Source organism: Python bivittatus, unplaced genomic scaffold, assembly GCF_059951505.1.
Source record: "Python bivittatus isolate LINGU-HERP-01145 unplaced genomic scaffold, Pbiv_v1 ctg000840_np1212, whole genome shotgun sequence".
NCBI classification, from domain to species: domain Eukaryota; kingdom Metazoa; phylum Chordata; class Lepidosauria; order Squamata; family Pythonidae; genus Python; species Python bivittatus.
Window position 1 is genome coordinate 44,554,870 of NW_028277113.1, and position 144,179 is coordinate 44,699,048.

Here is a 144,179-nt window from a genome sequence, read left to right on the forward strand (position 1 = left end):
TCTACACAAGAGGGCAATCTTATCTTTTATTTGGCATGAATGTAGCTAAAGAACAATTTTGAACAATCCATTTAAAATAATTGTATTCAATTACTAGTATTGATAGGAAAAATCACATTAGATTTTTATCCTGAAAATATAAACCCAATCATGACCCTTGTCTTCCAACCTCACTCAACATTTCCATCTTCTCTATAATGTTCAATAAACTGAACTATTTCAATAAAAATAAGGCTGAGGATACAGGAGTTCATGCTGGTACAGTATATGGAGATATTCCATATCCTGGGATATGGATTGGGAGGCTCTACTCTCAGTCACTCATGTGCTAGTCACCTCCCGAATGAATTACCGTAACACGCTTTACATGGCACTGCCCTTGAAGAGTATCCAGAAGCTTCAGCTGGTGCAAAATGCAGCAACGCAGGCAGTCATCTGTGCCAAGCACATGTATGCATGTTACACCTCTGGTTGTCAAGTGTGCTTCCAGATCCAATTCACGGTGTTGGTGATGACCTTTAAAGCCCTACATGGCATGGGGCCAGGTTATTTGAGGGACCATCTCTCCCCAATTACATCTACCCATCCCATCAGGTCTGGCAGAAGGGGCACGTTGTGGGTCCTGAACGCCAAGCAGCTTTGTTTGGCAGGACCCAGGAAGAGACCCTTTTCTGCCATGGCACCCACACTCTGGACCTCTATTCCTCCCTCCCCTGTGGAGAGATTGGACTGAACCCTATTGGCCTTCAAAAAGGCCCTCAAAACTTGGTTTTGCCATCAGGCTTGGGGATCCCATGGAAGTGTGGAGCCCATTAAATGGCTGGTATAAGTATAGACTGCATTCTTCCCTTTTTGTTATTATAGTTTTTTTAAACTGTTTTTACTTAGTTTTAACGGTTGAATTATGTTGTTAGTTTTGTAGTTTTGTGTAAACCACCCAGAATCACATGCAAGTGAGATGTGTGGCTGTATAAATTTTATAAATAATAAATAAAATATTAACAAGCAAATAAATTGTGTTATTGAGTCCTGTATATTTTCTTCAAATTTCCTTCAAAGTGAAGAAAAAAACTCCCACCCATGAGTCACCAACTATTTTATTTTTCCTCTCTCAAAAATGGCTTAGTAAGGTTATTCCCATGGTGGAGAAAGAAATGGAGCCCAAGGTATAAGACCTGTGTGGTAACCAGCTTTGCTAGTTTTACTCACCTCAAATTTCACATTTCCACTGTTGATACGTAATATGTCAATTAAAAAAAAGCTGGACAGATCTGAATGATAACTGATGTGATAGATCTCTACTTATGAACTATAAAGCATCATAAAAGAAATTCCTGTTTTTCATTTTCTCACTTGTGCCATTCAGAACACAGGTAGAGAACCTATAGCCTTCCAGATCTTGAGCTTTAATGCTATTTGTCACCATTGGCCTTAGAGGCTTTGGCTACTGAAAACTGAACATCTTGAAGGCAGTAGATACACTTTGGCCCAGAGGATTCGGTACCATTGTGAAAAGCTTGAATAGACTGAATCTCACATATTACTTTCCAATATTAATCTAAACCTTATATTTGCACAATGATTTGTTCAGGTATAACAGGACATTTGTTTCACTATTGAAATGTAGGACTGTTAGGAAAATAGATTCAGGAATTAGTATAATTTTTCAAATTGCTGTCTTGACTGCTAATATTAGAAATGTAAGGGATCATACTACTGTATATCTATGACCACAGGTTTCACATATTTGTTTCATGAAAATATGAGCTTGCTCTCAACCTAATCCTTCTAAAATATTCTCAGACCATCCTCTCTGCAATAAGATCCTACGTGTTACCTATATAATTTCCAGATAGCAGGGTTAGACTAATTTTATTTGCAACTGCTTGAATGAGTTCACACATTATACAGGCTACAAAGTGGTTTGTTTTGACCTTAGCATGTTGTGGTAAACAACTGTCACCTTCTCATATTTTTCTGTTTCTTCATCTTCCAAAATGAATTCATTTTAGTAGGTGGACATGTGGCGGTGTGGTTTTTAATTGGGATTTTTCACCGAAACCTTTTCTCACACAGGATTGCACATCTGAGCAGCTTCCCTTTGTGGGCTTAGGCTAAGGGTGCTTAAGACTACATGAAGCCTGCCAATGTTCCTTCTGGAGCTCCTAGAGTCCTCTTCCCAAGCGTAGACAAATCTCCCAGCACCCTCTTTTCATTGTGTGTGCGTGTGGGGGGGGGCAGGCAGGCTAAAAGTCAAAGTTTTGTAGGAGCTTAAGATACCCATTTCTTTTGTAACATTCTCGAAAAACAAAAGCAAAGAATCCTGGACTGAGCTACTATTACTGTGGAACGCTCACACGCTGTGGAAGACTTACTGTTGTCCTCAACAGAAGTTGCCTATTCTTTTACAAGGTTTTATAAAGTTTCATGTTTCTGGGTCATGGGAGAAAATTGAAAGCGTTTTGAGGTGGACAAACAACAGGAGAGCCAATTTGGTGTAGTGGTTAAGGCATTAGGCACGAAGCCAAGTGGGTGACCTTGGGCAAGTCACTCTCTCTCAGCCCTAGGAAGCAGACAATGGCAAACCACTTCTGAAAAACCTTGCCAAGAAAATTGCAGGGACAAGTCCAGGTAGTCACCAGGAGTCAAAAACTGACTCGAAGGCACAAAAACAAAACCAGGATAATCTGTAAGGTGTTCTAAGATGCAGCATAACTAGTGGCAAGCTATAAATTCCCCATTTAGGAGAAACCTCTGGGGACCCCTTCTCTCTCACATATACAGCAATTTCTGAATGTGGGGAATGCATTTTATCCAGCGGTTCCTCTTTTTCTGGGGCCAAGTCATGACACACTGCTATTATCATTCTCCTTTCAAACAGTAAATTGACAATTATCCACAAATTTTAAAAGTTGATAGAAGATATTAGTGGTTACCACAATGACACATAAACAACATACAGCAGGTTAATTCCAGGCGTATTTTGTACATAACTAAAACCATTTGTAGTTTTATTGATATTTTGTGGAGTTCACATATTTTTTTTGTACAGCAAACATAACACTGTAGGCCGCAAGAAGCTGCAGCACTATTGTTTAATAGCAGCAAGTTATATTTTTATCAGGGTATGTGGACAATAAATAGTCTGTTTCTTTGGATATGAATGTCTAAAATGAATTTCTGCTGCAGCTTCATAATGTGATAGCTATTTTACAGAGCTTATACACAAAAATATATATGCAATCTTTTGTCTATATTTTATACAAATACAACAGTAGTTTGTGAATACATTGTAAAGTACATATACATGATAAGCAACACAAATTTCCATATCACAGGATAGTAATTTTAAATGAAATACACAAATTCAGTCTGGAATGCATTTTTCTATTTTGACTCAAAATCTGTATAATTAAAACATTTTAGCACACAAGTTCAAACATTTCTCACTATCTAAAAATATAGTTTCAGCAATCCAAGTCTGTTTCAGGTGTCATCCTTTTTATGTTAATTCCCAGTTTGACAATATTCAAGGGCTTTTAGAAACAAGTATGTTCTTCACTTCACACCATATCAAAAGCCCTTTCATTTCTAGTTTTGATGATAGGTTTATTTGGGCATAATTTGATATGTCCAAGTTTCTACTTTTTGCAAGTGTGTATGAAAAAATTGTGGTATACAAAATTCATTAATGACAAATTAAGTCACAGTATAAAAATATATCATACATCTATAAATCTAGTATAGGCCTTTCTCTATGGATAAAAATACATCAGTCTAAATGAGACAGGGAGATCTGTAGCACCATGAGAGGAGTTGTATCCCAAGTTATATTAGCAGCATGATCCACTATAATATATTTGCAGGAGTGTTTCTGAGAAGATAAAACATTCATTCTGGTTCAATTGTACCACTGATGCTTATACTGAAAAGTCTTTGCATGCAGTTAACAATAGTTCTATGTTAATTAGGGTTAAATACTTATTAAAAGACAAGGCCTTTCAACACATGAGCACCCTTATAAAGGTGAAGGGGTATGTTAATCAACATGAATTACTTTAAATGATCTCTAATGTCAAATGGGTGGCTAACTTACTGTATACTAATATGATGTTGATAGGCAGCTGTCATTCATTTACATTTAATGTAAATGTAGAGATCTTAGTACTAGGAGGCACATCATTTTAAACTGATCAACCAGTGTATGAGACAAATAATTAAGAGCTTCATCCTTCTCATTATATTAATAGCCACAAGATTCACTATGTTGAATTTCAACAACAGCATCATGGGGCAGGAAATCACACTTCAGTATACTGTTTATTAACATTCTGAAGCTTTCTTCAAAATCTTTCTATGAATAATGGATAGAATAAATTCCACTGAGCTTAAAAGATATTCCAAATAAAATGTACAGGGCTGAGCTGTTAGCCTGAAATCCTGTGCCTAATTTCACAAATGTAATTTCCACTGCGTTGTATGGGACTCAGCTAACAATTGTGGAAACGTGACTGCAACCTCCAAGTTCTATGTATACACTTAAATATGGTTAACCACTCAATTATTGGACTGATATTAAATGGCAGTAGAAGATATTGTTGAAACATGTAAACCTAGGAATCCACTGTAAAACTCTTTAAAAAGACACACTGGTTCTGTGCAATAGAGCAAATTGATAAAAAAAAATACTTTATGATGTACCTGTTAATAGTTACACTGTTTACCATCTTGTACCCAAAGCATTATACCAAAGGCCTGCATATGTCATCTAATGGCACTTGAAAAAATTATAATAGATTTTTTTAAAAAAACAGAAAGCATAACCTGCAAGAAATTTTTTATAAGATTTAGATTTTTGTTTTGAAAGTGCTATATCTTGTATTATGTGTAACACAGAAATTGATCGAGCTTTAGTTTAAAACACACACACACACAGCGTAAAATACATATAGAGCTCACTAGGTAAAAGATCCTGAAAATATGTACTCTTAACATTCATTATTAGCTTAATAAAGCAATCAGGTCTGGCTCATGTTTTAGTCAGTATATGGTTTTTGGAAACCTCTACTGTCAAATGAATAAATCACTCTATTCCACAATTCACTACTAATAAAACATAAGCAAATTATATATATAATATTTTTAAATCCATAGCATACAAAGTGTGGTGCATGAGCAGCCAGCACACACAACACTTCATTCTTAAGAGTTAACCTGGTAATTATAAAATAGGCTTTAAAATTGACATTTTAAAGTTGCCAAACAATGTCTCTGCTTAAATGATAGTCATAAAGCACTAGTGTGTAAATAACGCCTACACTGTCATTCTGCTTCCATATATTCATACATCTTCAGTGACATTCACACAAGGTGTAGCCATCTTCCAAAGTACTAACTGAATGAGGTTCAATATCTTGTCTGAAGTTCTATTGCTAATTTGAAATGCACCTGTTCTCTAATTAATCCCATTTCGGAACCTGAAAGAACTGCCGTAACAATATGGACCTTTAATGTGGATCAAAAATTACTGGAAAAACTAGTTCTTTTTTTAAAAAAAATCAAGTTAACCAGCAACTAATACTGAAAGCAGATAACATTGTTGTAACATGCTTTACACATACCAACCCTGTCAAAAACTATAAGTAATGTAGTGGTAAATATGAAAAACTGATAGGTTAAAATTGGTTCATTTCACTTCTGTAATGAGTGGATTTTTTTTCAACATTTGTCTGATGACAGTATTTTCCCAGTAACATAAACAATTATGAGTAAGTAAAAAAACTGGGATAAAGACAATGAGGCCTGAAGGTGCCTATTCTGTGTTGAGGTGTTGAAAGTAATCAACATCTACAAAAAAAGCACATAAGGACATTTACATTTCTTGTAGAATATGACTCCTTGAAAAGATAAAGCCTTTTCCTTTCTGATGCCCCACTCCCGGGATTAAAATAATGGTGCTAAAAGGCTGGAAAGCAATATTGAACAAATCATTCCATTAAAGATATATTTTAGCAATCTGTTTCATAGAAACTAAAGGAAGCAATCATGCAGCAGAGCTAATGTCTACTTTGAGAAAGTATTCTCACAGCATATTGGAGCAGCTTGCAAAATTTGAAAAGGTATCTTCCTTATTAATACATCCTTATTTTAATGCCTTTGGAACAAAACACTTATAAAAAGTTACTATTCAGTAATAAAATTTAAATACATCAGTATAAAAGAGTAAAATCATACCTGCATATTGCTCCTACGATAAAGTAGGAACTTATGATACAAATACTGGGAGCCAAAGCTCCTTAATGGGAGCAACTTTTGTTTCTGCGAAGTATATTTCCTTTAACTACTTAAAACTCATGTATTTATCCACACAAATGAATATAGTTATATGATTTTAAAATCTTCTAAATGTATCAGTGGATATAATGTTTGGAAAGTTATAGCAAGACAAGATTTTCCATTTTTATATCACAGTTTTTCCTTCTTTTGGTTATTGGGAATATAAGAATGTGTTTTGAAAAGGAAAAGCAATTTGACATACAGCATGAATAGCTGTTTTGCTATTACTTTTTCTAAATATCCTTGAATATTAAGTAAAAGTGGCATAAGCAATATGCTTTTACTTCACTCCTGAGAGTCCTGCTTTAAATTCTTGGCATTGAAAAAAATCACTAGCCAAATACCCAGGTGTGGTAAGTAAGATTACCATCGAAGTTCTTGCACAGGGACAATACACGTCACGAAATACAACTCAAAAGGGATTACCTCCATTGAAATTATGGAAAAATATATTTGTGGACTTACATTCATTTTCTAACTTCAAATTAATAATCAACAACTTGGTTTGGCAGACTTTGACTCATCTTTTAAATCAGAATTGGAAATGATAGATACTTACAGAATGAGAAACCAGAACATTTATATTTCAAGGTAAGCTCTTAATTTTGTCTCTATTTAGAGTTGCCAATAAGGCATACTTCTTTTGCCAAATCATACTTCTTTGTAATTGCACTTAAATGAGAAATATATTTTCCTCTCTAATTTTGTGAAATTATTTAAGAAAAAGTAGTAGGTCCTTCAGACCATCTAAGAAGTCTACATGTAAAAACTGTACAATTTTTTCATACAGGGGACAAATGTACTTATTTATAAACCACTGTTTCAAGTCATGAACAAGACAAAAGTCATTTTCTAAATTTTTCATGAAAGTATCTTATTGTTTTGTTCTCTCTTAAAATTATTAGAAGAGTCACATTTCATTAACAAAAAGAATTATCAAATCTTAATGAAGCTTTAAAACAAGGGATCCATAATATTCTGGAATATTTTTAATACACTTTTTTTAAATGTGTGGATCTATTGGCAGTGAGAATACAGATTGCTTTAAAAACCGGAGTAAACAACTGTGAATGAACACATTCAAACTATTTTAAAAGTTAATTTGAATTTTATACTGGCTTAATGAGACTGGTACTGTACAAAAGTAGATTTACAAATGACATAGTAGGCACTACAGTATTTAAAGTCATCTAAGGCATTTCTACAAACTTGTCACAAGGCCATTTTCTCATCTTACTGGAACGCTTGATGAAAACGTGGTAGAGTTGTGGTTGTGTTTAGACTGCTAGTGAAAGCTGCAGACAATGAATGAAGAGACCCAAGACTAATACCATTACTAGGGTCTTGTAGGTCTTGTGCCTGTGGAGGAAGCTGAGTCATAGATGAGTGTGCCTCCTCTTGTGAGTAACTCATTCCAAGATTTCCCACAGAAACAGAAGGATTAAAAGGAGGTCCATTTACTGGTATAAAATTGAATAACTGAGAGAAGTCCAGTGATGGGGTGCTTAGAGGTTCACTTATAGAAACAGAACTTTTGGAAAGAGAAACATCCCCAGATCCATCATCTAGTGGACCTACTTGAGGATCCAACCCTAATTTAGATGATGACGCTTGAGACTCTTGGGATGAAGAAGGCATACCACTTTGCAGTTCCATTAAGTAACTCTCCATTTCCCCTTTCAATGGCTGGTCTTTCTCAGTCATAGAAACTGTATATGAGGTAGAACTGAGTGGATATTTTAAAGAAAGCTGGTGAGAAGGGTGGATAGATTCCATATCTATTGGACAAGGCATTCCTAAAGGTAATGATGTGGCAACCATTTGGTGTGCAGATGTTGAACTCTGCATGGACTGAATTTGTGTATTGTATAGATTTAATTGTAGAGTGTTTGTAAATGGCTTTGATGTCAGTTCAGTGGAAGATAAAGACATCACTGGAAGCAGCTCGTCCTTTATAGGCACAGAAACATTGCAAGTAAATGGGTCAAGAAGGTCCATTGGCTCTGTTTTCACCTTCAAAAGTTCTTGATTATGACTTTTCTTCATATGCCGTGTTAGGTGATCCTTCCGGCCAAATCTCTGTGCACAATACTGACAGAGGAAGTCCTTTCTTCCAGTGTGTACTACCATGTGTCTTCGGACATCCTTTCGGGTGTAAAACCGTCGATCACAATGTTCACACTGGTGCTTTTTCTCCTTCACTCCACCTGATGATTTGCCAGCATGGGTTTTTAGATGCTCCAGCAGTACCCCTGTGCTTTCAAATGTCTGCAAACATACTTTACAGTTGAGATCACCACTTGTTGCAGCATGCAAAGCCAGGTGACGCTTAAATCCAAGCTTCGTATTGTAGTTCTTTCCACATTCTTCACACTTAAAGGCCTCTTTATTGGGATTATGTGTATGTAGGTGATTCTTTAGATGATCTTTTCGATGAAACATTTTCTCACAATAATTACACTTGTGGGTTTTCTCAGGAGAATGAGTAGCCATATGCCTTTAAACACAGATATATTCTGTAAGTATTTATTTTGACCAGAAGGTACGCATGCTCATTTTTTATGGTACCGAAATACTAAATATTTTTAAAAGGAATTTTACAGGAGACATGTCACTATAGACAGTATGTATCATACTAAAATGTAGTAACAGACATTACAAGCTAATTTATTCAACTGATAGTTTGATGATTTTAAGTTACATTAACATTTTATTATGTATGACTACTTTAGTTATATCCATACCCAAAATGCTCAGTCCATTCACTTCTTTGTAACAAGTTTATATAACTGAAAATATTTAAATTTTTCTCTTCAAAAACACACAAATATATTTGTTTATAATATTCTGTACTGTAGTTTATAATTGTACAATTTGATGTCTAAATTAACATTTCCTCCCAGAAAAATCAGCTGAGGTGTACACAGATATATATTAAAATGGCCAACACATAATATAATCTGAAAAATAAATAGAGTTTAATACCTTAGTAATTTGTACTTAGAAACAAAGGCCTTGGTGCAGTCTTGTTGTGTGCACTTGTAGGGCCTCTCTCCTGTGTGAGAGTATGAGTGAACCTTTAATTTCTCAACACTGTTAAAGGCCTTGTCACACAGTTGGCAAGGAAAGTTTTTTCTTGGTTTGGATTCACCACGCTTACGTTTCCCTGAAGGGACTTTCTGGGTATCTCTTACTTCTGACAAATCACCAGGAATGACAGTGGCCATCGCAGCCTAAACCAGGCCTTCTTGTTGGACACTTGGGAACTGCCCAACTCCACTAAATGATTTAGCTTTAGATGGCTTCTCAAGTTTCATGTGGTCGTTAAAGAAAGCAAAAGGGGACTGGAAAAAAAAATAAGAAACAACTATTTGTAACTACACTTAATTTTTAAGTTTACTTGCTATGTGATGCTTTTGAATAAAGCATATATAAAATTAGGTTCAGCTGGTCTAATGTAATATATGTAGGCGCTTTTTAGACTATTTATTACAGCTCAAAATTCACTGCTCAGGATGGACAGATCCACATGTACTCCGAAACTACCTCATACATGCTTCGTAGCCTTTTGAACTAATTTAGTTGTGTTTCATTAAATTTATGCAAAAAAAAAAATCAACCTGGCTATCATATACTTCTAAAGGATTGTCTGAAGCACAATATAGTGAAAAATGAATGTTATATGGTACATCAATATATGGAAGTAATACTACAGAACAGTAGGAAGATCTGCATGTTTGAAGGATCTCATGTTAATATTATTATTAATTTTACTTCTATATTTCTCTTCTTCCCATGCAAGCCCTACATGGTTTGCAAGAGAATTAGAATAAATAAAGCCATCTTATAAAAGCAACAATCTGTAAAAAAAAAAAACTTTATATAAAAAATAAAAAGAACAGGCAATCCAAGCTATTCTTATTGTTAATTTATTTTAATCTAGCCAAGCTTTTTCTTTGACATCTTATCATCGTGAATACAAAGACTTTTAAAAATATGGTGAGAATATTCACAGATGCAGATCCTCCAGCTTTATTCTGAAGTGATATAGTCCTCAGTGAGCTATCCCATGGATTTTTTTTTTTAAACTATGAAAATGGCCTAATATTTACTAGCTAGTTATTTAAATATCTTATATCCAAGTTACCTAAACCTGAGTATTAGTACTATAGGCACTGTGCAACTGCTTTTATTTTATAGCATCACTAAGATATAAAATTAAAATGGGATCACAGATAGCAAGGCCAAAGAAATAGATTGGAATAAACTGACAGATACAAATAGTTTAAGAAAAGACAAACATAAGCATAGAAGATGCCATAATAAGCTGAGTAAGACCTATCTTAGTTAAATTATTACTTACAAATTTTGATATATTTCATGCTCAATCTTCATAACTGGCTAATCAATTTGTAAAATGTCTGATATCTTAAAAGACATATTAAAAATAATAAAAATCAGTTCTACTTCCTGGAAAAAGGGAGGTTTCTTGTAGAAAACTTAAATCAGCCTCACATTATTTTTCTTCCCGATTCTTTAACTTCAATTTTAACTAACTTCAGTCTGAGGTCTGAGCAGGGAATAATGTGGTGAAGTGAAAACACCAGCTTCCTTGTGAGCAACCCATTGTTGCAGAACATCAGTGCCTGCAGAGCATAAAGGCTGCTCTGAAGGAAGGGCAAGTGTGAGGATTTGGAGAAGAAGGTTGAGGGAGATGGCAAGAACCAAAGAATGATGAAGAGAAGCCTACAAAGAAAGCACCTGTTGGATTATCCTTATCAGGCCAGTAGAAATAAATTTCTCCCAACCTGCACTGCCTGGCTGGGACTCAGCATATTGCTGAGAAAAAAGTTGGTTCCTCAAGCTGAAAATGCTTCCTCACAGGAAAGGAAGGCAGCCAGAGACTATACAAGTAAGGAATTGCTTATATACCCATAGTGGAGGCTGTTGGTGCAAGAGCAGGAGATCAAGCCTCAAACTATTATGCCAAATCTGTTTACTTTCTTGGTTAGACATTTTATTTTGAATGTTGATTCTTGATTTGGACTGCTGAAGCTCCAACAGTCTGTTTTTGTTTTTAACCCCTGTCCCTGGATGCTCAAGAGGCTGGGGAGAATAAATTTCAGCAGGATCTAATCTTTGGAGAATCCAGTGTTTGCTTTCTGTTAGTTGCTAGTCAGCTCCCCAACTCTTTTGTCTACTTGGGTCTCTACCATAAACACAAGATAGAATCTAACTAGAATACCTCTGTGGACATAAATTTCAATCAATGGAGTGTAATAGAATTTTTTTCTTTTTTTCTCTCTCTTCCCTTTTGATGTCAAAATCTGTTCTGGGAATTTATGGATCTTCTAGAGAGATTTACATGCTCATGGTGGCTACAGAGGAGGAACTAAACATTCCTCTCCCCTTTTTGCTGGTCACTGATTTTTGGGGGGATATAGTTTGATTATATCCTGTATACTGATTCACAGATTTAGAACCTACAATAAATTGAGTTTAAGAAGTTCTTCATTCCCATTTTTCCCCTTGCAGGCCAGGTTTCCACATGAACAAGGCAAGATGTTATTCACTGGACTGTTGAGTAACAGAAAATTATAATCCATCCCATATTGTTCAATAGGGTTATCAAATATTCAGAGATATCTTTAGAGGGGCAGAGGTACCACAGAAGTAAAGAGGGGAAATTTTTTTCCATATACTGCCTTAGATTAATTTACTATGTGATCCTAATATACTCTGCTAGCAGCTGCTACTGCTGCATAGGAAGTATACAATCAATGTAAAGTTTTTCCTTTTTACATTATAGCCTCTGTGAGACAGTCTAAAAGGTGACTAATTGCAGTAAGGGAGTAACTAATGGCAGTAAGTAAATAACTCTTTTTAAATATAAAAAATTAAATTTTTCTTAAGGAAACAAAATTCCTAAAGAATGCATATTTTAAAATCCAAAAGTTATAAAAATACTTGACACAAAAACTGTTTTATAGGTGTTCACACAAATATCCAAATATTCAACACTTTAGCCAAAGACTTTCTCAGGGTACTGCATAGATAATTTTCATTTGATCTTAAGTAGACAATTAGAAGTATTATGTGAGTTTTAAGTACATGGATATTCCTAGCCCGTCAGATTTAGTCTAATTGCAGTTAAATAGGTTATAGAAGTTTTATTTAGCACTTTGCAGCAACAGTGATGTATTCTTTATAAAGCTGACTTAATGCTATGAGTAGTAAAACTGCAGATATAACATTCATTATTTAACTCAAAAAAGATGAAGAAATGGCTATCTAAAGAAGGGGAAAAAAAATCAAGTCCACGGGAAACTATTGATTGCCTAATCACAACTAGCCATCAGAAAAGCCTGAAGTCATCCTATAAACTTAAGTACAGAACGGTTGGGTTATTTATTGGTAGCAGAATTTGATATATAATTTGTATTTATCAAGCACAGATTTGGTCATATCTTAAACAATTCAGTATTACAACTGACATGTTAATGGGAAAGGAAGAACACTGAATATTTCCAATGATAAAAAAGTAACTGATAGCTGTCTTAAAGCAATAGAAGGCCTAGCTTTTATGACAACTGAATCTTCAGCAAATTAATAATATTGATATATATGTTACACAATAAATTTAACATCTCCTAATTCAATTAGTCTGTACAAGAATCTGCAGTTGTTCTAATTATATGTCAAGTTAGCAAAACAATCAATCAATCACAATAAAAGTGAATTTAAAATAAGCTAGCCTGGCTAGCCATCTAAGTTTTCCTTATTAACACTAATGCCTATTTAACTAATGAAGCACAAAAGATGTGGAACTAAGAAGTAAAACACTCTAGATTCTATTATGGTCATGATTAAAGAACATAGTGCAAAACCTGTGAGTAAGCAGGAAAGAAAAATAATAAAATGCAAGAGATTTTTACAGAATTGCATTATGGAGCAGGAAAGAAAGGACAATATCTTGTATTGCTCACTATTTTCCCATTAGTTAATCTTCAAATTCTTAATAATATATGTATATTAGATTGTGATGGCCAACAGAACCCTTGCCCCTTAGACACTGCTTTTCCATTTCCTAAATTAGCTCTCCCCAACATATTTTTTCCTATCCATATTTAATACTGGTCTTCAAACCCAGCTGGGATCAAAGCTTTTTAGAAGATACAACTAGGGCAATGAATTAAACTCTTCTTTCTTACCATGTCTCCTCTCCTTTATGTTCACATTAGGTGGCTTCAAACTGGGTTCAGCAGAGTTTCATTGGAGAAAAAGGGACAGTGATTTTCACCAATCCATCCTTCCCACTGTAGCCCCTGCAAAGGCTTAACAGGGAAGTGATCCTATTGGTTTAAGTCTGCCTTCTTTTCCCCAGTGCACAGTATACACCAACAAATCTTCATTCCCTCAAGAAGAGTAGCATAATGTTCACAGAAGGACACATCTGTGTCTTATTCATTGCATCTTGGAGCTATGCAGTATATGTTCAAGTATACTAATATGGTATATAAGAGTCTCAGGTTCAGATGAAAAAGGAAGCATTTTATTTTAAATACATGAAAATATATGTAAACCAGGTATTTCATTTACATGCTTCCGGTAATTCTATCTGGACTGGAGACAAAATCTGAACCAATTCAGTAAACTGCAGATGCATTCCTTAGAACAGGGGTCAGCAACCTACAGCCTATGGGCTGGATGTGGTCTGCTACCCAAAATCATGCAGCCTGTAGTCCCAAAAAGATACATATTTACCCAACCCATGAGAGAAAGGGAGAGAGCACTCGTTGCCTCCTGCTTTAAAATTTAATGACTGAATTAACTATGTTATTCAAATGATAATAAAATTCAGAATTATGGGTTTGTTTGTTTTTTAAATAAAAGAATTTTGGTGGCCTGGATCCAAAGAGGTCTGTGCATATGCAATACCTGAAGAGAAAACTGATACTCCCTTAAAACTACATTATTGAATACTGCTCCAGATAGTGATTGGTTTTCGAAAGCAACAGGGGTTTTTTGGTAGAGGGTGAGAAAATATATATGAGGAGCAGCGCAGGAAAAGATGATCAGAAAAGTTCTCATGTAAATGATGAACAACACGCATAGTCCTTTGAAGCCCAGCTGCTTTTGGTTGTGCTATCCCTAAGGTGAATTTCTAAATAATTAAAACATTCACTAGTTTATTATTTGTAGTTGTCAAATATTGCTAATTCAATTGTGGATGTACAGGCTGAGCAATGCAGACAATATTTAATATTGTTGCTCAAATATTACACTTCTCAAAGACCAGCTGAAAAAAATTTGAGCAATAATGCCTATTTCCAGCTTCAGTACATATTATTCACATTGGTTCTTTCACAACTGTAGAATGAATGATACAGTATCAATAACCATTTAAAATTATATTACAAAACAATACTTTCATATATATATATATTATACCATTTTAAAAGATGTTCATACTCAAAATAGTTTTATGGTAGCCTCTGTTCAGTGCACACCTGGTGATGGGCAACGAAGATAAACCTTCAGATTTTGGTCTTAACCAGTTCCACTGACATGTCTAGAAGTAAACCAGAATCCACTGCTTCCCATTTTTGCTGATCTGAAAAACAAAGAAGAAGGAGCTAGACATCATATGATTCAAGATAAATATTTAACACAATCTGTACTGAGTTACTGTTATGGCAGCCCAAGTGCTACCTTTATTTTATGAATAAAAAACTTGCCTTTCTATTTAAGCAATTTTCAGGGAAATAGCTGAACAAACCAACCATATAAACTCTTCATGCTAAAGCATCTTAAAGTTACAAAAACACTATATAGCAAAAAATATTTGCATAATCACAGCTCAGTGCATGAAATACTGCTATGCAAAACGTATCACTGTGTAACATGACCTGTTAAGATAAAAATCAAACTTGGAAATACAAACTGATGAGGAAAAAAAAAATCAGCCAATTCAACAGTTTCCCCCTGTCAAATGTAAACATGTATCTGAAGGTTAGTTAATAAAGATAATCAGCCATAATGCTTAAGAGTGGTTAAGGGTGGGAGTGGGAACCTTTGGGACTTAAGAATTTTAAAAAGGTAAATGAGCAATATAGTAAATTCCAACTGTTTCTCAGTTGATAACAAATACAATTGTTTAGAATAAAAATACTCTTGATGGGTGACTTTTGGCAAGTAGGTTGTACTGAGAGGATCCGGGATTGCATTGGAGTAGACGAGAATACAGGACAATGTTTTCAAAAATCCATCTCATGGGATATAATAAGTGATAAAAGTGAATGTGGCACCAATCCCATGTTTCCAGGGTTAAGGAAACCAATCAGGCCTGCTTTCATGACCATTAAATAATAGTCCCTTATCAGCAGACAGATATGGGGTTATGTGTATAAACTGCAGATTTAGATATATTTGTTTAGGAAAAGAAATTAAATATTTACATCCATAGTTAGAAAAAAGTTATTTCAGGAACATAAAAAGTTTGGCTGGAGAGAGAAGTGCCTACAAACTTATTACTGCATGAAAAAGCATACTCATTTTAAACTCTGACATTCAGTATAACTTTCACATCATGTAAACAGCAAAGCATTTTATTTTGTATTATGCCTGCTTACAATTAAGTTCTATCCCTCTGCATATTTCTTGGTCTGTCAGTCTCAATCTCTTTTCTCTGCAGGTTAGGTTAACCAACTACACCAAACCATAGATTGCAAATCAAGTATCATTACAACTACTGTCTTTCCTCCACCACCCTCCCACATGACACATAAATTACTTTACTGAAAGAAGCCTGTGATAATGAGAGTGTCCTCTATGGTCTTCAAGTTTTTCGATGCAACACCAAAGTTCTTCCCTAGGCTGCTTCTGGAATTTCTTGTTAAAGCATACTGTAGAAGCATGAAAAATGAACAAACATGATATATCACTCAAGCAAGATATTGAAGCTTAAGGTATTGGTTTAAAAATAATGGTGTGGTGACTCATACATTCAATGCTTTCCTTTCCCATGTATTAAAGAAATATCTCCAATGACTTCTATCATGAGTAAAACATTCAATATATTCTGCATTTATCACTTTTATTGAAATAGGTAGAACTTGGTGGCTAAGAAAGGAAAGCTGGGGAAAAGCAAAAGAATTCTTTACAACAATATGACTTCATATAAGTTCACAATGAGATATATTGCTCACAGTTAAGGACAAATAAGGACAAATCTTAATATCTTTCACTCTGTTTGATGCATTATGGGATCGACAATACCATGTCCATGCATGGACCATAACAATTCTCTATCATGTCTATTAATTATAATCTATTTGACAGTCATGATAATGCAGCCATTGGTTTCCTTGACTATGAAAACCTGTCATCAAATTTAATTTCATGATACGTAGAACTTATAAAATATTACAGTATGATTCCTTTGCAACTGTGGGAATTTTCTAGCAAGAGAACTCTATCACAGGATTCACACAATCCCCAAACCCCCCAACCCCCCATTATAGCTTAGCATAATGTGTGAATCCAGCCTTTCAGAATAATTAAAAGAAACTTTAAAAGATTCATTACATATCACCCTTCACTATAAATGGTTAAGAATGCACTCCTGCTGCAAGTGGCAAGAACAATGACTCTAACTTGCTAATTATTTAAGGCTGTTGTCTGAATATGAAGTATTTCTGATCTCCTGCAAACTTTAGTATGTATCTGTGACTTACAGTGGAACAGTTTAAAGTTTCCTACAAGTAGCGTAATCTAATGTTCAGACAACATGCTTAGTCATTTTGTAAGCCAGTCTGCAAGCAGCACTACCTGGCTGCTTATGACATAGCAAGATAGTTGGCTAGACAACTATCTAGCTTCAAACACTTCTGGGCCATGGGTGGATGCACGCTTCATGCTCTCACATCCAGCCTGCACAGCCTCTTTTCCTCAACCCATCCTGCTAGCTGAAAAAGACATTCTCATCTCTCCAGTCATCCCGAACATCTGTCCGATCTAAGCACAGGAACTATAGTGTAGGGGCTAAAGGGCCTTTGGTTGGATTCACATATCATGCTAAAATGGTTTGTCTGGTTTGTGTTGAAAACAATATATGGAAGAGGAACCTCTAACTGCCCAAATACGTCTTCATTCTTATGAAAGTGACAGTACTGTGGTGTATTCCCTATTTCCTTGAGCAATAGGAAACTGTAGGGCATATTCTTATGAGATTATTATGGAAAGTCATGATGTTTATAGTATTTATCAATGTACAAAGCGAGAATGGGAGAGTTTTTAAAATGTCCTGACAGTTTTTAAAGAAGCATTAATTTTCCAAAAGCAAACATTCGTCTAAAGCAATTTCTCCCAAAGCTATTTTTTGTCAGCCAGCAGCAAAACTCAAAAAAAAAAAAATCTTCTGCAGCTAATTTAAACAACCAAAAGGCATCCAACCATGCAGGTGGAGTTGTTCAATGGCTCATTAAAGGATCTTTAATGACTATAATTCACCACTATAGACTTGGGGGGAAAAGCCTGCTGTATTCCTATAGTGGATAAAAATTTATTGTTTTATTTATATATCTTTTTCAGCCATGACAGATTCGCTATTAAGATTCAAACATTCCAATATATTGCAGAGACACAGAAGTTGCTCCTGTCTGCTCTTGTTTCATTCCAGATTTTAGATTTTTTATCCAAGTCAGAAACAATATGTTATCATTTGTTTCTCTAGATGCCTATGAACTGTTCCTGCTCTTCACACTATTCCTTTGGAAATCATTTCTTCTTTTGATGTGTATTTACAGATGTAAGATATCTGTCACAAGATGTCACTGTCACAAGGAAAGAACTAGGCTATTCTGTAATCCTAAAATTCTACCCACTTTTGGCCCTGCTTCTGCCCACCATCAGCTGAAGCTCCCTAACTGACTTTAATTAACTGTACATACAGGATAAAGGGATAGCTAATACTAGAGACAGATCTTGTACTGATCTGTAGTGCTGTTTTTATATTGTAAGTATATTATTTTTATGACTACTAGTGACCAGTCTAAAACCTTATCTGGAATAGACAAGAAATATATTTGTATTCAATTCAAAGGCTCATATTCCTTTTGTATTACTTTTGATCATTACTAAACCATTACCATCCACACTGAACAGTTAGTCTGTAATATTACTATAAAGTAGGGCTATGCAAAATACTTGAAAACTGCTTTGCATAAAATCTTGGCACAGCTGTAATGTATGGAAGGCTTGTGTAGCTGATTAAAAAATGGTCCACATTTGTATACATGTGTGTGCACAGGCAATGGTTCTCTGACTACCACTGAAGAGTCTGCATATGCGCACACATTCAGAAACCTTCATAGCAGCTGTATAAACCTTCCAAAGGACATGGCTTATTCATCCTTCCAGGAAAGATGTTTCATTCACACCGACACAAACTGAATGCTCTGAACAGCCCTATTACTTAGCTTCCGAATACCTTACATTTCTTTAAGTTTTAGTTTACATAACCAAAATTATAAGGTACCAGAAAACAGATAATCTGATTTGTACTACCCATTTACAATATAATCCACTGATATAAATATTTGATTGTTCTTTCAAGTAGTAAGAAAAGAATCACAAAAAGAGTCTTTGTTTCTTAAAAAGTCAGTGTGACTTCAAAGGTAATAATCAAATTAATAGTAATCTTCATTTTAATAGAAAAATTGGGGAGACAGGATACCCACTATTCACAGATGCCCATAAAATTTTAGAATATATTACCTGTGGTGACTTACATAATTGTATTACACAAATTACATGTAATCGAAATTGGTCCATTTCATAGAAAGTTTATTGCTTAGTGTTTTGGTAAATTGAAGTTTCACTGTAATTTTTTACATTCTAATATTTAAACTAAAGATACTTTAGATAACATACTTTGTTATTGTTGAAGAAAGCCCAACATTTTTTTACTTTCCTTAAACTTGAGACATAAACTAATAGAATTCTGATAACACATATTGAAATCTAGATAATATATAAATGCCTTGAATTCTAAACTTCTAGTTTTCCATGTTCTGCACATCTGTTGCACAAAGGACACAGATGATTCTCCAAGATAGAGGTAAATGATAGTGCTTGAGCTCACACCTACACTTTTGATTCTAAACTAATATCTCCATCCTCCAATTTTCTTTTATCTTCATTGAACACATAAAATTGCTTACCTAACAGCAACTAAGTTTTAAAAAGTTCTTGTTGGTACTATGGATTGCAGCTGGGAAGGGAAGACCTAATGAAAGCCCTAATGAAAATTCCTCACACTTCAATGTTGATTTTTTAAAAAAAGATTTGTATGCTAATTATTCTATTACCATACAATAATATCTAGTATAATCTTTATTTGTGGGTAGATGTCATTTAACTTGGTGGAGCTTTCTTCCAAGTATGCCTATAAGGATTGGGCTGCACAAAATAAATTCAAGACACTTTTACATAGATAAAAGGAGTTCAGCCTGAATTTCCTTGCTGAATTTGTTTGTTAAACATACTTCTATGCCACCACAACTCTTGGCAGCTTATATTAAGCTGGGTTGGGGAGGATTGACTAAGCCAGCTATTCCATTTACCACTGACAGGTAAAATATAACATTGTTCCTCAAATTAACTCTTTGTTTTCTTCTCTGTAAATTATGCACTTATATATAGAAAAATAAATTACTGCATGTAGAAACAAGCCTTGCCACATAAGCCACCTCAAAGTAGAAAATCTCAGGGAGTCCTCCACCAGCTATGATACTTTTGCAGGTGTTAAATTTTATAAATTCTCTTTCCATTCATATTATCAACATTACAGCAATGTTTATAAATCGTTTAACCAAAATTCTTCCAAGCAATGAAACTGAGATGAAAGTTATAATATTACCACATACTATATAAGCTCTTAAATACTATTTACTTCCAATAATCTCAGGATTCTTTGGACACAGACAATTCCCCACCTCCAATATTACAACTATTTAAATTGTATCTGTCATTTATATTACATTTCTCCCACCTGATAGTCACTATCAGGGAAAAAGGCCCGGATTCTCAGACTGAGGGTTCTTTTGGAACTACCATTGGCTGTGGAAGTAACCTAGACTGCCTTTGGCTAGGACATTAGTTACAAGGCTAACAGGAGACAGTAGAAACCAATAAAACCAATTTGCACTTTGCCCAGGTTAAAGGAGATTTCCAGGATCCAATTCAAAGTGCTGTTCTTACTTTAAAGCAGTAAATGGTCTGGGGAGAGATTTGGAAAACCTGGATCTATATGAGTCTTTCTGTGCCTTGACATTGTATCAAGAACCACATTATTGATCTATCTTTAAGACAGGTGAGCAACAGGGACAGAGACTTATAGGTAGGCCATATTTAAACTCTTTTCCAACTGATTTATAATTTGTTCTGTACTAAAGTTATAGTGACCTGCACCTCTGTTTATCAATAGATTATAAAATAGTACATTTTGAAAGAAATAAAACTTATTTCAGTTTTATAAATGACACCAGTATATATATTTGGAAATACAACTATTTATGCTGTTTTTCTGCATTAACACTGATAAACACATCAGTCACAAAAGCCTTCAGGGGAATGTCTGTTTTACATCTGATTTAACATTAATATTGCAAAAGGCAGAACTTTAAAATGAAAGTAGATTTTAACATGGTACATTATTAACTTTATCTAATACTGCATTGTCTGTTCATTATTTTATGAATTCCCTTTCTGTCTGTAGTTTTCTCAGCTTCCCACACCGTTTTCTCAGTCCCTAAAAACATTTTCAGGGCACAAAGACTGCAGAGTAAAGGAAAATGCCTTGGTATGTAAAAAAATTGGCAAGGAAATTTGGGATTCAAATCAATGGAATCATTTCTCAATTACATTTAATTCTGGCATTAATATATAAGAGCAGAGAGCTACTTAGAAAAAATTACATCTATATAGGACTGCTCACTCTCTTACTCAAAAACTAGAATGAGATGAAATTGCACTGTATGTCTGTGCATTTCAGACCTCAAAAACATAAAATGGATATGACAGTCATGAGATCCCATTAATTTCTTGTGGATACATGAATTTCCTAAAACTTCGGTAAAAGAATATTTTTTTCTGAACTTAGCAAGTTTCAACTACTTTAGTAAATATGAAAATTGTGTATTTTATTATACACAATTCCCATTAATATTGTCCAGAATACTATTTATCATATTAAGCAAGGATATTATTACTTAGGGAGCATCTGAAACACTCTGGCATAACTGAATATTTCAGCAAGAAAATACAATATAATGTGCCTTTTACTAATGGAAGATTTCAATCTAATTCAAAATTTGTTACTTAAGCATCTATACCAAATTCATTTACTTCCACAGAACCTGTCTGCCATCATACATTAAAAAAGGGGGGAAAAAACCCTTTATAAATGAACTGAGCAAGTGGTTTTGAAGAATTTTTTAAAACGTAGTTTGCTTGTTTTTTTAAAATACACACTACTTTGTTTTCTTTCTAGATGGTAAGTCACCTACCACACCAACAAGTAATCTTGTGGCACCTTAAAACTTAAATATTTTCTAGGGCATAAGCTTTCATTAATTGTAGACCAAAGCTTTTTTCCCCCCATAGTATATTTGTTAATGTTCAAGGTAACATAAGATTCTTTTGTTCTCAACTTATTCATTTACTACATCACAACAGCCGAAAGTAAAGATAACAATTTAAAGCTATGGACTATTATAGCACTAGCTTCATGGATAAAACATAAAAATATTTTACTAAAGGTATTTTTTCAATAGGTAATGTAAACTGAAACAATATGTAGACCCAGTTCATCAGATAGTTAAGTCTCAGAATTGGTCCCCATTTGGCTGTGGTTTATACTTTGCTTCCAACTCCAACTACTTGTTATTAAAAGCAACTTGTAATATAATGAAATCATAGATACTGGAATATAAGTTTCCCTTTAAATGTACAGTTCCTAACTTTATTACAATACCAAAGAAAGCTTTGTCTATCATTATTTTTTAAAGACCTGGAATCTTATATTAATATGAATTATCTGAAACCTTAGTATAATTAAGGAAATTCCCCATTTATATACCATATTAAAACCATTATCAACTGATTTCATCTACTAGAGATGAATACTATTTTTTTATGTAGGAAAGGAAAAATTATTCCAATATGAAGATTTCCCAGAATTATCCCTTTAAGCATACATTAAAACTGAGCAAAGTCCAAAATACAGTACTGTGCATAACACACTTTATATATCTTCCATTATAGGCTAGGTATTCAGGATGCTTTTGTATAAGGTTATTAAAAGCAAATTAATCATTTAATTTAAGAAACTGGAGAGACTAAAATGAGAAAATCAATAATGGAAAAGCATGCATCAGGAAGGAAGGAAGGAAGGGAGGGAGGGAAGGGGAGAGAGGGAGGGAGGGAGGGAGGGAGGGAGGATTACAAGGCACAGTATACATTCACAATTTAATACAACAAGGATCTATCCCTTAGTGAGAAAGAATAACACTGAACTAGAACAATGTTCTGGAGAAACTTGTTTATAACTTCCACATTTGAAATGCCATTCATGACAAATAGTTTTATACGTATATTTCATTCTATATACTTAGGAGGATGTAAGACAGAAAGAAAATAAGTTTACAGAATGTGTTGTACTTATTTTAACTTCAGAATGAACAGTGGATGAACAAGAGTAACAATATGATTTTAACATCTATGGGAAAAAACACAGTATTCCTAATCCAACATAGAGCTATTGTGCATTTACAGGACCATTAATTCAAATGAAATTTGAGATTACATAATAGTACATTAGACTGAAACATTATTTACAGAACATCCAATTCTATTACCTTTCTCTCAAGCAAAATCAGTCTTAACTGTACAATATCTGAGTGATAGAAAATTCTGAAATTATTTATACTTAACATGTATATTATAAATATATAGCCCTTCTGAACAACTGTGATTCTGCTGTATAAATTGCACAGTTCCTTCCCTTTGAAGATAAAGCCTCAAACAAAAATATATAGTTTAAAAAACTTTTCAGTATCAGTAAGGAAAAAATATAATTATATATACATTCTCAAAAGCATGTTATACAAATAATTGTGAAAATGTTAGAAATTGATTTTCAGAGATTTAGTTTTAGCTAAAAAATCCCCATTATTTTAGAATAAAAGTATTTTTCTACAAATATTTTCATGCATGTATCTAAATTTTTCCAGCCTATTGCAACTCATCTAAGTCTCAGTCATCAATTATTGTTCTGATGTCTTTATTAGAAAATCATTTCAACAATAACGTTCTGCATTCAGGATTACATTATGCCATTAGATACAACATGTATGTCATATAGTGTAACATAAAAAAGGGTACTTTTTTTCAACTTCTCAAAAGAGATGAAAAATACACAAAGACCTATTAAAATAGAAAATGATCCAGTTCATCCCATCGGTACATGGGTCATATTAGCCTTTTAAAAATTAATTTTAGCTGACAACTGCCTAAAAACTAATTTCCATTAGATACTTTTAATCTGATTTCAAGGGATATTCTGCATATACAATCCAAATAAGATTACAATACCTGATTCAAAAATATTTTCTCTTCATTTTTTCATTTTTCTCCCTTCAAAGTTTGCTTTACTTTACCCTCCTTCACTTTCCTATTTCTGTTTTTCCTAGTCTCTTGGCTCATTTAGCTCCATATAGAACAGCATACCTTTCAGTGAGATAGGAAATGATGCTGATATATATTATCTTGCTTCACATTTTTCTTTTGAAAAATTACAACAGGTGCCACACTTTCAATTATATCTTTTAACAGTTTTGGTATTTAGTGGTCTGGGGCAAAAATATATAAATACACACAATGTCATGGTAAGATGTTCATTTTGGAACAGAGATAAAGAAAACTTCCTAATTTTAATAAAACTATTTTTTTTCTACTTATGGGCTTCAGTTTTAAAATTTCTACAAAATATGAATAAGCTGTCCAAATTCTACACATTCACAACAACTTTGATAATGTAATTTTGTAGTAATATACAGGACAAAGCAATTGTTAGAATTTATAGGAAGTATAATTTTTACAAATATATTCAACATAGTTGTTTGAAGACCAAGGTCTTTCAAAAATTTACAGTATTATTTGAAAGTACTAACTTATATTATGGTTATCTTAGTACTACAGTTTTGGATATCTAATTGTTGTACAGTTATAGGACAGACCCACAAGTTCAGATCATATTAATGCATTATACACATAATTATATTATCCAATAGCAAGTAAAAATACATAAAGACAGTAGTTTTACTGTTTTTCAGAAAAACACTATTTTGTTTACTCTGGCTGCAAAAACCTGCATTATTGCAAAGAAAAAAACTAGTATACAACTGCATCTTGCTTTTATAATATAGACAATTTTTTGTTTGTTTCTAGCATCTTTTACTTAAAGCAGTAGCTGTCATATCAATTTTTAAACAAATTCTATGTCAGACAAGTACAAAATATATTGTTCACATGTTTCATTTATTCTCATAGAGAATTCTAAGACTTTTTAAATAGTAATTGGTTAAAGATGGTCAACAAGCCATGTGGACATTTATTAAATCCTTCTACTGAAACAAATGAATGATATCTACTTTCAGAAAAATATTCTCATCACTTAAGACATTTTAGCACCTTAGTGTGACTCATGGAATATTTGGATACTATAAACTTTTAACACATAAAGCAATTATTCACTATCCCTTTAAAGTTTAACATTAAGTGTAAAAACTATTAAAATTAAACTTATCAGATACAAATTATAATCTCCAAGTGTAAAGTACACAACTTAAAGCTATTTTTAAAAGCTTTTCTAAGTATAAAGCAAATTTACATAAATGACTCAGATAAATGTATTAAACTGAACAACTTAAATCTCTGTATCAAAAGAGTAAAATTATAGTGGAAATAAACCATTTTCATAAAATATTAGTAAGAGGATGAATATCTTAATTGAATTATTCATGCAGCAAGCACGAAAATCTAAGAGAAATTTAAAAGATTTTCTGGAAGAAAGTTGTATTATAGAGTAGCATGAAGAATAAAATGCACTGAAAAACTTTGAAATTTCTAAATGTTATAGCATATTAGATGGTGGGATTTTATAATTCAAGAATTTCAGAATCAATGTAACTTCATAAAACACTTTCAACTTTTTAAAAAGAATTGTAAGTTCCCAGTAATAAAAGATCTATATTCTTGGATATCAATGCAATTTTTAAAAGATCTAGAAATTCACCTGTTCTAAAAAAAAATGTTAGGCAATAAAATATATTCTAGAAACAAATACTTTTCTCAGTCTTTTAGCTTTAAATATATTTACAGCTAAACAACAAACACTCTAATTTAATTGCATTAAACATTTCCATAAATGGAGAACATTCATAAGACAGCAAGAAAATAAAATTCAGATTATATCTTTCAGAATAATTCATTTCTTTAACAATTTATCATGATATAAGTACACCTCATAAAACTATGCTCAAATACAGCATTAAATTTTCTATTATGAAGGGCAGATAGATTTCATTTGTTCCTCTGGGAAATTCAATTTAATGTAAACCTCTAGAGAATTCAAGAATTCATGCCCAAAATTCAGCATTAAGGTTAATGCCTGTGTTGAAAGTTTCTATGCATGCTCCACAAATGTCATAGTGTATCATATAAATTTAGGGTAACAGTGGAAGACTACAGGTTCAATTCCTACTTATTCCCCTATATTTACTTATGAACTTAGTGATTTAACTGGTAATTGAAAATTGCTATGTCCTGCAAACACCAGTCACTCAAGTGACCTTTTTAAAACACATGGCATGCATCAGCCATTTGCAAGTTTGTTTCCTTTGAAGTTATTTTTATGTATTTAAAATACTGTATCATGAAGCAAAAATAGGTAAGTCTTCAGCAAAAAGAGTTTATATAGCATCTTCATATAGACAGATTAATCTCTCCCCAAATGAACTTATTTATTCTTTCAAAATAATTGCAATGATAAAATTTTTAAAAGTGATACACAGGAAAACTTGGTGTTTTTGTGCAAAGGTCTTAAGCCACAGGATTATTCACAGTAAATACATTTACCCAACGAAGTGACAGGACATGTATGATCACAAGGCTATAATCCTTGAATTCAGTTGATAAGGTTGCTCATATAAAAGAAACACTAAATCAGATGTTTAGATGCACAAAATAAACACTGATGGTGTTTATCTCAAAATTCAGTTCATCCTTTTGAGCAGAATACCTATTTGAATTCACTTTATAATCTATATAGTATAAGAGCAAGTATGTTATATATATGTGTGTGTATGAGAAAGGCTAGGGCTGTTACAAATTTTTTCAGGTTCAGGTATACTGCTAGAAATTTTTCAAACATGTATGGTCAATTCTGTATCACAAAGACTAATACTGTTCACTTTAAAAGACAAGCAAACCTGTCATGAATAGTTCAAATTATCAGGTGTCTATCAACAACAAATACTAAAAAAATATGACCTGATTTCATTTTATATTGTATTTCAATGAAAACAACAGAGATATCATAAGCAAATGTAAAAATTTCACACACATCAGGTCTCCAAAATACACAGGCTGTTTGTCAATGTGCCATAGCCATATATTTTGACCAAGTTTGAATACTGTTCATAAAAACACATACTTTTACTTCACTTTAACTGACATCCCCCTCCCCAAATATTATCAATGTAAGTTATCAACTTTCTCATGCCTTCATTTGGATTTATGTTGATACAGTGAAAAAAAACAACTATATAATATGTTCCTCTGAGAAATTATAATGCTATAACTTGCAGAAATTATTTCAGGTTCTGCACATAACATTACAAAATCAATTGCCAAAGCACAACAATTTAATTTAAATTCAGCTGCTATACAGCCTTATGGCATCACAGCAAGTAAATACTTAGATCCAATCAACATCCATAGAAATCACCCTGGAACTGGTGCAACTCTGTCAGCTTAAGGAGTCATGGTCTGCCTTCAGAGTTTGATTTATAACTTTACATTTTAGTAAATCCAGGACAACTACTTTGCCTTAGCCAGAGATTTGACATAGGTGAGGATAGCTAAAAGAGGAGCTGTCTCTTTAAGATACCCTGCTCTGTCTCTGATCCCACGTGGAAACCAACATCAGCAGCACTTTCACATTAACATTAATGTGATGCAAGAGAATGCATCTTTTTTATCTGGAGAAAACTGCAGATTACATGCTTTGTAAAATACAAATCAAGTGAAATAAGTATGCTAGACCAAGTCACCGGTTCTCTCCCAGAAGAGACGATCCCACTACATGTATTTTCCGCCAATTCACTCTAAGGCACGCTGCTTTAACTCCGTATTATACAAACAGAATGCACTTTACAGAGAGGGACCCAAACACTGGGATCCATAATCAACCTAAAGATATTCCATAAACAGGAAAAGTTTACTTTTTTACATCGCAGATCTTAATTGGGGGAAAGACAGAAAGGCAACCTCGAGGTAATACATTTCGCGCCACCTCCCCCTTCTTTCATCTGTGCTTCCACCACCCCCCCACAGACAAAGAACAAGAAAAGGAAGGTACAACGTTTGGCAAATGTAGCAGTTACCTTCTTTGCAATCAGCTCCACATTGCCCCAAAGCTGTACAGCTCGTGCATTCCCACCTCCCGCCACCATTCAAGGAAGAAAGGGGGTTTTCACGTTCTCGCAGTGTCGGGAATGAGCTGTAAAAGGGCTTTTGCCTCTCTAAAGCGATCATCAACAACAAAAATAGGCATCAATTTTAACTCCTTGCTCTCCGAGAGTATTAAAAAACCACACGAGGGTATGCGGGTTCAGTGTGATCTTTTAGGGGGCAATTCGGAAGCTCGGGCGACTTGGGGATTTTTTTTAGGAATTTTCGAGCTATTTTTAATTTTGTTATATGCCTCAGTTCTCCCTCCATTTTGGTTGTTTATGATACTGACAACAAGCTGTCCCTGCTCTCTCTCCGGATCTCTCCTGCTTTCAGTTAACGAACCCCGCTCCCCAATGCTACCCACCCTCAACCTTGCTCGCCTTCATAAGCTCCTCTCCCGAACCACACGAGAAAGGAAGCGAAAGCCTCCCGGATCCGCCGAAGTCAAAAAGGAGGCAAATTCGTTTCTTTATGCTGCGGGGGGGAGCAAAAAAAAACTTTTGTCCAATAAAAAGAGGGAGAAGGGCGCTGGGTGTCCCAAAGTGACTCCAGATCCCCCCAAAGCTTCAGCTGCGGGGACCCCGGCGCCCCGTCAGGAAAGAGCAACCCTCTTGCAACGTTTCTGCGCAAAATGTGTCCGATTCGGCGCTACCGCTGAATTTTCATTAATTTTCTCTCATTTTGGGGCACCGCGGGCTCTAATGTCTTCCGCTCCTTCCTCGCTGCTGCTGCTGCTGCTGCTGCTGCTGCTACTGCTGCTGTCACTATATTCACAGCACAGACGCTGGAGCTCAGGGAAGGGAGGGGGTGGAGAAGACACACATACAGAGAGACGAGGTCGGGGGGGGGGACTTTTCTCCAAGTTTCTGCAAAACTCCCCACTTACTAAAACAAGCGCGCGCGGGAGGGGGCACTTCTTCACCGTTTCAAGAAACCCGGACCGAAGCAAAGGGGAGGGGGGGAGAGCGGGGAAGAACTCCCAGCCAAGGCTGGAGAAAGCGAGGCTTACTTTTAGGGTGCCTTCCCGGGCTGGACTCAGGGACCCCCCAAGAAGCTCAGAAGGGCTAAAAAGAGAGATGGAGCCGCGCAAACTTTCCCCATCGCTGCTCCGGCTGCTGTTGCTCCGCTCTTCGCGTCCCCCCTCCTCCTCCTCCTCCTCCCCCTCCAGTATTTAAATAACCCTAATATTTCCCTGCTGAACCCCGGCTGCAGAACCCCCAACCCGCAGCAGACTCACCCCGGGAGCCTCAGCATCCCTTCAGCGCCCGCTTCCCGCCTTTTACAGGGTTCTCCGATTTTTCTGTAATTTTTTCCCCATATTTCGGGCTGGACGCGGCGGGCCTGGAAATTGTTTGCTTTCCCCTCTTTCCAGCAGCCATTGTAGTGTATGCGCTGCGGTGCAGCTCAGCCTGCCGCACACGCCGCGCCCACACCGCCAGCCGCCCACACGCGCCGCGGGTTGGACACCTCCCCCTGTCACTCAGCCCTCTAGCCGCGCCCAGGCGGCGGCGCCTTTCGCGCTCACGGCTTGCCCCGTTGGTAGGAGGAAACGCCGCTCGGGATAGGCCGGGGAGGAACCGAGCACGGATTGGTCAGTCCGCCGCAGCTTGGCGCTGCCTTTCAAAGGGCTCCAGCCACCGGGATTGGGTCAAGGAACTGTCATTTTCCACCGGGCTGCGGGGCCAGAAATGGGGTAGGCTGCGCCACTTATAAGGTCGCTGCCCAAGCCGCTGACGTCTTTCGAATTCGAGACGAGCCTTCAGGCCGCGAGTTGGGTTGCCTCGCGGTGGCCGAGGTGAGTATTGGCTCCAGAGCCGCGTCGTGCGAGCGCGGAGTCGCCTGTGGAGCGCGGGGCGCCTTCGCCCGCTCAGATAGGCCTCGCCGGAGCTGCCTTCCTCTGGGGGCGTCGCGGCGCCCGCGGCAGACGCTGCCCTCGGCTGTTCACTGAACAGGGAGAATGAGGGGAAAGGAGCTTCGCGGGAGAGGTGGTCGAAGGTCGGGTATGCTCTGGTCATCGGGCTTCGCCCCCTTTTCCCGTTCAGGTGCTGAAGGCTTCTTTCGGGTTCCTTTCTTCACGCGTCCGTTGAAACGGACAGGTCGCGGGGTGATCATGGCTTTCCGCGATTCGCTTTTCTTGCGTGGGTGTCCCGCAAACGGGCCGGAGTGGCTTTACGGGGTCATTATCGCCACCCACCAAGATGCTCCGGGGTCCCGTCGGCTAGATTACATTGGAAGGCGGCGGGAGCAGTTCAGTCTACGGAGGCTCAACCCTCCCTATAAATTTGTGCCCAACTTGGGGTTCGGAATTAGCCTCCCCGCCCCGTTCTCCTTTCCCTTTCTCCGTTTCTGTTGTGAATGGCGGTGTGCTCCATTGAATTTTACAGAAAGTTGGATTCGAAGCACAGAGACAGCTGTTTCCTTTGTGTTTATAGACTTCCCGAAAGCGTTTCATTGGAAAGAATGCTACAGAAGGAACGTATGTCAGTCTCGTCCATAAATTTGCTGTTATAGAAGAATACACAAAAGTGTACACAACGACGGGAAGCTTTTACAAATCTTTGCTGGAGAGTTTGAACTTCTCTTCAGTTAGAGATGGGTACGCTTCACTAGCACCTCACGTAGTCTTGAAAACATGAAACAAGGTTGAATCTGTTAGTACCTAGATGGAAATCCCAGGGCTGTAAATCCAGAATAAAGTCACTTCCATATCCTGTTGCCTGGAAAATAACAGGGAAGTGTTCATGTAGTCATTAGGAGTTAAGCTTGACTCAAGGAACACTTTACTGTATACTTAAGAGTGTTTGCCTTTAAGTCTAACTAAATAGGGTCTGATACAAAAAATATATAGATTTGGAAAAGAAATTCTGAGTTTGGGAATTTATTTTCAGTGTCAGGACCAATTCGCTAGTTTCCTGAACTTTCTTCACTTCTGCAACCTGCTTTTGGGAGGGAGATGCTGCTACCATTTTTAAATAATTAGGAGTACAGGCATTTCTCCCATCTACCGCAAGTTACACAGAGCTCTAGCAGACTGGCACTTAATGTCATAAAGCTCAGTCTGCATGTATTCTTTTCTTTTTTTTTTTTTTTTGCAAGGAGGGAAAATATTTAATAAAGGACTTGCTCCTATTCTAAGATGCAGGAGTAGACTTTTATAGTACAAGGTGCTTCAGCTTGAGACTACCATAAAAAAGGACTGTTTTGTCCTGGTAGCAGCTCTATAAACTTAATGTATCTTATATTTCCAAAAAAGAAATTACACATATTTTAGAATTCACATATTCTACAGTTAGTAATTAGTACATTTAGCAGTTACATTTTGTAACATTTTAAGAAAATGCAGAGCTTTAAACATAAGATGTAACTATTTGGGCAGTCTGACAGTAAGCCTTGTTGAATTTAGTAGAATTTACATAGTATTGGGCTGCAAGTTTCATATAAATTGTATACTGTATAAATAAAGCCTAGTCTGCGTCTGTATACTGTATATATATACTGTGTGTGTATGATGTATGTATGTGTGTGTATGTGTGTATATATATATATATATATATAGGATATGTATACTCTAACCTGCTTTATCATAGGAAATATCTTTAATATTTTTTTTCCAGAACCAGTGACCAAAATATCTCAGTGTCTTTCCTTATTCTGAAATAAAGAAATGAATGACCAATGTCAGCAGATAAATTTTGTAAGAGTCACAAGGATTGAGTAGTAGATAAATCACACAAATAAATATGGGGCTGTAAATCACATCTAGAAGCTTATTTGCAAATCAGCATGTGTGTAATGATCCTTCAAGTCAATTTTAACTTCTACATGGACAGATCCATGCTGTTTTCTTGGCAATATTTCTTAAGTGGTTTGCCAGTACTAGTATTTATATTAATTGAGTTGTGAAAGTTAAGTTATAACTGCTGTCCCACTTCAAGAGAGTGCTATACTATCTATCAGGAGGAGTCTGGTAACACCTTTTCAGATTAACAAATGTTATTGAAAGGTATAAAGTTTTGTGTATTGTTGATCACTTCAGTTCCAATCTGATGAAGTGAGCTGAAGTTCATGAAAGCCTATGCCTTTTAATAAAATTGTAAGTTTGAAAAGACTTCAGGAAACTGCTACCAGACTTCTGATTTTTCGCTAGACTAACATGGCTCTCCTGTACCATGAATGTAACATGGTAATGTAAAGTTAAAACATGTTTTGTATTCTTAATTTAAATAGTAAGACTTGGAAAACCGCTTACTGTTTTACATTTCAAAGCTCAATCCATAACTGCTGCATCTAAATTAAGGCAGTAACAACATGACAGAAGAAGGAAAGCAAGCCACAGTCTGTTTGGTCTGGAAATCATCCTCATTGTGCTTTGTCTTTCCCTCAGTTGTCATCCAAAAGCCATTTTGTAAGAGATAGTAGACAGAATGACAGGAAGCCTGAGCTAAGAGGCCAGAGATTTTACTCCTTCCTTCTTTAATTTATTTCCAGGGATTATGATAAGAAAACTAGCAGTTTCTTGATCTGTAACAACTGTTGCAATTGATCTTTTATACTTTCAAGACTGTGAACCAGAGGGTCTCTTGTTAGAGTTTGTAAGTTGCTTTAGGAACTATTGCAGCAACTTTAACAGTACTTTAATCACCAATATTAGTCTGAATCTTGGATCGAAGCAATTCAGAGAAATGTGAATTTTAGAATACATACTGAAAAAATATTTCAAACAAGATTTTTCATTTTATTAGATCCTTTTTTCAATTAGTGTTGTATGGAAAAATAGGTCCTCTATTCCCCACTCCCCTGTGACTACATAAATATATTCAAGTGACTTAACTGAAACCCATATAAATTTGCTTGATCTAATTACCCACCTCTTACCTCTAAATTCATATGTGACAGCCATCCCCTGTGGAAAATTGTAAATTCCTAATTTTGGGATGAGCAAAAACATATTTCTGCTTTATATTTCTTTCAAAGATACGCCAGTGCAAAATTTTCTGGAATCAGAATTTTCTCTGAAATTTGTTTCACTTCAGTCAACTTTGGCAGTTTCAAAGTATATAATATTTGCTTTACAGTTGATTTTCATCTTAACAAAGTATTTTGTCACTATTGCTTAACATTCTTTCCAATTTTCAAATGAAAATTATGTTTCATAGCTTTGTGTTTCTTTAAACGTAATGTTAAACCTCATAAAAAAGGCTAGATTTTTAAAAATAATACTGAACGTACTATGGCTAATGAGCATAGATGCTGATTTTAATTATACTTATTTGCAAACAAACTTTTTTCTGCTTCAAAATTTCCTAGAAAACACATATCTGCTTTTTTTCTAAATATTACATACAGATCCCTAGGAAAAAGTCTTACATTTTTGTCAAGACAAAAGCTGTCCTTATATGTTGAAATTGTCTTCTTTTTTCTAGCTGCTATCCTTAACAGGAAAACCACACACATAGAAAATAATACTGTACCGACTTTATGTCCCAAAAACGCCGATTTAAGGATCAAGATATTAATCCATGTTTAGTGGTAAGTTGAGTTCTCATAAACCTTAATTTATTTTTCTGAAGTGTAGCTTTACATAATAATGATGTGCAAAATGCTCCAAACACAGAACAGTCTGTGCCCAAACTGAGACATGTATTCCAGGTGTTTTGGTTTGTATGTAGAATGAAATGTGGCTATGTTCTTTTAGGTACATTGATCCAGGCAGGTGTGGTTCAGAGGAGGGCTAAGAGTTAAAAAAAACAAATCTGAAGGGGTTTCCTTGGCAATGGCACGTGGAGACCTAACCAGTGGCTGAGGGGAGGCAGGGGAGTAAAAAGCTGGAAAGATTGGGTAGGCAGGTGGGATATATGCCACACTAGACTCTCATGCTTAGGAATAGTGCACAGACCAGTACATTGATGACTGGCTGTAGAAGGGATCCTGTAACTACCAGTATATTCTGGGTTTGTTTCTGATGAATTGCAGTCAGTCCATAATGGTTTGGCAGAACTTTTGAACTTCAATAGTTTGAAACAAAACACTTTTTGTTGTTGACCTTGACCTCTAGAACAGCATCTCCCCAGAGATACGTACAGCACCCATGTTCTTTGCATTCTGGAAGGTCTTAAGACCTGGCTCTGTTCTGAGGCTTACGGTTAGTGTGTCTGTGAAGCTCCTGTACTATTTTTATCATTATGGTTGTTTTTAGTCCAGGCTGCCACATTTTATTTCATATTTTTAACTGTTTGAATTGTATATTTAGATACTGTAAGCTGCCCAGAGTCTGTCAGAGTAGAGGTTTTTTTACTAGATATAATTCCAGAATATATCAACAAGAAATATCACCACTTACTGAGATATATGCTCACGGCTGCAAGAATAAATTTTGCCCAATATTGGAAGAAAGCTACAACACCAGTGATATCTGATTGCAAACTTAAATTTGGAGCATATGCAGCAATGGCAAAATTAACAACATATATCCACATTAGAAGTTTAATTAAATTTAAGCAAGAATGGCTCCCATATATACAATACATCATGCTGGAAGGCAAATTCAGCAACCATTCAAACTTGCAGTGGCACTGAACAAGTGGTTGTTACAACTGTTTTTTAATTATTTTTCCTCTGTTATGTTTCTTTTCTCTCTCTTCAATATTAATAAACAGCAAATAATATAGTGGAGATCTCAGTGTTAAGTATTAAGCTAAAGATAGAAATCCTTACTATATTATGCATTAATTCAATGCATTTCCCAATAGTCTGTCATTGCCACACTTAGCTTTAATTGTACAATTTAAAAATCTTATGTACAATCTTTAAATTGTACAATTTAAGTATCTTATGTTCATTAATATCTCAGAATTGATATAATTTTTATCTTTAGTAGTTTAAGTTATTTAAATTATTATAGTATCAACAATTTTTAATTTATATTGTACAAATATCTCTGTACTTAGCTAATATCTGAATTCTATAATGTATTATTTGCATCTTATAATACAATAAAACAACTACAAAAAAGTGGGCAGCCATAATAAATTTAATTAAATAAATTAAAATTTATATTTTATGCACAGTCTTCATAATAATGTCTTTTTAAAAAAAGTATGTACTGCTTAGGTAAGACTTCTGTAAAATTACAATTTGACACTAACAAATAATTTTGGAGTCTATAGATTTGTAAATACATCTTTTGAAATTTTAAGAAATACTTATGAATTCAAAAATTTCTGCCCTTTGAAAACATTAAAAATATTTAATATAAGAACATCCTGTTGAATACAGGTAATTCAAGATCTAAGTTTGGATACTTATTTATTCTTTTTCTGCATTTTATTTTATTTTATTATACATGTTCTTTTATTAAAAATCTTGAAGATATTATGAATCAAATGCTTTTATTAGATAGTGTAATTTATAATTTAACAATCTTTTAAAATCTTTTAAAAACATTTATATAAAAATTAAGTCTGGTACATACAACAAATAAAACTTGAGTTCTTCAGTGCTTTTATGGTATCTGTTATTGCTGTTTCAACAACATGCATTCCATGTATCTTTCCTTGCTCTCCTATTAGCTCTGTGAAGGAAGGCTTGCTAATGCTTTTGCTTTAGTTCTGCAAAGAGGCACAGCTCCCTGAGCTAGACTTTTGTCTTTTTTCATCTTCCATCTTTTCTACTTATGAAGAAAACATAATTGTGAAGTAATTCGGTTGACGATGTAGCTTTTCCTTTTTAAACTTTAATTGTAATCTGTTATAGGTGATATCATTCTCTGTTACAAAACCTTTAAGCAAGCTGTTAAAAATACTGAGTTAGAAGAGGAAGTTATCTTATTTCTTGCATATTTCTTGGGATTCTGGAATATCTTTCAAATTATCAGTTTTTATGTTTAAAAAAAAAAACAAAAAAGTTTGCATCAGCCAAATCAGATTTGGTTGCACTTCTTGGTAACAATGTTTTTTTCTTGGGAAAGAATTTTAAGATACTTAGCATCTTAACATCTACAAAGCTATTGATTTAACTTTTTAGCCTAATCCTAGGTTTAAGGTCTTAGACTAGTATTTTGAAGAAACAGATAGGAGTACTATTAAGTAGGACTTTATTCCAACATATTATTTGTAAGATTACAGCCTCATTGTTTAGTTGCCTTTCAACAAATGAACATGGCACTCTTCCAAACTGTGGGAAATGATTATCAACTATTAGGTATTTATATATTATTTCCTTTCATATTCAAGGAAACCGATGCTTCTAGGAAGTGTTTGGAAGAGAATCAATCTGATAAGAATATGTGTTCAGACTATTTTTTAAAGTACAAAAATTGCCGTAAATTTTGGGTAAGTAGATTTGAAAGGCTTATATCTAAACTTGCCCAGTGATGGAAATAGGAATCAGGCTCTAAACCTGTCTCTGATGTATCTAATCTCTATTTCTATCTATAAATATATAAAAAATTTTTTAAAAACTGCCAATATTAAAGGGTCAGATTATTTATTGAATCATTTATATGAGTTCACATTCAAAAGCTTATAAGCACTTCATAGCTGCAAAATCTAGCAAAGTATCACAGTTACTTCAGATTAAAATGTAGATCAGTAAAAATTAAGATAAATTTAAAAATTAAAATGCACGTTCACTATACACAAAACATTAAAATAACCAAGTAAGCAATTTAATTTCCAAGTGCCCAGGAGAAAAGAATGGTTTTCACTCTCATACTAACCACTAAGCGTGTTGGGCTCTTTGAACCTCAGGAGGCAGACTATTCCATAGAGATAGTATAACTACCAATAAGACCTACATTCATACTCACTTCTCCCAATCTCATTGGCACTGGGATCTGAAGTATCCCATTCTGGGTTGAACGCATCAGAATGAGCAGATTCTGTTTGGAGAAGATGGTCCAGAAGATATAAAGAACTATAGAACTTTATAGTCAAAACAATAACTTTGAATGGTTCTTGGAAACAAATTGGCAACCAATGTAGTGCCTGACATGCTGTTGACCTGGCTCTCAAACACCAGTAAGCGGGCTGCCACATTCTGTACCAATGGACATTTCCAGGTAGCATTTAAAAGAAGCCTTAGATAGATTGTGCTGCAACAGTTCAATCTTAAATTGATGAGTGTGTGTGTAACTCTGGCTAGTGCTGGCTTCTCCAAAAAGGGCTGCAACTGGCCCAGCTAGTTGAAGCTGGGAAAAGGCTCTTCTGCCCTCAGCCTTCATCTACTGAACAACCAGATTGTATTTATATTTTTATTTATTTAAATGATTTACACAGCCATCCATTTCACAACAGTGACTCAAATGCGCTAAATGTAGGAGAATCTTGAAGTTGCAGCTGCTCCATCCTGTAACAGAACAGGAGTTGACACCGGGGGGGGGGGGATGGTTAATTAACAGCATTTATCTCTTGCTCATATTTAACTTTAGATTGTTTTATCCCATCCAACCCCCTCACAGACACAGATAATGACATCCACTACATCTCCAGCTTGGCCCATGGTGGAAATATATAGATATCATCTTAATACCTCATCCTAATGTATGAATCACCTGCCCCAATGATTTCCTACAGGTGTTAAATAACATGGGAGAACAGAGAGCCCTGTGGCATCCTATAGAAGAGTGACTAGGGGCTTGACTGCTCATCCTATAACACTATCAGCTGGAACCACCTGCTCAGGGAGTAGTGGAAGCACTGCAGACAGTGCCTACCACCCCAGCCCTCATAGGGGGTCTAGGAGATTACTTGTGTTGATAGTATCAAACACTCTTCAGAAGTTGGACCAGGACAAGCACACACACTATATCCAAATCCTAATGAATTGCAACATTCAGATTTACGCACAGGAAAATATGATGGGACGTGGTTATACAGATGGAATCCCACTGGGGATATTGCAACAGTTGTGTCATGGGTTAGATTTCCTGAATATATTTAAAACTTTATGTAATGTGGATTTGTATCCAGAAGTTTGGATAACAAATCTGAATTTGTTTATTATTCTTTTTTACATGTGAGAGGGAGGAGAAGAGTTAGCTTGATGTGCATATCCTCCTTCTGTGGCTTGTAAACCACCATTTTGTTCTTGGGATAGGTTCACATTCATATTAAGAAAAATCTACAATGATAGATAACACTCTCATAAATACTTCCTTCGGTGCTCTCCAGATATCCATAGAGCAATTTCCAGATTTGTCTGTGTATTTTGTTTTTTTCAAAAATAAAGCTGACATGTTGCAAATAAAATGGCCATTTTCTAGCCTGTCCTTTATAATATTTCTATCCTCCTAGTCATTCTTAGAAAATGAAGAATGGTGGGTGACTGCATCCCAGTGCTTTATTTGGAAATATTCTCACCTACTAAGGTGGAAATATTCTCACCTTCTTTTCTAAAAAGAAAATAAGGGTGGTGAGAGTAATCTCATTAATTTTCCTTCTGGTGAATGGATGCTTTGAGACCAAAGTAGTCCTTTTGTTCAGAGGCAAGCTTGCCGTGGTAGCCATTTGTGAATGTGTCCATCACATGCTCTCAGAATTCCAAATATGGCCACTTGCCCAGAAACGTCTTTCCTTTACCTAACATTATGGGTGAAAGTATTCATTGACTCCATGTGGAAAAAACTAGCTGAGCATACTCTGATGTTATACCACACTGTTCAACTAGAACCTACCAAACTATTTCCCTTTTTATGCAAAAAGTGACACTTCCGGAAGATTGACATTGGGCCTCTAGGCCTAAGCACATTGTGGCTTCATTCTAGTAGTGTCCATGTATATAAATCAGTGTCTCTGCATATAAAGAGAAAGTCAAAGCATGATGCTCTCTGGACCGTTCTGTCATGCGCAAACTCTCCCGATTCACATTCCTTTGAATGGGCAAGTTCCATCTCCAAACTATCATTGGTGATTACATATCATAAACAGTGATTTATATTCCACTGATTGATGTTGAATCAGTCTTTCAAAGATAGGCACTTTAGATGACAGAGATAACATGTTTATTTTGATAGAGCAAGACTTCTCCAACTATACAGCAACTATTTGATTTGCTGAACTAAATATGTAGTATGTAAATATTTTAAATACTTGTTTGCTGTCAGCAAAATGGATTTAATCATGGTTTATTATTTGTTTGCATTTCTAGCATGGGATTATGGTTCAAAGAAGACAAGATGGAATAAAACCACATATGCCTACAGCAGACGAGAGAAAAAGAATCCTAGCTTCATTGGGAGGGACACCATATTAACCTTACGGTTTTCTTAATATAAGATGTACAGTGGTTTTACTGTAACAGTATGTTTTATTTTATTTGGGAAAAAAAATCGTTTCTTGATACCCTTGTACTGTATTCATTTACAAAAACTAACCAAAGAAGAACCCTAAAATTTTGAATGTCTAAAGAGTGAAATGCATTGTTGTATGGGAGAAACTTCCAGAAATAAATACATTTTTCTAATAAGGATATTTCATGTGTTTTATATATTTATAATATATAATTTTAATATTTATTATACACACACATAAAGTAATCCAAATGGATTACAGATAAATAACGTTTTCAAATGAAATGGTTGAAAAAATAGTATGGGACTGAATATTCTCATAGATTTTATTTCCCAGAACAAGACTTGGCTCATTTTAGATCAATGTATCATGAGTGATCAGTAAATTTTAATATCCTGTTATCTAAAAAAAAAAATAATTACTTTGTGGAATAGTCTTCAGTATAATGTTGATGGTTATCTTCACTGTAACCAACCTACAGATATTTTTACTCTCATCTTTAACCTCAAGTCTATCAATTCGATAGTATTAACTGTAAGATTTTTATCAACAATATCATGTGTTTGGTATAAATCAGGGGCTTTCTCTAAAAGGTGCTGCACAGCATTTTCCAGAAGTTTAAGAAGAACCTTCCACATCTCCAGCAGACATCAGTTTGTAACTTATATATAAATGTCAGTCTAGATGGAATCAAGAATGAATGACTGAGTTCATCTTAAGTATTATTATATTTACTTTCTGGTTGTCAGGGCATTCACTCTATTTTTCATATCTGTTGTATGGAGTCATTCAGAATAGCTTACTAAATACATTCATTTCTGGCAATATTTTTATTACTTCAGAATAAAAAGGTTTATGAACATCTTCAGTCTCCTGTTTATTTCTAATATAAATTAGCTGTTCAACTGAGTAGTACTTATGTGTATTTTGATATATTTGTAAAGTTCTTGAGAGTTCACAGACTTTTCAATTTGCTGGTTAAACTTCTTTACCCCCTTCATCTCTTGGCTATAGGATAATATTTGAACATTATGAGGAAAGAGAATAGCCAGGTGAGCTGGGAAGTACTTGGCAACTATTCATTGAAGGGGAGATTGTAGGTTGGTTAAATCAAGAGTAAAACAGTCTACAAACACTGCCAGAGTTATACAAATAGCTAAAATAAGTAAGTCTATAGATATCCTTCTGTATGAACCTTTGTATCTGATCCATAGGTAATTATGACTTCTTTGAAGGGAAGGGGTGTTGCATCAGATTTATCTTTTGGATTATTTCAGCTAATGTTTTGATTCCTGCTTATACTCAGTACAATCATGTTGTTGAAACAACAGTGCTAAAGTTTTAAGTATGAGCAGTAATGTATATAAATATTACATTTAAAAAAAATGTTGATGTTGTTTAAAAACAGTGCTGTACTTCTATCATGCAGCTAAACTGCTGAAATCAGAATGAGAAAAATTGACAGCAACATTTCAGACAATTCTAAGAAACTGCTCCATATTTGGTACAATTATTAAATAAACAATTGTTTATTACTGCACTATAATCCCAAACCCAACTAACATGTTTCATGTGCCATCACAAAAGTTTGGGTCTTACATTTGTGTTCTCTACCCCGTTCAATTGTCGAATGTTCATTTTTTTCAAAATAATATTGTGTAGAATTGGATTACAGAGAATTGAGGATGAAAAGTGGCTAGAGGGAGGAGACAAGCTGTCAACTGTCCATAAAATTTATGCAAATCCAGTACTGATGTGAAACTTGGTTTTCGTGGTCTGCTTTTTTAAAATGCTGTATTGATGACTTTATAGTATCCATCAATATTCATGAATAGTTCAATTGTTTTATAAGATTTCCTTCATTCCTAAGATTGTATATGTTCAACTCTGGGTGGATGGAATTGGTCCATATAGTATCTTGCCTTTTTTCCTGAGTTAATTGAGCAGAACTTGTTTACTTATTCATAACACATGACCTTCATGTGATAGACTTTTAGAAATGAGTGCTGCTATCAGTACAGTACTTTGAGAATCTTGGGCAAATAAGATTGTATTGATGGTGAACAAGGGGATATGATGACTGTGTCCCAATCCTGGATGCCACACTTTTAGGACTGAGATAAATGGAACAAGTTTTAGAGAAGGCAGTGAGGATGATCAAAGTCCTATGAAGGTACTGGATATATGCAGCCTTAAGATGACGGGGAAGATACAAGATTTTTCAAAAACCTGAAGATGCCACATACAAGAAGATCAAGATTTGTTCTCTGTTGTTACAAGATGCAGGCTATGGTGTAATAGATTTAAGATACAGAAATCTGTATGTATTATGGGTAAATATATTTGTCCTCTGTAAATAATGAAAATTTCAAAGACTATTAGAAATACTGCAATGTTATATTCATCTATGTAATTCAGTGGGGAAAATAGTAAGGCATACTTACAAAATTGTCAATGTTTAAGTAATTAAATATAAGCTTTTTACAACTCAAGTTGCCTTGGTGCCTGTCTTAGGTGGCAACTCATGGCTAATATTTTCTGGACTTAGTAAGTAGGATCAGGCCTGGATAGGATCTGGATGGAAGATCCCTAGGGAATACTAGAGCTGTAGACTCTAGACTGGTAAGTTAAATAGAATCTCCCTGAAGCGGCCACTTCTCTATTTCTGCCAATAAAACTGCATGAGTGCTTACATAAGTCAACTGGAACTGAGCTTAATAAAAGACTTTTTCACTTGGCTTGATAACTGTTATCCTGGGTGGCAACATTATTTTTTGTTGTAGAGTATGCCTATCCTGAAAATGTAACTGCTGTTGTATTTTTCTACTTAACCTTGTAGTATATACTAAAATACCTGTTATTTTTGATCTAGTGTTGAAGTTCCACTTCTAGAGTACAGCAGCAAGGTAAAATCATTCTCAAATTACTGAGAATTATTTGTAAATATTGGTAGCTCTTATTTCCCAGCAAGCTTCAGAAGTAAAACTTACAGATTAAGAAACATTCTGGAAGAAACATAATGGTTCAGCATTAGATTTCTGAATATACAGTGGGGCAAAAAAGTATTTAGTCAGCCACCAATTGTGCAAGTTCTCCCACTTAAAAAGATGAGAGAGCCCTGTAATTTTCATCATAGGTATACCTCAACTATGAGAGACAAAATGAGAAAAAAAATCCAGAAAATCACATTGTCTGATTTTTAAAGAATTTATTTGCAAATCATGGTGGAAAATAAGTATTTGGTCACCTGCAAACAAGCAAGATGTCTGGCTCTCACAGACCTGTAACTACTTCTTTAAGAGGCTCCTCTGTCCTCCACTCGTTACCTGTAGTAATGGCACCTGTTTGACCTTGTTATCAGTATAAAAGACACCTGTCCACAACTTCAAACAGTCACACTCCAAACTTCACTATGGCTAAGACCAAAGAACTGTTGAAGGACACCAGAAACAAAATTATAGACTTGCGCCAGGCTGGAAAGACTGAATCTGCAATAGGCAAGCAGCTTGGTGTGAAGAAATCAACTGTGGGAGCAATAATTAGAAAATGGAAGACATACAAGACCACTGATAATCTCCCTTGATCTGGGGCTCCATGCAAGATCTCACCCCGTGGGGTCAAAATGATCACAAGAATGGTGAGCAAAAATCCCAGAACCACACGGGGGGACCTAGTGAATGACCTGCAGAGAGCTGGGACCAAAGTAACAAAGGCTACCATCAGTAACACACTATGCCGCCAGGGACTCAAATCCTGCAGTGCCAGACGTGTCCCCCTGCTTAAGCCAGTGCATGTCTGGGCCTGTCTGAAGTTTGCTAGAGAGCATTTGGATGATCCAGAAGAGGCTTGGGAGAATGTCATATGGTCAGATGAAACCAAAGTAGAACATTTTGGTCTAAACTCAACTCGTCGTGTTTGGAGGAGAGAGAATGCTGAATTGCATCCAAAGAACACCATACCTACTGTGAAGCATGGGGGTGGAAACATCATGCTTTGGGGCTGTTTTTCTGCAAAGGGACCAGGACGACTGATCCGTGTAAAGGAAAGAATGAATGGGGCCATGTATTGTGAGATTTTGAGTGAACACCTCCTTCCATCAGCAAGGGCATTGAAGATGAAATGTGGCTGGGTCTTTCAGCATGACAATGATCCCAAACACACCGCCCGGGCAACGAAGGAGTGGCTTCGTAAGAAGCATTTCAAGGTCCTGGAGTGGCCTAGCCAGTCTCCAGATCTCAACCCCATGGAAAACCTTTGGAGGGAGTTGAAAGTCTGTGTTGCCCAGCGACAGCCCCAAAACATCATTGCTCTAGAGGAGATCTGCATGGAGGAATGGGCCAAAATACTGTACCAGCAACAGTGTGTGAAACCTTGTGAAGACTTACAGAAAACGTTTGACCTCTGTCATTGCCAACAAAGGATATATAACAAAGTATTGAGATGAACTTTTGATATTGACCAAATACTTATTTTCCACCATGATTTGGAAATAAATTCTTTAAAAATCAGACAATGTGATTTTCTGGATTTTTTCCCCCATTTTGTCTCTCATAGTTGAGGTATACCTATGATGAAAATTACAGGCCTCTCTCATCTTTTTAAGTGGGAGAACTTGCACAATTGGTGGCTGACTAAATACTTTTTTGCCCCACTGTATATGCATTCTTCTGATTCCTCTATCATTTCCTGGTTACTGAAGCTGGAATAATACTTCCTTTTATGCCAGTCAGATGCTTCTCATTAAAAGAGTTTAGATTTTTGTTCTCTGGAGAATAGTAACATCATTTAATAAACTAGAGATACTTAAAAATGTAAATAGCTTCACTACCTCCAGTGTTACCAGTAGCCTTCTGCAAGGTGGAAAAAAACCTGAAATGAAATCCATTTAATATTTAGTTTTGCATTGGTTTGCTTCCTATGCTTTCTGCATTGTCACTATATGAAAGTTTAAGCTGAAGTGACACCACTTTACTTCAGGTCACATTTACAGTGTCATTCTAGAAGAAAACATTGCAGAATATAACTTTACAAAACAAGTAGTAAAACTATTGCTGCTAAATTTGCTTATTTATTTTAATAGATTTGTATCTTAGCTTTCTTCTAGCAAATCAACTAAGTTACCTAGTGAGATTCCACATCTGAGAACAGACTTGAATCTAGATCTCCTTTGTTCTAGAGTGACATCTTAACCACTATGCCTTTTTGAACTAAATCTACCTGCAAATAACTGAATTTTGTTGGAAGCTACAGTTGTACAATCCACTGTACTTTAGTCTGGATAAGGTCTGCATTTGTTGGCCCACATCCAATCCATTTATAAATTTCATCCATTGATTAAGGATTAGAATAGAGAAGAATGTATTTCATTAAACCAGAATATTTATTTAATATTTATCTTATTAAATATTCATTAAATGCCAAACTGGTTAACATAATGTGACAATTCCAAATTGCTGAAATCTGAGGTTGAACTATTTATTTATTTATTTATTTATTTTGTCCCCGCCCATCTCCCCACAATGGGGGACTCTTTTACTTTTACCTATAAAACCTTTTTGTAATTTTTAGAACAAAGTTACCAATAAAATGACTATTTGAGACAAAGGCATAAAAACATAACATTTCAGTTTATTACAGGGTGGAATGTGCCAATAACCACTTGAATGGTATTTTGCAAGTCAAGCATAACTAATTAATTAAAAAAGAAACTGTAAAACACTTCAAGATAGCTCTTGTTGCCTCTGCATTATTGCTTTTTTTTTTTTTTTTAATAATTGTGGATTTTGAAGCTACTCAGGAAATACTCTTACTTTGCTGCTTAACTCTGTAAAGCTTATTCTAAATTCAAGAATCAAACAGGGATGCCTATAAATAAAAGACAAAGGAAAATGTGACGAGATACCAGAGTAATTTCTACAGACTAATAAATATTTAGGATTTTATATTAAAAATATTTCTAAATACACGGAAATAAATATGTGAAAAGTTTTAGAAAAGATTGCCATAGATATTTATAGAAGGATTAAAATTCCTTATGCTGGTGAGGTAAAATTAATGTTACTAAAATGAATATTGCTCCATAATTGAGTTATGTTTTAAGAGCTATTCCAATGTTAATCCCAATTTTTTTTTCAGATAAATTATTGGGGAAATTCATATGGGAAAATAGGCTATCTAGGAATTCACTGGCTGAATTTAGATTATCTTTTAAGGATGTGATTTTATTTTTACCAGTTTTTTCAAAATAACAGGCTTATATTTTATCAGCAATGATCTGTGTGGAATGAAAATTCAGTAGAGCATCAACCTTTGTGGAACTTGCTGGAAAGTTTTTATTTCCGTATTTCCATTAAGTTCCTGGCTATTGCTGGGTCAACATACAGCAGAAATAAGTGTTTCATTTCTGGGACTGGCAGCAGCTAGACGTGTTTGGGTCTTGCTGGGTTATGGATTGGATTTGGAGTTGAGGCCCACGAATATTTAACTTTATGGAAGAAGTCTACTTTAAAATTAGAGGACACAATGTTCTATTGGAAATCGGAAGTGGAATCCGGAACACTTACTTTAAATCAATTTGCTTTGCAATGATTATTATAAAGATTTATCTTGTTTTCAACCACAATTTGGCCTCCTTAATTACCATAGCAATATAATCAGTTCAAATATGTTTTGATGTCTCAGTAGCTTTGTTGTTTTGGATGCTTCCAAAAAATCTGAAGCATTGGAGTCAATGTCTGAAACTAAACCCACTTATATTTGTACAAAAGAACTAATGAATATTTTCAAAGTTGATATTAATGACATTTGTAGCTTGTGGATTTAAAAAATGAAACACCAATGGTTGTAGGTCTTAGAAATACAAAACTGGTTTTAGTGGGATATAAGATTTAAATTTAAGATTAATCTCAGTAAGAGAGTTAAGCAATCACTGAAAATATTATCATGGGTGGAATCCATGATTAGAATATGTGAAAACATTAATTTACATTAGGATACTTTAACATCATTAAATCTATTGTTAACCTGACAGCCCTCTGAATGTATGTTACTAAAACAAAAAAGCTTATATACTATATATTTTGTAACTTTTGATAGAAGCTTATTTTGTATTTGCAGAAATATTATATATTCCAATGTATACTTTCAGATATGACTGTTTTGTATGTTTACAAGTATTTTGTCAAAAGTAATCCACCCACTGTTGCATGAATTCCTTAAGGTACATAAGAAAAAAATACTAAAATTGATTCATCAAAAGATTTTATTTTGAGTCTAGTGGACACCCAAAAGAATGAACTTGAAAGGATTTTCTTTGCTGATGATGTAAAAAAAATTAGGGGTCATTGACATTGTTTTGAAATAATGTTTTAATGTAAATAGGTAGATTTATGGGGAAATCTTTTAATGTTAATTATCCTATTATGTTAAACTATACCCCAGAACTTTGGAATCTGAGTAATTTTGAGGAATTATGGTTATAATGGGCCTCTTTTGAGAAACTAGAAAACTAGTAACTGCAGAGAGGCTATTATATGCACAAAGATGGAAGAATACAGAAATATGGCTGGGTTTGAATGAAGATGGCTGGGTTTTCAGAAAAGGCTAAACTGACTTGTTTGATTAAGGAGGGAAATACAATTACTTTTATAAAAGACTGGAAACTCTTTATGGACTTTTTGCTGAAAGTGGATAAAAATGAACTGATGATTTTAGGATTTATTGATTAAAAAAGTTTGTTTATGGGAAGAAGGGAATCATGATATCGAATTTGGGAGGGTGCAGGTGGTAATTACTGTGTTTTTAACTGCTGCAAAGAAGATTGAAATTCACTTTTTTAGATACTTTTTTCTTTCTCATTTGTTATTTTTTACTTTTTCTTTTATTCCTTTATATTTTCTTTCTTTTCCTACTTTTTCTTTTATGTTTCTGTAGTTTTTTAAGCCTACGTAAAATTTTCTTATAACAAAAATTACTTAAAAAAAAAAAAGAAACTGAAAACTAGTATTATTCCCAGCATTAAGAACTGGCTTCAGGGGATGGGTAATTCACCTGTTTTTGAAAAACCTGTTTTATCTTTGGAGTCCTTGGTGCTCTCTGGGGTCTACATTGCCTTGAAGACCATATGGAAATTTCAGCTGGTCCAGAATGTGGAGCCGCAGGCAGTTATGAGTGCACCTCAGTAAATCTATGTTATACTTTTGCTCTGTGAACTGCACTGGCTCTAACCGGGCTTCTGGGTGCAATTCACGGTCCTGGTAGTCACCTGTAAAGCCTTTCATGGCATGGAGCTGGGTTATCTGCAAGATTACCTCTCTGATTATTTTTCCCACCCCACCAGAAAAGGCGTTATTTGGGTTCTGTCAATTAGAAAATGTCATCCTATGGGGCCTAGGAAATGGCCTTTTCTGTTGCAGCACTTTCCCTCTGAAACACCATGCACCCAGAGATCCAGCTGGTCCTGACTGTTCTGGCATTTCATAAAACCTTAAAAACATGGCCGTTTTCCTTAGCATGGGGGATTGAAGGCAAAAGGAGAAGAGGACGGCAGAGGATGAGATGGTTAGATAGCATCACTGAAGCAATGAGCATGAAACTGAGCAAACTCAGGGAGGCAGTGAAGGACAGGAAGGCCTGGCGCAATATGGTTCATGGGGTCACGAAGAGTCGGACACGACTTAACGAGTAAACAACAACAGGAGGTTGATGAGGCCTGTGAGATATATGTTGTTATGACAGTTGTCCTTGGCTACCACTATATGTATATTGTTACTGTCTGGGTTTTTTGTAGTTTTTAATCTTGTTAGCTGCCCAGAGTCACTAAAGTTGCAAGATGGGCATCCATATAAATTGCAATTAATGAATTAATTCCAGGCTTTAATTCATAGAAACCATATACAGTTAGCAGATCTTGTATATTTCTTCCATTCTTTTACAATAAATGAGATCAATGTATGATTTAATGTTTTCTTTGTAGGGGAAAACATGTTTTATCTTTAAGCTACTTTTGTACTATAATTTGCCCATAGCACACTATGAAACATATTTACGCCAAGGAAAAAGCCATCTTATTCATATAGTTACATTTGCAGTGGCAGGATTATCTTACATTTGCCCTGATAGAAAGAAACGTTACTTAAAGCAAAACAATAGCGGAGGAAGGTGGAGCACAGCTAAAAATATGCAAGCAAAAGACAGGGAGAAGCTGCGTACCAACATTTCAGTCTCACTGAGAGCAAGGACTCCAGAAAATTATGGAAATACTATGCTTGCTAAAGAAATTAATTCTGAGGAATGATTACTGCTAAAGAATACAATTATTTTAGGCAGAATTCCAGATTTAAATGTGTTTACTGGTGCTTGGCATGAATTTATCATGTGATGGTATTTCTACTACTTACTTATATGAAATAATAACTTTACCAGCTAAATATCTGTATCTAAAGTTACAGAATGGAGGGAAGAGATGATACACGTTCTATGTTAGGGATATGTGGTGAGCTGGAGCCTAACTTCTGGAAATTACCTGATCTTTCTCCAAATCAGAAGGAGAATTTAGAAAAACAGGTCTATTCTTCTGAAGTTTCAGGCCCATGAATTAGGACTTGACTGTATATCTTCAGCCCTAACTTTACATGTCTTAACAAGGCTGCTATGTTTAGACTTGGCAGAGACTTCTCAAACACTCAAGATAGAACATTTATTGCAGACTAGCCCAAAGCCATATAATATAGTTGATTAGCCTCTGTCCATGTGAGGGTGTAATTCACTGTTACATCTATGGCAATTTAAACTTTTTTTTTTTTTTGCTTTTCCCTGCCTTTTGCATTTTTCAACTAGACTCTTTGCCCTGCACTTTATAGCTTTGAAGCTAAACAGTTGAGACAACTGACATCTCTAGCCTGAGAATCACTGGCTCTTGGCTTGTCTCTCACACATAGTCTGGAACAGGAAAAAGAAAAACTGCTATAACCATTTTCATTTTTTACCGCAATGAAATAAAATTTGCAGTGGTATAAGGCAAATCATTTTATATTTCATAAGAACCAATGCAAAAATTTTCATGTGAAGCATTTGCATCAAGATGGATCCTCAGTAATTATAATAATTATAAATAAGAGTTTAATGAAGGAAAGCATGTTAGAAATACTTTGCAAGAGCAAAGAACCAGAACTTTCAGAAACTGGCTCCCAACAGAAGCAGATTACACATTGGATTAGATGGACCTTGCAGTGCAGGGTGATAATAAAGAAAATGCTGATTGGATACTGCTACATTACACAATCTAAATTTGCTAAATATTCAAAATATTTAGTTTTAAAATTACATTTTAAATAAGACAAACATTGAAATAATATTAGTCTAGTTCTTATCAGGTCACATCCAAGCAGAGTTCTAAATATTCCTGGTTGAGATACAGGTAAACAGTAATTGAACTCAAAAATGTTGCTGGTGCCACAAATCTCTGTGTTTTGTACCGCCAAATTATCCCAAGTTAGCTGATAGGATTTTGTCACAGTATTTTTCTCCTGTAGGGCCTGTAAAGCCAGAGCTCATGAGATGAGATTCAATTTCCAGGTGTGTAGTTGTAGCCAGTCTAGGTCTCCATAGAGGGTGGTTTTGTAAGCATATAATCCAGATGAGCACAAATTTGGACTCCCTGAGTCCTGAGGCAGCCCTTCACTTTGGTGAATACTCTTGGTGCTGAGGCCAATCCAAAAGGGAGTGCTTTACACTGGAACTGGTTGTTCCGTATGCAAATTTGATGAACTTCTAATATATGTGATCGGTATTTGTAGGTAGGCCGCTGACAGAGTCTCTGGAAGCCTTAATATAAATGAACAGTAACTACAACAATTCTGGTTGCTTAACAATTTAAACCAAAGTTGATTGTCTCAGTAAAACAAACAATGGACACATTTGAGATATACTGTAGATGGAATTTTTTACTAATATTAACAAAACTGGAATAACAGCTGCAAACCCTTTGAATTGGGACTAAAGAACCAAGGTGATGAGTTAGAGAAACTGGATATGGATTTAAAAATGAAATTGTAATCTATCTAAAATTTGAATTTAAGATTTAAAGGCTTTGAAGAAAATGCAAAAAAGGACATTAATACTGTTATAATTAAATGGCTTATAAGTTATCTACAAAATCTGGGATCTTCTACCACTGATGCAGAGAGGGTTCATAGGACCATGGTTCAAGATTTGCTGAGAATCATGATATAGAATTCATTTTGTAAAATATACTAAAAAAAAAAAGGAAGAGTTCATGCAAATTTGTGGAGAATCTTATAATTATATTGACTTGATTTTTCAGTTAAGACTGAGAAAAAGGAAGGCTTTAAGAATGCATACCTCTTCAATAGAGAAAAAATTGGGTAAAATAGTGATGGGGTGCTATGTTTAAATTTTAATGAGGGAAGAGTTCCTAATCTGAAATCTATTTTCCAGCATTTCAATTTAAACACACACAATATTTAATAATGGAAGATTTAAATAGACACCAAATAAAATGATAAAATATTAATGTAGGTGGTAAACTTTTAAGTCAAACTAAATTTTAGGAAAATTTGCAGTTGTAAAACATGTAGAATGTTTTAATGCTGAATAGATTTACTCTTACTCCTATACTAGTATATCCTCTGGTTTTCAACAAAGGGAGTAAAACACATTGGCTGGACAGAGAAAGGTCTATATTATATAAATAAATCCTCAATTGTTGGGGATCAGTTCAAATACCAGCAACTAATGCTGCAAGACATATATAAAAAATATTAAGTCACATTTATATTCTGATACATCTACCTAAAGAAAGCTTATATTATGGGATAATCCCAGTTTGAAAGTAGCATCTAAATCTTAATTTGGGGTAAACTGAGCCTCTCACAATACTACTTTGGGTCAACTTAAGTCTTACAAAAGCTGCTCTATCCTGGTTAGAAATTATGAGTTGCATTAAACAATGTGAAATTAATTTGCTAGTATCTTAAAATGATATTAATATAACAGTTGTTTCATTTATGCTAGATGCTCATTAAATGTTGGTTACAATTATCCTGCTGTTGAAGATATAATTCAATAATTAATACAAGATCTCTGGGTGAATCTTCTTTTATTGTTGCATTTGGGGATGACATCAACAGGATTGTTTATATCATTGCCAAATCACTGTATGTTCTTGGTTATATACCCAGTATTTGGAATCTACCAAAATAGCAAGAATTGTGGATTTGAGGGACACGGAGGTTGGCTAAAAGAGTTATTATACAATAATGGCAAAAAATCTACACCTGATTTTCAGCAATGGATTGTTGCTATGTAGTATTTGTCAACATTTGAACTAGGGTGTTTGAGGTTTTTTTAAAAAAAATAAGGAAGGAATAGGGGACAAATAAGGTGACAAGCAAAATGATAAACATTTTTGAAGTTCTAACATGCCCCCTTTTCTGGTTGTGAAACTTCTTTAATGTTGTATGTATTTGCAATTTTAGTTGTTGAGCAAAAAAATATAAACAAGAACATAACTTATATTTCTACTATTATTATTTCAAGATAGATGAAACATTCAGCTGTTATTTTACATTGTGTTCTTTTTAAGCACATAGATTTCAGAAGTTCTTAAATTAGATAGTATGCAACTTGGAATAAAATTATTTGATCCATAATGGGCACCAGTTCAAGTTCTTATTGCATCATGAAATTCACTGTATCTCACAGGGATGTTTCCAAAACATGGTATCTGTGTTAAGCAATTAATGCAGACTGCTTAACTTGCATGAACCTAGCAATTATGGTTTAGTGTGCTGTAAACCCAGCCAATTATAGTTTATTTAACCAATTTGGTTAAATAAACCATAGCTTAGCACAGTGTACAAGCTAAGTCACACAAGATGCTTTCCAATAGAGCAGAATAAATCAGATGGAAAACAGTTCCATTAAACACTCTGTTCAAATGTTCTCACTTTCACTATTACTGTATAAACATACAGAACTTTTGATCAAATTTTCTTGTCTTGAATACATTAAGAAAAGCACAACTTTATTATTTTACTTGTTTTATAAATGGTAAAGTTGGAAAGGTAACAGTCCACAAAAAAGTAATTTGTTCCAAAAACTAAGTACCTTTATTGAAATAAAACATCACCTTCAGGTTATATTTCAGCAATTCTAAACACAGATGTAGTTAAAATTATTCATACTCTGCTGTCAGCAGCCATTCCAGATTTGTTGTTTTACATGTCCCCTTTTGCAACAACATAAACAATGAAACTGGAAGTTCTATATACTGGCTTCTCAATTTGCAGTCAGCCCAAGGAACTTGGAGGTTTTATTGCTTTTGTCTGACATTTTAATCTTCAGTCATCTTTGTCCGACCTTTGAATCTATTCATAACTTGTAAAACTCCAAAATAATCATAAAGGACATCAACCATTTTTGCAGGAAGGATGCTAAAAAGAGAAGAACACAAGCCACTTTATGTTAAACTTTGAGATATTATCAGTTTTGCTACATTAGTGTTATCCCAGTTTTCCTCTAAAATATGCATTTAGAAGCTAAACTTTAAGACCAAATGCAAAAGAAATAATATAAAATTAAATCTGATAACATAGCAGAAAACTAAAATGGTAGGCAGCACATAATCTGTAGAAGCTAATAAAAAGCTTCTCTCAATCATGTTAAACAGGTGACAGAGAATAAGTAAAGAGAACCAATTGAATCCTCTTTGGGAAAGATGTCTACAACTCAGATGTGGGCGTACACACATGCAAACTCTCCTTATGTATCCTAAACAAACTTTGATCTGCTATTGATGAAACACAGAAATCATTTGGATATTGGCAGGCTATGTCATCTGGCTATCGCAATTTGCTTTGAGATGTAAAAATGCAGAGTATATAAAACCATCTAACCACTCTTCTATTTCGATCCACAAATAAAAATACACTGATGTGTAATAATACTTCTCTGGATCCATGCCAGCACTAGCTTTTGACACATTACAAACCACTGCATCTCTGTGTCTACTATAAATAGGATCCAAGCATCCCTTCTTGCAATTTGTTTGGAAGCAAACAAACCTTTTCCACTTCCTCATCCTTCAAATGAATGTGTAGTCCTTTCTGTCCTTATGTTTTATATACACGATATAGTACTGGTTGAACTGTGTGCTTTATTCCCTTTGGGGAACAGCATCCCCTTTATCCAGAAATGTTAACCTTATTCCAGGGCTGAATTTACAGTAAAATTCATTTAGGGTCTGTCTCAGACAGAAAACAGCCTTTCTGAGTACAAGCCTAGAAGGAATCTTGTCCACTGCTGGGTTATGACTGGAAGGAAGATCCTGCTGTAGGCTTTTGATCTCTAAAAGTAACTCCCTCCCCAACAGCCAGCCCCTTCTTCAACTTATCAGGACTTTGGGCAATACCAGAAGGTGACCACAGTTTAATATTGCTCCAATTCTTCCATTTGCTCTGCGCTATGCAGGATACTGCCCATGTTATGCTGATGCAAGCAGTAAAAGTGTCTCTAACAATAACCTAACCATGATGGGATATCTGAACTTCTGTGCATTGCTACTGGCTAGAAATGATTCCACTTTAAAGATGTTTGCCATACTTTTAACCCTCTTGCACCCACCAGGTTTCTTGTTCCTCCTAGTTTTTTTAAATAAAAAAAAAAACCAGTTAAAATGGGATCATATACTGCAAAACAAAGTACCTATTTCAACAACATATTCATTTCTAAATATGGCTCTGAGCCCATCTTTTTTATATTACTGGTAAAGGAAAATGAGTGGCTGCAAACCAGTGCTTACGTCTGCCACCCAAAAGGGCAAAAATAAATGTAAGCAGCATGATGGATTCTGCAAGAAGAGAGACTGAAGCTTTGAGAGAGGGAGACAGCATCTTATAAATCTGTTTCATGGCTGGATACATCTCCTACAGCAGCCTCCTTTGAATGGGCAGGCTTCTGGACAGTCCTTTCCTAAGGGAATTCCCATTAAGTTCTCATTGGTGGCCCCGTTGTTACACATTTCAATATTCTGCAAAACTGTTCTGCTCTATTTAAGTGCTGATAGATGGAATATTAAATTCAAATTTATTCTTTCTTTAAAACAACAACAAAAATAGAAAAGAACACTGATGGCTCCTGACCTTGGTACATAATAATAGGCGGAGCCAGTCTGGGGTATGTGACAAAGCCTCCCCTGCCCCTTTCAAAACAAAGACTGGTGAATACCACTTCAAGTTAAAGGGATCTTTTTCCCAAGGACTGATGGCACACCTGAAGAATATAAAGACAGGAATTTGACACTTTGCCTGCCACACACTTCTTTGCCACGTTTTCCCCTAAAGGTACCACTCTGCCACATTTCAGATATCAAGTTCCTTCCTTCTTTGTGCCATTTGATGGAAATATATATAACATTATTTTTTTGAAAAAAGCAATGGGAAATCAATCAACTATAGGTTAATTGATCACCTTATTTTCTGTATTTTTATATGGACCTGAAGATCAACTTAGGAATCTCTGCACTAAAAGAGAAATCTTGGTGTGGCTCTAGCCTGCCACCTTCTTTCAGAATAGAAATAGAATACACAATTTGGGAATTTCTCTATACTATCACCTGTCTGTTTGTTCTTTAATGCTTCTTTCTTGACACACCTGTTTTCAATTAGTTTCAGGCTGAATATTCTTACCTTTTCATTACATTACAGAAGTATAGAACTCGTGGCATCAAGATATAGCGTTCATTTCGGAGTATCCCAGACACAATTCTTTCAGCAGCATATTCTGGATTTATAATGGGCAGCAAACAAGGCCACCTGATAGATCAAAAGAACACCATGTCGCATTACATTTTTGGGGAATCACCTTTGCAATGATAGTAACTGAAGCTTAAACAAAGCAATCCATCACTATGCTTGGAACCAGCACCAACCAAACTGATGAACACATGCTCGCTCTCTCGCTTTCTCCATAACCCCCAATGCCCTCTCTTGCTTATGCCCTTTTTCTTTTCTATGTATATGTAATAGTAATATGTTCACATTTAGTATTTTACAATAAATAGTATTCCAGAGCAAAATGTATTTTGGTTAGAGAATAAACAATTGCATATGTGAGTTAACAATGGGGAGATTCTTTGGACAATCAACATTTATTAAATTTTCATGTTTCATCCTAATAATCTTGTCATCTGTATTTGCCTTCTCTATAAAAGAGTTTCGAGCAATGGTAATTTATACAGATAATTCCCCCAGCTTAATTTCTCAACCTTTGTCAATAATTTATTTTAAATCTGGTATCTTAATAGTCCAGTAAGATCCCACTTCTGAAATATTTAAATATTTAAAATATTTGTATGTATGTATATGTATATATATTAATAACCTGTATTTGCCTTCTCTATAAAAGAGTTTCGAGCAATGGTAATTTATACAGATAATTCCCCCAGCTTAATTTCTCAACCTTTGTCAATAATTTATTTTAAATCTGGTATCTTAATAGTCCAGTAAGATCCCACTTCTGAAATATTTAAATATTTAAAATATTTGTATGTATGTATATGTATATATATTAATAACTTTATATTTTTTCATTTGGCTTATTATCCCATTTTGCCACAATTTGAACTCTTTATTTTCCCAGTTAGGACAACATTTCAGCTTGTTATAGGTAGCTTTCTTAATTCTGACTAATTTGTAAATACTCCATTAATAAGTATTCAGAAGAGCACATCTAAACATTGCAAATGTGACATTTCTTTTGTGGGTTTTGTTAACCAAATTACATTATATTCCAGTGGAAAAATTGTTGCTGAAGAGTACAGAAACATCTCCATACAAAATCATTACAGGCATGGCTCAAGTATTGTATATATATTCTGTAGGATCACTAGCTGACAGAAGGTAGGCAACACAATGAAGCAAAAGGGCCAGATTTTCTCTGCTGAAAGATCTGGTAGGCTAGATAAAACACTGGAACTTTGACAAAAAGGAAACCCTGATACCTTATGAGGGTTTTTCCTCCAAATTTTTCAACAAAGAGAAAGGATTTGATTTGTCCACTGAGTCAGTCACCGCAATCTTCTTCATGGAGAAAATCATCCCTTCCTAGATGATTCAAAGTTAAACACGCAGATGCTCTAACAAAGGATCTTCTCTTGCTGGCTTTCCTTTGGGAAAACTACAAGGTGGCTGAAACAGAACCAGCATATGAGGGCACCCTATATACATTCCTGCAGGGATTGGAAGCAGGACCTTATGACCAAAAGGAGGTTCTCCAAAAGAATGTACGTCCTTGTATGTGACTTTAAGATACAACAGCAGTCTTCCAGATGTGTGGACTTCAACTCAGAAATAGCCTCTGGTAGAGAAATGGGGGAAATCCATACATATGAGGGGTACTAAGGTTGCAAAAGGCTGTACAAAAGCAAGTTCTATTTAAGCCTGTCATCACTCATTCTTTTATGTAATTATTTAAAGTCATATAAATATAAAATGCAAACAACTCACTTTGTTTCACAGCCATCAAACATTCCAGTGTTCACTAGATATGGACAGACAATTGTGGACTTAATACCATTCTTTTTCATTGCCAACATCTCTGAAGCTAGAGACTCAGCAAAACCCAGCACTGCAAATTTACTTGTACAGTAATCTGAAAAGTGAGAAGGAAACAGAACAACATGTGGATAAAGCAGAATATTCTTCCTATGCAAAAGAGTTTGGATATCACACATAAGCATCACTAACTGAATAAAAATCACAGGTAATTGGCAATTTTTGTTTGTATCTTCAGAGGACTATTTCTTGAAATGTGACAGAACGAATAGCTATTAAATACATGGGCAGCCATCATATTCACTGTATTTAATTCAATTATTTGAAGTGCATTGGCCTGTCACTTTTTCAAAACTTTCAAATACTTCTATACATTTGGTTACCTTTCATTTCATATTTTCTCCCACTGCTCTTTTTTTTCAGAGCCAAAATTTAGATTACTAAGCTTTCTGAAGAAGAGAAGTATTGTTTAGATCAATGCCTTGTATTACTACTATAATATTAATAGTAATTTTGTGCCTATAAACCTCAAGGAACTAAAGTGAATGGACTGAAAATTTGGCATATAAATCTATGGAGGTTTATGAGAAAATACTAAAAGATTGGAGGACCTTTCAGAAGCTCTGAAATGTTGTTGTACCTACCTGATGAGGTCATTGTTGCAATGAAATTTTAAAAGCTATTTCTTCATTTAGTTTTTATTTATATTCATATGTTGAAATGGATCTGTTAATAGATATAAATCTATGGAGGTTTATGAGAAGCTACGTGGAGGTATTATTATACAGTACATTTTTACTAATTTAAATATAAATGTGTTCACTACTGCAGTCTGTTGCTTCTTGCTCAAAAAGGAACTTGGACTTATAGCTTGATAGTTGCTAACTTTTTGGTATTGCTTTGAATTGTGGTCTTAATTAAATCACATTTTAAGATTAAAAGTACTTTTTAGTCTGTTCTGCAGCACTTTTTTATATACTAACCTGCCATTTTGTTGACTCCATTAAAGCCAGCTGCACTTGAAATGGTCACCACATGTCCATGATTAGAGGCTACCATGGCTGGAAGAAATGCTTTGACAGTCTATGGAGAAGAGGACAAAACAGATCCATTTCAACATATGAATATAAATAAAAACTAAATGAAGAAATAGCTTTTAAAATTTCATTGCAACAATGACCTCATCAGGTAGGTACAACAACATTTCAGAGCTTCTGAAAGGTCCTCCAATCTTTTAGTTCAGCCAACTGATTCTGGTTCCTTCTGGGTTGTTAAAAGCAGTCTGGGAGGGATGGGCCCATGTGGTGGTATCAGACTCTCTGAGAGAGAGATTGGTCCTGCCAGCCTTGAAGAAGGCAGGGGTACACTTGCTCAAGAGGTCACTGCTGGATCCCTCCTTTCTGGACAATTATTGTCCAGTCTCCAAACTTCCCTTTGTGGGGAATGTTTTGGAAAAGGTGGTTGGACAGTGCCTACAAAGGATCTTGGATGAAACAGATTATCTGGACTTGTTTCAGTTAGATTTCAAATCGGGGTATAGTATGGAGACAGGATTGGTTGTGCTTGTTGATGACCTTTGGTGGAGCCAGGATGGGGTAGTGCATCCATCCTTGGGCTCCTTGATCACTCAGTGGCTTTCAATGCCACTGACCATGGTATCCTTCCGGACTGGTTGTGGGGTTGGAAGCGGTAGCACTGTGTTATACTGGGTCACCTCCTTCCTCAGAAGTCAGTCTCAGTCAGTGTTGAATGGGGGAGAGACCGTACCCATGGCCTCTCAAATGTGGAATGTCTCAGGACTATAGCAATCTTAAATAAATAATAACAATAATGCCTGCAGGCTATTATTTACTGAAACCACATTTATGTAGGTAAAGCACCAAGTACTTTATATACTAGAAGGCAATGTGTTCTAGTTTCTTGCAGCCACACTTCTGGTATAATTATTTGGTTCCAGAATGGGTTTCTAATTTTATCAAGAACTGTTAGGGTGAACTGTATTTCACTAGAATACATTTAGGGGAAATAAGTGTTTATTCCAATATGTAAATAGCTGATAATCATTATGAGAGTATATCATAGATTGGTATTTCTGTCTTCTTTTTCTGTCTTCCTTACAATCAACCCAATTTAGTCAATGTTGTCATTTGCATAACAACATCACTGTAAGCCATTTTTAAAATTCTGCATGTCTTAAATTTCACTAGGGTGTGTGTGTGTGTGTGTGTGTGTGTTTAGCAATAGTTTTAGTTTTTAGCTACTTTTGCTATTTGTCAATGTTGGAGTTTAATATAATATGTATACACCATTTTATTAACAGTATTGGATTAAATTGATATCATTGCTGGTTCAATAAATAAATATGTTAGTTTATTTTGCAATGTATCTTCTCATCAGGCCCCAATGACAAAAATATGCAAGTGGTTTAACCTTTTGCATAATACCCTTATCAAATCTGAATTCTTGATTTATGCTAATACAGCTAATCTAGCTCAATTTCAGAAGTTCAACAGTACTTTACTGTGTTATGCTAAGCATTTATTACTTAGTACAGTGTTTCTCAACCTCAGCAACTCTGAGCTGTGTGAACTTCAACTCCCAGAATTCCCCAGCCAGCATGGCTGGCTGGGGAATTCTGGGAGTTGAAGTCCACACAGCTCAGAGTTGCTGAGGTTGAAAAACACTGACTTAGTATATGGATTAACTGCATCTATGATGGTTTTTTCTTTGATAGACCACTAGGGGGCATCAACAACAAAAATGCAGACATTAAAACTGCATGGACTCATCAACCTAGCTGCCAGGAATCAAGACTGAACTCAAAGGGACAAACAAAACCCACTTTTTTTCAGATCTAGGCTACAGAGGCAGAAGTCAAAACCGTAGTTTCTGTTGTTTCTAGACAAATGCTATGTCTAGAGAAGCACTACTGAAATCCTTTTAATGCTTTTAAAAACATCTAGGTTTGAGTCTGTGATTGCCAACAGCAATAGCTGATTGGGTATATACTGTATGCGGGTCTTACTCAGAATCAACATTAATCTTATCTAGTTAAACAATTTGTGGCCTTCCAGATATGGGGTCATTTTCCTTTCTAAATTTTGTTGGATACTGGCTCATACCTCCTATTAGCACGGCCAATAATCAGAAGGTCAAAGAATATCCTGTCCTTTTTAAGTACAGGTGAAACTCGAAAAATTAGAATATCGTGTAAAATGTTCATTTATGTCAGTATGGCAACTCAAAAGGTGAAACCAATATATGAGATAGACGCATTACATGCAAAGCGAGATATGTGAAGCCTTACTTTGGTATAATTGTGATGATTATGGCATACAGCTTATGAAAACCCCACATTCACAATCTCAGAAAATTAGAATATTACATGACATCAACAACACAAGGATTGGAAATAGAACAATATCGGACCTCTGCAAAGTATAAGCATGCATATGTACTCAGTACTTGGTTTGGGCCCCTTTTGCAGCAATGACTGCATGGCATTGGCATGGATGCTATCAGCCTGTGGCACTGCTGAGGTGTTATGAAAGACCAGGATGCTTCAATAGCGGCCTTTAGCTCCACTGCATTCTTCGGTCTCATGTCCCTCATCTTTCTCTTGGCAATGCCCCATAGATTCTCTATGGGATTCAGGTCAGGCGAGTTTGCTGGCCAATCAAGCCCAGTAATCCCATGGTCACTGAACCAGGTTTTGGTAGTTTTGGCAGTGTGGGCAGGTGCCAAGTCCTGCTGGAAAATGAAGTCAGCATCCCTATAAAGCTTGTCTACGGAAGGAAGCATGAAGTGCTCCAAAATCTCCTGGTAGATGGCTGCGTTGACCCTGAACAGTGGACCAACACTAGCAGATGACATGGCTCCCCAAATCAACAGAGACTGTGGAAACTTCACACTGGACTTCAAGCATCGTGCATTGTGTGCCTCTCCATTCTTCCTCCAGACTCTGGGTCCTTGGTTCCCAAATGAGATGCAAAAGTTGCTCTCATCAGGAAAGAGGACTTTAGACCACTGGGCAACAGACCAGTTCTTTTTTTCTGTAGCCCAGGTAAGACGCTTCTGACATTTGTTGTTCAGGAGTGGCTTGACAAGAGGAATACGACATTTGGAGCCCATGTCCAGGATCCGTCTGTGTGTGGTGGCTCTTGATGCACTAACTCCAGCCTCAGTCCACTCCTTGTGAAAGTCCCCAACACTTTTGAATGGCCTTTTCCTGACAATCCTCTCCAGGCTGCGGTCATCCCTGCTGCTTGTGCACCTTTTTCTACCACACTTTTCCCTTCCACATAACCTTCTATTGATGTGCTTTGATACAGCACTTTGGGAACATCCAACTTCTTTTGCAATTACCTTTTGGGGCTTTCCCTCCTTATGGAGGGTGTCAATGATGGTTTTCTGCACAACTGTCAGGTCAGCAGTCTTTCCCATGCTTGTGATTCCTACTGAACCAGCCTGAGAGACCATTTAAAGGCTCAGGAACCCTTTGCAGGTGTTATGGATTCATTACCTGATTAGAGTGGGACACTTTGAGCCTAGAATATTGAACCTTTTCACACTATTCTAATTTTCTGAGATTGTGAATTTGGGGTTTTCATAAGCTGTACGCTATAATCATCACAATTATACCGAAGTAAGGCTTGACATATCTCGCTTTGCATGTAATGCGTCTATCTCATATATTGGTTTCACCTTTTGAGTTGCCATACTGACATAAATGAACATTTGCACGATATTCTAATTTTTTGAGTTTCACCTGTATGTTCACCCAAACCTCCAATTTGTTCCACTACAGCAAAACTTGTCCAGCTTTCTATCACATGCTCACAATAACTATAATATTCTTAGATTCTTTTACAGCAGCACAAAAGCTAAGAATGAATACCAACATGGTCCACATTAGAAGTGGGCAACTTTTTTTTTTCATTAGTTCAAGTTGAGTAACAATAGTGGACTAGGCAAGGCTTAAGAAAGGATGTGTTTTAGAGGAAATTGTAGAGCTTAAATTGTTTTAAAAATGGAGAAACACACTACTAAAGATACCATTTTGTGGCTGATCAGCAAGAGTGGGCTACTAGCATTCTGCAGGTTGCTCACTCCTGATTTCCATAGTGTGAAAATGATAAGGGGCTCATTGAAGTATTCATACATCTTAGAGATCACCCTACAGCCTTTTTGTGAAAGAACATGATCCTACCATATTGAACTCCTAGACACTAGCAAAGTGCACTCCTCCAAGAAAATCATTTTTGTCATGAATGTGTACATTCATGCATATGTAATATAAACTATCAATTCTTTCTTTTTTCACCATGACCTTGAAAGGGATTGGGAATGAGGCACATTGTTGACCCGGTGTGCTACAGGAAACATTTTTATAACTGTCTGAAGGTTAGGATTTTTCTCTTCTATGAGATAATTTAAAGGTTTTCTAACAGATGATATGGAAAATTAATTTGCCTTTGTATGAACAGAAAATTGTAGATTCAAAAATATGCATTTATTTTCCAGACTCATCAATATGCCTTTTAAAAATTCCTGTTTTCGTAGTAAATATCATTGCACCACCTCCCAATTTTCTATAAGATCCAGTTATGCTCAAAAGGACCACATGACAGAAAACCTGTATGATAATGATTTAAAAATTCTACGATAACTGTGCTAGAAAATCTGTCAATGAAAGGGAATCCTACCTGAATTGATTTTCATTGTCACTCTTAGTACTCTTTGTTCTGGAGTATTTTAATGTGAAACAATTTACTAACAGTTTGAAGTTTTATAATTAGAATCTTTTAGTCAAATCTGACCTTTGGCTTGCAATTACCAAAAAAGGTCTCAATGAAGTTTAGTCTAGAGACTCTTCCACTCTTAATTGTTTTTATTCAAAAAATCAAATTACAACTTAAATTAAGCATTTTTTTAAAAAAAAAGCATGGTTAAACACTGCCACTTTTAATTTGGAAGAAAAAGCAGTTGATTCCACAATCAAATCATTTCTCCTGTTGGTCAATGAGAAAAGATGAGAGGCTTTCCAGCTAGCAGTTCTTCAGCAATGTCTTCTCCTATGACTCCATCATTTCCAGGAGAGGAGAAAGTGTAAAAAGAAAAAGATAAATCTGATGACAGAGGTCACAGCATCGTGAATCAGAGAGTCTCAAGAGCTGCCTTTATGCTGTTCTTATCTACTTTCTTTCTGGGTGGTACAGCACACAAAGAGGCTGTCATAGAAGGAGGCTATTCTCCTAATTTTCTGTACTTTTCCTCTGGTGGCATGATGGTGGATACTGAGTCTTGCACAAGTGATATTTCAGTGAGCACTTTGCTATGCAAATGAACAGGCAGGGGTGGATACTTGCACCTTTCCTGGTTAATATTGCCATATTAAGGCTGAACAAGATGAAAAATGTAGGAATAACCACTGTTTTTATGTCTCTTCTTCCAAAACACCAGTATCCAGGAAGTAGCAACATTGCTAAGGATGAAATGTTATGGCCTTCTGGCTTTAGCGGGGATTTGCTCCTCTTTCTAAAAGAGGTAATGTTTTCTGCTGACTGATTATTCTTATTAGGTTAATTTGTTGTTTTTGCTGTTTAATTAAAACACAATAGTGATAAGTATAATACTAAGACTTGCCATTTGAACCTAAATTACTTTGTTGGCACACTCACAAACTTATATTTATACTTTGTGCCAGACACTCACGCAGCCCCTCACACCCTTGTGCACCCTCTCCAACCCATGCCGCTCCCTCGATCCGTGTTGCGCATCTTGCGCACTCCCCACACCCTCAACCCTCACCGCACCTCTCGTGTACCCCCTCACTCCCTCCTTCACCTGGAAGCAGCCACTTACCTTGCCTGCTGGGCTGGGACTTGCAACTTCCTGCTGGCTTCCCCATTGACTCTGGTTTGGGAAACTGGGAGGAAGTTGCCTTGCTTAACAACCGTGGGATTCAGTTAATGATGGCAACTGGGACTGCAGGGATTGCTGTTGCTAAGAGAAGCAGTCACATTTTATGACTGCATCACTTAGCGATGGAAATTCTGGTCCCAATTGCTGTCGTAAGTCGAGGACTACCTGTATTGTAAGCCCATTTTTACTAATAAAAAAACAATATAAGTTCACATATACTTTCATAGTTAATCAAAAATCTGTTACCCAAAAGTGTGCCATTGTGTTCACTTGAATACTCTTCTCTAGAAGCATATCTGGGGTGTCCAAAAACATCTGTCCTGTTATGATGCCAGCATTATTAATCAGGATACTAACATCACCAACTTCCTTTTTCACCTAGAACAGCCACAGAGCAGGCCCAAGTTGAAACAAATTTTAGTAAATCTACATAATTCAAAAGAAAGTACAGCTCCCCAAAAATCTGCATATAAAGAGATCTTCATGAGAGTTTACATTAACAAACCACGAGACACTACTTGAAGTGGAGGTTCAGTCTGCTTATTCCATCTGTTACTTATAGTCACACTTCACAGTTCAGCAAGGTAGACTTCTTTAAAGTTTGAAAGAAGAGAAAACACTGGGAGAGGTTGCAAGAAAAAACATTTTTCTCTGAAATTTCACCTTCATTCCCTCCCACCCAATTTGTCAATCAGCATTAAAGATCTATAGTAAACCCAGGGGCTTCATTGCTGTTTGAAAAGGCATCACTAACAATTAGGGTGCATGTGCTTTACAAGCAGAAGGTCCAAAATGCAACCCCATATGTCTCCATGAAAAATACTGTTATTTGAATAAATCAGAGCACAGGTAGTATTAAACTGGTGGCGTCATATACATGCAAGTAATTAGGATACAGCGTACAACCCTCAGGTATTTCTGAATTTTAGCCACCAGAATATTTCACTACTGGTCATACTGGCTAGGGCTGCTTGGGACCTCTGGTTCAACAATATCTGGAGGACCACATATTATGCATTCTTACAACTGGGTTCACACACGCAAACCTATAACATGTTTGCCTTGATTTTAATTTAGCATGTTGCATGAACCCATCCATTGTGGTTTATAAGCCATAGTTTATTGCTAACATGCTGTGTGAATCCAGCCAGTTATGGGTTGTTAAGTGAACTATAGCTTAGCGTGATATATGATTCCAATGATATCTGGATGCCACTGTAACAGATGTAACTAATGTTTGACAGCTAAATAAAATATTTTATGCACTACAAAGCCTACAGCAATATATAGTTACCTGATCTGCCACTTGATAGACTTCTTGCCTTTTGCTGCAGTCACAAATGTACTCATGTACTCTTGCAGCCCCAATTTTACATGCTAATCTAGCTGTTTCTTTGTTTCCTTCTAGGTTAACATCCCAAAGAACTAAAACGGCTCCAAGTCGAGCAAATTTTAAAGCCATCAGCCTTCCTATTCCACTTCCAGCTCCAGTTATAAGCACTATTTCACCAGCAATGTTTTTCTTCCGTGCAAAGATAAACGATAAGAAAAACTCCAGCAGATAATATATACACATCAAAATTACTCTGAGCGTTTCCAGGAAGAAATTCATTTTGGAGGCCACTTTTCAGACTACCTGTTGAATAAATTCAGAGACCAGTTAAATCCATTGCCAACCATTTATGTCATGTTTTTACCCTCTCAGCTAGGATCCAATCCCCCCCCCCCAGGATCATCGAGAGGGGTAGGTCAAAACTGATAGGACTTATCAAGTGCTGAGAAAGAGGCAGGTATCATTCCTGTGGGCAGTCTAATGATGGAAACTAAAGTGACAAAGTGCTTTGAATAGTTTTTGACTATTTAACATTTTCAAAATCTTGTAACTGTGCATAGAGGATTTCAACAACATGCAACGTGCTTGCAAATTCTGATAAATTTATTACAGACAATTCAAAATTCAACATGATTTCACAGTGATACCTACTGTATGTAGTTATTATATGTACCTTATATTGTGACACAGAAAATAATTTTGAAACTATAGCGTACCACTGAAAGAGGAAGTTCCAAATTGTCCACTACTTAATACCATTCTCTGCCTCTCTCTTTTTATTGGCTTTCTTGGTTACTTCTGATTCTACCACTTGGTCAAAACACTGATTCCCCTCTCCTCCTTCCCTATTAAGGAAGGTCAGAAAGGAAATATGTAAATCAGCAGCATAAGCACTATATCATACAGTGTTGGCATGTCTATTATATGATGTTCAGAAGTTCAAATACCTTTGAATGAGTTGTAGGATTTAGAAGGTACAGCACTAATCCCTGAAGGTAGAGGTGTTACAAAAACTAAAAATGTTGGAAAATACAGATGGAGCAGAATGACCAAAATCTGACCCTAGAGAAGAATGCATACATGTACCTGAGCAAGCAAGCTGAAGAGATTAAAAAACCAACTCTGAAATCAGACAAGGACCAGAGGAGAACAACTGGAGATTAGAAAGTTAACTGCTATCCAGCGTATCACATTTGACCTAGCAACCTAAATTAAATTCAGCTGAGATGACACATGATGGAACGCTGATGCAAGATGCGACTTTACCATTTATGCAATGCTCCTATCTTCCCCAACCTTCATGCATTACCTGATCAATTGTGTAGAGGGCCGGTGGGTAGGAGCGTATGCGTGAAATCATTAAGCAATTGTAATTAATAAAGTTTTGGTAAGTTGACAAACACTCTGCAGTGTTTCCTTGACTACCTCAATGTTCAAATCTGTAGCTGCGGCCAAAGGAGGACACTATAAACATTAGACTCATAGACAAATAGGAGTGAAACATAGATAAAACAGCAGTCTTAACAAAAGCAGAAATGGAACCTTTTTGCAGTTTACGTTAGGAAAATGCTCATATGACCCAAAGGTACAGAAGCTGCCTCACAGAAGAACAAAAGGACAGCAACAGAATAGACAGTCTTCTGAGGAACAAAACATACTTAATGAGGGTGGACTATTACTGCCAACATTTTTATCAGCACAAATATTCAGTGAGAGAAGAGAAGTATCATTTTTAAATCTGGTTTGCATTGTGTTAAGCCATGGTTTGTATAACCATAGTCTGCTGAGTAAACCAACATGCTAAATCAAAATAACAAACCACATTATGGCTTAACATAATATGTGAAGCCAGTCCCTACATTGCTGATCATCCCCAGTACATCTGGGTATAATTCTCAGTATTCCCAGTCAAATGTTGGGAGCTCTGTTCCAGATCATTTGGTTGAAGGCGGCTAGTTTAGGCACACACAGAAGTGTGAGTTGAGAAAGTATACCCATCATTTAAAAGAACAGTTATGAAGGCGATTTTTTTGTCTGTTTAATATGTCAGCCAAGAAGATCAAGAAGTTCTCTGAATCAGAAGTGCATCATAAACTCAGAACCTGGTATATTCTGATAGATTATGAGTTTATGAGTTTATTTAGTTTATTACAAAAAAAAAGTGTAATAGTTTTTTAGATTAGAATCAGAAAATTTTAGTTCCTATTACTGCAGAGAAAATCTCAGAATGTGTTTTCAGAACAGGTACTTTCCCTGCTGCCAAATAAAAAAATGTATTTTTATGGTTTATCATGAAATCATTTCTAAAACCAAAGAGATAGATTTGGTTAGGAATCCAATTATTTGCCCTGTTCATTGTCTTATTGAAAGAAGCTATCTCCACTAGCCATTGCCTTTTATACTGAGATTTTTTCCCATCTGGCTACTTTTAGGATTACAGGTAGTCCTTGGTTAATGACCACTCGTTCAGTGACCATTTGAAGTTATGACAGAGGTGAACAAGTGGTACTTAGGACTGGTCCTTGAGGTTCTGATCATCCCAGCACCTCTGTGGTCATGTGATTGTGACCTGGCCGCTTGGCAACTGGCTCACACTTACAATGGTTGTAGCATCCCACGGTCACGTGATCACCATTTGCAACCTTCCCCGCTGGCTTCCCTCAAGCAACATCAGTGGGGAAGCTGGCAACAAAGGTTGCAAATCACTCCTGTAAGTTTGTTTGTTTGTTTATTATTAAATTTGTATGCTGCCCATCTCCCCGAACGGGTGACTCTGGGTTGCTCCCACTCCCACTGCTTTTTCTCCTGAGGAGCCCAGCTATGGAGTACGATTTCCCAAGGATCTCATATTCTGAAGCATGCACACCCAGCCGTAATGCACACCTGGCTGCAGCATCCCCCCACCCACATTCCGTACTGCATGCCCGGCTGCTCGCACAGTACAGTGGCAGCTGCCTGTGTGCCCTCCCGCACCTGGCAGCAGCTCACCCCTGCCTGGCCATGCTCGCGCTGCACTGCAGCAGCCACTTACCCACTGGCCTGCTTGGGAGCCGCCAGGAACTTGCAACTTCCTGCCAACTTCCCCATTGACTCTGCTTGTTGGAAGCTGGCAGGAAATCGTGAGGAGGTCCTTGCTTTAAGACCCATCAACCTCGCTTAATGCCAGCAACAGGGACTGCCAGGATGTCATCGCTAAGTGATGTAGTTCCATGAAGTTGTGCTTAATGACTGCATTGCTTAGCGATAGAAAGTCCAGTCCCAATTACCACTGTTAAGCAAGGACTACCTGTAGTACTGGATATAAGGTTAATTGAAGAGGGATTTAAAACACAAACTATCCAATTTATCCAACGTGTATAAATTATAGGTATTGACAGATTCCTTTATTACTGTCTTTGACCAGCATGACAAATAGAATAAGAAAATAAACCGCTACAGAAAACCAGTCACCAAGGAAGTTATCATAGAAGAGTTGAAGAGCTTAATGAATAAATACCTGGCAAATAGTTTGCTGATGGTGTTCAATAGGCTAATTGGTTTATAGTTCTCTGCTATCAAAGCTTTTTTAAACATATAATCTGATATTTATGCTGGCCTATGACCGTATTAAAAGATTTGATTTGATATAATTCTTTTAGAGGAGACACTGATGTTATGGGAATTTTACATTCCCCAACTATGGTTGAGTTGGCTGGGGAATTCTGGGAGTTGAAATCCACACATCTTAAAGTTGCTGAGGTGGAGAAACACTGCTCTATATTATCCCCTGTGGCAGAGGTAGCTAACCTTAGAGGTAGCAGGCCAAAAGATTTGGTCTTTTTATAGCCTCTAGCCTCTGAGTTCAAACTGTGAAACAATCATTTCAATTTGAGAATACCGTACCTGCCTTGTTAATTTTTGACCATTTTCCCCATTATGCATTAATTTCTGTCTTCCCCCTCAGCAGCTCTATTTGCAGGTCTCTCAAACCTGGAATCAAAAGCAATCTTTTCTTGCTCTTTGCCTAAGTTCCCTGTGCATATATTTTAATAAGTGGGGATTTTAATATCAGAGCTGGTTGCAATGACATTTAATATTTGTCTTCCTGAAGATATTACTGAACTATAATTTATGCTTAGATCCTTTAACAATACAAAAAGGTAATTTAGCTGGCCTAAGTCTGACACGTCTTTCAAACAGTCTTAACTTACAAATGCAAATCAACTTTGTTAGAAGTGATTTTCTTGGGCAATATGCACTTTGCTCAGCCTATAAATTATATACCATGGATTACCTAATAATTTCTAGCAACCTGGCTCCATGCCTTAAGTCAGTGTAACTAAGAAAAGACAACAAGTGCTAGGTCCCTTTTTAAAAATTGCTGTCACCTTCCAGTCCTCTGACACTTGGTTCAATGTCAATGTCAAGTTACATGCATCCCTGATTTTTTCACCATCTCAGAATCACCCTCAGCATTCTGACCAGGTGAGCAACAGATTTAGTTGACATTTGGGGCTAGATATTGCCACCTATATCTATCCTTGGAAGGAACCCAGCCTTCCAACATATCCTAGCCTGTTAGATTTTACATCCCCTGATCTAAGTCCCACAACTAGGTGTATCTAGGGTTGAGTTTCATATAAATCTTTGTTTTAAAAGTGATCTTGCAACTTAAGGTAATGTACAGAAGAATGATTACCCAAATACAAGTTGCCATAAGTGTTGCCAGTTAATTGATCTTATTATTAAAGATTTTTCAGCCAAAGTAAGAGGCAATGTTTTCCTTGAGTTTAACCCCTGTGACTACATGGACATATCCATGTTTTCTTCTTGGCAATAGAATGGAAGTGTTATACTGTTGATCCCCACCCCTTAAACTTCTCAGTCCTATCTACAGCCCTGGAATATCTTTATGGACAAGTATTAACCAAATCTTAGCTTTCAGTCATATTATGTACAGAGCAGATATTCAGGTGCAGTTGCTGGTGATACCTTAGAAACTCTTCAGAATATATTTCTGAGAAAGGTTCTGGGGCTTCATTCAGTATACCTGCAGCTTTCCTCATGGCAGAATCCAGTCTCTCATCTATTGTAGTTAGAATAAATCTGTCCTATCTGAAATTCTGGCACAACCTGAAAAGGACAGGTGATGCCTGCCTCCCCAATCAAATTGGATGGAGTAGCAAAGATAGTAGGTGGTTAGGGATTGCTAGATTCTGGTAAAGCAACATAACCTTAGCATGGGAGATGTTTGAACAGATGATTCTTAACTTGTCCTGGTGAACTAGACTTATGATCATTATGGAAGTGAAAATAGGGCAGTGAATATTTGCAGTTTTCATTGTACTGTAGACACTTTTATTGTTGTTGTTCAAGAAGAAATAAATTAGAACATTGTATCCATTTTCATTTTGTCTTAAAATGTGTTGGGCTTTAACTGGATGGATTTCGAACAATGTTCTCTGCTTTTGTAAGAAGAGGGCTTTCTAACATTTCTTTGGAAGAAAAGCTTTGCAATATGATATTAAGTGTGTAGAAGATATCATTCCCTGTATATGGATTTATTTTAAAGCAGTCCTGGGACAAATCTCCCAAAGATTTAATCGCTTCATTTTTAAGTGATTATTCCCTAAAGGTTTCCCAATTAGCAAGAAAACTTCACGGGTAAATCCCAGTAAATTAAATAATTTGTGGTTAAATTTGCAATTAATTTAATTGTACATATATTGTGGCGGCATTTGGCTAAATACAAATAAAAGTACAACATACTAGGCAGTGAATGGTATGTACCATATGAAGAACTGGTTTATCTACCCTTAAACAGAGATTACAAAAATCATATGTATCGGGTCAAAAATGGCAGGAAGTGTGCAATTCCCTCTTCACAGTTTACATGCACATTCTCCTGAAGTGCAGGGAATATGCGTAACAGTTGGTTGTACATATGAATCCTTCAACTGACTCTTCAAATGCCCATCATATAACTACAGATAGGTATTGCTAGGAGTTTTTCAGGGTTTTGTCACCAGCATTGCTGAATTATTTATCAGGGGACTGGTAAACTGCAGGGACTCATCAACACTGACTCAATAGCACAAAATAAATAAACAAACAAACAAATAAACAAATAAATAATCAATCCACCGGTTATGGTTAAAAAAAGTCAAGATGGTGCAATAATGGTGCAATCAAAGCTCCACCTGTTGTTCATGTGTACTGCAGAAGCAGATAGAACTTTGATCACAGCATTACAGTTTTCTTTTCTTTCTTCATATTTGGCAGACTCTTTTCACATTCATCCTTAACAACTTTTTAAGTTAATTCCGTAATTCCTCTGGTTCTCCATCAACAAAGTTCAAGATTTCAAAGCGATTCCTGACATTCTCCTTAAAAATGCATATATGTTCAAGATCATATTGTGGAAACTATCTGGCTTTCTTCTTCTTCTTTAGCCTAACTTGGAACTTACACATGAGCAGTTCGTGTTCTGTTCCACAGTCAGCCCCTGGTCATGTCTTTGATGCTACAACTGAGATCCTTCACTTCTGTTAAGCAATAATATAGTCAATTTGATTTCTATATACTCCATCTGGTGATGTCGATGTATAGAGGTGTCATTTTGATTGTTTGAAGACAGTGCAATTAAGCACTTTCAGTAGCTAGTCTTATGCATGCTTACTTATAAATAAGACCCAGCAGTGTGATCCACAGAACTCCTGAAAAAGTTCTACTTATCTAGAATCCATCAAACATCGTTTAATATAATTTTTATTAGTCCTGATTTTTACTATAGAAGGCTTCTTTTGCAAAAGAAAAAGAAAAGAAAAAAGAATACTTAGCTTCTCCAGACTGAGAGTCAGTAGATAAGCTAAAGCTAATATTTACTTACTACATTTCAGCTCAATAGCCAGTTTTGCAACCAGATCACACAACAGCTTATTTCCCCAGTTTCAGAATATCGTCCATCTAGTTACTTCACAGATAAATCCAGCTTTCTGGAATCACAACAGTACAATATAATAAGCATATGTGCAGTTCGGTGTGAGGTTGTTATGGTGCCTGGTAAGAGGGTGATGTTTTTAACTGGGGGCAGGGAGTTGTTTGTATTTTTAATGTATTATATGGGTTTGATTTGTTACCCACCCAGTGTTATACTGTGTGAAAAGGAGGGGCCATATACATTTTTAAACAATTAAACAAACAGCCCAACATATCGATTAGGCAAAACGTCTAACATTACCCCGGCGAAATTTGCTCAAAAACTGCCCCGCTAATTTCAACAAGATCTTGCCTACCCGTAAGAGCGTGTGCACCCCACTCCTTTAAAAACGAAAGGACGTTCACTATCTCCCACTCACCAAAGAGAAGCAGCTCTCGTGTTTACCAGCCATTTCAGGCGACGTAACTCTGTACTTTGGAGTAAAGGAAGTGGTGACTTGACGAGGAACAGCGAGAACTTAAAGAGCCTGCAGATAGCGACCCAACAGACCATTCTATCCTTCCATCCATGTATGTGTGTACACATACATACACAGACCAAGTGAAATCTATTGTACTCCCGAGTATTTCTCGGGTCCTAGCCTGAGCGCGGAGCAACCACAACCCCCAGCGCTGCAGGGTTATGCCACAGAAGCCCTCCAGCTCGCTGTCGGCCGCGCGCACAGACTTACTCAGCGGCTTCACTCCTTCCGGCTCGAGACCTCGCTGGAGGGGAAAAAGATTACCTCTGTTACTGCGAGCAAGAATCTGCCGCTACGAAGCAGCACGGCTGGCCCCGACCTCCTAGATGGCCGTCCAGAAGAGGATCCGCCCATCCGCCACAAAGGCGGTCCTCCCACCTGTTTCATGCGCGCGCGCCAATTTGATCTGCAATTCCTGGAGCGAATTTGCCTTCCTCGTTGCCCAGCCAATCCGGTGGAAAGTTGGTTGACCGAGGTAGGTCATCTGTCGCGGGGTGGCAGGGGAAGCGGGATTTTTCCCTCTCCGCTCAGCCGAGTTATCCCAACTCCGCTGCCGGGAGAGAGAAAGCAAGCGGAAAAATCGAGCGCTCCCTTGGCAGCGCGGTCGGTGGCGTTTAGTCTACTTAGCATCTCTTAGACAGGAAAAATGCTCGGCGCCGCTTGATCCTTTCGTTCGGCGGGGCGCAGGTGAAAGCTGGAAGTGTCCCCGCTGCAGTTGGATCACTTTAAACTCTGGGCATAGTCATTGTTTGATCTCCCCGCTCTTAAGCGAACCATGTGTATTATTGCTCGCTTGAAAATGTGATAAACCAGCCCATCCTGCGTTTGTCGGTTGACCTCTGCACATAAGTCCTGGCTTGGAGACACATCACCAGAGGGGCAGACGCAGATACCTGGGCAAGAGCAGCCGCCTGATCCTGGCATGGCCGCTTGGCACTTTCTCATTGTTGAGGGCAAGTGGGGGAGGGGGGGGTACGGGGAGGAGTGTCCTGGTCGACTTGGGGAACAGAAAAAGTAAGCTAAACATACACAATGGGAAAGAGGTTTTGACCTGGGAAAGACAGATTCCAGACTAATCTTAACTCTTGAAACTAATCCTGACCACCCTGCCCTGGAGATCTGAAAGCATGAGGTTTAACAGTTTACCTCATTATAACAGTGATACAACTTAACAGTTTGTCATAATTTGGAGTTAAAATAGCATAATTAAATAATCTTAACAAACCTAGCCTGAGGATGTGTGTGCTGCTCAAATTTTGTCATATATGTCAAATATAAATGCTTCTGAATAATTTTTGATTGAATCACATGCCATGTCTTAAAGTTAATAAAAATATAGGATGTTTCAAGAAAAGCCAAGTGTTGTGTAAACAAAGTCATAAAGACGTATGTATATTAGCAAAGGTGAAGATTAATTTTAGGTGATGCAATACAACAGTTAAGCCAAATTATACCAAAAGGTGGGAGGAGGAGGAACTGCTAAATGTAAAGTTTCAGTTTACTTTCAGTGAGCTTGACATTATTACCATGGTATGAATAATACTATTAACATAATCTAATATCACACATGCCATTTCTTCCTGCATCTTGTGAAGTAGTGGTATTGTATTCTCCAAGCACCAGAAAGCTATTCTGTGTTTTAGCACACCTTGCAGATCAGATTTTCCTAACCCACCAACTATAGAACAATAAGCCTCCTAAGTATAATTAGTAAATTTATATGTGAAGCATCTATGTGAGAAGCTGCATGATTAGTTAGAGCAGGATAGCATCTTGGAAGACGACCAAGCAGGTTTTAGGGAAGAGAAATCAACTTAGACCACTGCCTTCTCCTCCAACATTCAGCTGATAAGTGTTTTACCTGTACAGTACACAGCTATTTGCGGCTTTTGTAGAGTTCTGTTTTTTCTCAAGACCCTCATTATGGAACAAACTGCAGCAATCTACTAGTGGTGGACACTTGCTGCTATTATTCTAAAAATTGCATGGGCATTCTAGATTTAGAGTATGTTATAGCAAGAGCAGGCAGCTAACTAATTCAGTAATATCAATGAAAGGAGTGAGACAATGGTGCATTTTGGCCTAACACCTATTTAAAATCTATATTAATTCACTTATAAACTGCTGGAGAGCTTGTGATCTACATGCTCCAAGTAATAGACAAACACCTGCCTGTCCTGTTATATGTAGATGATGCTGTAATTCTTTCCCTGACTCACAGTTCTGAGCCAATTTTCTACCAAAGATCAATTGGTCATTAATTATAGAAAAACCAGATTAAAGCTATTCTCCAATAGACTTAAAAAGTACAACTGGCATATAGACAGACAACCAATAGAACCGATAACTGCTTAAATATCTAGGAGCAGTTTTTCAAACCTCTAGCCATTGAGCAGGCCATATCAATTGTGCCACCACAGCAGCTCAGAGAAGTATGGTAGCTGATTTAAGAATTTTTAGACACCAGGGTGGGCATTAAATACCTGTGGCCATCAGATTATTTGTTGCAAAATCAGTAGTACAGCTTCATTACAGTGTGTAACTGCGCCCTGACATAAAATGCCAATCATATAAAAGAATACAATTGTATTTTCTGAGAGCTACATTCTCTACACCCAGAAGTGTCTTCAGTGCTATACTTAAAATAAAGGCTGGGCTGATTACTGAAATAAGAGTCTGGAAACTAATCTTATTTTAGAATCTGTTTATCTTCCACAAGATTTTCTGCCCTACTTGGTACGTGATAACTTGGAATGTAGATGGTATGTAGTTCCCTACTTTTCTTCTAAAATATTGGTTACAACACAAGCATGGAACTTATTAAGCAAAGATTAGAAGATATTGAACTGAAGCATAAGCTGGCAGCCACCTCCAGGTTATATCAACTCATCAGTGAATCAAGAGAACCACAGGCTGTATGCTATTATTTCAGTTTTCTTATACCCATTACTGATGAGCTTTTTCCAGAGATGTTTTAATGTCTTCCCCTTTTATGGAAGGCAGATATAATGGATTCCTGCAGGATGTAGGCAATGCCCTCGCACCTCTGGTGAATATAGAATTCTAAAACATGTTTTTCTAAGTGTAAATTCTATGTGAGAGCCAGTTTGGTGTAGTGGTTAAGACACTAGCCTAGAAACTGGGAGATTGTCAGTTCTAGTCCCGCCTTAGGCACAAAGCCAGCTGGGTGACCTTGGGCCAAGTCACTCTCTGTCAGTCCTAGGAAAGAGGCAATGACAAATCACTTCAAAAAGAAAAAAAAAACTTGCCAAGAAAACTGCAGGGACTAGTCCAGGCAGTCACCAGGAGTCAACACTGACTCAAAGGCACCAAAAATTAAAATGAATCAATTAATTTGCACTGCTCAGTGTTACCTAGAGGTTTTCTTAAATGACAGGTGTCCTGAAATCACCTTTTTAATTGCTAAGTTTTGAGCCTTAACCATATGGCTGCATGATATCCAGATTTGTTAATAGAAGCACACTATGTATTAAACTGTTAAACTGTTATTATATTTTAGATTGTACTTGGGTTGTTTCAACTTACTTTTTACTAGTCTTGACTGTAATAAAGAAAGATGGGATGAGAATCTGTGTAGATGAGTATCAAGTATAGTACAGAGGCAGTTGGAAACAACTTTTTAACCAGAACTACTAGCACAGTAATAATAGCTGTATTAACTTGTTTGTTATAATAGAAGAACTTGTTTATAGTACCGTAAAATTCAGAAATGTTGGAACACATTTATTTTGAGCTAGACTTTTGTTTCATCAAATCTAGAATTGTTGCCATTGATTGGAAGTGGTTCTCCAAAGATGCCAGAGATTCAACTTGGAGCCTTCTGTATTCAGTGCAAGTATTTTAGCAGTGAGTTATTTCTCTTACCCATAATTTAGAGGAACACAGGTAAGTAACAAAAGACATTAGTGACATGGTTGGGCCTGCAGGGTGAAAGGATGAAGATCTCAAACCTCATTTCCCAGAAGTCCCCTGGATCTTGCGTTTGTGCCTTAGTTCAATATGCAACTACCTATATTAGGTATGTGAGAGAGATAGGGAGCTACAGCCTGTACTACCCTTCTGGCAAATAAGATGTACAAATAGGCCAAAAAAAAAAAAATGAAACAATTTCTACAGTGCCATCTCCAGGCCATATAGTGCTAAAGGATTCAGCCTTTCCTCTTCCATTTTGCAAAGATAGGTTAATCCTTACAAGAGATAGACAAAAACAAACTCTATTAAGAACAAAAATGTTCAAATATAGCCCCCCTTTTAAAGTATCAGTATTAACATGCAACCATTCCCTGATGAAAGAAAGCCAGAATTGCCTTGATAAAACAGGTGCTCCCAAATTACTTAGACCATTTAACATATCTAAAGATGCAGTGCTTCAGGCAAAGAACAAATGTGATGCCAATCTGCTACAGATTGCTAATTTACTACTTGGCTCAGGATCTTACAGAGATTCAAGCTTATCAAGGAAAAATTAAAGATTGTAAAACTGTACTCATTAACACAACACAAAATATATAATACCTGTGAGAGTATGCGCTGTTTTCTGCACAGACAGAAACATGAGACATGCACATAGCAAACTAAATGAAAGGTCTAATGCAGATTCCTGGCTGTCACTGGATGCGCACTTCAAATGGTTTCAAGATCTGATGGAAAGACCACACAGCTTCTAGATTTTTCTCTTATTTTATTCAGCAACACAGGAAAAAAAGCAGCAGTTTGGATATAAGCCAGGTTGTATTAGTATAAACAAGTAGTTTCTTGTTTGCATTATTTAGCAGGCAGCTTTCCACCTCTCACCTGGTAGCCTGACACAATATGAAGTAAAAGTACCAAATAAACTTTTTTTCCCCTCTAAACCTATGTTTGTTCTCAAAAGCATTCTAAATACCATATGATATATACCCAACACACATGTGTTCCTAATATATAGTATGTGTACTTCCCTAGGTTCCTAATTCCTAATTTTACTATTTCATGCCCTAAGAAAGTATTTATTACACGTAGTCCTCGCTTAACAACAATTTGTTTAGCAACCATTCAGAGTTACAATTGCACTGAAAAAAGCTACTTATGATCAGTTCTCGCACTTATGACTGTCACAGTGCCCCTGCAGTCACGTAATCACAATCTGGGTGCTTGGTAACCAGCTTGCACTTACAATGGTTGCAGCGTCCTGGGGTCATGCGATCCCCATTTGTGACCTTCCCAGCCAGCTTCTGGCAAGCAAAATCAATGGGGAACTGTGTGATTCGCTTAATGACTGCTGCAAAACTTTTGTAAAATCGGGTGCAGTCACGTGATGCCTCACTTAATGACCACCCTGCTTAATGACAAATTTTCTGGTCCTTATTGTGGTTGTTAAGCAAGGACTACCTGTAATTTATTGGCCTTGTATTATCACCTCTCCAATTGAAGGGTGGCTGGTTATTTCTCTGGCAGACAAACCACTGATCTTGTTATTTTCCATCATGTTGAACCAATCAGCCAAACCTTAGGGTCATTTGGCCACTTGCCCCATGACACCCCTTTGTTTCCCAGCTTAAGTATAGTATCTTTTTCTTCCATGTCTCTGAAATTGTTCTTTTCTTGTTTTAAAGAGCAAACCTTTTCTATCCAGATGAGGAGATGATTGGAAGGAATCTGTCTGTGGCATATGTGATAGAAAGATGAGCATTCAAATCTGGTGAATATCTGTGTATCAGGCAATAAAGACTGGCAAGGAGGCTGCAGTATTGTGAATGCAGACTGGCTGTTCCCAACAAAGACAAACTTATATAATGTAATGTGTTCAGTGAATACATACAGTCCCTGTAGACCAAAGTGCTTTGATAAGCTATTAACAATAATTCTTGCATAGAAAGCTTTCCTACCTGAAAAGTCCAGAATTCTTGATGCCTTAATAAACTCACTGCCAATCTCCCTTTCTCTCTCTCTCATTAGTTCTTTGAAATGCTAAACCTCTTGAAGCAAGATACAAGGTAACATCAAACAGCATTTCTTTGCATCTTGTTGCTTCTGCTAATATTTATGTTTGAACCTCACTGTCTGCTGCTTGTTCAACTGGCAATAGCAAGTTGTATGTTTTTTTTCATGTTCAGAAAGTTTTTCAAATGGCTTATGTCAGTTTTTCACATTTGCTTCGTAAGCTTTGTTTTTTTGCCAGCGTGCTGCACTTTTCTGTCTCCATTCAGAAACCTCGGGCATGGAACAATACAGAGCTTGATTAGTAAAACTCTAAACAAGCCAGTTTCTTGGCAGCTGTTCTCCAATAGAAGCCTTACATTTGACACTTGAGAGGAAAGGAAAGTTCTCTGTGGCTTGTTCTACAGTCCCTGGGATCAGGCCCCTTTGTAACGTGGCTCTCTTTGTCCCATTCTCCTCTTCATATGCACCAGGGACACTCTTGAGAGAACATACCGCACAGGGAAGCATAATCTCTCTCAAACTACACATCCTAGAATCAACCACATGAGGACATTCTGCAACTAATTGTTCGCAGAGTTGCTTCTGTCTGGTTTCAGAAAACCTCACAGTGGAGATCCTTGTAGGTATGATATAATTTTCCATATTATTTTCAAGCATAACTTACTATTTAGTTTTCATTATTTTTCTCTCCTGTAAACAGGGTTGCTGAATGGCTGGCCCCAGTAAAGTATACCCTTTTTACTCTCCATGCTTAGAATCTGATAACAATAAAGTTGCACGTTGCTGCCAGAAGAATGTACTGCCCTGAAGTAAAAAAAAAGATGTTACATATGATTGTAAGGGTCAAAGTTTTTTCAATAGCCTGACTGCTGGATACATAGCTTAGACATGTAGGCAGCTACAGAGAAAAGGCAAAAACTCCTTAGAACCACCTGCAAGCTGGCAAATAAGTTTTGAAAGAAAGAAGTATAAAGCCAGAGTAGAAATCTGTGAAGAGATGGCAGAAAGGAAAACGCAGCCATGGACTGTAGATGGTGGCGCAGCAAATGCCAGGTGACTGAGTTCCTAGAGAACTGGGCAAATGTGAGTTGAGAAGGAGAGAGAATAGTAAATTTTGGTGCAGTTATGGTAAGACCATCAGGAAAAGCCCTTCATGGGGCCAGGTTATTTGAGGGACCACCTCTCCCCGATTACATCTGCCTGTCCTACCAGATCTAGCAGAGAGGGCATATTATGGCTTCCATCACCTGGGGAGGTACATTTGGTAGGCCCCAGGGGGTGGGCCTTTTCTGCTGTGGTGCCTGTGCTATGGAAACTTCTCCCCGCTGAGGCGAGGCTGGCCTCGTCATTGTTGAGCTTCCAGAAGTCCCATAAGACTCGGTTATGCCAGCATCCAGGGGATGGGGAAACTAGTGAGGTGGGTCCCTTATTTTTAACTTCCTTTTATTCTCTGTTTTATTTTGTTTTTTTATTTATACATTAAAAATATATTTTTAATGTATTTTACTATTTTTAGCTTTGTTGTACGCCACCCAGAGTCGCCTGCAGTGAGATGGGCAGCTATATAAATTAATTTAATAAATATAAATAAATAAAAGTTGTTAGTATTCCTAAACTTGGAGATTAAGTGTGGGATGAGGGAAGAAACTAGCAGTTTTTGTATTATAAAAAATGGAGTAGTGGTTTGGGCTCTTGTTCCTTTTTGCCTGTCAGTGAGTTTCACATACCAATCAACCAATTATGAATGCTTATTTTGCTGTCTCACACTTTTTTCCCTACCAAATGGGTTAGGGTTAGAGTTATCCATAATACTGACATTTACCTCTGTGAATTTGTGTACCCATGCCCTAATCACAACAAGGATATTGCATCAATCGATTATATCCTGGGTGGGCATAAACTTTTTTTACATGAGTTTTTAACCCTAGTAGCAGGCAAAGCAAGAACAAGGTTTGAATGATTTAGTTACAATTCTATTAGTATAACTTATATTTAGATTTTGTTAGTGTACATGCTTACATATATATGCTTGGTCACTATATATGTACATAAACAATGATCACTGGAATTACTGTAAATACACTTGTAGCTGGTATAGTAAGAAATAGCACTGTATTCACTTGTTAGCTGCATGTGTATGTCTGGCTTTGGTACTATCCATACTCACCCTCCCACACAGCCACGATCCTTTCTTGACAACAAAAGAGCAGAATCCAGAATGGGTCTTTGGGCTCCAAACCATGCCTTCTAATAACTTGTTTTCCTCTAGCACTTCACCTACTCATCATCCCATCTTAAAGGTCTTTTCCCGTTTAAGTGAATCTGGGTTAAAATGCCAGAGGAAGAGCCTTGAAATGACAAAAGCAGGTCCAGCAACACTATTTCTGTTGCCAGTTCCTATCCTGCCTTGATTATCTCTGTTCTAAATGACTGCTGTAAGGGGTTTTGATTTGTGAGAGTGCTACTCATTTATAAACAAGGTGATTGGTTTTTTCCTCTTTCTGCACATCACAGCCAGCAAGGAAAACATCAACAGTAGAGCACTACAGTAGAAATTGGGTGGGGTGGGGTGGTAGGGGTAGGGGCTCTCCCACAAGGACTGATACTTGTGTGTCTTATACAGGATTTAAATTGGGATGAGGTGGGGGGGAGAAAGAATGAGAAGACAGAAGACAAGGTGGTTGTGTAGATGCAGGTTACATGTGAGACAGGTTACAAGTACTTCGTCAGTTCCACAACCTTAGTGCTACAGTTGGTATTGGCTCTCAGAATGGATTTTGCTGGTATCTCATCCGTCCCCTGATCCTCCTCTTCCTCCTCTGGTGAAGAGCCATCCAAGGAAGCCAAGACACTGATACATTATTGCTAAGCAGACTGTTTCCATGAACAAGAAAACTTGTTATTAAATGTTATTAAACATGTTACTGAAGACATATATTTTGTTAAGCTTCCAGGTTTTCTTCTACTATCTATTTTAGATTTCTTTAACCTACATGGTCCAACCACTCAGTCAGTTTGCTTAAATGAATATCTATCTATCTATCTATCTATCTATCTATCTATCTATCTATCTATCTATCTATCTACCTACGAAGATAGAAAAAGTAGTGTAGAAAGACAGAAAAGTGTGGAAAGTTTACATTTTTGAAGCCCTCTAATAACATTCCACAAATTAAGTAAGGACATTGGACTGTGGAAAGGTTTATCAGGAAGTATGATGAACGAGGAAGTATGAAAGCAGTGGTTTATATTCAAGTTTGTATACAAAATTGCAATTTGAATAAATGTCAGTCTTTAATACATTTCACTAACATAGAACAAGTATTGGAAGAATGAATTATATGTGATAAAAGCTAGATGCCAAATTCTAGCACTGTCACTGCCTTTTGTAATTTCTTATTTCTTGTTATTCCAAATACCTTTAGGGGGTTTTTTGTGTGTGATAAGAATTACTTAATCCAAAACCCAACACAAGAAAGTTTTCATAAGCCACATTTCTATTCATTCTGTGATAAGATTTATTTCCTTCATTTAAATATGTTTAAATGGGTCCTGTTCTATGAAGCTGCCTGACATACATTCTTGGAATAGAGCAGATATTTCAAAGAAGGAACAAAATCCACTTTAGGGAATTATTTTCATGTGATTTGTTACTTGTTTCTGGTCTTAAATTGGTTCCATAAATACAATGAGGAGATGTTTTCCATTACCTGATGGGAACAGAATGCAATAATGGGCTTTGCTATTCATTTAGTACTAGTGAGAAAGAAGCAATATAGAAAGTAACTAAAATGTCAAGAGCAGCTCCTATATAGTAAACCAGTTTTTGTTTCAGTAACTTGTATTGATTTAATCATAATATAATTACTTAACTTCATTTCAACATGAAGTTGTAATATATTTTATTAAGGGCCATAGCTAAAGCAAAATTACAAACAACTGGATGGATTTATTGTTTAGGTCAGAAGTTGCTGCTCTGGAACCAGTATCTAGTGTTGCTTATACTTAGGCCCATAATGTTGATTTAATGCCTGTCACTTTATTTATTCTTCTAGCCCAAAAGAGGTGATGCATTCAGGTGAGTTGACATTAAGTCCACATTCTGTCAGTCACCTGTGCAAAGTCATTTACATAATTCATGATCTCAAATTGCAGCCCATACACTTTGCAACTGCTTATATAAACCTCAGATGAAAGAACTTGATTCCACTCCAGAAGGTATTGTGGAAAATTTCAAATACCTTTTCTCCCTCCACTTTTTAAAAGACTTCTTTGATGCCAATTGAGGGTTTTTTTGAAAAAAAAAATCTGTGCCTATATGAGAAATAACAACAAACCCACAAATAGTTTAAGGGAAGGATTAGATTTAAGGAAAACCCAATCCAGGTTAAGCACCCACATGCTTATAATTAAACTGCATTAGTGGAGCAAGATGAAACAACATGTGTATCATATGGTTTAGCCCTTAAGCTTTTGCAAGAACAAATTTATGCAGAACAAACATCTGAATAATTTATGTGACACAATAAACTCTTGGATTAATACTGGGGCAGTAGAGATGTAGTCATTGTTTAATAACGATGTCACAACAATTTGATATAAAATTAAATGGTGGATAAATATTTAACTTGGCTGACCACCTTTGGGTAGCAGCTTCCTGAGCTTGAATTCTTAACTAGCAATTTATAGGTGAAAATTTAATCCCTGTGAAGTAACAAGGTCAGGAGGGAAGCCCTGACATGTGGAGCCAAGCTTCAGGTTCAGAGGGTCTTTTTCCAGACAGTACAAGATGACTAGAGAAAAGAATTGGGAGATTTTGACCTAGAAATGGTTCCTTCCCTTTCCTTGTTGACTTCTTTAAAGTAAGGATGGGAGAGTGTTTTTGGTGCCTTGGCCATTCTCTCACAAGACCATGGTAGCACAAGACAGGATCATGACAAATGTATACGGAAACCAATCAGACTTAAAATTAAATTGAGCTAAGAGGCCCCAGATATGCTAGGCATCAATGCAAGAAGCATAGCAAGAGACCCCAGCTAGTTGCAGGTTCAAAATTAAGAATGTTCTCATTTTTTCCTTATCAGGCTTTAGAAAATTATTTAAAATGGATTTGTTTAAAAGGATCTTTGGTTCTTTACTGTTGCCATCCTTTTTCATTATCTTTATTTGGCTGTTTCTTTGGTTTTTATTAACATTTTATGGCTTTTTATAATTGTTAACTTAATGCATTTTATCACAGATATTTGAATGGCATGATTGTAATCTGTCAAGAATCTGAATGAAGAAATAAAGAGTGAAAGAAAAGGAATGAAAGATGGATTCAAGGAAGCTTGTTCAGGGGCTTTGTGTGTTTGTGTGCCTTTGAGTCAGTCTTCGCTTCTGGCAACTATACGATCAAGTCCATGAAGTTTTTTGGCAACATTTTTAAGCAGTGGTTTCCCATTGCCTTCTTCCTAGAGCTAAGAAAGTGACCAGACCAAAGTTACCCAGCTGGCTTCATGCCTATGGCAGGACTAGAACTCACCGTCTCTTGGTTTTTAGCCCAGTGCCTTTCACCACCAAACCAAACTGGCTATCTTGATCAGGATAAGCCAGGACAATAGAATCTATATTTTCTGATATACTCCATGGAGCAAAAGAAAATTTGTGTGAGGTTCCTAGCTATTTCTTTGATGTAGATCTTATTAACAAAAGCCATTAATACAAGAGGCAGGTGGAAACTGAAATATGAAACAAAATATACCAGAAAGGTACTCAGATAATGCCCATGTTGATCTTTTTAGAGATGGGGATATTTCAGGATTAAACTGCTTTTGTACCATGGTCTGGATTGGCCAATTTACAGATATCCTTAATGCAGTGGAGTTCATTATATCACTTCATTGATGGGTGATTTGGGAGTGATGTGCACAGTAATCTGCTTTTCCAAATAGACAAGCAATGTGGTTATTCAAACCTCTTTGCCATCTTCAGGTCCAGTACATTATTCTTAGCAGTCTCCCAAGTCTCAGATTTGGTTCCTTTTTTTTTGGAACAATTGGGATCATTGAGCCAAGGTGTCAGGGAACAGTCCACAGAAAAATGTAAGGCACAGTTACAGTTGAACAGAGATGCAGCATATCTGAGGTTCTCTATAACTCATTAGGAGTCATACTGCATTACATAGAAGTACTGAAGTAATGCCAACAGGTCTTGGCAAGAACATATTGCATGCTTTGATGCTGGGTTCTACAAATAATTTCATCACAACTCTAAATGTAACTCGAGAGAAATAAGGCAAATAAGTACAAGTGGAATAACTAGTGTAGCATTAATCCTAGACTATTCACAACATCACTTACATGTTTGGTAAAGAGAGCATGTATCATTTAAAACTTCAGTTTGTATCTCCTCAATGATCCTGGGATGTATCAAGGGGTTTTGCAAAGTTTAGGTAAAGAGGGCCAAAAGCAACAAGTGCATGATATATAAAATTCCTTAGCTATCTCCCAGTATATTCAGGAAAGTGCTCATTATTAAACCCCTTTCTGTAAAGATAGTGAGCATTTTCCTAAATATGCCACACCTCGGTTAGATGAGAAGAACACTGTAATTTTGCATTTCGGCATATACAACTCTTTCCATCCTTCCCAATAACAAATGAAAAATTGATCAAGATACATTGTATCTAGGGTTCTCTTATTAACTTTACCATTTCCATGGGGGGAAATGAATACAATGAGTTGTAGCTTGCTTTCCCTTTATTCATCCACATTCCATTATAAAGTCACAAATTAGTACTAATTAGTGTTTGGAGAAACTGTAAGCTTATAAAGTAACTATACATATATAGGTAGTTCCTGTGACTGAAGAAGCTAACATAGCTACAGTTTGGGCTCATGATGCCCAGTTCTGATTGCCAGAGAACTGTTTATATCTGGAGACAAGCAAAATTTGAAAATACTGAAATATTGTGTGTGAATGCAATTCTGAATTCAGCAAATATATTTATGTAGGTTGATAATTCTGTTAGAAGCTACAAGATTGTTAAATTTAAGGTCTATTAGTAGCTCTGTAATTTCATAACTATAGAAGTTTTATGGTGCAATTCTATGCATCTACTCAGAAATTACTGTATGGAATTAATTGAGTCTTATTGCATAGTAAAAGGCTGTAGGATTGCATTCTTAATTTTCTTTAAGAAAATAATATGATTTAGGAAAATTGCATTGCTTATTCAGTTTACAAGCCAATTATACAAATGATTATGAAAATAATATCCCTTTGCATTAAATCTAATAGGATTATTGCTTTGAAGTGATGAAATGTGTTCTTTACAAACTTATAGGCTGGTTGCAGTAAATAGTAAACTTAAGCTTAAACTATTACATTTTGTTAAGCTATTGAAATATAGAAGGATTTTTAAAAGTAAGCTTGTGGAATATCTTCAGGAAGTAAATGATAAAATAGTGATTGATCTCATTTTAATTTCTATTTCATGGACAGCATGAAACTCACATATGCAAAAGCATTCCACTGTAAAATCTTTGCTGTCCATAAATACAGTGACTACTAAGAAAACAATGCTTCAGGATATTTTATGCAGTTAAGATGAAGAATTTATTGTATATACAGTTAAACAATTACATTCTTTAAAGAAATGGATATGATAATTAAAATAGATTTAGCATGAAAGTACAACATAGATTAGACTAAAACAGAAGTTATTTTTGATTTAAAAGAGCACAAAACTTGAAATAACAGACAACAGGTTGCATTATTAACCAGGACAGTAAAAAACTGTACAGTACAAGCAACACATTACAATAAATTATGATCAATGAGGCAGTCTTTGATTTGGGACCAAAAGGACAAAATGAGAGATGCTAAAATCTCATAAATCCACCATATCTCTTTTCCATCTCTGGAACCTCTTTGGAATAATTTTCACCATCATCATCTGAAGGAAGAAGTGTATCAGCAAACCGCTTGAGAAATCCACCATATCTTTTTTGGTAGTCCAGCCACCATTCTGGCCTTCCCACTCTTCTCATGAAACCACCATATCTCTTTTGTAACTCTTTGGCATCACCTTCCAACTCTGGACTGCGCTTTATGCTTCTCATAAAACCACCATATCGCTTGATGACCTCACTATCACTATCACTCAAGTCCCGATAGTGCCCTGTTTCAGCATTTTCCTCTGTTGCAAGAAGCTCCTTCAGAAGATCAGAAGAATTAGCTAAGCCATCATCATCTGAATCTTTCTTCATAAACCCTCCATACCTTTTAGCAAGAATTTCTGCTCCATTAGGCTCCTCCTCTGGTTCTACATGATAGAGCTCATCCATCTTTTTCATGAAGCCACCATACCTTTTCATGAAGCCACCATATTTTTTGGCTAGCAAATGGCTCTCATCCTCTTTTGGACTGTCCACTAGGATGCTGCTGCTTTCTTGGGGAAGGCCCAGTTTCGTAATTTGAAGAAGTTCCTTGCAGGTTTCCCAGGCTTTGGCAGAAGGCAATTTTCCTTCACATTCTAGTGTACATGCCTGAAAAATAGTTTGATTTATAAAGTCATGTTAGAAGTATAAATAACATTTAAAATGTCTTTTTATGTCTACAAAATGCTTCAGAATTTTAAATTCAGTATATGGCCAAACAAAACAAAACAAATGTACTTGACCATTTTTTGTATCTTTCTGAACTGGTGATCAAAGTCTGACCAATGATCAACTTCTAAGCATTTTAACGGATTTATTTCAAATGGAACGGACAAGATTCTACTGATGTACTTATCAAAGCAGTAGTCTGACAATAGTGATAAAGATTATGCATGACTTGTGAAATACTGGATTGCTGAGTTTATGGATAGAAAAAAGTGCTGTTGAAAAAATATTTTCAAGGGTTATAATTTCTCAGAGGCTCTATACGTGACTGTCAATCCTTGTACTACTGGAGCACATCTTCATGCAAACATATCTTCAGAAATACATACATGTGAACAGATTTCGCTTGCTAAGCACATATCCGCACAGTGTGAAACTAAATATAGTCAGACGCCCCATGTCTTCCAGATGGTTAGAAAACTCTATGAAAAATATTTGGAGGTGGCCAAAAAGTGTGGAAGAAGAAGGTAAAGGTAGATGAAACCAAGAACAGTGGCAGAAGAGTGACTAAGCCAATTATCAGATTATGTAACTGTGTTGCAAACAAACATATATTTATTGCATAAACTTGTTTCTAAATGAGATATTATTATTACTATACAACTTTTTTGAAATGAATAAATATTTCAAACTTTTGCATATGATATCAATAAAACAGCTACAAAATCGCTTTATAACAAATAACTTAGACAAGCATAACATTTTTAAGGTTGATACAGAATAACTATATTAAAAATAATCCTAAAAGCTTTCCTAAGTAAAAAGTTAGATAGCAACTTTAAAGTATTAAATAATAATGAATATTATCCAGATGGGCTTTTTTCATTCTGTTCATGGAAGGCACTAGGAGACTTCCTACTAGAGGAAGGAAACAAAGTAATTTTCACCAATGGCTTCTTCCCGCTGCAGCACATGGCATGCAGTTTTCCCAGACTTTGAGAAAACACAGAGGACTTCAGGATAGCGAAGAATGATGAGAATTGTTTCCCTGCCCCTTTTCTATAGCATGAAAAAGACTAGTCTAAATTATGCTTAGATCCTTTGAAAACAACAAGGCATTTAATTAATCAAAACAAATTACTCAGTTTTGATTAATTAAAATTACACTGATTTTAATGAGTCTATGACTAAACGTGAATCTATCACAGCCTACTCAGTGTTATTATTTGAATGCTTGATGCCAATAAGGCATATTCATTTTTAAATAGAGGATTCTACTTAAAATGATCAAGTTGGCTCAAAAAAGTGATTCCAGAGTTCTTTCACTGCACAGCTAGGAGAAACACAAAGGTCCAGACATAAATCCCATTGTTCTGTACCTGTGTCATACACAACCAATAAAAATGCTTAATTTGCATGGTTGCTCATTCCATTTCAATGAGGGTAAGGCACAATGAGACACATATACCAAGCACATTTGCTAGGGTTTGATCTCCGGATTTAGTTTTTAGGATTATATGCATGTTTTTGACACTGAGTTCAGTAGATAGTTTGCACGCTCAGTTATTGACTGTTCTGATTAGCTGTTAGAGTCCAAGATAAAGCTCTTACAAAAGGTTTTGCAACTATCCAAATAGATTATTGATGTTGCCCAAGCTAACCACCTTTACCTCTTACTGTACACTTAGGTTAAAGAGAAATATGTCAGCAACGTTGTATAAGTAGATCACTACTTATGTAACTCTTTGGAATGGTAACTCAGACAACCATCTGTAAATCTCTCATTTCATTATATACTGTAATTTGACTGCTTTGAATAACACATAAGCTATAAATTCTTCACTTATCCTTCATTTAAGGGATAAATGAAGACAACATACACAGACGCACACACATATACATATATATATATATATGCTTTCTCATTTTAACAGATTATATATTAGTATGAAGTTTAAAGGTTTAGGCTGATAAAGACAAATGAGAAAACATCTATTAGTTGGTAGTTCAGCTAGAGTAAGGTTTTCTTCAGATATTGTGTAATCATTGATGTTGATTAGTCAAAAGGTTCTGTATTGTGTGATATTCTCAGAAAATGGGAGGCCTTCCATTTAGGTGTATGGAATACAGTATAATTAAAAACACTTTTCCAATGCTGCTTTCAAGGAAATAGTTTTAAGGGACCTCAGAATTATTTCAAACTATCTTGCAGAATCTTGGAAAGAATGTTGTCTCATGCTGTTTTATATATATATATATATATATATATATATATATATATATATATATATATATACACACACACACACACATACACATACACATACACATACACATACATATACATATATACACATACATATATATACACACTCATACATACAAATAAAATACTTTTAAAAATATTTTCTGCTTGATTCAATGCCAAGTTGTTGAATTATATGGGAGTTGATTTCAAGCATGGGTTGAAAGAAATACATGCATTTCATAATCAATATCAGTAAATATTTTATTAGTTACCCTAGTAAATGAAGATCAAACTGTATAAAAACTGTACACTTAATACTAATGATTTGAGCATGAGAATTCATTCAGAGAAGCCAAGTAGAACAAAGATCAGCATCTACATATACAAAATCCACTTCTAATTTCCTCAGCCTTTATTCCTTCCAATGGTATAATTTAGGGTATGGTAACTTTTTTTTGGGGGGGGGGGTCCATTCTTGGTCTTGCCATTAGGAACTGCAAAATGTTAAAAGTACTGAAAAGTATGATCAATTAGCATATGAACATTCTTGTTCATAGCTTTCAGAAGGCAAATATTGGTTTCATTAGGTCTCTGACACTTATTGTCCCCTTCCATATGTCATCCTAACTGAAATAATGCAGATTTTCAAAAGAGAAATAATTCTAATTCTCTTAAAGTTCTGGAATTCATCATTGTTTGGAAGCAAATAGCTCACATTCTTGCAAGATGAAGTATATTATTTCCGTCCTGGATTGGCTTTTTCTTTCATTTCTGATTGCTAGAAGGATATTAGGAACTTAAAAAACTAGAATGAAGAAGGCTCTCAGCACATATGATTCATGTAGCAAGCCCATGGTTTACAAGTCAGAGCATCCTAATGGAGAGTCCCTAGTTCCTGGATATGTGATTAAGTCAAACTATTGAAGTTGGTCATTAGCTTTCTTCATAGCAAATGCTTCTTGTTCATACTGAGAGTTTGCTATGGCTTTGCTTAAACATTTGTTGCATACTTTTGCTTCTGATCTTCCTGCTTGGAATTGTACTAGCTTGACTTACCAGTTGTGACTACAGATTCCTTCTACCAGTTTACTCCCTACAGCTCAGTTTCGATAAAGGGAGAATTGACATTCATTAGGGACCCTTAGAGAATCCTTAGGGATTCACCCCCTTTCTCTGAAGTAGGAAAATCCTGCATGCCTGAATATGAATATTTGGCTAAAAATTATATCCAATATATTTCAACAGAACCATGATGCAATTGTCATTTGCATAGAGTTGTGTGTGAACATTACTGTATACAGAGACACTTTGAAAATTCCTTAGTTTTCAAAGTACAGGTTCCCAAAGTACAAAATCCCCAGGTTAAGAACACCCGGGTTATAGACAACCCATAGTTAAGAACAGAGCCTATTGTAGCAAAATTCGAGTTAGACAATGATTTGAGTTAAATACATAATAGTTCAAATTCATTACACAATACTACTTATACAGTATTATACAATAATACTGTTCCTGCTTACATACAAATTCGACTTAAGGACAGACCTGGGGAATGAAACTTGTTCTTAAACTGGGGACTACCTGTATACTAGAATATTTGGCTCTTGCTCCTTTCTTGCCTCCCACTACTGTTAAAATCTCATATCCAAAAAATGTTTAACCTCTGCAGACAGATTCAATTGGTGTGATATCCTTGTGATTATGGTGCGGATGCGCATATTCACCAAGATAACTGTCAGCCATCAATTGATAACCCTGACTCTAATCAGATCTGATGGGAAAAAAGAACAAAACAGCTGAATTAAATGGACACAATAGAGTAGTGTTAAAGTTATTGGCAGGCAAAAATGTTTTAGGCTAAAAAGGAACAAGACCTAAAATCTGTCGATATTTCCTAGAATTAGTGAATTGTGATACCTCTTGTAGAATTACGTTATGCTATTCTCCTGTGTGTATGACTGCACCTTATGAGAAATCTTTCATTCTTTATCAGAATACTGCCTACACACACACACACACACACACACACACACACAGACGCACTGCTTTTTGTCCTCTGCTATTCTAAACCAAGAAGGAAAACCAAATGTGATACAGTTATGGAAAGGACTTTGTTATTCAGGATGTGATTAAACAAAAGGGAAAATAAATGGCTAGTTCTACCCAAATTTAAACAAGATATTAATGAGTTAAGAAATCAACCAATTATTTTCAATTCATTTTGCTCCCTCATGTGATGCATATTTGCTCAGAAGTATGTCCTCCTATACTCACTGGGACTTACTCATGGAAGTCTACATAGTTATATTAACCTGATGCCATCCAGTTCTGCTGGATTATAATTCTCATCTTCAGCCAACACAACCATTCATGAGATTCTTCAAAAGTTTACTGTAACTAAAATAATTCCTTTAGTGGCCATAGTATCATTTTTCCATCTTGAGAGGGCGGATATTAGTTTTTTTCCACAATGAAAGTCTGATAAAGGAAGATGTGTTTAATATTTTGGCTCTGCTGCTTATTTTTATTTTATTTTGCCTCCATTCTCTTCCCTCATTATTTCTGGCTAATGTTATCTTCCTGTAATGTATATATTTATGGAAAGAATAATGAAGCAAATGAGCCTAATGAATTAACAGGAGCATTATTGAACCCAAATTCCAAACTGCTGCTGTTGCCTTTCATGTGCATGCCAAAGAATGAGTGTAATACTTCAAAAACAGTGCTTTTTTACTCTCCCCAAAAATATAATTCTAAATATTCAGTCTCATAGAGACTGATATGTCAGTAAAATGTTGTGGCTAATGGTTTCTGGTAGAAGGTTGGAAAGCTCATTATTATAATGAGGTGTTGGCTGCTACTTTGCTTTTGAGTGCAAAAGGCATTCACACTGAGAACATAGGCAGACTCATGTTTCTCCCTATGATAATCTCATTAGTTTCAATTGTTTTACTTAATTATTAACCAAAGAGATTATATAGATTGCACATTCTTTTATGGACCTGGTGAGATTAAAAAAAAAAATCTGAGAGAGAGAGAGAGAGAGAGAGAAGGAAGGAAGGAAGGAAGGAAGGAAGGAAGGAAGGAAGGAAGGAAGGAAAGAAAGAAAGAAAGAAAGAAAGAAAGAAAGAAAGAAAGAAAGAAAGAAAGAAAGAAAGAAAAAGAAAGAAGACCTCTCTTAAGGTATCACAAGGTATTTTTGAAATTTAAATTGATTTGGGTCAGATTAGAACCAAACTGTAAAACTGAAGCAATCCAGGTTCAAATATCACCTGAAACTCATGACCCTTTGGTGTCTTTCAGCCTTACCCAATTCCCAAATTTATGAGGACAAAATGAAAATGCAGTAGGAAGGGAATCATGAGTTATGTTTAGGCTTGATAGCAAAACAAAGAAATGTAAGAGCATTTTTTTTTTTAAAGTTGCCATCTGGCAGGAGGAGTGCTATTTGAACAATAAAGGTAAATTCCCTCATGTGCACATCACTGTAGCTACACAGTAATAAAAAGGTAAGAAAACAGACACCAGTTGGATAAAACCTCTCCTACAAGCTTCAACACATGTACATACAGTATGATGTATGTACACATACATACATACATGTATGTACACATACATACATACAATCCAGAACAGAATAGCCAGATTAGATAAGATCTCCAAAAGTAGAAAAAGTATGTGATACCTTTCCAAACACACTTTCACAGCAAAATCAAGCCCAGGTTTAAATAGAAATTTCACATAGTTAATAATGCTGATTTTTCTGGGATCATATTATTCTTCTCACTTAAGAGTTCCTATGACTTAATGGATCAGCTTGATAAAATCAGATGGATGACAATGTCCAAGTCTTTATCTTCATTGAAATGACCCAAAGAAGGGGCTACAAAAACCAACAATGGTATTAATTCTGCCATCACTATAATATTATGAGATTAGCAAGATATAGTGAGACAATAAGAAGCCATATACTTGAGTCATTGGTGTTCATGCTAGTCTTAAAACTTACAGCTTCCATTAAGTTTGCAAGATAATGAGTTGAAATATACAAAAGGTACTCCATTCCTTTTGTCTTGTTTACTGTTCTATTGGTTCTTTAGAAATTACAGCAAGAGCAAGTACTTTCTAATACAGTGAGTTATAGAGGGCTTCTCATTCTGGTCTGGCTGTGATGAAGTACAGGAATGTAGTATTATCCATGCCAATTAGTTTAATGAATATTCATTATTAATTAGACAATGAAGTATATATAGCTTGAATATGTAATATATAGTAATGTTAAGACTGAGCGCCACTGTGGTATTGTGGTTTAAAGCAATAGGCTAGGAACCAGGAGACCATGAGCTCCGGTCCCACCTTAGGCATGAACTCAGCTGGGTGACTCCTGCCAGTCACTCTCTTTCAGCCTTAGGGAGAAGACAGTGGTAAATCACTTAGGGGAAAAAAAATGTAGCCAGGAAAAGTGCAGGGACTTGTCTGGGCTGATGCCAGAAGTCAAGACTGACATGAAGACATAAAAAAATAAAATAAAAATCTAACAACAGTTTTCAGGCGATATTTTACTAGTGAATGGAATCATACATGCTTAAACTGCTTGGGGAGAAAATCATATCAGTAATAATTTATATACTATTATAATTTTGTTGATCAAGAACATCTACTAACCTTCAGTGTTGTAGTGCTTCTATCTGTAGTTGACATATATTAGATTCAATGCACTGTGTGAAAATATATGTGGGCAATAAACTGGAATAGATAAGTTCTTCAGTGATAATTCAAGTCCATTGTTGGGTGGATAATCTGTGTTAGTGATCTATCTGAGTTTTGTAATCTATTTGTGCCTGCATGAAGTTTTCAGTTGAGCTGGGAGGAAGAATCTTAAAATAATAATGAGTAAATTCTCTTACCAAGGGATTGATATCAGCATGATATGCCAACTGATGGGAACAGGACGCACAATCTTTTGTACATTCTGCCTGAACGGTAAGGATAAGGCATGTGCTAAGAGCCAACAGCAAGAAATAACATCTCAGAAGCAAGGTCATGGTCTGCAAAAAGAAGAAGAATTAAACTCAGTCACAGTATTTTGTTTTTTTTATTCCAGCAATAGATTGTATTAACAAATACATACAGAAAAAGAATCCAAAGTATTTTTAGCTGTAATACGCCAGCAAGAATGTCTGTCATCACGTATTTGGACAAATGTGCATACAGCTAAATTTCATGCATTATGATAGAAGCAATTAAAGATCATAAAATTAAAATATATCCTTTGAAATCGCGTGTGATTTTTCCCCTCATTCAGATCTCACATGGCTTATTTCATAACATACAGATCCACCCTTCTATAAATGTTGCCTTTTGAATCAGTATAACTCTGAAAGTTAACACGGACTGGGGGAAAAAAAAAAGGAGGGAAAAATCCTAGTAACAGACTAAGTCAACGATCAGATACCTTCTTGTTTTTTAGCCTTGAACAATGAACAGTTCTAGATCCTGTAATATAACCAGTGGCGAGAGGAATTTCATCCCATTCACCGCGTAATCCGAGTCCGTTTTCATCCCCGCCGGCGAGGAGCCATGGGAGGTGCGCGAGTGAAATCCAGGCTGAGGAAAAGCCGGGAAAGGATCGCCCTGGAGCCCAGCGGCTCCCTCCCTCCCTTCCGCACGCCCAGACTTACATTTCTAGTCTGCTTCGGGATATGCGGACGCGCTTCTGAGGTGCGCGGCGGCTCCCACCGAAGTGTCTTGCTCTGAGCCGCTCGGCGAAGACGCCTACGGAAGAGGTTCGCGGGGACTTCTCTGAAGAAGCTGAGTGACTGCAGGGGAAAGAAAGAAAGAAAGAAAGAAAGAAAGAAAGAGAGAGAGAGAGAGAGAGAGAGAGAGAGAGAAAGAAAAGAAAGAAAGAAAGAAAGAAAGAAAGAAAGAAAAAGAGAGAGAGAGAGAGAGAGAGAGAATGAACACACGGAGGAAAAAAAAAAAGGAACGGCAGCTAGCGAAGAAAGATCCGCTGCAATAATACAAAATCAATCTTACCGAAGAGAAGGGACGACTTGAAGCTGCCGGGGCCACTGAGGCTACTTCCTTTCCCTTCCCAAGAAGGGTATCTCTGGTGGTCTTCGGAACTCTTCAGCAAAATCAGGAGCAGAGAAGTCTAGAAGGCGACTTTATAATTACTCAAAAAAAGGAGAAACGGGCAGCATTCTCCCAATCGCCTACTGCCCTTCAGGTGACGCAATACCTACGACATCCAGTAGGAGTAAAGCATCTGGTATGGGTGGGGGGAAGGTGGGGAGAGTTGTATCAGCGTGCCTGAGGCCAAAGAAAGACTCACGATTCTGTTGTTCCCTTGAGTGAGTGGGTAGATGTGGTAGTCATCCCCACCTGATCAGGGATGACATTTAACCCCAGGGATGACACCCATTTCACAGGATAGCGTCTCCTCACCACCTTAAGTGGCAGTAGGGCCTTCCATGCTGTCACTTGGGACCAACCTCCTTTGGCTACAAGGATGTTCAAAAGTTCTTCCTTTCCGCTTGGAGGGCTCTGATCCAGACCCCATCCCAAGAAAATTGGAGGGTTCATTCCAACACAGGCTACTTAAGGATGTAACAGGAAACCTGTCAGACTCAGAAGTTTGCCAGAAAGATTTTGTCTCAGTCTGGACCCAAGCAAGTGCCTCCCAGCTGTATTGGGACTAGATTCTGCAGAGGCTCCCAGCCAGCCATAGGTGGAGGGAGCATCAGAGAGCACTAGATAGGGGAAGCCTGGTCTGTACCATATATTCCTGATCTCTCACCCCACTTATTCTTCAGAGGCTGTAGGAGATGCCACCTAGGATTTTGTTGTTTGTGTTGTCAGATGTGTAAGGGTTCAATGGTTTCAACTCATCTTCCACATTATGGTGCATCTCTAGGCCCCATGGTCTGATAGGGGGCTCCTACTAACATGCAGATGGTCCTGGTAGCAAGGAAGAAAAGAGAAGATTTCACTAGCCAGGATAGTAATAGTAATAGTAGTAGTAGTAGTAGTGGCAGTAATAGTAATAGTAATAATAATGGTAATGGTAATGGTGACAGGCAAGACAATTGGGGGCAGCTAATTCAAGAGAAGAGCCTATGGACATTTTTTTTTATGAAGCTATATATAATGTATATGTGTTTAGGGATGCATATGTGAAGAAAGGATTACTGTACATTTTCCATATGTAAGTCTGTTGCTAATAATGAAATCCAATTTCAGGAGCACACTAAGGGTTTAAGTGCCAGAGAAATGGGTTTGTGCCAGAGTGTACTTGGGAGGCTGTACACAGGACCATTGGGAAGGCAGTTTACTGCGAAAAATGTAGTACTAGACAATTAAAAGTGTATTGTGAAGGACAGAAAACACACAATTGTTATATCATTTTCCAAAAATGTATCCTCCTACATTTTACCACACAGTAGTCAGATTGTTTTTTTTTTTTTTTACTGAAAACAGAAAACAAGAGTCAATAAAATATACCAGAGCAGAAGATTTGTTGGCAAGAAAAAGTTTAATGTATTTATTTTTTTAAAAAAGTATGTTGTCTTTGAAACAAAACTTTTAACATATAATTTTTGTGAAGTTAGATGGGGTTTCTGTGGTTTTAAATGACTCTTAATGCGCTTACAGATATCTTAAAAACAAATAGCTTAAACAATTCCCTGTATATAAAGTATTGGCTGATTCTATTTACTGCCCTCGTCTTGGAAAAACTGAATCCAATTTTTAAGAGCTACATTGAAAAAAGAAAAGATGTACAGTTTCAGTTACCTGCCTTATACATTTTTCATTAACCTGAACATCATTCTAAAACTATACATGTGGAAAAGCATCCCTGAGAAGCAGATCAATTCAGCGATGCCAGGCAGAATGTTGATTAATCAATTAAATGACTTTGCATGTCAGGGATAGATACCAGAAGAAAGGCTTGAAGCCAAGAGAGTGTCTCAATTAACTATATTAAAATATGTGTCTCTTTATTTTAATAGTACAACATCCATAAATTCCATCATAGTGGAATACAAGGAAGCAGGTTTCAATTGCCCTGTTGTATTACTGGTGAAATGAATGAATGAGCATGTGCTTATTTTGTACATGAACTTCAAACAGAAACTCAGATCATTAGAACATTCCCTGAGTCTGATTGCTGATGACTACATGGGCATTTCCATGTTATTTTTCTGATATTCATATGAAAAATGGTTTGCCATTGCCTCTTCCAGAATTTTTTTTAAATGATCTAATCTAGTCTACAGCCTTTGTATTTTTGAGTTCTATCTGGCCCTGCTTAGGCTCCCCTCAGCTGAGATATGTACATGAACACTACATAGTAACTAAATCCCTTTTATTTTTTGCTCTTTGTCCCCATGATGCTACCACAAATGTATTATTTTTTCCAGATGCCACAAGACTCTTCTTTGTGTATTTCTATGCATACCTCGTATAAAAAGCATTCCCACAAACTGTCCTGAAATCACTATTTCTGATTGCTTCATACTTTACTAGAATTCATAAAAATTGAATAGATAGCTGTTAAAACTATTCTAAACTCAAAGGTAAAAAAACTGAAGATGGGTTATACAGATGTTTTGAAAAGACACAGAATATCCACTTTGAAAAAAAAATTGAAGAGACACAACAAAGAAAGAAGAGAAAAAAGAAAGAAAAAAGAAAAGAAAAGAAGATGGTTCACTGGTGAATTGTGCCCTTGCCATAGGTTCAGCTGAGAAAGTCAGTAGCATCATAGACAAAAAGAAGAAGAAGAAGAGGAGTTCAAAACTTTGCAAAGGACCAGGGCAGGAATCCTCAGTCTTCAAGTTTGCAGGATCAATTTTGCTTTTTTAGTAGAACCTTGAGATCTAAAGCAGGGTACCTCAACCTTGGCAACTTGGTTGAGGTACCTTGGCAACTTTAAGACAGGTGGAGGTACCTTGGCAACTTTAAGACAGGTGGACTTCAACTCCCAGAATTCCCCAGCCAGCAAGGCTGGCTGGGGAATTCTGGGAGTTGAAGTCCATCCGTCTTAAAGTTGCCAAGGTTGAGGTACCCTGATCTAAAGGATTCCAAGGATCCTTAAAGGATTAAACTCATAGTTGTTTCAGAGGAAAATCCACTTTTGGCTATCCCAAGCCTCTATCATTTCATTTATATCAGAGAGGAGATGTTGCATTGTTACTATTGCTTGCAAATTGCAAATTATCCAGAAAGCTTTCTCTCTATTCCTGGTGTAAGAACTTTAATAAGAAATAGGAAATAAAGAGGCAAGGGAATAGAATTCATTCTGGTAGTGATCTGGAGACATTATACAAGTATCCCAATATTATACTTCTGTAGCTCCACAAATAATCACTGCAAGACATTGGGTATTTTACATTTTTGTAAATTTCCCTTATCCGTATCACAGTTTTGCCTCTTGTTTTCTCTCTCCCATCTTGTATTCATAGAGTAAGAATACAGGTGAAAGCAAAAGGTAGCTGCTATGGGCATTCCTTGATCCTGTACATTGCATCGAATCCTCCCTGCATCTTTTCCAGCCAGTTTTGTGCACTAGAGGGCACTCATCCCCTTGCATTTTCAAAGACAGGCTCTTTTTCAACAACAAGGAAAGTTTATTCAACACTGATGTCGACTGAGAATCTTACGTTAAGATTTGGCCGTTGTTATCATGATCTGGAGATATGGCTGTATGGTTGTGTAGTCCATACTCCAGAGAGAGGAGTTATAGGTCAGTGGTAAGCCTGGATGATAGAAAACAATCTGAATATCTACTGCACTGAAATTTTGGAACAGCTGGACTGATGGTCTCAAAGTAATCAGAGATATGCCAGGGGTGGAACTACATGATTTAGCATGCTATCTGAATTTGCCAGTAAGGTGGATGAATGAGAGCTAGATAAATCCTTAAATCTGCATCTGTATTTATAGGGAAACTGAACATTGCCGTATGGTGAATCAGGCTACTGGCTCATATAAGCCTCTATCAGATTTCCAGCCCAGAGCATAACTATGTCATAGGTCTTTTGTCTTTCAAATATTTTTCTACAGACATGAAAGCCATTTTGTTTCATTTCCATTTTCATGTAGTCCATTATGCAGATAAATTAGGGTGCTTTTTTTCTTTTTTTGCATTTTGCAAAGGAATGAACATTGAAAAATGAGAAAACAAAAATGCAAAGCATCTCTTAGCAAAACAGACAATGATCTTCCTTTGTTACTTAGATTACATGGTCTTGTTAGCACCCTATTAAAATACATTATTTTGTCCAGAAGATACTATATAACATGAACACACAGGAAATATGAACGGTTTCTGTAGATTGCAAATGCTCATCCTTCTTGTGTATTTCTCCACCAATAAGGAAGTATATGTTTAGAAATGTTTTATTAAAGGAGATCACTATTGGCAGTTCTGTTCTGATAACTAAAGAGTTTAAAGTAATGAAAGTATCTTAAACTTTCCTTTCACTGGAGGGATGATTTGCTAAAGTAACTGGAGCAATGATTTGCTAAATATTTTGAACAGTGAGCAGTACACCTGCTAGAGAGACTGATGGACTTTGATAATGTAATATACATTTTCCCGAGAGTGTTCAGGCAATTATTGGGTAGTGTCTGTGAAATCACTGTGGAAGAGACAGAATTCCCTCAACTCCTGTGAAATTCTAACAGTAACAACTGATTAAACAGTAAATGTAATTAAATCTTGAAAAAGGAACAAAGTACAAAACTACCACACTTTCTTATGATAGAATTCTATGGTTATAAGAATTCTGTCATTTTCATTTTCTTGAAATTATTTTCTTCTGTTCAATCGAATATTAAAGAATGTTGACTACAACATTACTTTATTGCATTTATAATCACGGTAGTCAATAGTACCACCTAATACTAAATGGAAGTCAAACTCATTGCCCTGAAATGTGACCATCTGTGTAAATTAAAAGATGAATCATTTCCACTTGTATAATCTCCCTTGCGCTGAGCTCAACGTCTGGAAACAACCTAGACAAATCCATGTAGTTAGCTTAGCAACACTGCAGAAGTGCTTTGCTTTTGGCTTCTTCTGGGGTGTTTTATATGACTTCCCAGTTCAATCCACAGCCTGATATTTTCCTGGTGGTCTCCCATATTAATTCTACTACTTTGTAACTAAACTAATTCAGTTGAATTGAGGTACCTGAATTGAGGTGCTTGAAGAGAAGTTCCCTACTGACTATGGATAGGACCCAGTACTTTGGGACCCAGTAATTTGTATGACATGCTTTTCCATAGCTAACTTAACCATGAATTCTGCAATTACTATGATTTCCTGAGATTACATAAGATCATGACCCACAGATTAATAGCACTGGCTAGGTTTCCATGAAACAAAGAAATGGTAGTTAGATAGTTTATGGTTCAGCTTCCTATGTAAAACAAACTTTTAATAAACAAGAGTTACTTTTGTGATTGAAGAGTGATGTAATGTTGAGGAGACTGAACAAAATAAATAATCAAGCAGTCAACTGTTATCTATAGAAAGGAACCTGGAATCTATTTTCCAGCCAAATGTTCCTCTGCAAAAGCCAGAACAGTTAAAAAGGGTCAGCCAGCATTAATCTTATCTAAAATGGAAATGGAACAATCATAATGGTTAAAAGATAACCTTTGCCTTTAGACTGGAAAATTTAATCTGCAATACTCTCCAATTATGTAATATTAAATACTCATTGAGACTTAAAAGAAAAGAATAAAAAAATCATTGTAGATGTTATAATTCAGTTGATTTAAGTGTCACATTGAAGCTTATTTCCCAGACACAAGTAATCCTTGTTTTAGTTGTCATAATAACATCTTGAGATAATATATAGAAATGTTAATTATTTCAAACCTAAATTCAGATGGGAGGGGGAGGGAACAATTTGTAAACAAACTAAAAGCTATAATTTTCAAAAGGAAAAGGCTCAAAGTAATGCATAAAATGAATTACTTTGAATAATGCAAGAGCTATGGGATTAGCAAAAAATTAAGACAGTGGTGGTTGTGGATAGACTACAGTTTAAAACCCTGTTGAAAAGCATAAACAATGAAATTACAGAGTCAGTTGGGATTTTAATCAGCTTGGAACTGAAGGATCATACATATTGTGATGTATAGCTACAGTACATAATAATATCCTGTTTCAAGCTGGGCAGAGTACAATGGTCCCCATTACTGCACAGAATACATATGATCCATTCTGTTGTCAGCAGTCAAACTTAGTGATATAATTACATTTATTACAGTTCCTTGAATATTAATTTATGGATGAAACATTTACATCATGAGATTCTTAAAGCTATAATCCTGTCCAGTAGTGTGAGGAAACAGCTAAAAGGCTGGCTGGTGTCTTTGACTTGTCTGCTAGAAGGCAAACTCCTATATCAAAGAAATGAAAATATGATTCCAAAGGGGAACAAAAAATACAATGGATTTATTGTAATCAAAGAAATGAATACTCAGTAATAAACAATATATAATTTGGGTTTTTAATAATACAGAGAGACTTTTTCATAATCAACATTCATACAAAAAACAGATCCTTCACTGATCTGAAAAATATAAAACTTAAGAATTATTTTTATGGAAGAACATTGCGAATCATATATTGGTAAGTGATTCCAATTGTGTTGATCACTAATGTGATTTGCTGTCTCCTGATTATGACTAATAAAATCCCTACATTATCAAGGATCTCTTGTTCAGAGTGAATAATAGTTATTTTTCTGCATCAGGCCTCAGGTAGTAGACCTGCTCCAGTTTGTATTACAGCAATATAACTCATTCTATGTGTCTACATTTAAGCTGGAAATCCAAAAGTTATTCTCTTTTTCACTTTCTCCAAAACAGAAACCTTAATATTGTTTGCTTTTTACTAAGAACTGAACTACAGTTGGAGAATTGGGGGAGAGGATTGAAAGGGCTTTAAATGATCATCTTCCTTATGAAGCCCGATGAGCCACAGCAGGAATTCTCAAGTCAAACATGTCCCTTTCTCTTTAATCATCAAGAGATTAGATCAATAAATAAATGTAAGGAGAATAAGAGAAAGATTGTTTCACTTTCAGACACATTTACACTGTACTATGTGGCTCTATGGCATATTTTATGGCTGTAGTCAGACTTAAAAAACCTTGGCATCAAGAAGAAAACCACATGCCACAGAAATTCTAGAGCTTGGCAAAGTGGCTCTGTGTCCCCTTGTTGAGCTACTTTGTGCCATAGGGTGACACAACACTCTGGTGCAATCCTAAAAGGCGAAGCAACACAGCAGCTTTGCTTTTAGAAGCACTTGGGGGCATTTTGCTTTGTGAAGCAGTTTCAGAGAAATTCTTCACCTCTTCAAAACTTTGCACTGTCTTAAGAAATCCTAGTCTTCTCAGAACTAGGGTCAGAGGCTGGCACTGTTGGATGCCTACCAAGGTTACACACCAGTAAGGGGTCATTTTCAATGTCTGATGCTTCTGGCCTTGCTACTCTTCCTCCTTGATGATGATGTCTGTTTGCCTGTGCTTTTCAAGCAGGCAAACAAGAAATTGTTATTCATCTTGATCTCATTTCCTGAGCAGCTATGAAGTTGGGATCTACCCAATGGAGGAGGTCAAGCAAACTAGAACTGGCTGCAGCAATAAGGAGAATGACCTGGGAAAGGAGACAAAGTGAATTTTGCTCAAGCCATTCAAGTCAGAGCCATCTTACCTTCCTCACTATAAATATATTTTGTCTGTTATACAAAATAGAATAATGACTGTTCATGCAGTCCACAAAGAAAGGAGCTACAATAAATATAAGCAAACAGCACAGGCTGCAGTTCTTGAAAGCAATAACCCCTCCTCTTCTCTTCTCTTCTCTTCTCTTCTCTTCTCTTCTCTTCTCTTCTCTTCTCTTCTCTTCTCTTCTCTTCTCTTCTCTTCTCTTCTCTTCTCTTCTCCTACTCTGCCTCCATTTGTAACTGGCTCATAAAGAACACTTAGAACCACATTCTTAACAGAAGTAGTATCTACTGATTTATGTGAAACTTAGTCTTAATTTAGGGCTGCATCCTAAATAATTCTTATTCAGTGACATGCTTGAAAGAAAAAAAGGCAATTAATGTCAGGATTGAAATTAGGCTGAAATTAGCAAGGTGGGAAAAGAAAAGCCTGTTATGAAAACACTAAGCAGGTGGCCATAACATATATACTGACACGCACATATACACCCATACATTATATATACATGCAGTACATGCATACACACAGATACATATATCTGTGCTTAATGGAAGCTGCTCTTATTTCATTTACACTACTTTCTGCAAGAGAAGTATATATATTGAAGATGAATCCTAGATTTTGTTGCATGCACCAAGGTCCAGAGATAATTATTGCAGACATCTGAAGGCACCTGACAGTTAAATAGAACCTGTTAACTATTATCTTGATTGCAATAAGATTCTTAGCACTAACAAAAGATCTGCAGGCTGTGGAGTAGAATATTATGTGGTAAAAGGAAGGTATGCTTGATGGAAAAAATAGGCAAAAGGGTTAAACAATGATAAAAGGAAGTACAGTGATTTTTCTACTTTTCTCAAAGAAAAGAACAAAGACAGGCATTTTCAAGCAATAAAAATTCACTTTTTCCCACAAAGGATCTGATACCTGAATTCAAACATGATCCAATGATTTCAGACAATCATGAAAAATATGTTCAAGATGGCACCATAGAAGATTCTAGTTTATTTCCTAACTTTCAGATTACATTTTTACTATTCTGAGCCTCATTAGACACAGCTGTATGTACGATATCAATGACATTCTGAAACTTACTGTCATATGATTTATGACAAGATAAACGCTGGCTAAATGACAGCGTGGGTATGCTATTAAAATGCTCTTAATTTAATGTTCTTTCCTCACAGAGCTACATGAAGGACCAAGGGATTAATGTTCGCATGATAATGCACAAATAACAGAGGATGGAAAAGGGAAAAATAGCCACTGAGAAATTCTCCATTGCCACTGGAAATGATTTTCTAAAGTATAGATATAGGTTACTGGAAGATTGTTTAGTTAGATATATTATGTTCATTAAGTAATACTGACAAACCTTGAGAAGGAAGGAAGAGTAATACTTAGAGATGGATGGATGGATGGAAGGAAGGAAGGAAGGAAGGAAGGAAGGAAGGAAGGAAGGAAGGAAGGAAGGAAGGAAGGGAAAATACTACCAAAAGTGAAGTGGCTCATTTAAAAATTTCATTTAAGCAATAATTATGTATCTAGACTGAAAGGAATTTGAGAGATTATAATGCAACTGAGTAAGTATGTGGAAATTTTACCTTACTGTGACCCACTGTAGGACATAATGTCTTTCCTTATACAAAAAGGCAATTATTTCACTGAAATGTAGTGAGTCACTTATAAATTGGCAACACAAATAATTTTGGCTCTTTGTCAAGTTTCCAAGGTTGAATGGCAGGGAGAAAAGTACAATAACAGCCTCACATAAACTAAGAAGCAGGTTGTCCTTATATCATGTTCACTGTGTGCTGGGTGGCAGGCAATTTGGTTGACTATAGAGATGAAACGAAGCCAAAACTTTCATTCAGCTAAAACCTGGAAGGAGTTCTGAAACTTGTTTGGTAAACTGGTAAGAAGGAACAATATTTCTTTTCATCACAAATATTCATTTTGGCTATGTGGAATGTAATACTTGAATTACAATATAAACCTCCTCGAAATTGGTTTTTTAAATTCTGTTTTACAAATTACTTCTTTGGTATTCAGTATTATGTACTATTCATACAGAGAAAGAAAATATTCCTGGACCTCATGAGAATTGTGGCATTTGAGAGGGTCTAGATCAATGTTTCTCAACCTTGGCAACTTTAAGCTACGTGGACTTCAATTCCCAGAATTCCCCAGCCGGCTGGCTGGAGAATTCTGGAAGTTGAAGTCCACTAGCTTAAAGTTGCCAAGGTTGAGAAACACTGGTCTAGAACTTATCTATGCTGAATGGGCAGGCAAGCTTGTGCTTGAGATTTACTGTCAGTCAGACATGTCTCCCTTTCAATGAACATTCAAGCTGACAGACACAAGGCTTGGGATCCTATAGGCTGGGAGATCCCTTATAAATCTCTCCCTCTTAAAAATGAAGACAGTAGCTGGGGATTGAGGTTAAGGAGAGAAACAGGGTTTGTTTCACTTTCCCAGCAGCCTTAGAATTAACTGGCTGCAGTTCTCTAGACTCTGAGGGGGAGTCCAGGCATAATTGAGACATAAAGAACTCTGTTATCTCTGAATAGGGATATAAAAATGTTTCACTACAAATATTGTGTAAGGTTTTTAAAAATTTTTATTTTGACTGGGAATAAGTCTAATATTTTGTCTCTGGTTTTTATTTTCTTGGAACAATCTCAGTAATTCTGTGTTTTATGCAACTTGGAACCTTTTTACAGCAGAGTTGCCTGCCCGGAGCTTTATATTTTTATTTTTATAATTCTGTATGATATCCTTTTCAGTAGTAATGTAATGTGTTATTTGAACAGCTCTATATTTTTGCCACTGAATGTTTTGTATGTGCAAAAGGTTTGCAAAAGGAATTTTTATATTCCTTCTCCTCCTTTGTAAAATAAAGTTTGTTTTTCTCTCTTATGAGTTTGGTCTATCTTATAATGATGGAGGCTGGGGAGTGAGGAGAAACTGCTGATGCTGCTAATTGCACATTTGAATGCTACAAGGCCAGAAAAGCAGTGTAGGCTATGGGACCCCTATTTCTCACATGCCAGGGTTATGGGGGAGTTTGTAAGGTAAGGTGCCTTCCTGGAAGTTAAATGGTCACAGCAATAACCTCCAAGCATTATACCAAGGCAGAAGGTAGAGCAAGGATGTGTGGGCTTCTGGAGATGAGATTTGAAATCTTCAATCTTTTACTCTATGGAGTCAGCCCTGGCACCATAATATAGAAGTCTTGGATGCTGGATACTTATAATTTCCAGATAATTTTTTTCAAGGGCCAATGCCATTCTTGGAACTATAGTTAATAAGGTTTCTTGACAGATAATGTATGTATGTATGGAAGTATGTGTGTGTGTATATGATATATCTGTGTGTGTATGTATGTGTGTGTGCATACACACACACACACACACACAGATGTTCCTGAATTCTGGCTCATATATTAGAAATATATATATATATATATATATATATATATATATATATATATATATACACACACACACACACACACACATACATACATACATACATACATACACTGTATATTTAAAAATTGTACAAGTAAGTAGTAAAATGTAGCTAATACTAACTGGTTATTGATAACTATTTCACATTATTATTTCTTGATTTTACAGTTGTGCATTGATCATCATCTTCCCTCAGCCAGCATGTTTGCTTCAGCCTTGGAGGATTATCTCCGCTATGGCTAATTACATCTATGCTTGTTCTGAGACTGAACCATCCATGTACTCATTGGCCAGAAGGGTTATGGCTGAAGCAGGAGTGTCTACAAAGGGTAGGGACAAAAAAGTCAGCTGTGACCATGTGATTGAAGCCCCATCTCTTTTTGCATGCATCATATATTTTATATAAATAAATACTTTAGTATGAGCTGAATATGTTCTAGCTAACGGTTCTATAGAAAAAAACCCTCCTATTTAACATCAATAAAGAATCTTGCGTCAGTAGTTAAAACAGGAACCACACTGAAAAAGGACTTGTCTTCCATGGGTTACTGAAATGTAGGCACCTTTTTCTACAAGGCAGAAGAAGAAATAATGAGTAGACTTTTCTTCACAAATCAAATCTTATTAAATCATGGATGAAACAGAGAGTACACAACTTAGATGGCCTAAGCTAGTAAAATATTAAACTGCAGAAGTCAGAATTCAGTTTTGTAATTTTTAAGGATAAAAATAACTGATATTTATTTGAAGTTCTTAATAATTGTCTGTAAATGCATTAGAAGTTACTCATTTTAGACACCTTTTTTCAAAGTATCCACATGATAAGTAAAAACTTCAGTTGCTTTCGGATATTGAAGATTAAAGGATTAATCCTAATGATAAACACCTGAGAAGGCATCCTGTCAGAATTTGGAAGAAAATAATTATAAAGAAAAAAAAATCTGGTCTTTTCTGAACATCCAAAGAATGGTGATAATCTGGAAGCTGGAAAATGTACCTTGCAAGGTTGCTATGAAGATAAAATTATTTATTTATGCATTATGTATAAATATCAGCTTGCTAACCCTAACCCTAACCCTAACCCTAACCCTAACCCTAACCCTAACCCTAATCCTAACCCTAATTCTTTTAAGTACCATCATAAATCAATGTATTATCTGGTTTGCCTTGCAGACCAAAATGGTGGAACTTATGCCTCACTTGATTGGTAAAGTCCTATTATTGTACAATATCTGATCTTAGCAAATGCTATTGACAAGTTCATATAGCCAGAACTGAAATAATATGTCAAATATCATTTGCACTTTAGTTTTTATAGTTATGTCAGTTGCTCTTCACTGATATATAATAACCTCTACAAAGATTCATGGGCTTTGTGCTGTAGGATGGTTAGGATTTAGAACAGTTAATCTAAGAGATGGTAATCATACATAGTATATCATGTAAGAATCATTTAAGACTTGGGCCAAATTTAGTGTTACTTCCTTTTTGTTCCAGTCCATCATGTTGAGAGTATTAAAAGATTTAATCCTCTAACCTCCTTGTAGTTCTGATTAATAACCTACCTCTCTGGATTTAGGGGTTTAATTATTATCAATAGTAGTGAGCTGGATTTTTGGTTTGGCTTACTTCTCAGAAAGCTTTTAGGTAACAGTTATGTTATTAATTCTAATAAATTTTCCAGAGGAGGACCTCTGTGCAGGAAAATGCTATCAATCTCTAGTCAGAGGACTGTTTATTTAGCAAGCTTCAATCTGTAAATACATGCTATCTTACTGTATGAATAATTGTGCAGTAAAAACTATTAATATGCAATGGTAGTTAAGTATTAAAAATTACAGACAAAACAATCTGAACCATAACACAATGCTAAAGTTTAAAATATTTGAAAATACTGTATCATATTGCAGCAGTTTAAGTAACTGAAAGGAACTACCTGATATTTTATGAATAATATAAAGCAGTCTTTCATCTCTCCTTTCTTTCTCCTCCAGAAGAGAAAATCAAGGTTGCTGGCTGATCACAACTCAGCCTAATTTATAGCTTTATAAGGGTCTTCCTGATGAATTTTGCAACAGTGCAATTTCACCAGATTTGCCATAGTTTTGCTCGTGTAGGCAGGACTTCTGACAATCACAAGCTTCCTTTAAGTAACCTATGCTTATACCTCATCTATGATCCCAGGGCTTAATCATTTCTCAAGCAGAGCACTAGTGCTCGCTGCATGCACCGTCCCAGCTTTCACTGGGATGGCAACTCCAATGGTCTATCGCTAGACAGTTCAAGACATGTAAGTTAGTATTGCACAATATTCTAGGTTATGCTTACTCATATTGCATTATATATGAATAGGCTCGATTCAGACATGCAATCTCTGCTTGGATATCCAGGGGAAAAAGGTAGCAAAATTGTTGGATCATACACAGTATATAAAATTGGGAGAAAAGAATGGGGAGAATTGGCCTGCTAATGGACATAGTTGAGGAGGGTGTGAAAATGTACTTTTTCTAACTATCAGTCCAGATCAATATACTTGAAGGGAAAAAATCCCATTTCCTGGAATATCTTTTGACAAGTGGGCTTTATAAAATCTCAGATAGTTATAATTCAGAAACCTAACCTTGACTAGAACAATAATATGGCTTAGTCACTGGGTGTGGCAGCACACTATTGTGATATAATTCTAATTTTCAACAATGGAGCTACTCACACAATTAATTAAGAAGGAAGGAGCAAAAGAGAACTTATACATAAAAGAGTGCTGATACTTTGTATATTAACATTCCATTTTTCAGTGCCCTAATCTTAACCAAGATTTTTTTTGTTTTTATGTTTGGGTTGAGAGACATTTAGTTACAAGAATCTAGTGCAAAAGGATGGTGGGTTGTTATTATTATTATTTATTAAATTCATATGCCACCTGACTCCAGCAACTTTGACAACAACAACTTCTAGTTGGGACTTCCAGTGAGATGGTGATGCATGAGGCTGGATGTTTGTGAGCACCATCTGATAATTTAAAATTTGATACCATAAATATTGGGGTTTGAGTTTTTATCTGAATCACTCAGCATTAGCACTAGTCTTGGCTTGTCTGTGATAGTGTGCATACTTCTGTGTGCAGAAGTATGGTGGGCCAATAGCAAAGAATGTAAACTAAATGTGGCTCTCCCAGTGTTTTATGTCACTATCTCTAGTTAAGATGAGAGACTTTTCCCTTCCCTTCCTTTTGTCTTTAGGTGTATAGAAGTGCACATTACTGGAGATGCACAGCTGACATTTTGGACCCTATTTTGGGGGTTGGAGGTGTTGGCTTTTCCAGTAATTATTTCCTACTAATAATTATAGTGAGCTATTTTAAGGTGCAATTAATTAAAATACATGCAAATGAAATAATTCTTGAATATTGACAGCATAACATGGGGACTCTTACAGTTATATAAATGAGGCTAAGGATTCGTAGTACATGTGGGTTCCCACTCTGATTATATTCTCATACAAAGAGCACATTGGACACCTACTCTGATTTATATTCTCATACAAAGAGCACCTGGACACTATCCAAGATAGTGGATGGAAAGGCAGCCCATTCTGCCTCATCACCTGCTTGTGTACATGTATACTATTTCCAAATGGCTGATATCTGACTATCAGGACAAGGTCTAAAACATGGTCATTATTTTCAACAGACCAGAAAGCTTTGAAATGGATGCAGCAACAAATGAAAGATTCAGATTCCTGAATTACTCAGCAAGGTTTTGTTATTGCAGATGAATTATTTTTACTATGATTCGTATGTCAGGGAAATAAATATTTTGTTGCTTTCTTTCTCAGCTTCAGATTGCATTACTGATGGTACTTCAGTAGAGAATTAAAGGTATTGTTTTGACAGAGTTCTGAAATGTTTTAGTTGAAGATAGTAGTATTTTCAATTTGTATGCCTTTGGTGGTTTCTGTATTGCAAAAAGGTAGTCTGTTTAACGAACTCTATGACTTCTGCATTAGATGAACACATTCTCTGAAAGGATAGTCTGTGTGCTAAGGAGAAAGCTGGGTTTTTGCATATAGATGTTTATGGCTCTAAGTAAACAACTTGTTATTGTTGGATTCTTCTTAAACAGAAAAAGCAAAGCTACCACAAAATATTGCCTGATAGGTGATTTAACCAGCCATCAGCCAACTAATTATCTATGGTCTTTTTCAGGATACTCTGTTCCATTCCTTCTATCACCATCTGATAATTTCTACCTTTTCTCCTCCAGCAGTAAGTTTTCTAAGTCTTGACTGGTCTTTCTGCCTCCTCTTGGTTTCTTTTGTCCTTAAAGTTATTTTGTACTTCTGAAAACCTGATGCTGTGTGTGGGTGTCTACCTGAAGATAATATGTAGTTTAGCCCCTATGGAATCTGCTATTAATACATACCAGAGATTGGAAACTGTGATCCTTAATTACAAAGACTGCGACCCCAAGAAACATAGGGTGGGCATCTAATTATCTCATGATCAGCCTGCTTGCAGGAAGCACTTCAGCAGCTGAGCAAACAAACAAACAAACAAACAAAAATTAGCTTTGAGTATATTCTGTGTTTGATGGGTTATTAGTCATCTTAGGGAATATATGAATGAATATCAGGATATTATCCATCTATTTATTATTTTATTTATCCAGAAAGGCTCTGACAGCAGCTTGCTAATAATAACAATAACAATAACAATAAAACAGTTTTCAGCTCTCAGGCTTTTAGTCTAAAATATATAACATTCAGAGAAAAAGGGATGGGGAAGAAAAGGGAAAAAAAGCAAGCTTGGACAATGTTTCAGAAAAATAATTTGTAACTGCTATATTCAGTAACGTGCAGCTGAGTACAGGATAGGGAAAAAAAAACCTCTTAGTTTTCCATCAGGGTGAACTGGATAGACCTATCACCCAACTCATTTACTCCTATGTAAACTGTAATTACCAATGAGGATAATGGGGAATCTCAGATTTTTTGGCAGTCTTGCATGATGAGATCTGGAGATCATGAGATTTCAGTTATTATTTTTATTTAATACCTAGTTTAAAAGTTTTTTAATGTCTAGTTTAAACGTTTTTTAACATCTATTTTAAATTTTTTTATTACTGACCTCAATATAAGGTAAAACTATAAAGTGTATCATGGACCACAACCTCTATTTTTCTAAATCAGGGAAATAATTCATACTTTTGATGTAACATTTACATCACAGTAAGTTTGTTAGCCTTGAAAGACATTTTAGAGTGTTCACATCAGAGCTTCATTTCTATGCAGGCTTCCAGATTCAGCTTAATGCTATCCCACTGATCCTAGCAAAGGGAACACCAAATTCTTGTGCAGTCATGCCCTTAAACAAAATCACCCTGGCAGCTGTAGTGTCAGACTAAGTGGATGAGGATGTGGCAAAATCACCGATTTATAACTGGAAGAAAATAATCTAGTAATGAAACTGAAATAATGGGTTTGTTGCCACTGTGGTCATAATGCAAAGCTTCTGAATCAGAGCCAGACAACCCTTTTCAGCCAAAGGCTACACTTTTAAAAACTAGCTTGGAGGTGGACTTTGAAGGCAGGGGCATTTTGTTTTACCTTTTGAATATGCTGAGAATATGCTGAAGTATACTCTGTCTAGTTGAGGCTTAATACATCTATTTTATTTGTTATTTCTGTGGAAAACAGCCTGAAAAACTGCAGTCAGATTTCATAGATGAAATTTTGGATAGCTCTGACATCTACAAAGAAGGAGCAGGGATACATATGACTGATAGGCTTCAGGTTGCCCATCTCAAGTCTAGATAACAATGGTTTCAAATAATTTTAGTTTAGCACGTATGTTATACTGAACTAGATCTGCTGTGGCAAAGAGTTTGGACATCAGCATCCACCTAATGCTGTGTTTCAAAATGCACAAAATCCATAGAATAATTCATTCCTTGAGTGTCTTATTTTCCTCACTGGTTGTGTCAGCCCTCCCAGGTAAACCAGAGAGGAGACATGACCAGATGCATTAATTCGACTTTATTTTAAGGCTACATTAAGAGAATCTTGCAAGTCTGAAAGTACAAATTTCCCACTGTCCCTTTTTACTGCCTGATTAGTTAGGGCAGATTCTTTCTAAGTTTCTTTCTTTGCCCGTTACTTTGTTGCAGGCTCTTCCCCCTTTTGTCTAATAATTCCCTAGGCACCATCTCTTCCTCCCCATCTCCCAAGGTCATTCTCGCATTCCATCACAAATTGTTAACAGGAGGACATTTTAATTATCTAGATCACACTGACTCTGTGAAGAGACTGCTGGACTGAGATGCTGCTGACTGAATACTACTGGTGACTCTTTCCTAAATGCTGCTGATTGTACACTATGTTGCTTATTGCCAATTTTGTGTAACCAGAGTACTGGTTGCTATTGTCCTAGTTGAGGGAGTTTCAGCAGATATACTAGGAATTCAGGTCCCCAGTGAATGACCTCATTAAGTAACCAAATAGAAAGTCCAACCAACAGTTTGTCAATACTTTGTGTGTGTGAGTGGGAAAGGATTGTTGTTTATCAGAGGAATTTGGAAATGGACAGAACTGCTCCGCTCACCTGTGCCATGTTTGATTTCATCCTTGAAGACAACAAGAACCATACATGCTACGAGTACAAGATGAGTGCTCTCCTTGAAGAGAAGGTGTAGGGGTTAGAGGCAAAACTCATCAGGATGATGGGGATTTTTTGAATTAGGCAAAGGAAGTATTTGCAGAGGAATAACAGCTTCAAAAATCCTCCTCAGCAATGGGCAGAAATCCTTAGGCTACAAGGAGTGCAGGAAACTTGGGAACTCCTTAAAAATAAGATACTGTAAGTATAATTGCATATCATTCCAATCAGAAAAAAAATGTTTGAAGGAAGCAGCTTACGAATTCATTGTGGATGCAGAGAGCGCTTTTGATTGAACAAAAAATTAAAAAAGAAAGATAAAGGAAATGAAAGATGGGTGTCATCACCAAGGAGATGTACTACCAAAGTAGCTAATATCTGCATAAAGAAAGTAAGAAAGGCATAAATGCAAAAGGAACTTAGGCTTGCAAGGGAAGCTGAAAATAACAAAAAGTCATTTTTTTATTATGTCAGTAGTAAAAGGAAGAAAGAGGAAGTCGTCAGGCTTCTGCTAGGAGAAAATGATAGGATAATTAGGTGTTCTCCTAAGAAGAACTGTGTTCAAATGGACCTAAACAGAACAATTGACAGAAGGAGGCAGAGCTAACCCAAGATAAGTAATGAGATTGTTAGCAAGTATCTGGCTAAGAAAAGAGATAGCTAGCAAGTATCTGAATGAGCTGAAGTCTCTAATACCAGACCAATTACATTTGAGTCACCTGATGTGAAATGGCCGGCTACATAAATATGATAAATAAATCAATTTGAGAATCCTGAAGGAGAGATCCAGAGCTGGTTAAAAAGCTGTACTCAACAAGTGTATGTCATTGGTTCTATTGGAGGGATGTGTCAGATGGCGTAGTACACAGCTTTGTGATAAGCTCTATGCTGTTCAACATATTTATGAGTGACTTGGATGTGTGGTTTGAACTTCTGATTATCAAATTTGCAGCTAACAGAAAGATAGGGGACATAGCAAGCACCTTAGAAGAGAGTATCAGGATTCAGGAGGATCCTGACAAGCTGGAACAATGGACAGAAACCAGCAAGATAAATCCAACAGGGATAAATCCAAAGTCTTACATTTAGGTAAGAAAAATCAAAGGAATGGTTACAGGATAGAGGGACCATTCTGGGTAGGAGTACATATGAAAAAAATCTGGATGTTATGATGGATCATAAGCTGAACATGAGTCAAAAGCATGATGCAGCTGCAAGAAAAGCAAATGAAGTCCTAGACTGCATCAGCAGCAGTATAGAAGACCATTCTTCTTTCTTCTGCATTGACCAGGCCACACATAGAATATTGTGTTCAATTTTGGGCACCACATTTTAGGAAGGACACTGAGAAATTGGAATGCTTCCAAAAGGGAACAACCATGATAATACAGGTAGTCCTCAACTTATGACTACAATAGGGACCAGAAAATGTGTCATTAAGTGGCATGGTTATTAAGTGAGACATCTGATTTTACAACATTTTTTGCAGTGGTCATTAAGTGAATCACATGATTGTTAAGTGAATCATGCAGTTCCCCGTTGATTTTGCTTGCCGGAAGCTGGCTGGAAAGGTTGCAGATGGCAATCATGTGACCCTGGGACACTTCAACTGTCATAAATACATCCCAGTTGCCAAGCGCCCAAATTTTGATCATGTGACCATGGGGACGCTGTGATGGTTGTAAGTGCAAAGACTGATCATAAGCCACTTTTTTCAGTGCCATAATAACTTTGAATGGTTGCTAAATGAATGGACATAACTTGAAGACTACCTATAAGGGGAAGGAAAAATATAAAGAATGGTTGGAGACACTGAGCATGTTTAGCCCAGAGCAAAGACACTTGTGGGGTAGACATGATAGATAGCTGTCTTGAACTATCTAGAGGGCTGTCATGTAGAAGATGGGGCAGAATTTTTCAGAGGCAGGACAAGAAACCGCATTTAGATTACAAGAAAGTAGATTTAAATAATTATCAGGAAAAATTTCCTAAGGTAAGAGCTAATTAACAGACTGCTTAAAACAGTGCTTCTCAACCTTGGCAACTTTAAGGTGTTTCTCAGCCTTGGCAATTTTAAGTTGAGAAACAGTGTTTCTCAACCTTGGCAACTTTAAGCAACTTTCTCAACCTTGGCAACTTTAAAGTTGGGAAGCATTGGTTTAGAAAGTGGGCCATCTGTTGGGGATATTGTAGTCTTGGATTCCTGCACTGAAGAGGGGATTAGAAACTAGTTTTTCTTCAAGACCCCTTAAGCAGCCTTCTAACCCATCTGATCTAGCAAAAGCCAGTAATTGCCAGTCATGATCCTATGAAGATGTAGGTGATCTCTATAATATTTTTTTATTTGCCTTGGAGACTAATCTACACATCTGGATTTTCTTCAATTTTAGTTACAAGGCTTCACCAAAATACAATTAATGTAGAAAATCATTTTTATAAATGTGAAAAAATAAACAGGGCAATAGCATGACTATCATCCACTGAATTCATGCACCGAAGCTACCTTTCAGCTCAGATGTTTAAAAGAAAAACAGTGAAGGAAGATTAGCAGAGGACTGCATTGCATTATGGAAAGAAAATCAGAATGGAATGTTAGAACTATCATTATAATCTTTAAAAACTAAAGTAAAAACATCCTCAAGTTGAGCTGAATCCTAGTACTTATATGTGAGCAGTTTTCCAGTCACTGTTATGGAAGTGGTTTGATGCTGCCTTCTTCTCAGAGGCAGTTTCAATTCCTCAGCCTACAGCTCTGGATTTCCTAGGCAATCCATCATCCAGGTTCAAGTCTGAGCCAAGCTTGATTCGGTTTAGCTCTGAGATCAGCTATGTGCTGCCACCTGCTGAGGCTATAGTAATATTATCTCATAAAATAATAAGCCTTGAAGATGCTACAAGGCTTCATCAGGCTCTAAAAAAGTGATAAATGAGGTAATGGTAGGGCGGCAAACAATGTCTGACTTTATGTAGACCCCATTGTTCTTGCTACTGAATGTTGTTATGTCTTTTGTTAACAGATTATACTTGTAGATACTCACTGAATAAATATGAGGATTCATACAGTCAAATTTGTAATCCTCTTTACTTTAAATATCTATAGGATTCTATAGCCTTTATAAACCAGTTTACCCTGGGAATTATTCTCATTTAGTGTATGCAGAAAATTAGGTTAATCAGGATAATCCAGCCATATCTTCAGAGCCTTCACGTTTTAGTCCACTAGTTATCTTCTCAGAAATGTTTATATGCTTGGTTCCAGAAAATTATTTAAGAGTAACACTCAAGACAGTGTTACCTCCACTTACTGAGCTAAGTTATAGATACAGTTATATTGCAGCCTTTTAAAAATGTGTTATTACACAAAAATTTACAAACAAGTTTTTAAAAACTCACAGAGAATATCAAAATATATCAAGTAATCAGAATAACCATTCAGTGGCTGGGGTGAGGGGGATAGGAGAGATCATATGTGAGTGAATTTCTCAACTGATCAATTTATCATTTGTTTCATGGAATTTCCCTGCCCCTTCAGAATATGTATTGCCAAGACCCAGTATTTTCAACATATGGTAGATATTCATTCTAATCAGGCATTCCAGATTATATACAATTAGGGGGTGAGCAAAATAAACTGTACCACACTGAGTCCGCACTGCCCAGTTTTACCACACATCACATGTTGGAGGGAGCTGATCTGAAAGGCAAGCTGTATTACCATGTTTTCAATCATGCAAGCCTATAGTAGAATCTTCACTTCAGACTTTCCATAAATTTCAGCAGGAATCTTAAATCTAAGAGAGCCCTCCATTACACACACACACACACACACACACACACACCAGATAAGCTAGCCATCCTGGAGTTTTGATATCAGGGCTGCTAGCTTCTCCTTTTTTCTTTGACCTCCATCTCTCCAATGTTCAGCTTCCTGAGGCCTATCATTAGCAGAAAAGTAAGAGGAAGGACAAAAATAATAGAGGAGATGTAAGATGCCGGACCTCAAAGTCGCTCTGTTGCCAATCTGCTTGAATGTGTATCTATGTGTTTGTGTGCGTGTGTGTGTGTATATATATATATATATATATATATATATATATATGTATGTATGTATGTATGTATGTATATATAGTGTATATATACACACACATATACATACTGTATGTACACACACACACACATACATATATGCACATACACACACACATTTATGTCAAGTACCAAATTAAAAGGAAAAAGACAACATCTTCACTGATTCAAGCAGCTAATGAATTGATTCAATAAATAATAAAACCAAAATAAGATAAAAAATACAGTGATATGCACATAACTATAAACTGCAACAGCAACAGCACATGCTTCCTGGCATCTTTCATCTCAATCAGCTTAGAGAAAAAATTGGATGAGGAGATATCAGCCTGGCCCTGATAGCTGTCTTGCATCTTGCTAACATTTATTCTCTTCCTGCTGCTTTTACAGTTATAAGGTAGGAAAATAGTGTAGTATTGTTGAGTTTGTTAAGTTGATTTATCACTGTTTTCTTGTAAATTTATTGGGTGCAGTAGCTTTTTACCTATAATTTAAGTGTCTTTCATGAATTGCACATATTCAATAACTCTGTTTATGCCAACACAGTCCAAACTAGGACACGGAACAGATCTGTAAGTGTATGTAGAATGCGAATGAGCTGGAATGCATAGATTTTTCTGAATGCTGCATAAGATTTGATTTGGTAAAGCGGAAAGCTCGATGAGCTTTTAAAAGGACAAGTCGGTTTGATCCTAGGTGTGAATTGAGCAGAGTAAGCCATAAGGCAGAGAGGGCATGTTGCGGAGCAAGGGAATGTCGGCTGGTGGGGCCCAGGAAGAGAACCTTCTCTGCCGTTGCCCCCATCCTTTGGAATATTCTCCCCCCACCCTCCCGAGGTTCAGCGGGCCCTTACCCTCCTGGCTTTCCAAAAAGATTTAAAGACCTGGCTCTGTTAGTGTGCATGGGGTGATATGGGCTCTACCAGCCCCTGGGGGTGGTTAGCCCCCTGATGATGGTCCCTGGAATTACTTGCCAATTTTCTGTCTTCTTGGAATTTATTTATTTTTAAGATTGGTTTTATGTTGTATTTTAATGAATTTTTATCTTGTTGTAAACTGCTCAGAGTTGTTTCATGAGGTGGGCGGTGACAAATTTGATGAATAAATAAATACATAAAATCCAGTGGTAAATTTGCTAACTGAGGCTCACCACACATTGCATAAGCCATCGAAGCTTATTGAACTAAAGAAATAGATCTCAGATTGGCTGCTAATACTGTAAGTAGTTTATCCATCCTATTGTGGAATATAGCAGGATGGAATTATATGACATATTATGTTTGCAAGAAACTTGGATCCTAGAAAACCAGTCTGATACAATTTATTTAGCTAGTTTCAGATCATGGGTTATTCCAGCAAGGAAATTACATTTCCTATGGGATGCCCTTTTGGGGGTTTGGCTATCTTGATAAACAGAAAGTGAAATCTGCAGGCAGTGCAAACAATCTCTCTTTCCTTATAGTGAGATTTATGATAATGAATAAGACTTCCCTAATAATATTAAATGTGCATATACCTCCCAGAAGTGCTAAATCTCAAAATCAGGACCACTGGGCTACACCTGAAAATACAATTGATGCTCTAGAGGACAAATGCCCACTAGATACTGTTATCATAGTGGGTGATTTTAATGCAAGAACAGGGAGTGATAAGCACAAAAGAGCAAAGTTCCTAATGCTTTCTAGTATTTTATTTGCTGTAATAACACTGTTTTAATGCTTTACTGATTTTTGGACATTTCAATGTATTTTATTAATGTTTGGCCACTTTTGTGCAGTGGCCAAACAATAAAATAAAATGAATGGAAGATTTTAAGGTTCTTTTATAATAAAGATTCTGAAAGGCAGAGGGATGCTTTATTTATAACTCCCTCCCTTTATAAACAAGTAACTATGCTAATTATAACAAAATAAAAAGCAGTTGCTCCTACTGGGCGTCTCTGAAGGATCACATGGAAATCTATGGGATGGCCTTGGAAAGAGAAAGCAAGGTAGGTACAATAGCTCTGTGCAATTCTAATCAGTGTGAACACACTGGTTCAGGACCCTGGATAGCTATTGAAGTGGCTATAAAAGCTTCAGGACCATCAAGGTTAACATCATAGCCAAATGTCAGCACACATCTTGAGCAATTCATAGTTTTACATTCAGGCTCAAAGAGCTTTTCTACCAGCTCCAAACCCTCAAGTTGTCTTTCTGGTTTGTTTGTTTCTTTTCTAAGAGCCAAGGCTCAGTGACTGTACTCACAAAAAACATTTAGCTAGCTCAAATAAATACTTAGCAGATGCATTCACAACATAGCTTGGTTAGTGTTAACATTGGTTAGTTTTATTTATTTGTTTATTTGTTTATTTAGGCTTAGCATATTATGGTAACAGAGACTGGAGGGTTTATGGTCCAATATATTATAGGAACCTAGAAAATGGATTGTTTCAGAAATCTGGGTAAGTATGTTGTGTGAATGCAGCCAGTGGTTCTTCACAGAGGGAATATGGAGTGAAAATTACAGGAGTACAAATCATGGAAGAGGATGTATTTTAGAGTTTTCTGAGTCACTGGATCAATCCATAGTTTACCTTTCAAATGGCAACAATACTTTCCTGGCATTTTTGAAACAAACTGCAAGATACTATTGAAGCCTTCCTTGAAAGAGACCAGAATTGGTTCATCTTCATCCTTAGTGCTTGACAGTTTCTCAGAATTTATGGTACTTGATCATGATGGTCCATTCTGCAATTGTTTGCAATTGCTTGCTTTCACCTGTTTAGGGGACAGCAGCTGAGGAATTCCTACTTTCCCCACTATTTCCCAGTTGCTTTTGCTCAATGGATTTCCAAATGATTAGTTATGAAAGGGAGGGAAATATTATTTAGGAAGGTAGTTTTCTCTGAACAAACTCCTTCCTTCCCATTATTCAATGGATCCTGCCAAATGTGAGTGAAGTGGGCTTCTGTGAATTAATCTGTGTGAAAGATGGGTATGAAAACAGAGAGTGACACAAGAAGTATTACAAAAAAGAGGGAAATAGTTTTTTAAAATTAATTATGCAATTAATTAATTGCTTCAACCCCACCTACCACCAGACCTGACCACCATCCATCATAGACAATGTAAATCAGTTCCTCTTAAAGGAATCAGACCTCCTTGAAAAATATATAGTTTGTACCCCTTCTCCAAAGAGAGAAAAAGCAGACTTTTTCCTAATCTCCTTTGCCATACATACCTCATGCCATAATTATAACCTTTTGCTATTTTCTTATGTGTATGTTCTTCTTTACACATGCATTAACACCAAAGGTTTTGATCACCTTTAAAAAAATTCAGTAGCATTAGTTTCAAGATGTTCGCACTGTGCACCTCCCACAATCTCTTGCAGAAAAGTATTGAACCCAATAACATTTTAAAGAAACATTCCAAAATGTGGTTTCTACATGTATTCCACAGCAGATGTGAACTGCTGTAAACTGAACTTTCTAAAAAAGAAAAGAAAAATGCACCCATTAACTATTGCTAAATTATAAGGGAACAAAATTTGTTCCCCCAAAATTTGTTCCCCCATGAATACTAAGCAAGTTTGTTATGATTATAGCTACAGTACTACAACGAATTCTCAATGTTATTCGCAATAATTGGCCACAATGGGAAATGCTTATCACATATGTATGGCTTTAATTGTATACAGCAGCCATAAGTAAATGCAAATGCATAGCTGGGAAGTATTTTCCAGTGGTGAAAATGATAAGGTCCAAGAAAACCGTAGGCAATGTCAGAAAACCAGAGAACATGGCATTTGCATTCCTTAATGCACATTCACTTTTAAACATTTTCTAGGAACTTTTGCTGATGAGCATTATACATGGTGGGCCGTAATCACACAGAATTGAAATTCAGTAGGAAGAAATAAATACTGTTTTAAACAAATCATTAAAAATACACAGAACATTTTGCAGGAGAACAGGAGGGCTTATGGGTTGTAGTATGTTCCAATGACACTGCATTCTGTAAGAAAAAAAAAACATGGGAACACGCAAAGGTATTATCACTTTTATCAGTCTGGTAGTCAAGCCTCCTTCTTACCAATCTGGTCTGAAAATGCTCTGAGTTTCCTGCATTGTTTCCTGAGGGTTGAACACTGTGGTAAAGTTGAGCTGCAAACAAAAGTAAAAAAAGAAAAAAAAAGCTGTATAGCTTAAAGAGGCCATTTTATTCACAAATTCTTTCGTCTTATATACCATTTGAAGCAGAAAATAAGCATTATAAAAAAAGGCATTAATTAGGCAGAAGGATAATATGAGGGAGGGGGAGAAATTCATGCTGTCCCTCTGGTTTAATATTAAAAAATGATATCTTGATTTTCTGAGTCTTTTTTTTTTAAACAGACTTTAAATAAGCACATTTTATATCTTTAAAAATTACAAGGTAAAAGCCCTGGGTTACAATATAATGGAACTGGAATTAATCCAGTTCTAGGGTGCCAGAATGTAACAGGACCCACACGTTTACTGGATTCCCTGAAAACGACTGTTTTCCTCACAAAACTCTGACTTGATTTTTCAGGGACAAATGCTCTCCCCTTCTCACATTTTAAAACTGTGAACTTCTCTCTTGAGTTGTTGTATACCTTGATTTTGCCATGGAAACATGCTTGCACATTAATAATTTTAAGTGTTTGCTCTTCCAAAAAAGGTGGGAAGGCAATATATGATGTGGTGGAAATGTGGTGCAAACAAGCCTGGCTTGCAAGGACAAAAAAGATGAAGAAGTGAATTGCTGTGCTACGTGTATTAGTATTTAGCCTTCTTGCATTTCTGAATGTTTTTAACTTGTATACCATGCAGAGTCATTATGAAATGGGTAGCCTACAAATATGAAAAATAAATAGAGGATGTTGGTGTAAACTAGTTCCAGGTATGTTTCCTTTTATTTTCCGCATCTCCTGCCTTCATTTCTTTCACTATTTCTTATTCCTTTTTTGTGTTCTGCATAATGTTGCTTATCCCAAAAGGGAATGGCATGATGAGCATGTACTGGATGTATGAAGGCAAAACAAACCTGCCAGTCCCAGCAGACGAATGGATCCTTAATTTAATCTCATGATTAATGAGACCATCAATAGAAACAGCATGCGGTGTGCTTTCTGCACTGTTTGGGAATTCTTAACATGCGCACAATTTTAGCTAGTATGGATAGTCACTAGTATTTTTTTCTTTCTCAGCAAGAGTTCATTTCAATCTTCCTATACTGTGTGGGCATTTTAACATTTGCTTGTGGGCACATAGTAGGCATTGTGATTCTATATTAAAATTATGCCACCACAATGGAAAATGCATATTTATGAATATCTCTTTCCATGTGAGATGCTGCTGCAATGTCTTTCCAAAATATTTTGACTTCTTTCAGCAACTCATTGTCATGTATAGAGTGATTTTCATTTGCAAAACATTTATTGAGTTAACCATCACTGTGGCATGGGTGCCTCTTATTCCCATTATACACATAGGGAATGAGAAATGAAGGACAGAGAGTCATACATTTATGCGGTTCATGAGTTAATAATAGCAGGAAAAAAATTGAGGAAAGTGTATTTTGGCATATTTTGACCTAAAGCAGGGATGCAGTAACTAAAACATATGGACTGTATATGATCTACCAATATTTTGCCTGTCCACGAGTCACCCTAGAGGACAAAAGTCCAAACAATTGGGTCTTGTTTTGCATGTCTGGGGGCTAGTGGGATTGCTTTACACACACACACACACACACACACACACACACTAAGACCCATTTTTTAGTTCTTGCTCAATTTTGTAGCACAACCATTGACATGCTTTTTTAAAAAAAAAAATACACTGTGAAACCTCATAAGTTTTCAGGTGCAGATAAATATCTAGGCATCATATATTTTCTTCTCTGGCTAATATCTGACAATTTCTCAGTAGCCAATTCACTCTTGCCTCACAAAGATTGTATTTGTCACTTGTAGTTTAAATTCTTGAACTGGTAAGTATCATGGGAAGGTATTTTAAGAGAAGGACATAGTAACTCAAAGGATTTGTGGAATAATCACAATGAGTCTAAAGCCAGTGTATTTTCAGTGGATTCCTAAGTGCACGGTAACAGCTGAAGAAACAGTGTAAAACTATTAAGCAATAAGCTCCTTCTGGATGGACACCAGCCTGTACTCCCTAAAGCAACAGATGATCTTGGCAGTACTGGAAATATGAAAAATGCAATGAAAATGCTTACTATTGCATCATAGTTCAGAAACAAATCACACAGCATTACTGGAAGGTGGTGTGATGATGGTAAGGAAGAAGAAAGTTAGCTTGCTGCCACAGGCAAATCAGATTTGGTTTGGGGGTTTTGGTACAGCTGCTGCCACCACCACTGCTCTCCACTGCAAACATGGTAGCTATTAATAGCTGTCGTGGCTACTGATCCCTTAGGAAGGATACACTTGAGAAGTGAAGAACCCAGTGGGAGTTTGAGTGTTCTTCCCCTTTAATTATAATTTTTAGTTCCCTCTAGTGTCCAAATTTTAAAGTCTTATCTTATTATGTTTTTTAAAAAGAATTCAAAACAAAAGCATTTTCCCACAGGAAGGATTCTTTATAATTAATTCCAAAATATAAATCAAATTTATCTGGACCTTTAGTCCATTTGTAACTTTCTAAAATCAAAGTTTTAATCACCCTTTTGCTTTTTATTCCAAAAGTAAATAAATAAATACATACATACATACATACATACATACATACATACATACATACTTACATACCTTGGTTCACGAACGCTACTGTTCACGAACAATTCGGTTCATGAACAGCAGCATTCGCAAAATTTTGCTTCCATTCGCGAACTCCGCATCGGGTGACGAACACGACCTCCAGCCATCTTCCCTGCTCTGACACGTGGTCGTGGCTTCCTCTAGGCGAGATCATGGTCACAGACAGACACTTGCTGTGAAGCTTTTTGGTGTCACCTCAAGCAAGGTTAGTGTTCTCTCTCTTCATACTGTACTGTACTGTACTTTGTTTCACATTTTTGTGGTTAAAAAAAAATACATATGGTTCAGAACGGATTAACCTTATTTACATTGAACCTTATGGGAAAATTTGATTCAGTTGGCGACCAATTAGGTTTGCAACCAGAATCGTGGAATGAATTAAGTTCATGAACCAAGATATCACTGTAGATAAAACATAAAAAATAAAGTCCTTAAACTTGTATTTAAAACTTCTTTCACTAAGGATTGAAGGAAACTTACCCAGTGCTGTAAAATTTGTTGATCCAAAGGTTCCTAATAACTGAAAAGCAGTTAACAAGCCTTTAGAAAAGGAAGTATGCAAACTTAGCGTCCTTTCAGGTGCTGACCGCAGTTTGAGCAAGATGGCTATTCCCTTGTCTCCCAGAGCTCCAAGTCCACTGGAGACCACTATCCTACAGTCTCCTCACAAGGAGCAGGTGTCTGGAGCATTTGTGGGTGATCTCAAGCCCTCTTCTTGTCTGGAGAGGTTTTGAAGAGCAAGTCTACTTGCTCGCTCTTTGTTCCACTGTGATCATCAGCTCCGCTTTTCACAGAGCCCTCTTCAGTCCGCCATTTCTTCCCTGGAAGGTTGGTCAGTGGAAAATTTGAATACAACCCAAACATTGGTGAGGTCTGAAATGACTTACTGATTTCATTTTAGATCATTTTCTTTAACCACTTTGTATCATTTGATATGTAAGAATCACATATCACACACATCAACACATGTGGATTACTAAACCTAGCTAGTGATTCTCAGAGTTGATATACCACAGAAATTACACAAATATGCAGAGAAAAGTTAAAGAGCCATATGGGTGAGACCCAGCGGTTTCCAGGAAATAGACATTATTTATATAAAGAATCAACAACCACCCAGATTCAAGGCCATAAAACACATACACAGAAAAATCTATTGAACCATGGGGGGGGGGGGAGAGAAAAGGCAACACATTTGGACTGATGTGGGTAGAAGAGGGAATTTGCACCCTCACTTTGGTAGAGAACAATCAACTGAGAGAGCAATCAGTCAATTTAGCTTTATTCCGATATGCAGTAAAAATCCCTATCTAGCCATGCCATGTTGTGTCTGACAGGCTCTAGCTGAGTTCATGCCTAAAAGTCAAGACAAGTCAACTGTATGAAGTTGAGTGTCTGGGAATTTCTGCTGAGGTTTTTCTGGGGAGCCATATAATATATCCACAAGGAATCACATACAGAAAGAAAATTGGGCTCCTTTTGATGGTAACAGCATATTCCCTGCTGCGAAGTTAATAATCTGTTCCCTCTGTTTGCCCATCTGAACATTAGTCTGAAGAAATCCATTATTTTTCCTAGTACAAGAGCAGGAAACAAATTCTGCAGTAATGAAAAGCAAGACGTAAATAAATAAATAGTTCTGCCATTGTAGTCCCAAAGCAAACAATGCAAGCTTTTAAAGGATCAAGGCTTAATCCTGTCACTCACAATAAACTGCCACCATTTGAAGGCATATCCAACTCCTCTTCAAAGTAACTTTCCTGAATCATGATAAAATACAAGAGTTCAAGTACTGCTGTTATTTAGCTTTTTAAAAATGTATTCATACATATGGATTGCCAACACAAAAAACACATGGCAAAACATAATATCAGTCATTGTTATAATATTTTCAGTGTGTAAGTTTCTTCATGTTGCATTAGCTGAAGATATGTTGTCCTTTGAAACTTGACCCATTTCAGATTTTTAAATCAGTCCAATCAAAGTGATGCTTGAAAAAATCAGTCCTGCTTTAAACACCAGCCATAGAATTACTATATGGTTTTTTAAAGAAGAAAATAATCATTCAGTTGTAGAGGCCTCTGTTAAGCTTCAATGGGGTGCTTTACTTTGACATATGTTCATGCAGTCAACCTCTACTCCTAGCTCTAAAAGGAAGCCCAACAGTCAGGCTCTATTGCTCTGCCTTGGTCTGAGGTTTCCTTCAGCAGTTCCAATAGCTGGAAGTAGACTCCAAGTGCATGTTGTGAAATGTATAGGAACCTCTTTTAACGCTTTCAGTCAGCTATTGCCTAATGAGACTTGGAGGGGGATGTCAAACATCTTGATGAGGGAAATGGCTTCATCTCTGTCTCTTGACAAGAGGAATTGGGTTGGATCATATCAAGGGCAGATCCTCATTTTCGGCTTACCCCATCACCAGTTCTTAAATGCAGGAATGGATGAGGTCAGCCTCCACCCAGAATGCATGTTAGGGGTGTGAATATGCTTTTAAATATATACCCTAAATTTGGGATTTATCACTGTATGAGAGGTATCTATTTACAAGCATCATGGGGTATAGTAAAAAAAAAAAAAAAGGCAGCAACAAAGATTATTCTTCAAAGTTGGAAAGACAGGATCATCCCAGGATTACAATCTTGTACTGATGATATGCGTTCACTTTCTGACCATCAATGGCTATTATTGCAATGGGAAGACTGAACTACCTAATTCCATTTGTTTAAGATTTAATGTTATGTTCAAAAATCAGGCTGATATCTCATCTGTAATGTCATATGGTCTTGTTATTTTAACTGTTTTCTTTTTCACATTTCAATTAGTTTTATTCCTCCTTTGCTCTTCCTTTTTAGCACATTAAAGCTGTAATAATAATAAAAAAACCTTCCTGAGATGAAGCAGTGCATCTGTGATGTCCTTTGCCTCAGTGTGCAATGTATCTGTACAAGATGAAGCACCTCATCAAAACAGGTTGTCTGGGAGGAACATCTTCCTACCAGACATCTATCACTGGGCTTTGAAGATCTGTGCTTCAGTCTCTGAACATGGCAGCAGAAATTATGTTTGTACCTTAGTCCTTTCATAAATGCCTAGATGCATAAGTGTTATAACTCATAACTCTAGAAATAGAATCCCATTAAGCAACAATATTTTGGTGAGTTAGATTCAAAACAGATAGATATAAAAGGATTCAGAGTTTTCATCTGAGATACTGAATTTTATTTTCAGTTGAAGCAATAACAAGTACTCTTTTTAAACTACCATGTTACCTGCCTTAATATAGAAGGTACCCAGTTGCAGAATCTAGAAGATAATCCTCTCATCTTTATATCATCCCTGGATGTTCACTCTGAGCTGACAGTGATTCCTTTTCCTTCCTTGCCATTTTCCATTTTTCTCCTTTTCAACAAATGAACAGATGAATGAATAGTTGATGTTTTAAATGATAAACTTGATTGATAAATTAAAAACCAAATTACACAGTGAAGTAAATATATAGTGAGCCACTGCCTTTTTAAAATTTGCAGTGAAGTAAGTATGTGAAGAGAGCCAGAAGTAAGTATATAGAGAGCCAGTCTGGTGTGGTGTTTAAGGCCTCAGGCTAGAAACCAAGAGACCCTGAGTTCATCCCGCCTAGGCACAAAGCCAGCTGGGTGATCTTGGGCCAGTCCCTCTCTCTCAGCCCTAGGAAGGAGGCAGTGACAAACCACTTCTGAAAAACCTTGCCAAGAAAACTGCAGGGACTTGTCCAGACAGCCTCTGAGAACCAGACACAATTGAACAGATTTAAAAAAAAAGTATGTGAAGGTCTGGCCCAGATGAAGACCTCTGCATACAAATAGAGGAGTCTTAAACTTTATCTTCCAGGCTGAATTGCAAAATCAATGCACTCCTCATCACTAGTGCAGATTTGAAGAAAGAAGAACAAATTCATTTCATCAAATAGATTGGTCAGAGGTAAAAAATTTTGGATCAAGTGGCTGGAGTCAGAATTTTCCCCAACCCCATCCTAATGCTCATACACTGGAGGTGGAAGTCTAAGCTGTGCAAATGTACAGACAAATATATTTATATTATACTGTATATTTCCTAGTGAAGACATCTCCACCTCATAAAGGAATGTTGGCTTAGGGGTGGAGGAAGTCATTTTTTGCTGGGAATGGGAAAAGTGACACATCCTCACGGTCTGTTTACATGCATTTTGACCTTTAAATGAGCAAGGTCTATGGAAGCTGCAGTCTGCCTGGAAAGGTTTATTATATGTTAATTTAATTTAATTTAATTTAATTTAATTTAATTTCAATTTATTTTAAAATGCTAATGTTGCACTGATCTTCGAAGCACATTTCTCCTCAGATGGCTCAGTAGTAGTAAAGTTGCATTCAAACCAACTGCCATTCCTGGTAACATGGAATTATATGAAACATTTGTAACTGCCTTGTTTCAGAATATTTTTTTGAGTTTCCCAGTATAAAATAATCCTGGGATTTCTTGGTGGTAATTAAAATATTTTGCATCTTATTTATATTTATGTTTTAAAATATATTCCACTGTGATTTTATATTTAAATAAACATACATGAAATACTTAGTTGATAAGGTGCTGGGATAGATTTCTGCCAGTATTTCACTACCTCATAGTAACTTTTTGGTGAAAAAAATCCTTGCATTTTAATAATGGCTGTTAAGAGTGCTTAGTTACTTATGAGTAAAAATGGGGTTTAAACTAAATTTAATAGATGTATGTTACATGCCCATTCATACATTTTCATAGATTGCTTCCATTTTTTATTTGAATTCTTTCGTTAGAAGTTAAAGTTTTCATATATTCTTTCGGGAAATTTCCTTTATATCCCCAGAAAACAATGTTTTCAGAAGGTTGAACCAATATCAACTGATCTGTGAGAATATGAAAACCAAACCAGATATCTGATTCCTGGAATTAAAAAAAAAAAAAGATTTTCAGTAATGCTATTTAATCCACTGAGAATTAACCTGGAGATGATATATGAGGCCGTAATGTGCTGACTCAGTATTGTCAAACAGTACAGCACAATTTTATCAAGCTGATACTACAAGAGTTATTTTGTCTTTCGTGGTTAGCTGCCCATATCTGCTGTAACATATAGTCTAGATCAGTGTTTCTCATCCTTGGCAACTTTAAGTTGTGTGGACTTCAACTCCCAGAATTCTCCAGCCAGCATGAGGTTGAGAAATACTGGCCTAGATAATCCTGAGAGTGCAAAAGAGTTCCATTGATGGATGAGCTGAACATAGTTATGGTAAGGTATAAGGTATTTGTACTCAAATCAAATTAACATTTTGACCAGGAATCATGAAAAGATAAAGTACTTAAAAACATACTAAATACAAATAAATATTGCCCTTAGCTTTTAAAAATTCTGCATGATGACCTAGCATATTTCCACTTAATCTATATTAGCAATTTGTTGCCAGTCTTAGTTAAGCACAGTCCCTGTAACCACTGTTAGTAACAATTGATAGAGTGCAGCCTGTTAGATGACTGCATGATAGTTAACTGATGCACTCTCTGTATGCTTTGCCACCATTCTTTTTTCTTGGTTTTTTCCCCTTGTTTTTTATTTTAATTTTAATTTTGGTTTTTAATGGTTTTTTGTGTATTTTGCTTTATTATGTGTGCCGCCCAGAGTCACTATGTGAGATGGGCAGCTATACAAATGTGATTGATTGAGAAATAAATAAGTAATAAATAAATAAATAAATTTTATAAGCCTCAGGATACTTTGATACGTATTTCCCAGTTGAATGAGGACAACAATGTAAAGGATCACCTGTAACAATAGGTAAATCTTTTGCATTGTTACTAGATTTTGTCATAACTTTGGTTTATAATTCCCAAAGAATATCTGCCACTGTTTAGTTATGCCTGTCCAAGGCACCAGAGGCAACCTTGTTTTCTTCAGCCAGTACTGAAATGCCAAATGCCAAGGCTGACTATAAAACTAAAATCAAAAAGAAGAGGAGCAGTCTATGCTTCCAAGAGTTGTGATAGGAAACTATGTAGAAATGAATTGGTCATAGGATTTTTCTAATCTCCTGTACAAGCTCAGAAAAGTGAGAAGCCTAACCTAGCATGACCTCTCCTATCCTTCTCACAATCTCTGCAGCCCTGATCTTTCGGAGGCCAGAAGAAGCAAGAGGAAAATGAAATTGGGTGTGATGTACTCGAAACTCAGCCCTAGACACCCCTGGCACAGTCCAATCTGTTGGCATCACTGAGAGAGAAGCAGTGACAGAAAGAGAGAGAGAAAGAAATCCCCCATCTGGTCTGCTGGCATAAGCTGAGTAGAACTTTAGTGGCTCTAACATAATGGCAGTTCATTCTAATGAGCAAGACTACCGTGCCCCAATACTATATTTATAACTGAAGTTTGACATTCATGAGACCCCCTATACCTTCAAGATAGTTTTCACACTTACTACATGGAACCTGAAGTTACCCAAAGGTTTTTCTAACTGGACTCGGATGTAAAGTGATCAAAGTGTCATTTCACCCACAGCCCCTTCACTTCTATTTTTAAATTCTTCCATCATCAAATACATTATAACAGAATAATGTATATACCACTAATTACATGGAACACATTTGATCTTTTATCATCCTGTCACAAGTTTTCCTGTAGCCATTGATTACATCATGTTAATATGGCAAAGAAAGAATAAAAAGTTTGATATTTTGAAATGTAGTTTTCAATCATTCACATACTATATATCAAGACTGATTTATTTTTTTAATTGCAGAGACTTCCTGATTAGTTCCACTATCTTCCACTTATATCTTGCCTTCTCCAGGGCTTACTCTGTTCTTAGAATAGTCACCTATAAGCAAAGAAAGTAAATATATGTAAATGAACGTGTGTGTGTGTGTAAATCTTAGTCAGTGGAGCACTAGTAGCTTCCTTCCTTCCAAATACAATGTGCATATGGCTGTCAGTTATGGTGAAAGAATGGCCAAGTTCTTGAAAAGAGAAAGTTCAGATTTGTTAATAATAAAGGTCTGTCTCAAGCAGGAATGGGCAAACCCCAGAATGTGACCCATGTATGATCGTATCCCGCTTTTTGTAGCCTGTGGAGCTTCCCCAAATCTCCAGACATATAAAAATAGTCAAAACTTAGCCCATTCCTTTGCTTAAGTTATCACATCATTGACAGGTTCCCTTCTGTTCTTGACCATAATTAAAAAGTCCAGCTGTCAAAAAGTTGCTTCTTTGACCTAAATGGTACATATGCAGGTGTAAAAAATAGTAAAGAATGTAAATGGAGGCCAAAAAGAACTAAGATGATCCAGGATGTTCTGATCCAGAAGTAACTGAGCAACCAAGGGGTAAGGTATGCAGAAATTGTTCTCCAAGAGCTTACAAGGTGCCTAAATGCTTCTAAAGTACTTTGCATAAACACTTAAGCAAATCAAGTATTACAAAAAGACCAGTGTTCCAGTATATAATTTTATACAGACAAAAGTGACATTTATGAATGAGTACATTTCAGCCTTTTTAAGATATTGCATATTCAGTGCAATCCAAACTCTATGTGGTATGAAAACCACACTGAGCTGGAACTTCTTCCTTTATTTAAGCATCAGAAAAGCACGATGTGTATCTTTAAAGGTAATATTTTTTCTTTTAAAACCTTTACTAACATAGAAATTAGCCTGCCATTTATATTTAGAAGCAAGGCTAAGCAGTACTGAATTGTTTCTCTTGCTATGGTTTCAAAAAATATAACTCTAAAGGCTCACTGGGATACTTGATTCAGAAGGAAGTTTCCCCAAAGGCCAGGAAATGCTTCACTCCCAATTCAAAAAAAACAAGGGAATAATTCTCATTGCGATTGGGGTTGGGGGAAAAATTAAGCTCCCTTTCCCACTCTACCTTCATAGTCCCTCTGCAGCCACTATTTGCATTTTAACAGTAATGATGTACTCTGCCTCTTCTGATAGAAGAATCTATGAAGGTTTATTCAATGGGGGGAAAAAAATCAAAATAACATCCAAAAACCATTTTCCTTAGTCACACGACTAAGCAACACGACTGTTGCTGCGAATCCTTGGTGTTACAATACCAATAGCAGGTCTCCCACTGGCCTCTTTGTTTCTTTATGTGTTGAGCATAGAAGTGATGTAAAATGCTAAAGACATTAGAACGATTGTCTGAGGAATTATTTTCAATGTCAGGCATATGGGATTGGAACAAGACAGGCAAACTGCTTTTCCCTTATAGAAATCATCTTCTCTTCTATCTGACTGGCAACTATTCTGAATCTCTGCTATTTTTCCACAATAAAACAACAAACCTTTAGCTCTGTATTTTTTGGTTTATTTACCTATCAATCTAACTGGGTAGAATTACTTAAAAACTTTGTTTTGAACCTATTCCTATGTAGAAATCCTGTTCGGTGAAATATCAGAAATCCATTACACTGCCTGGGTTTTGAACTCGCTGTCCAACTGTTACTGTATTTACCTCCATTAAATTTGTTGGTTGCACATAATTGGGGATATAACTGTGAAAGACAACACATTTTAATGACAACAAAACAGGAATTTTCAAGTTGCAAACATGACATGCTTGAAAAACATGAAGAAATATGGAAGGTCAAAACCCTTTTGCCTTCATTGTCAGAAATGCATAAGAATCGAATTGAAACAGCCACACTTTTAAAATTGCAGTAAACTGTGGATGAAATTATAGTATTCACTTAATGTGAATCTTTATATTCAATATTACCTTACATCAGATTTAAACTGTGGATATTAACTGATTAATAATGAAGTCCTCTACAGAGTTACTTTGGAATATGTTCACTTCAACTCAGCATAGGTATATAAAGAGAAATGCCAGACTTTCAGAATTTGTGAAAATTGCTTTTGGGTAACCCTTTCTGGAAATTATGGGACTTATAGTCCCAAGATATCAAAATGACTCCAGTTGAAGAAGTTGACATATGGTAAAATTTAATCATAAATGTTCAGGGCCCATGGTGTGGATAAAACAACAGAATGAGTATTTTTGAAAGTTCAAAATCCGTATCACCATGCATCCAGATGCCATTCATAAAGGCATCTGTGTGTCTTTCTAAGAATGGAAACAGCTGAATTTTATATATTCAAAATGGAGCACTAACAATTAATGCAATTTAATTCCACTTCTGAACCTGATACGCTCTGTGTATCCAACTCCTACGTATCTGAGGATGACTCCAGTACTCCCTGTAGGACAAACATGGCTTAAATGCCAGGCTCATCCTTTTTTTACCATCTAGTTTGGTGAAGATTTCTGGGACATTCAAAGCCTGACACATTATTCTGTAATTTTCAACTGGTTCAATAAAACTGGCTTCTTAACCCTCACGCTCACAATCATAATAGCTCTTTCTGCTATTTCTGAAAGTGAAGACACATTTTTCTCCTTCATGGAAATTATCAGGAAGTCAGTGAGAAATGATACCTGCATTATTTAATACCCAAAGGCATTTCTGTACATCAGAGGAAAGTTTTAGCTGCATTTTTCTAACATTTTTACCACCAGCTAGGTTTCAGTTACAAGAAAACACTAGGAGACTGTTCACACTTATGAACAATCATACATCTTTCCAAATTTGGACCTTACCTTTAGTAAGCAATATGGAATTAAAATGATTTTGTGAGAAGTTTTAATAAACAAGTACAGTTCTTCACTGTAACATACTAATCTAGCAATCAGATTTAATTCTTTAACTGCAAGAGAATCTTAAACCTAATCTTGGAGATGTTTGCTAGGTTCATCTCACTAACAAAGCACAAAATGGTTTACTGCAGCAAGAAAACCATTTCATGTGTTGACACTTGCATACCCCCCCCCCCCATGCAAATAAGGACTTGAAAGTTTCAAAGCCATCTATTCTAATGATGCTCAATGCACACTACATTCCTCAGGCAGGACAAAAGATCATACTGTACTCCATGGGAGAAGAAGTTTGCCCATCCCTGAGAGAGTTAAGTGAAAGCAGTTATTGCTTTCTCTACAACCTTCTTCATTCTTTTAAAGCATATGTGTCAAACTCAAGGCCCGCGGGCCACATCCGGCCCAGCGTGTAATTATATCCGGCCCACGAGATCATTTTATATATTATTGTTATTAATGGCCCGGCGATATGAAGCGCTGGTAACACAATAAACTACAGATCCCATAATGCAGCGCTTCAGCTGCCTTGCTGAACGCTTCCCGTGTTAATCAAGTCTAACTTATGATGCTGCAAGTTATTGCGAAGCTAGCCCTCACGATGCCGAAGAGAAAAGTTGATTCTGAAAACAGAGCCTTTAAAAACCGATGGGAGGCTGAGTATATGTTTACTGACATTGCCGGTAAACCCGTGTGTCTCATTTGTGGAGCTAATGTGGCTGTAATTAAAGAATTTAATCTAAGATGGCACTATGAGACAAAACATCAGGATAACCTGAAAGACCTGAATGCAGAGCAGAAGATATAGAAAGCAGAAGAGTTAAAGAAGAATCTGACACTTCAGCAGACATTTTTTACCCGTGCAAAATCACAAAGTGAAGCTGCTGCGAAAGCAAGTTTTATCGTGGCAGAGGAGATCGCCAAATCAGCCAGGCCATTTACTGAGGGAGAATTTCTGAAGAGCTGCATGATCAAGGTGTTTGACGTCTTATGTCCAGACAAAAAGCAGATGCTGGCAAATGTAAGCCTGAGTAGAAATACGATTGCTGATCGAGTTTGTGAGATGGCCACTGATTTAAGAACACAGTTGGGTGAAAGAAGCAAAGACTTTATTGCATGCTCTCTTGCTGTGGATGAAAGTACTGACATGACTGATACTGCACAGCTGGCCATCTTCATCCGTGGAGTGGACTCCAATTTGCGCGTTACAGAGGAAATAATGGACATTAAATCGATGCACGGGACAACGACTGGAAAATACATTTTTGAAAATGTATGTCAAAGTATAACCGACATGAAACTGCCCTGGGACAAACTTATTGCACTTACAACTGATGGAGCACCATCTATGTGTGGTGAAAAAAGTGGACTAGTGGGAAGGATGCGAGTAAAGATGCAGGAGGAGAACTGTACTGGTGAGTTAACGGCATATCACTGCATCATACACCAGGAAGCACTATGTGGCAAAGTCCTGAAGATGGACAATGTAATGAGCACTGTAACACAAACCATAAACTTTATCCGAGCTAGAGGTTTAAATCACCAGCAATTTCAGTCCTTTATGTGGGAGATAGATTCAGAGTTTGCTGACATTCCTTATCATACAGAGGTGCGTTGGCTAAGTCGGGGAAAAGTTCTCAACAGAGTTTTTGAGCTCAGCAACGAAATCTGTCAGTTCATGGACAGTAAAGGAAAAGACTCCACTAATTTTAGGGGTGAAAAGTGGAAATGCGAGTTGGCATTTCTGGTTGACGTAAAAGCTCATCTCAACGCCTTAAACCTCCAGCTCCAGGGACGTGACTGCATGATCACTGACATGTATGACGCAGTGAAGGCATTTCAAGTGAAGCTGCTTTTATGGGAGACACAAATGCACAAGTGCAACTTGCCCCACTTTCCCTGTTGCCAAGTAATGTTGAACCAAGTTGGCACAACGGTGTTCCCAAATACGTACTTTGCTGATAAACTGAGCGCACTGTGCACTGAGTTCGCACAGCACTTTGGTGACTTTGAAGAACAAAAAAAGAATTTTGAGTTGCTTCGCAACCCATTTGCCGTCGATGTGGAAACCGCACCTGTGCAGATTCAGATGGAGCTGATTGAGCTGCAGTGTAATGGTACACTGAAGGCAAAGTACGACACTGCATGGCCCACACAGTTTATTCACTCCATTCCCGCAGAAATGCCCCAGCTCCGTCTACATGCGGCTCGAACCTTGTGCATGTTTGGTAGCACATATCTGTGTGAGAAGCTCTTCTCAGTGATGAAGACTAACAAAACAGCACACAGGAGTCGTCTCACTGATGAGCACCTGCAGTCCATCCTGAGAATCTCCACAACACAGAACCTCACACCAAATATAAACGAACTTGTTGCCAAAAGATGCCAGGCGTCCAGCTCTGATAAAATGACATAAGAGCAAAGACAACTGAATGATTTGATTTGTTATTGCTGAAAAGCACAAATTTTATTTATATGTCCAGGTTTTGTTATGCAGCATGTTCATATTTTGAATTTGTATAATTTTAACAGGATATATTTTTATGGAGAGCAAAATCTTTCGGGATATTTAAAATTTAAGTTTATTTTTTATATAAAATGACATAAGAGTAAAGAAATTTGAATGTTTGTTCTTTTAACGTTTACTTTATTTCTAACTTGTATAATTTAGACAGGATATATTTTGGAGAGCAAAATATCATAAGTTATTTAAGGTTTGAGTTGATTTATTCCGGAATAATATTCCTGTCTGTTTTTATTCATATTTATGTTCAAAAAAGTTAAGTTTTAAAAGTTTTAAAGTTTTAAAAGTTTAGTTTTAGTGTGTTCAATAAATGTTTATCCTGTTTGGCCCGCGACCTAAAGTGTGTTTTGGATTTTGGCCCCCTGTGCAATTGAGTTTGACACCCCTGTTTTAAAGCCTCCTCCTTCTTCCTTCTATTATCTTAGGCTCCCAGAGGTCAGAAGTATCAGGACATCATAACATGGCAGAACAGGGTCTGAAAATTAACTTCTCTGAAAATTAACTTCAGTAACATTTGCTAAAGGTATTCTGTGACATGCACACATTCAACTGGATAAAGGTATATATAATATTTTTTATTTCAATAAATCAGTAAAGAGGGTGGGTATTTTCCCCCTTCACTCATAACACTTCATTTTTATGTCTGTGTGAGATTCAGAGAAGCTAATTTGTATTGAATTTCCTTTTGATAATTTAACTTCCTGCTGTTGTAAGTAATTTCACAAGCATCTTTTAAAGATGCCTGTGAAATTGCATGTAGTATTAAAAAGTCAATTTACAGATATCCACGTAGAATATGACCTGATTACACTTATATATGTACAGTACATTTCAGCATTCTTGTTTTCAGCTGAAGCTATGTGTTAAAGCAAAATGACTGTGCTGAAATTCAAGAAGCTCATATAGAAAGGCCAGCCAGATGTCATAGTCCATATTTGTAGCAGTTTTGCATACTTCTAAGATCAATGCCTTGGAAAGTCTACATCGCTAACTAGGATTTTACAGTTGATTTTTGAAGTTACATTGAGTTTTTGTTTGTGCATGATTCCCGTGGCCATAATTGAGAGGGTAAAGAAAGCCCCAGATGATGACCACAATTTGTTTACAAAAGGATGGTCAACTCCATCGGGTTTTTTTTGTAGCCCCCAGTGCCTGTTGTGATCAAGATTTTTAAGAATTGATGGTGTGCATTGCTGTAGTTTGAGTAGGAAATGTGTAATAGGCTTTACATAGCTTTAAAAATACATTCATAACTCTTTTTCTTTATTCAGAAAAACAAAAGCAAAACTCCAGACCCACCCATTTTAGCACTTGGGTGGATTTTTCCAAAAGCACACTTCTCAGCCACCAAAAGGTTGAGCACCCATGATCTAAGGGATAAGCAAACTGGCATAGAGGTTGGTTATGTTAAGAGAAGAAAATCTGGCAAAATAGATATGTTAGCCAAACTGATGATCATGAGTAAAGCATTTAGAGAAGCATAACTGGATTTTTGCACATATAGTAAACCTTTCTCAGCTCTCTGTCACCAACACATCCTTATTTTACTCTGGAATTGGGATGGGGTCAGGAATCCATTTATTTGTCAAATACCAGGTTAATAATTAAAATAAAAATATAATCTTTTATCTCCCTTTTAAAATGAAAGAATTGGGCCTAACTGCAGAGAGGTCGATAAAAAGTGAGTTTCTGAGAGTGCTGGCTACAAACCTCAAGGCATTATTTTTCCCCAACAGAACACAATTCGTATACCATGGAAATATAGAACAAGTCCCTCCTGAAATTCTCAAATTTCTCAAAATGGAAAGGCATTCTCTGATGTAGTTTATTTTTCTAGAGCAAATCTCTGATCCAAAACATCTGAATTTTAAAGTTTTGTTTAAAAACCCATATTCTTGGGTTTTTGAAATGTGCGGATTTCCACATTTTACCCACCGACCAAAAATCAATTGTTCACCCATGGAGAACTGACTGTTGCTTGAAATATCAGGAATATTTTATTAAGAGAAAAATCATGTAGAAAAATCTATATAAACAATTTTGTCATGTCACTAAGATTTTCTTTGATCAAAATACAAAAATATTCTATACAAAGGCCTTTCTGCATCCATTCAAAACTTTCATAGACAATGAAGTCATGCAGATCCAATAATATCTTCATTGCATCTTATGAAACTCTGAAAATTAGCTATATTTTGAACAAAGAAGCTTATTTCCAGACATATTATTGATAGAAGACTGACATTCATTCTTGCCAGGTGTTCTACAAAAAAATAAAAATGCCTAAATAGCAGAAGATTATCTTCCACTTAGTAGATTTTTCTGTATTTTTAATGCATATAATTCAGTAGACTTTCTCACTGATATGTTATTTCATCATTATATTTTTTTAAAATGGAATTCTGAGCTTATTATGTCTGAAAATATGGTAGGAATAATGAAAAAAATAAAATCCATTACATTTATTCTGAACTATCATTGAAATGTTTTTTCAGCCACATTTTCCACCTTTTTTGATTGAGTAAGAATTTCAGAAAAAGCCCTAGGTTTGCTCATATATTACATACACCTCACACCCTGAAAATTAGGCAATTTATCCGCTGTTTGATGTGGTTTTTATATTTTAAAGGAGGATGCAACAACAATAATGAGAACAAGCTTGGTCCACCCTTCATAAATGTAAATTTAATAGTCTCCATGTCCAAAGGATCTGTCTCCCCTAATCCAAATGTCATTCCACTATTGCATGTCTTTGGAAATATTTAATTCTTCCCTATCTGAAATGGTGAAGGTTCCAGTTGTGGGAACATTGCTTTCACCATTGTATCATTTTCTTCTTCAGTCAATTAATTGCTTTTTATTCCTTACTTCTTTCACAATATTATATGCTTCATTTGTTTTGCATTTTCTAACCTCATAGGAATGACCTTATATTTCACCCATGCTGATTAAATTATCTTATATCTATTTTAGATCATTCATATATTAACATAATTCAATGTTTGGTTCTTCTATATCCTCGCTTTTTTATGTTTTTTTGCTGCTTGAGTGATTAAGTAATTCTGAGTATTTTTTTTTTTGACCCTTAACAAATTTGTAATATAGTCATTGCCATATATTCAGCTGACTTCCTATTTTTATTAGAACAAGAACATTATTTATGGTTAGATCAGCATTTCAGTTCCACCTAGAGTAAAATCAAGATCTGCCAGTTCTCTGTTTGGGCATTATAATTTTTTTCAAAATTCTTATATACTTATTTTAGTAATTATATTTCTAAGAAGTATATTTAAAATAAAAATAAGAAGTATTTAATTGCCATCTTCTCGTGATATCCGCAAGATAATTATTTTGAATGAGTTATTCAATTTGAACTTCCATATTAATTATTTGAACGTTACTTTGGTTCATTTTGAGAATTTCTTTGTTCTTCTTTCAACACTTGCATCAAATTTAATGGATCTATTTCATCTTTTAGGGCAATGCAGCCTATCTGAAAAATATTTTTTCTCTCAAAAAAAAAAAAAATCTTCAAGCACAACACAAAAAGCAAAGCTGATAAAGGCTCTGTGAATTGCTGGAGATAACTTATGACCGGCTCATTTACTAAAATGAATGCCTTTTAAATCATAGGAATCCATAGAAGAAACCCTTGACCAAACAGAGAGTTTTGATATCATAAGGTATTCAACAATTATGAAAGTGAGCTTATCAAAGATGCATTTCTTGAAACTTCTAAATTAAAATCCATTTTGAGACATACTTGTTACATTTGAATTTAGTGTAACTCTTCAGTCTTATATTTCCACTGGAGTGTAAACCAGTGACAGGTAACATAATGCTTATGAGACCAATATGTCCATGGAATCTTTTTGGGCATACTGTAAGCCAGTCCTCACTAGTTGGTTTATTTTTAAAACTGTGGGTTTTTTTTTTCTTTTAGCTTAAAAGAAAAACTAATTTCTTAGGTTTAATGAATATCTTTATTTTTCAAGAATGTCTCTGAATTCCTGTGACAACCCCTAGTTTTAGTATAGCATTGCAGTGTCCCCTAAACATATAATTAATAATTAATTTATTTATTTTAATTAATATTTATTCGGTTTTTACTGTAAACCGCCCAGAGTCACTCTGCAGTGAGATGGGCGGTGACAAATTTGAAAAATAAACAAATCAATCAATCAATCAATCAATCAATCAATCCACTGCTGAGACACCTGAATAGATGAAATTTAGGTCTTTTCCCCAAAAAACTCTTTTCTATGTAATTTCATTTATACAGAAGTAGAATTAGTGAAAACCAGACTGTATCTTCATAATTCTATCAAGAGTTATTAGGAAGAAGAGTTTAGCCTCTTTCTGATACTTTCTGATTTGTTGACTACACCTAGGGCAATATAAACAGAGCCTTCTCCTTGACTGGGCAAAGCAGCAATCAGTCTTCCCAAAGAGGTGACCTTCACTTATCCCCCATAATCTGTAAATAAAGAGAATAAGTACTCCAAAGGAAAGGAGAAGAAGAAGAGGGAAAGAAAAAAAAGAGAAATAACAAGAACAGCCTGCTAGTGAATGATTCAGAGGCTCAAATGATCTCTTTCTCCTGCCATATTCTCTGCAATGAATATGTGCTAAAACCCAAAGGAGATTCAAGAGGTAATGAGCAGCTAGTTTAGTTAGACTGACTGTATTGATTTTATTTGAAAGTTCTGTTTGTATGAGCATTGCTTTGTTTGTCTTTCCTATATTTCCTGTTTCCCCAGTAAGCTTTTTGTGTCTATAGATTTGGCTTCATTGGTTTGAGAAGGCAATTTCCCTTTTAAAATTATCCCCATATGCAAGAATATCCAGTTACATAGCTACCCCTTGTAATTCAGGAGTGATATCATGTATGTTAAGTTGTTTATCTGGGCTTAGGAAGATCCAAACCACCCTCTTTTCTGTTTTCTTAGGGCTGGACAAGTTCTGGTCCAGTTGGACAGACAAAGCAGTATCAGAGGTAAAGTCTGACTGATACCGGCATTCTATCATAATGCATCTTTTACTTGGAAGAAGAGGCCTGCCAGGGAGGTTTTAAGTACTCCCCCTCCTGGTTTATAGCAGTTCCACATAAACCACATTGGTATTTTAGAGCAGTGTTTTTCAACTTCAGCTACTTTAAGATATGTGGACTTTAACTCAATCCTGGCTGGGGAATTGTGGGAATTGAAGTCCAGATATCTTAATGTTGCTAAGGTTAAGAAACACTGTTTTAGAGAATAAAAATGGTGGGGGGCTACAGTCTAGTGCTTTGTGAGAAGGTGTCCACTTGCTTAAATAAAATAAATAAAAAATAAGTTGGAATGATAGGAGGCATCCTGGGGGGGGAGGGAGCTATAGGGAAGGTGTTGAGCAGTTTCACTTATTTTCCTTCTATTACTTTGTGAATTACCACCTCAACAATAGGAACAATTTTATGAACCACAGCAAACTCTCAAAGTTTTAAAGGTATTCATCAGCCCCAGGAGTTGCCTATTCCTAATCCAAGCTACTTCAAACCATATGAAAATGCTGTATAGCAATCTTCCTCTGCCTCATGGATGTCCTCCTGCATCTGGTTTCTGGGATGATTCTAATGTTTCTAGCTTTCCCTCTGGCCCAACAGGTTCTTGATACCTTCTGATGTGGGTTCCATCAGCTGACTGAGGTTTAACCACCATTTTGTAGTATAGCTTCCTTATTTCCTTTACCTCCTTAATTAATCAGATTGCAACTATTCATTTACAGCATTGTACATAATTATTTTAAGAAATTCCTGACTATGGCCAGTTAACAGTTGCTGTCCAATTAATTTATTTACAAATTTAAGATATAACTTTAATGATATCCTGGGAAGAAAGCCTTTTCTGCCATGGTACCTGCCCTTTGGAACGTCATTCCTCCCAGAGTGAGATTGGCCCTGACCCTATTGACTTTCTGGAAGGCCCTTAAAACCTGGTTTTGTCACTGGGCCTGAGGATCCCATCCAAGCAGGGAGCCTGCGAAATGGTTATAATGTTTGTAAGTTCTGAAAGGCACTCTCCTGTGTTTTTTGTTTTATTTATAGTTTTTAACTGTTTTAATTGTATTTTAAGAGTTATTTTTAAAAATTGTTTTGACTGTTTGGTTTTTGTTATTTTAATTGTCTGCACTGCCCCGAGTCACATATGTGAGATGGGTGGCTCTATAAATTTAATAAATAAATATAATTTGCTATGAAATATTAATGTGAATGTTTATAACTAGGTTTTCCCCCTTTGAACTGCAGGCAGTTTTTCAGCTCTTTGAAGACAATCGCATGCTTTGGTCATAAAGAACCTATTACAGAGCAGCCTTGAAGCTGATGTAATTATTGAGATGCATATCAGTCATCAGTGAGTTAAAGCCATATGTATTGTCAAGCTAAGGTTTTCTTATAAAATTTAGCCAGAGTATCCAGACTGTCTTATACAGCAAGACTCTAAACTTGCATGCAAGACAGCCTTGCTCTTTGTCTTGTATCTGACTCCAAATGACCTCAGATTTTTTCCTTTGGTTTTTTTTTTTTAACAAGCTTCTGTTTTTTAAAAGACATCTTGCTATTTATTCGAATGCAATAATTATTCCTTGATGTTGTCCAGTCTTCCCGCATTTCTGATCTAACTCTTATTTTTGAAATCAAAGAAACTTTCAGATATTTAACTTTGCCTAGATTTTGCCCTTCATTATTACTTTATTTATTTATTGAATATATAGTCCACATTCTCCTGGACAAGCCAGCCCATGGAGTTCAGAATGGATAGCAGTAAGATCACCAATAAAATCTGACAATCAGAAATACAATAAAACACATTGTCAAAACCATAAATGACCACAATATAAAACACATTGTCAAGTATACAACAGTATAAAACTGCAAACTAGACAACATCAAAATAACAGTATTCAGTATTGATCCTTAGGGGAGGAATGCTTGAGTGTAAAGATAGTAAAGCAGTAGCCTACTAGCCTACTCTTAACACAAGCCAAGGAAGAAGCAGTTTAAACTTCCGGGGGAAGGAGTTCCATATGTCTGATACACCATCAAGAAAGCCCTAACCTTTGCCAGCTTCAGATAGGCCTCCCTCTGGGCTGGCAACTGCCGCAGACTCTTCAAGCATGATCGGAGCTCCCAGTTCATCACATATAAGGGAAACTGCTCCTTCAGCTAGGCAAGGCCCAACCTGTTTGGGGATGTTCAAACAAGCACCTTGTAGTTAATTGCTTTGCCAAAACAGGTGTTGCATGCTGTCATCAGGAAACACCAGCAGAAGCCTCTTGATTCCATTCTGTAAAAAATAGAATTTATGAATTTCCTTCACAGGATATCTCCATCTGGAATGCTACAGGAGTCGAAGTGGGAGGTAACCAGAACATGAGTAGTAATGACCATGTCAAACTCCTACAGAAATAGGTGTAATTGCTAAATCATCCCAGATTTAGGGGTCAGCAGAGGGTCAAAGAGCATCCGAAGATTGCATATCTGTTCCCTTGAGAGAAAATAAATCCTGTTGAGTCAAGCTTTTTAAACTGAAAGCATACTTGCAGCACTGATATTTTAAAATTTAAGTTTTTGTAAAATAAGTTTATATAGATTCAATTATACACACTCACATTTGTGCATGTGTGTATGTACACACACACACACACACAATATGCACACAGTTAACAAGCATTTCACATCCATTTAATTACTACTTAA

At 36.3% G+C, this 144,179-nt stretch overlaps 4 protein-coding genes across 13 annotated transcripts; 1 reads left to right on the forward strand and 3 right to left on the reverse strand.

The window, feature by feature from the left end:
• Positions 1-2,974: 2,974 nt before the first annotated feature.
• On the reverse strand, positions 2,975-29,553 carry PLAG1 (PLAG1 zinc finger). 8 transcript variants are annotated; one of them, XM_088130673.1, is made up of 5 exons: positions 29,372-29,553; positions 14,847-14,950; positions 13,548-13,670; positions 9,322-9,680; positions 2,975-8,833 (listed from the first exon to the last, which is right to left on the reverse strand). In XM_088130673.1, exons 4-5 carry the CDS (start codon positions 9,561-9,563, stop codon positions 7,570-7,572), a joined length of 1,506 nt encoding a protein of 501 aa, XP_087986799.1. In that variant the 5' UTR covers positions 9,564-9,680; positions 13,548-13,670; positions 14,847-14,950; positions 29,372-29,553; the 3' UTR covers positions 2,975-7,569. The 8 variants fall into 8 exon arrangements, with proteins under 8 accessions (XP_087986799.1, XP_007430280.1, XP_087986798.1 ...); XM_007430218.4 differs by lacking the exon at positions 13,548-13,670; XM_088130672.1 differs by lacking the exon at positions 13,548-13,670 and having other exon boundaries at positions 14,809-14,950.
• A 269-nt stretch (positions 29,554-29,822) lies between these two features.
• On the forward strand, positions 29,823-39,600 carry CHCHD7 (coiled-coil-helix-coiled-coil-helix domain containing 7). 3 transcript variants are annotated; one of them, XM_025167928.2, is made up of 5 exons: positions 29,865-29,929; positions 30,567-30,730; positions 33,558-33,663; positions 36,366-36,464; positions 39,280-39,600. In XM_025167928.2, the coding sequence occupies exons 3-5, from the start codon at positions 33,613-33,615 to the stop codon at positions 39,382-39,384; spliced, it is 255 nt and encodes an 84-aa protein (XP_025023696.1). In that variant the 5' UTR covers positions 29,865-29,929; positions 30,567-30,730; positions 33,558-33,612; the 3' UTR covers positions 39,385-39,600. The 3 variants fall into 3 exon arrangements, with proteins under 3 accessions (XP_007430282.1, XP_025023696.1, XP_087986847.1); XM_007430220.4 differs by lacking the exon at positions 30,567-30,730 and having other exon boundaries at positions 29,823-29,929; XM_088130721.1 differs by lacking the exons at positions 29,865-29,929; positions 30,567-30,730 and adding an exon at positions 29,966-30,129.
• An 11,075-nt stretch (positions 39,601-50,675) lies between these two features.
• On the reverse strand, positions 50,676-73,227 carry SDR16C5 (short chain dehydrogenase/reductase family 16C member 5). Its single transcript, XM_007430221.4, is given in 8 exon segments — positions 50,676-52,779; positions 52,782-52,876; positions 55,130-55,255; positions 56,948-57,092; positions 57,979-58,078; positions 64,166-64,297; positions 65,214-65,555; positions 72,956-73,227. Coding segments are annotated over 7 exon segments (963 nt in total). The 5' UTR covers positions 65,532-65,555; positions 72,956-73,227; the 3' UTR covers positions 50,676-52,732.
• A 13,221-nt stretch (positions 73,228-86,448) lies between these two features.
• Positions 86,449-94,690, reverse strand: PENK (proenkephalin). The gene is made up of 2 exons (XM_007430222.4): positions 94,378-94,690; positions 86,449-87,165 (listed from the first exon to the last, which is right to left on the reverse strand). The coding sequence occupies exons 1-2, from the start codon at positions 94,513-94,515 to the stop codon at positions 86,500-86,502; spliced, it is 804 nt and encodes a 267-aa protein (XP_007430284.1). The 5' UTR covers positions 94,516-94,690; the 3' UTR covers positions 86,449-86,499.
• Between the last annotated feature and the right edge of the window lie 49,489 nt (positions 94,691-144,179).

What these genes read in the sequence shown, in the direction of transcription:
- PLAG1 (XM_007430218.4), bottom strand. Translation starts at nt 9,563, where the DNA reads ATGGCCACTGTCATTCCTGGTGATTTGTCAGAAGTAAGAGATACCCAG. An exon ending in TCTAAGTACAAATTACTAAG is followed by an intron (nt 8,834 to 9,321) that starts GTATTAAACTCT and finishes CTGTGTTTAAAG; the next exon opens with GCATATGGCTACTCATTCTC.
- CHCHD7 (XM_007430220.4), top strand. Translation starts at nt 33,613, where the DNA reads ATGTCCCAAAAACGCCGATTTAAGGATCAAGATATTAATCCATGTTTA. An exon ending in ATATTAATCCATGTTTAGTG is followed by an intron (nt 33,664 to 36,365) that starts GTAAGTTGAGTT and finishes TTCATATTCAAG; the next exon opens with GAAACCGATGCTTCTAGGAA. An exon ending in AAAATTGCCGTAAATTTTGG is followed by an intron (nt 36,465 to 39,279) that starts GTAAGTAGATTT and finishes TTGCATTTCTAG; the next exon opens with CATGGGATTATGGTTCAAAG.
- PENK (XM_007430222.4), bottom strand. Translation starts at nt 94,515, where the DNA reads ATGACCTTGCTTCTGAGATGTTATTTCTTGCTGTTGGCTCTTAGCACA. An exon ending in ATGCTGATATCAATCCCTTG is followed by an intron (nt 87,166 to 94,377) that starts GTAAGAGAATTT and finishes ACTATTTTTCAG; the next exon opens with GCATGTACACTAGAATGTGA.